Raw genomic sequence first — 144,179 nt, forward strand, 5'->3', positions numbered from 1 at the left:
CGTCAGGTTTATGGGACTTTTAATGTTTGTTTAAGGCACTTATGATGTAACTCGTTTGCCAGCCAAGTCTACATCATAGTGTACATTTTACATCATAGTCACAAGCACCTCTGTGCTTTTATTTGGTTGCAAACTGTTAATAAAGTATTCAATCAATCAATTATGCTATTTTTGAATAGTCAAAGAATAAAATATGGATACAAGGGGTTAAAATGATTATGATGCTATTAACTAATTATGGTAGAACCCCTCAAGGACCCCTGGGGGTCCTAGAACTGTAACTTCTTCCCAGTTCCTGTACACTATCCGTAGATTAACACCTGCTGGACCCGGGTTCAAGGTGGGTTCCAGGTGGTAACATTCAATGCCCATCCGGGGTCCGATTTCCAGGGTTTCCCTGTCAAGCCCACAAACCTAACTAATATCTCCCCTGATCAAAAATTTGAGAACGACCATCAGTACAGGAAATCTATGGAAAATACAGGATCAACCTCAAACTAATTTCCAAAAAACCCAAACTCAGCTGATTTTGCATCTTCAATATATCCTGAATAACAGGAAAAAAGTTGCCTAGAATTGTCTGAGGGGAAAGTGTTGAAAATGGCCTGTACAGTATGGCCACCATTGACATTTTATATAAGGCAAATATTTTCTAATTTTCGTTATGCTTTAAGTAGCATGTGATGTGTCAAACTAGGGGGTTTTCTAGCCCTACAAGCAGAACCCAATGGTACTGAAGTTTCTGAATTTTTTTAGACCCAGACCATGGCGTCCTGTTCCAGCTCTACCCTGCCACCTAGTACGCAGACATAAATAAAACATAAACACCGTGGATAACGCCTGTCTGCGCTCTTTGACGACTTTTTTTCGTGTGAGGGCTTATGAATGTGTGAAGTATAAGTACAGAATATCTCCTGTGGCGCGGAAGCCGTTAAAGGTATATTCAGTGATTTCACTTAATTCAAATATCACTTTTTTTTTTTTTTTTTTTGATAATCCTCCCTACTATAGAGTGTGCTGGCCATATAAGGAGTTCCTCCCTGTCCCCAGTTAACCCCTGGGGGTCAAAAAACCTTAGGTTTCGTTTTTGACTCTCTATCCTGATTGGACGAAAGGCTGGGTCCCACAGCCAAAAACGAAACCTAAGGTTTTTTGAGTGAAATCACTGAATATACCTTTAAGTATTTTTAATCTTTGTTTGACCGATTTGGTCTTCTTCTTTTCCTTCCTTGTTTATTGACACCTCATTGTACCGCCTATCTGGCTAGCTAGTGGCGCTATAGCTATGACAGAGCAGATCAGAGGCAGGAACGTAGCTGGCACAAGCCAACCGCAAATGCAAGCTTCCAAATCGGTCAAACATAGATTAAAAACACTTAACGGCTTCCGCGCCACAGGAGATATTCGCAGCGGTGTGTATAGGTACTTATAGTTCACGAATTCAGAATAACTCAAACAAAAAAAGGCAGTCAAACGCCGCAGATACGATGTTAAAGAGCATATTTATGTCCGCGTTCCGACATTCCCATACGAAAAAAAGTAACGCACAGGGACCCTACGGGTCAGCCCGGTTCGGTTCGGATTGGGTTGACCCAGGGGGTTCCGAGAGGGGCTAGGGGTTTTCATGATTCTGAATCCATTCCAAGCATTAGTTTTGCACAAAAACACTCATTGGGATACATTTGGCCATAGCAACTTGCCCAAATGTGCTGACCTCTTTGTGCAAAACTAATGCTTGGAAATTGGAATGGATTCAGTAATTAGTATAATTTTGAGTTTGTTTTATTGCAATTAGTATGAGGTCAAATTACATTATTACTTGTGTCTAAACGTCCACAAGAGGGCAGAGCTGGGGCATACTATAAAAAAGCATGGACTTTGTGTAGCTACAGCATCGTGCAGTAGAGTAGATTAATGTCATAGATTGCATACATTGTGCCAACTGAACTGACCTTTTAGGAAAGCATATGCAGCAACGGGGAAGAAAGGTGTCTGAACCAAGGCCTCGCAGAAAATAAATGACTTGAACCAGGCAGGTGGATCCAACATCATTGGATCTTTGAATTCCTCTGCATACCACTTCAGAAGGTCTTTGAGCTATTAAAAGAAAATATGTATCGTGTCGTGTGAATAGACCTGCTGTGACATTATTTAGTGCGAGATTAGACTGCATGCCTCTGATCTTTCAGTTCTTCAGAAACAATAACATTGATAACTTGTGCTGCACAAGTTCATTGTAGCAAATGGATTTGAACACTTACCACCTGAGGAAACACATGTGCTGGTAACAAGGCTTGAAAGTCAATAAATAACGTAATGGGAATGTGGGACGCAAAATAAAAGAAAAATATTATTTCTAGAATTCGGATAGCCATGTTGAACTGTCAGAAGGGAGCCCATTCGATCTATTGGTTTCAAGTGGCTGCTGTTTGCACTGCTTGTTGTGTCGTAGAACCGTCTGTTTGGCGGTGGTTGGGTCCCATTGGCCATCTCATTGAATAGTTGCGTCCAATTGGCCATCTCAGTGGCTGGTTGGAACACATTCGCCATTTCATTGGATGGTCACAACGGGGCGTTCCACATGTGATACTGTATGAATCCCATAGTCCGGAGGGCCAGTGGCATAACATGTGATTGACTATAGTTGCTTGAGTTGTTATAGCAACCGCGGCTGATGATGACACTCAGACACTCATTTGAAATTGTGAAATTGTGAAACTATGAAAAATTCCATTAAAGACACTCTCTCGCTCACACGCACGCACGCTCTCTCTCTCTCTCTCTCTCTCTCTCTCTCTCTCTCTCTCTCTCTCACACACACACACACACACACACACACACACACACACAAACGCACGCGCACGCACGCACGCACGCACGCACACACACACACACACACACACACACACACACACACACACACACACACACACACACACACACACACACACACACACACACACACACAATCTGAATTATTTGGCTATGCATCGCAGACCCCACTTTGGGAACCGTGGTTTTAAACAACAAGTGTTCTGTTAGCAAAACTGTAATGAATTTACATTGCAGTGTCTTCGACTCGTTTTATATGATGTTTTTGCATATTGTCTTTAAATGTCTTGATGAATTGAATACACAGGACCTCAATGGAAATATGCCATAGGGTTATCCTTAGCATCCTTTTGTATAAATCTGTACCTCTGTGCTTTTTTGGTTGCAGACTGCTGGGCGAGCGCTGCATGGTGCGTCAGATCAACATATGGAATGTCGGCTCCATATATGGAGATCTAAGGGTGGCAGTGGGGGCAGTGTCTTGAGTGTACAGGGTTTGATGAGTTCTGACCATGTATGGAGTGTGTAGAGTAGAGTAGAGTTTATTTGTTTTGGTCATTATAACTCAATCAATGCAGAGCCTGCTTTTTTTTTGCAAAAGAAACATTGACCAAAAAGGTGTAGGCTGAAGCCTAAGCTTATAGTGCCTCTATACTCTTCTAACAAATAAATGGCTTTCATAGGTAAAATAATACAACAAAGCAAACAGAAGGGGGGGAAAAAACAAGAAAAAAAACAAAAACAAACAAACATAACATAAAACAAAAACAAAGACAGACAGGACAATACAGTTAACAGGAACAAGACAAAAAACAACAAAAACAACAAAACAAAACACAAAACGAGAAAACAAAACATCATATCAATGTTCTATAAATGTATCTACTATTTTTGATCTATACGATTTTTTTAATTTATTTATTGTACTACAGTTTTTTAGTTCGTCATCCAATCCATTCCATGCAGCTTGACCCCTCTGACCGATATGCACCTCTCTTTGATGTTTATTCTAGCATTTGTTTGTTTGAATTTGGAAGTGCCTCTTAGGTTGTAGCGGCTCTCTCTAGGCCAGAACAGCTCTTGCCCAGCTAGCAAGTCATGGCGCGCCGCCGACGTGAGGCGGTCCCCGCGCGCCGCGGATCGTGTCCTCCGCCGGGCGCGTGACGCGACGTGGGCAAGTCGTTCATGATCAGCGTGGGCCACGCGCCCCGACGCGCGTGTAGCCGGCGCCCCGCTTCTCTGCCGCGACTCGAACGTCAGCTACGGACAGCAGCAGCAGGACAGCGTGAAGCTGTCTTATGACACCCCCCCCCCCCCCCCCCCCCATATATATTGCGACCCTCACCCCTCGATTCTCCCCCATGCTCACCTCCCTCCCACATATTTATAGAAACATAATAAAGCAGCAAATGTATACTTAATTTTGTTTCTTTATTAGGAAAAAAAAAAGTTACAATGAAAACATTTATACAGCCATGTTAAACATAAAGGCACATAAACATAAAAAAAACATGGAAATATTTTAAAACATACAAGTTTAGAATACAAGTGGTTGATTTTTATGTAATTTTGCTGAGAATGCACTTAAGGACCACACTTTGAGAACCACTGGCTCCTAAAATCTATAAAACAGTAAAACACCAACTTTCCTGAAACCACCAGGACATTGTTGGATAAGATTGTGTCCACAATAACACAGTTTTCTGAAGAACCTATGTTTCTATATCAGTGGTTCTCAAATTATGTCATGTCAAGGACCCCAGAAATATATGAAATTGGCCGCAGACACCTATCTGAAAATATGTTGTTCCAGGGACTACCCAGAAGCAAAGAGGAGTTAAAAACGTTTGCTCTGAAATAATATATATTCAAAGATTTGCACATTTTCAGGATAAAACAAAATAGACCTACAAGCTCGTAGCGCGGTCCCTGGAACAACATATTTTCAGATTGGAGTAAATCGTTTGAACACCAATGATACAGAAACATCTAGGGTTTTCAGAAAACAGTCATACCATTTAAACACTTTAACCATCATTTTAAAAGCCGTTAGATTGTTGGCAGATTTACAAGCTCACGAGCTTGTAGATTTGCTATTTTTTTTTAAATCGTGAAAATGTGGCCCAAACCCAGTGAACGTTTTAACTCAAATCTGCGAGGATTTAGAAGACATTTTGTGGAATCAGTTCTCAAGTTTAATTTCTTATGTCTATAAAACACAAGTATTTTCTGTGTGGTTAGTTATGTAGGCCCAATAACAGTTACACAGCAATAAACAGAACACACAATCGAGATTCACCTTTTGAGCAAGAAATGGTGCAGCATACATTTGAACCCTTTTCATGCCAAAGTTATTCAGCATTTGAGCCACGGACCACCGTTTGATGAGCTGCCGTTTCCTTCCTTTATGAAGCCTGACTGTTGGCCGCCAGCAGAAGTTCCAGGATGCACCCTATCCAACGTCTCCGGCTCTCAGACCCCAGGTCCCCGTCACTGAAGTCCAAGATCCCCTGGTTTTAACCATTATTTAAAAAGCTGTAAGCTGTTGAAAACGAGCTTGTAGATTTGCTAATTTTGAAACATCGTGAAAATGTGGCACAAATCTGTAAATATATATTCTTTTGCAGCAAACGTTTTAACTCATCTGTGCGGATTTAGAAGACATCAGTTCTCAAGTTTAAGTGCTTAAGTCTTTAAAACACCAATTCTCTTCTGAGTGGAGTCAGGAGTTTCTGAGCGTAGCAATGTGTGTATGTCCCCGTGTCTGTATGTCCGAGCACGGAAAGCTGGGTGCGTTCCTTGAGGTCTGGATGTTGCGGGGACCCCCACACGGTACAATGCAGGCTGGGTATAGAGGGTCAGGGAAACCCGACTGGTGGTAGCCTTTCCAGCAGAGGTTGAAGTCGATAGGTCTTCCTCCAGCGAAAGTTCGTCTGAAATCACAGAATTCATTAAATACATTTTTTTCACCTTAATCATTTCTCTGTCTTGTGATTCATGACTTAACAGTTGCCCTGTGGGTAAAAACCCAGCCATTTTCTCATTTCTATTCCTGTGCTAAAATGTGACATGTGACAAAATGTGAAAATGTTCTTACCATTTTTATTATCCATTTTATTCATCCATCACCATCATCTCCACTTCCTCCACGTGACCTCATCTGTAATTTGAACAAAATCAAATACAAAATTGTGGATTATATATGGATTGCATTTGTATAGGGCTCACAACACGTGAGCTTGTAGATCGACTATTTTCACCATGCAACCAAGTGTAAATTCAGGCATTCTGAAATAGGCCTACCCATTTAGACCTGAGGACGCATCTGTGTCGCCTCATAGGTTTTAAACATTATTTTAAAAGCTGTTAGCTGTTGAAAAATAGCAGAATCTACAAGCTCATATAGTGTGGCATAGAGTGCCACAGTACTCATAATACACCTCAGTCATTTAAAATGTACACAGTTACACATTGTTGGGTGCCAATTTGCTGTCCTTGGTAAAAATTAAAATGAACAATTACCTTAAATTAAAGAACGATGTCTCAGCTCTGTACAGCATGTCACCTTGTCTGTAAAATGAAATCAAATTCAAGTCAAATTTCTTTCAAATGTAACAGCAAACTTGAGGCAAGAGAGCTTAATTGTAGCATGCAACCTGTGGACTTTTATCAACATAAGAAGACGTTAGAAAAGAACATCATGATACATTATTATTGTTCGCTACTAAACCATTTTACTTACTTCTGATATGAGGTTGCTTTGTTTCCCCCAGCCTCCACCGTCTGGGTCGATCTTGCTGGAATCTTGTTTGTCTGTAAAATTAAATAATATAAAACACCGTCCATAACGCAGTAGCTTTCTCTTTCCAACGGAGCTAGATGTTTTTAAGCCACGTCCAAACAATAGATTAGCTAGCTAGCTAGCTAGCTAGCTGCTAGCTAGCTAATCTATTCCCTCTAGCTAACGTTAGGGTTACGTGCACAGATAAAGATCACGTGTAATTACACTACACACAGTATATATCAGATATAAAAATACACTGACCTTTCAACTGAATTTCTCCGGAGAAAAACGGCGAAATATAAGCCTTTGTTGTGGAGTCCTCGACTACAACTTCTCTGCTCATTGCTCAAAAGACAACAACAACAGAGCACTGAGCAGCCAGCCGAGAAGCCTGAGGCTGCAATGCATGCCGGGTAAAGCGTCCCGTGTTACTATAACTATAGTCTGCACTCTGCAGGTACATATTATCATTAATAAAAATAAATATAGCTGCAAGAAGAAGTAGAAGAATAATCCACTTAATTATATTCAATAATAGTTTAAAAAAAAATCATAATAATAATCCTACAAAATATAATATTATTATTGATTTATTTATACATAAGATGCACATCCTTGTCTGAGAGAGAGAGAGAGAGAGAGACATAACATATTGCGACCCCGCACCCCTTGATCCTCCCCCATGCTCACCTCCCTCCTACATATTTATAGAAACATAATAGACCACTGGCCTATATGAAATAATGCAGCACCATACCAATGTGAATTCAATTCAATTCAATTTTATTATAGTGTCAAGTTGTCTCAAGACACTTTACAACCAACAAAGATCCACCCAGAGCAAGCAATATTGCGACAATGGTAACGAAAAACTCCCCTTTAGGAGAGGAGAAAACGTCAGGCAGAACCCGACTCTAGGGTGGGCGGCCATCTGCCTCGACCGTGTCGGGGGGGGGGGGGGGGGGGGGGGGGGGGGGGGAGAGATAGACAGAGAGAAATAGACAGGTGGGCTCCGTGGAGGGGTCTGGTCCACATCTGGTCCACATCTGGTCGAACTCTGTGAGGCCGGGTCCAGGTCACACTCGGCAGTGAACTTCCTTTTGTTTTTTTATATGTGTACTACATGTGTACTTGACCAAAGTAAGCCTTTGTTCCCCTGTACTGTATTGACTTCAAATGTATTTTAATTAATTTAAATTACTTTAATCTTTTTTTTTTTTTATATATTTTTTTTACGATTTTGTAACCTGTGTCAATCATCTAATGTGATCCTGGGCTCTACACACCCTCCGCCAACCTAGGGAGAGCAACGGACTTGAACTCATGCTTCCTTCATGCCTGAGTGTCCAAGTTGCTCCTTTACACCTGACAGGGGGGAGTTTCCCCTCCATCAGGAGCCCCGGCTGGCCAGGGGGAGGCAGTTTAGTGACCAGGATTACTGCATGTTTTTTGTGAGGGTACCTACCCTCTTTTCTTTAATCTTTAATTTTTAAAACATACATTAACCACATATTAAACACATACATTAAACGCATACATACACGCCTTTGCTATTTGAAAATAGCTACAAGGTCACAATAGCGGTCACCGTTTGAGCTGCGGGGCTGCGAGGCGTGCGTGGTTGTTTTCTTCCCGAGTGACGGTCACGAGCTCCTTTCAGGTAACGCTTCAGCTGGTCTTGAAACACCGCCTCGGTCACCTCCTTGCAGCTCTCGATGGATCTCAAAGCCTCTGGAATGACAGAACAACAAGGTCATACATTGAACAAATTACTGTAGGCCTACATTTACTTCATTTTAGTCCACATAATCAGTACTTACTATGCAAAATGTCCTTCAGTTTCAGTTCTTTGAACCGGGTTTTCTTGAACCCGGTCCAATTGATTTCTTGCGCCACAGCATCCGTCATCAAGAGGGGCATCATCCTATAGACTGCATCTTTGACATCCCTCCCACCCTTCGTTGCTAGATGTGAGACCTACAATGAAAATCCAAAAATATCTTTAAGACAAACATCCAACACCATGGAAATAAGTACAATAAATAGATTTAGCATTACATGGTCTGCAAATTAAAACTTACGATGCCATCACCAACCGTTCCGTCATCTTCAGCGAGCTTCTTCTCGAGCTGAGTCAGTTCGTCAATGCTGGTCAAGGGGAGCCCAAGGTTTTCTGGTGGCGCCAAGTTGGTAGGGCCATGCTTTGTACGTAGGTGATGGACATCCTGCCTAAGATGACGGACATCCTCCTTTATCTCAGTCATGTTGTGTCCAACTACGGGGGGGGGGGGGGGGGGGGGGGGGGGGGGGGGGGTTAGGGAAAGGTTTAATGGGTTGTTTTATTGTGTGTATATGAATGGGTTGTGTGTATATGAAGCTGGACTTTAGGTGAAACAATTTAGGATTTAACCCATTTATTTTTCAAAGATAGCATGCCGTATTATGAGCTTGTGATTTGATGAATTGGACAAGGCGGATATAATGTAACCTTAAGAGGCAGCAGGCATTTCTCTGGCAGAGGATGGGGGTTGACACACCTTTATGAAGTGAACACTTATGGCATAACTTATGTGACTTGTAAATGGCTCAATTGAATAACAATGCTGTAATTTGCATCAGTTGAGTCCCAGTTTCAATGTATTGATTTATAAACAGCTATGCAGAATGAGTAGCCTACATTTAAACAAAAGTAAAACTCAATACAAAAAATGGACACTTGTTTACAAAGGTCCACCATTTCCAATTCATCAGAACATTTAGAGACTTACAATTATACACTTCTATATACAAATCAAGAATGATTGAATGTAATATGTCAGGTATATCAAGTTAGTTTCAGCCTTCTAGTGGAATCCTGATATTTCCTCTTGTACTGTACTGTCTTGTGGGTTAGTCCTTGCATAGTTATGTACCATATAATATGACATAAGATTCAGGAAGACCCAAAGATGTATAAGTTTGTAGTATAAGGATATAATGTAACCTTAAGAGGCAGCAGGCATTTCTCTGGCAGATGATGGGGGTTGACACACCTTTATGAAGTGAACACTTATGGCATAACTTATGTGACTTGTAAATGGCTCAATTGAATAACAATGCTGTAATTTGCATCAGTTGAGTCCCAGTTTCAATGTATTGATTTATAAACAGCTATGCAGAATGAGTAGCCTACATTTAAACAAAAGTAAAACTCAATACAAAACATGGACACTTGTTTACAAAGGTCCACCATTTTCAATTCATCAGAACATTTAGAGAATAACAATTATACACTTCTATATACAAATCAAGAATGATTGAATGTAATATGTCAGGTATATCAAGTTAGTTTCAGCCTTCTAGTGGAATCCTGATATTTCCTCTTGTACTGTATTGTCTTGTGGGTTAGTCCTTGCATAGTTATGTACCATATAATATGACATAAGATTCAGGAAGACCCAAAGATGTATAAGTTTGTAGTATAAGGATATAATGTAACCTTAAGAGGCAGCAGGCATTTCTCAATGCTGCAAGAATCCACTTAATTTTATTCAATAATAGTTAAAAAATAATCTTAATAATAATAATCCTACAAAATATAATATTATTATTATTGATTTATTTATACATACGATGCGCAACACATCCTTGTCAGAGAGAGAGAGAGAGAGAGAGAGAGAGAGAGAGAGAGGGAGGGGCGGGGGGGGCAAGCCTCAGGAGAGCGTCACGAGGGCTGTAAATGCACAGATCTGTACATCAGGAATGAAAATCTACTGAGTGACAGTGACTGACGTGAAGACCGCCTGGGGAATTCCACGCGCGCCGGGCGCGCGGCGCCCGGCTCGCGACGGCGGGAGGCGGTACCTAGCGGGGCAATGCTAGCTGGGTGGATACAGCTCGGGAGCAGGTGATTGTGTGCCTTATACATTGATTGTTATTGCGGTATTTAGATCTACTATATCTTGGGAGTTTTAGGGTGTTTAATTGAATGAATAATAGGTTGGTTGCTGCATAATAATCAGATTGGGTGACAATTCTTATGGCTTTTTAAAAGTAGGAATATTGGCTGGATAGTTGTTTTGTAGTTGTTCCCCCATACCCCCACACAGTAATTGATGTATGGGAGTACGAGGGAGCAATACAGCATATATAGTGAGTTCTGGTTTAGAATAGGTTTAGCTTTATACATTATAGCAATGGTTTTAGATAATTTTGCCCTTAGATTATTTATATGCGGTTTCCAATTAAGTTTACTGTCAATTAAACCTAAGAATTTATTCTCAAACACTCGTTCAATTTCCACTTTGTTTATCATAATTTTAGCCTCTCTGTTAATTGATCTATTACTGAAAATCATGAATTTAGTTTTATTTATTTAGTGACAGTTTATTAATGTCGAACCATTTCTTTAATATTGTAAGCTCATTTTGAACTGTATCCAAGAGCTGATCTAGGTGTTTTCCTGAGCAGCACAGACTACTAGAGACTAGTGTCGTCAGGGTGTGAGTGTACAGGGTTTGATGAGGTCAGATCAACATAATATGTTGATCTGACCTCATCAAACCCTGTACAAACCCCATATTATGGAATGTCAGAACAGGTCAGCTCCATATATGGAGATCTAAGGGTTTGAGGTCAGATGTAGAGTTGGCTCCATATATGCAGATTTAGGTGATGATCCAGTCTTCTCCAGTCTTCTCCATGTGTGGCTATTCAGGGGTCATGATCTTCATATATGGAGACGGCCATATATGGTGGCGTGGTGATTTGTCACGAGGCGTGACCATATATGGAGGCATGACCGACTGGCGGGAGATGCAGGTGTTCATAGTAAACTGCGACCGGAAATTAAGTTTATTAGTTTATTATTAGTCTTTTATAATCTACAGGATCCTTGAGGGCGTTCCAGGGGGTCCCCAGCCAAATGAGTATACTTTTATGGTTCAAAATCTGTTCAGGTGGCCTGGGGTCCGTGAACAAATACAATAAAATACTTTTGGGGGTCCTGTTCTGACCGTCCTAATGGAGTGAACATGAAATTGAAAACCAACACAGCTCTTTCGTGGAATGTCCACAAGAGGGAGGTATAGATCAAATTATTTTCTTATAATAGTTTATACACCTGCCAGCTGCCAGTGTAATGTAAGTTTGTAACAGATCATAAAAGTGTAACAGATAATTATTATTAGTATAAATGTGTTTGGTAAAATATTGATCAAGGACAAACCAAACCCCGAAACAACATTTGTTTGTCCCGTCAATGTATTTACAATGTTATCACGGAGTGGCCATTCTGACCATAGAGATATATTTGATCAAGTGACCAGAGTGTATCCCCATCGCCCGGAGTGACAATCGCGCTGTGATTGGCTAATTCGTTGCCAGGCAACTGTCTGTCAACATAATTTGCCTAGAATGATTGTGACTTTCATACATTGTTATGTAGGTAGCTGTAACTGTGCTTTGTGATATCGAAAATATCTAGATCGGTTCTTTTTTGCAAGCGACACCGTCGTACTACGGAGTATACATATTATTTTGTCTAGCCAGTCACAATGCGACCACCCCCCTCCCCGATGGGATCGAGACTACCGACCGTGTGACCACGTGTTGCCAGGTTTTCGAGTGAAACGAGCAACCAGGTTTATGAAAATAAGCCCAAAAGAAGCGAACCCTTCGCCCTTACATGCATTTGAAAATAGCAGATCTACAAGCCCACAACAACGCATCGCAAAAAATCTTGATGAACCTTTGAAAAATGTGGAATATATATATTTATATGAAACCATTCATTGAAACCCTTGTTCATTCAAACCGCTTCATTTATTATCGAGAGACATTGAGGTTTCCCTCATTTGCAGTGTATCTCGATGATACCAGCAACTACCGCCCTATATTTCTATTCTTAGCTCCATCTCGAAAGTGATGGAAAAAATGAACAGGTTGAAAAGTATCTTGCCCCAAAAACAATGTATGTATGAATTCCAATCTGGCTTCAGAACATCCCACTCCACTGACACATGCCTCCTCTATTTGAGCGACCACATCAAACACGAGGTGGATGCTGGCAAATACTGTGGCATGGTCATGCTGGACCTCCAAAAGGCGTTTGACACCGTGAACCACTCCATACTGGTTAAGAAGCTAAAAGCAATTGGTTTTGATAGCACATCAGTGAGCTGGATGCAATATCCTACCTGGTGAACGAAACACTGTCCCCCCTCCTGGCTCCCAGTGAGCTGTGGTGTTCCACAAGGAAGCATACTAATAACTATGGACTTTACTGTTCCTAATATATGTAAACGACATGACATCAGCTTGTGACTGCAATGTGTTCCTGTTCGCAGATGACTCAGCACTGCTGGTCTCGGACAGGAACAAACTGCAGGTTGAAAAGGCCCTCAGCTCTGAAATCGGTAGAATCTGCACCTGGCTCACTGATAACAAACTACCGTATCTTTACATCTTTACACCAAAACGGAATCCATTCTATTTGGATCAAATAGTAAACTCAGCAAGGCAGATGGCTTCATGGTTAGAGGCAATCCTAGAGGCAAATCTTGGCCACCAACGTAATCAAAAAAGTCAACCAAAGAGCAATTCATATACAGGATCTCCTCACTGGTAAACAAAAACACCTTGAAGACCCTAACAAGAGCCCTCGGCTCGGCCCCTCGTACAAGGTTTCTTCGTCTATGCATGCACCTGCTGGTACCACAGCACCTAAGGCCTTTAAAAGGTCCAGACTTCCCAAAACAAACTGGTCAGGCTACTACTTGGCATCACTCCCCGAACCCACCTCACCCCTGCCCACTTTGACAGGCTGGGATGGCTTAGGGTCGACGACAGAGTACAGCATCTTGCAATGGGTCTGGTCCACAAGATTCGCTACACCACCAAGATACCCATGTACCTGTCTAAATACTTCCTTAATGTCAACGAAGTCCACACCCACAACACCAGAGGGAGTTCAACAAACCATGTGCCACCCAGATTTGGCACAAACAAGGGACTAAATTAATTTCGCTCCTATGCCACCAAAATGTGGAACGCCCCCGTAATATCTGAATCCCCCACCCACCCCTTTACCCCCTCACTGTATGTGTTTTTAAACCTTTTTACCTCCTCTATGATGACGTACATACGTCTCTAAATGTTTTGATGAATTGAAAATGGTGGGCGCTATTGTAAACAAGTGTAATGCTTTATGGTGTCGTCCACTCACAGTTAACAGTTGTATTTAGTTGGACTTGAAATGTACTGTAATTCTGTAAAACTGTTAATCAATCAATCAATCAATCAACACAGTACAACATAATACAACATTTTCAAAGCAATAAACAAAAACAACAAAACAGAACAGCAACATTTCCTCATTGTGTGATCTAATAACTGTTTAAACGACATTAGGAGGAAACAAACAAGCCCAAAAACCTGCAACTAACAAATACTTACAAGCAACTTTCTTATGGCAACTTTACAGAAAAAAACAACCCCAAAGTAGCTTATTATTATTATAAACGGACATGGCAACACTGGTGACCAGTGACCACACGCGAAACAGCAAGCGTAGATCATGTGACTGCGAGAGAGAGTAGGCGTCGGCGAGGAGGCGGGGCTTCACTGAAAACACAGCAGCCTACGTTCACCCCACACACACACATCAACAAGAACGGCTTTCACAATAACGGATACCAACCAAGCAAGCAAGCAAGCATTTATTTATTTTTCCTTCACAAGTCAACGACATTCACTAACTTCCCCTCACAGTGCAATGAAATGAGGGGAGCATGGGGGCCAAAGAGTCGAGGATAGGGTTCCTGTCGTATGACGAGGCCGTCAAGAGAGGTAAGCCGAATAAAAAAAGAAAATAAAGCATCACATTTTGTGTTGCCAAGCCGTAGCTGCTAGCTAGTCTGTAAATACAGCTGACCAAGGAAAGGATGCGGCCGTGATGTCACGGCTAAACCACCAGCTTGCGGAAGCGCAGACTCCGAATGCGTTGTACGACGGTGTCGCTCACCGAAATATACCATAATAATAATAATAATAACAACAACAATAATAATAATAATTCAGGTGCTATATTTTCTGCGCGTGACACCGCCCTACCGCGGAATATAAATGAGTAAACCCATTAGGCGGCTCGTGACCCTTGAAAGCGCAAAACCGCTAATAAGGTGTTGTCAACAGAAGTTTACGCATTTTCCATTTGAAATTGGAAGTTGAAAATGTATCGACAACGCTTTAGGCTACAGTACACACACACACACACACACACACACACACACACACACACACACACACACACACGCACACACTTTTGCGACGTCACTGATTTATCCGTAACATCTTATTCTTGGCTTAGCCTAGCTACAGCCAGAGTAGTGAACCCAAACGAGGGATGATGATGGTGATGATGATGATGGGCTCATTGGGCTGTCATAAGTAAAGCATCACAACCGCTTGACCCTTTTTAAAGGGTTTGCTAGCTTTTAGCCGGCCGAGCTGTAAATTAACACGAATGCCGCCAAGGACCGCTAGTGGCCTTCTTCTTGCACAGGGTATAGCTGGGTTTAGCCAGTGTTTTCTGGTAGTGCGGCTGCTGGCTATAGCGTAGCTGACACTGCCTGACAGGTAGCATATTATCGGCGTCTTGCCACTTCTAATGTTACAGAAGGAGGAGAGAGAGAGAGAGGTGTCAAAACTGTGTTCTTGTTCCCTTCATTCACGTGACACTCCTGCATTTCAAAGCTGCTGCTTGTCTGTCTGTATATTGCGACTGTGATCATGTATTTTAAATGCCAACATCTGGGTCTGGGGGTTGTGTGTTAACGTAAAAAGAGTGAATGATGCCAAGGAGCTGTTTTAATGTATGAACAAACATGAATGGTAACAGCTTGGGCAAGGCGTTTACTAGCTTTCACAAGTGAATAATGGCATGTAAATTGTTATATATATTTTAGTCCATACACATACGCCAATGCAAATAGGAGCGTCCTGGCTACTCCCAACAACTGTTCAAATGCAGCATTAGACACCTATTACTGGAAAATGTGGCCATTGCCATGTGCAAAATAATACACAGGCATTTGTAGATCACATTGCCAGTTGCCACAAGCAGCTCATGTCAGGCCGGTGTCTCTGCTCTGTCAGCCAGGCATCAGGCACATCTTGAAAATGGTGATGATAATAACAGACTTGGCGTGAGATCGATATCAATAATGTATTCCTGTGCTGTTTAGGTATACAGTAGTTAATGTGTATTTGTATTCCTCAATTTCACTATGACAGTGACATATACAATTCTACAATACACAATCATTTTACTGACTTATAGTTCCAGCCAAGAAAGGATCAAGCTTTCACAATTCACACCCCTGAGTAAATCTCCCATAAACAGAGCTAGATGATTGGGTGATAATCATTGCACAGTGAGTGGTTGTGTTGCATTGCGTTGGAGCAGTTATGCAAGATGTGGGCATTTATCAGGAAGAAGTTGGACAAATATCTTGGCCATCCTCATATCCGTCTTGGTGCACTTTGCTCTCTGTGTTTGTTGTTTGGACGGTGAACTTTGGCTTCCTGGGTTCGTACTACTCATAGCTGTCAGAATGTGTTATACATTCACTGAGATCAACGTCGTCTCTGTAGTCCAGGCAGGTTGTGTGAAAAGCTTTTTCCAGGGTTGTTTTGTAGATAATTAATTTATATTGGCCTACAGACTACAGAGGGTATGCGCGTGCCATCATCGTCATACCTGGAAGTAACGCGGGAACGCCTACTGAGTTAAAAAACTACTTTCTGGCCTTGACAGCCCACACATCTTATTGCATTAAACAACGTTAAATGGTGTTAAACTCACTTTGCTACTTTGGTGTTAAACTCACTTTGTCACTTTATGCATGCGTAATAGTCTATTCTATTAGGGCTCACAACTATTTTGTTACTTGAGCAATAATAACATTATACTAACTGGCCAGAGTGGCCACTATATCATTCTATCAAACAGGTTTTTTTATTTCTTTATATATTTTTTGTATCTTTCGCCTTATTGAGGGATAGATATACAGTAGGCTGACAGGAAATGGGGAGACATGCAGCAAAGGGCGTCTGGATCGGGAGTCGAACCCGCGGCACACTGCCAGACTGGATTACCAGCCAAGGTGCCCAGACGGCTACGCCAGCCGTCCGGGGCAAACAGTTTTTGGATCTATTTACTCACAATGATATTGACAGTTTCTCACACACAAGGTCTGTGGGAACAAGCCTCACTGTGTTCCTACTAGCCCATTACAGGACTGAAAGTCTTTTTTCCCCCCCCTCTCATCTCAACTCCATGTGTGGTGGTTTGTACATTCTTCAGGCTGATTGCCTTTCTCGCTCCCATGATCACATGTGACCAAACACAACGAGTCTGTGGAATTATCCAGCATCTATAGCTTTATCTGACCAGTCACATGGCCAGCATGGCCCACATCAGAAATAAAGGCTATGGGGACGACAGCATGAGATTATGGTGTCAGTTTTTGTGGAAGCTTTTGTGGAGTCGGAACACTGGTGGAATAATGAAAAGCACTGTAGCTGAGATTAGGCAAACCATTGATTCTTTCCAATTGTCCTTTGAGCATTGTTAGTGCTTTTTGATTTTTATTGAGGGTTGCTCTCTTTTTTATAATGGCTAATTTGAGCACAATGTGACCGCGATAACGTAGCTGACCTTCTAGTTGATGCTTGTCAGTCAGATATCCAGCCATAGAAATAGGAATACACAGTGCCCACAAATGAATGGAATTGTCCCCATTTTAGTGCTGCCAGTAATCCTGGTCTCTAAACTGCCTCCCCCTGTCCAGCCGGGGCGCCTGATGGAGGGGAAAGGAACTGGTTGGAATAACGTGTTTTCCACTCGCTACGTCCAAACCAGGGAAACGGAGCAACTTGGACACTCAGGCATGAAGGAAGCATGAGTTCAAGTCCGTTGCTCTCCCCTTGTCCCCCATATATGGGGTCTAGGTTGGCGGAGGGTGTGTATAGAGCCCAGGATCACATTAGATGATTGACACAGGGGTGAAAAATGGGTTACAAAATCGTGGGATAAAAATGATAGATAAAAAAATAGAATAAAATAAATATTCGAATGTCATTTTTGGCCAATTCTGGCAGCACTAGCCCCCATGTGATGAGCCGCTCGCTGCATTTGTAGCGACCGGTGGAAGTAGTCGCAGTATTGGTTTGTGTACTGTTGAATGCTGACTGTATTTTCTGTGAAATGAATTGTGTTCTCACTGTCACCCCTAGGCTGCTTAGAGCAGACCTGCCAGCGTATATCCATTTTGATATCAAAGTACAGTAGTACAATTTGTCCCTCTGAAGCATGGGTTCTCAACCTGTGGGTCGCAACCCCTCAGGGGGTCACCAAATTATGTCAGGGGGTCGCCAGATTATTTTCTGAATGTGTGTGTGTGTGGGGGGGGGGGGGGGGGATATGTTTTTGTCTTGTCACGACTCACAAGAGCCCAAAAGGTTGAGAACCCCTGCTCTAGTCTAAAGTACCCAACAAGTTGGTTACGCCTTGTGTTGCGAGTTTATGCAGTAGCTAGCAGTACTCAAGTCTGCACTCTCAGAAGAGCACAGATATCTGCTATAGGAGGCATGCCCTAATACTGTCTGTCGGCAACTTAGTTCTCTATTTCTCTGTCTCTCTCTCTCCATCTCTCTGTCACTCACTCTTTCGCTTTTTCCATTTCTGTGTGTATGCGTCACAGTACGGCACTTTGTGGAACTGACACACTGTGTGTGTAGTAGTAATCAAAACTGTTGACAATGTTGACAAGATAAGGTGTTACATTCCCTTATATGTCTAGGGGTTTTTAAAGGATGCAACAAGGCTGGCAAGTGAACTGTTGTTTATTCACGGTATAATAATAAGGTTAAATACAACAAACAACAAAACCGGCTGTGTGGGGCAACCCAGAGAATCAAACAAAAAAGACTATCCCTATCCTAGAATCAAATGAACCCTCTATCTAAACCTAACCAACAAAAGGAAAAGAAGGGTTACAAAGGATTAATCTATCTAAACTCTCTACTCTAACTACTGCCTAACAAAAGAATGACTGTTACAAAAAGCAAGCTCCCCCATACTTAATGTACCTAAAGTGATTTGCCAGAAATGGTTGTACTATCAACTGGTATGTATAGTTGCATGCATGCTTGCAGTAGCCTTTGTGAAACTAGTACCACTAGTGCACATCCTTTAAATTGAACGGATAGCTCGTGCCTGATTGGCCTTTCCTTGCAGACATGTATCCTGGAGGGACAATTCGTCTGCGATGTGATTTACTAATTCACAGAAAGGTCTAGAATTGATAACTATAGCATACCATTACCATATCTCTGAGTGCTCAGCGAGGCATCAAGGAGTGCTCAGATCATGTCTGTTTGAACAGTTCACACAACAAGAAAACTTAGTGGAGCGAACGTCGATCTGTGGTTTGCTTATCAGCGAGAGTAAAGGACCTGGGCTAAAATCGTGTATAGTCTCAACTTGGTATCAGATATTAGCTGCATTTTACATGCATGGATCACAGACTAATGACACGTTCCACATTCTGTTCATTTCCTGGTTGAGGTGCATTCACAGTTCACAGGCGAGACACGACCAGTGATTGAGTGATGTGATGATTTGATATTAATATTAAGAGTCATGATATGTTAAATATTCTCGTCTTTGCATTTAATTTGTATGTAATCGCGCGACTCTAACCATCCAAGTCTGAACGCACGAGGGGCCTAGACACTAGGTTGGGAAACACTGGTCGGGTCTCTAGAGGAGTAATGTCAAATCCATAGACACATAAATAATACGGTATTATAGTGTTATTGTGTGTGTGTGTGTGTGAGATTAAAATTAGGGTGCATTTTGCATCCCAAAACGCAATTTATAGTCGAGGCGGGACGCAATAAAACAACAACCTTTTAGCTTTAGTTATAATAATCATTTTTTCTTCTGTTTTGAGTGTTTTCTACATGAATAATATTTGTAAAAATGGCAAAATATGACACCTAACGTCGTTGAAGTGGGACTCATCTAAAAGTCATCCCGGGGCTCATTACATTGAAAACATATTTACAGTACATCACTGTGTGTCAGTGTGTATATGTATATATATATATATATATATATATATATATATATATACCTGTGTGTGTGTGTGTGTATATATATGAGTGAGATATTGAAGGGAGGCGCCGGCCAATGTTGTTTTAATTTTGTTTTAAAATCAGTTGCAGGCTGCCGCTGTCTGTTTCTTCTGAACCTCTGCCTCTGCCTTCCAGACTGCCACTCAAATTGTGCCAGTTAAAAAAAAAAAATCACCTCACAATGCTCACATGATCGCATTCCTGCATGTGCATGATCAGTAGGTTGGTCTCTCCCTGGCCCTGTGTGTGTGTGTGTGTGTGTGTGTGTGTGTGTGTGTGTGTGTGTGTGTGTGTGTGTGTGAGAAACGTGCAGCTCACCTAGGATGAAGCCCGTAGAATCTTTAATTAAAAAAAAAAGAAAAAGAAAACTCGACTGATGTTTATATCATGTCTCGAGAAACAAGTCGTCATATAAATCAAATCACTGGTGCCGAGTAGCCTGGCTCCAGCCCTGGATCGCTACCATTACAAAAATATGTCCTGGTGATTCATGTCTGGTGACTCTGCCTATGGCGGCGTCGATCCCAGCAGCTGATTGGCCATCAACACCGTCACTCGACAGTGTCAAACGACAAAACATGGCTGCCCCCCACTGCGATGACTCGCGACCGTATCAATCTGGCTATTAAATCGACCCGTACATGATAAATAGTTTCTTTACAGAAACGACAGGTTTCATAAACATCATCATCCGACATATTTTACCGCTTTTGTTTACATGCTAGTAGCGCTCGTTGACTGTGTTTGTTTGGTTAGCAACTGGGTTAGCCACATGATTGACAACAACGCCATCTGCTTTCCTCGTATTCTGATTGGTTGGTATGCCGAAGACTGACGCTTTGACAACGCCTATTCCAGAAACTGCTGCCGTGGGGAGCATAGATATATATATATATAAGAAAGCTAGATGGCTCGCTCTCTGGCCAATGGAGAGCGACGTTGCTACGTGGCGGCCATCTTACTTCGGGGCCACATAACATTGTGTCTATGGGGCATGTACTTTTAAATAACCACAACTTGCTCAATTTTCAACCGATTTCCAAGCGGTTTGGTTTGTCATAAACGTCAGAGACGTCCGCTTTTGTACGACGTTCATATATAAAACAAGATTAAGCAGATAAGCGTCCTGAATCATAGCCACGTTGACAACGTTTGTACTTTGTAATAAACCAACCTGTTTGTAAATCCGTCAAGATTTGAGCGACTTATGACTGTTTTTGTTTGAGCTTCCATTGAACACACTGTACTGTATAGCCCCGAAGCAAGATGGCCTCCGGGTGAACTATGTCAGAGACTCCGTCTTGAGCCATCTAGCCTTTATATATATATATCTATGGTGGGTAGGGCTTTCAGTCTGAATAATGAAGTGAAACGTGTCGGGCTAGGTGCAGAGTAGACGATCTAATAAAGCAGTAAAGTTTTGTGGTTTTGGTCTAGGGCTGTGCGCTATGTATGTGTGCTATGTAGCTATGCCAAAAGGGCAATACGGTCCATCTACACATACAAGTTACAGCACAAGTTCGAGAACAAGTGAGGGGCGCTCTTATCATTATACATAATCATAGGTCATCTCATGAACAACTGACTTATGTGATTGGTTAGCTCATTTGTTAGCTCGTCTACATATGGCGTACATTTTCCCTTCATTGTCATTAATGGCATTTGATGTTCGTGTTGCCACAAATGTACGGCATAATTTTTTTCTGAAAAAGCTATGTTTCTATGTCAAGTCGTTTTTCGATTTTTCAAAAATAGCAGACCTACAAGCTTGTAGCGCGCCACTCGGTGGCGCGCTACAAGCTTGTAGATCTGCTATTTTTCAATAGCTAAAGCACAACATGATGCTAACACCAAAAGGGGTTCCCGCCTCTACAGTAGCTACTCTAATGGCTGATCCAGCTGGAGACACCTGGAGAATACAGCAGTCTACCATAATACGCACGTCGAAATGGCAATCTAAAAAACAAACCTGGTTTCCATATACCAGAGCCTTTATGGCTGCAGTAGGCAAATTGAAATCCCCAAACAACCACAGGAGGAGGAGGAGGGCAGTGCAGGCAGGGTACAAATGCAAAGCACCGGCCTAGCCTGCATGTGCTTATTCATCCTGAGGTGATGATAAGGCCTGCTGACTCTGCGACTCTTCATGGATCACAGGTGCTAGGCTACGCACGTCTCACAGGTGACTATTAGGGCTATAGTTGTGTGTGGGTGTTGAGAGCTTAGAGAGAGATCACACTCTGACTGACTCATTACTTCATGACTCGACTGGTCATGACGTGGTGGACGGTCGGCCACAGCAACAACACACAGCAGGTCTTAGGAAAAAATGCTCCGTGGAAAGATGTGGCATGATTTCCACTATCGCATGGTTAACCCATTTTGACCTGAGATCAGATTCTAAAAACAGTTTTCTGAAAAAAGCCATGTTTCTATGTCAGTCGTTCTTCGATTAAAAAAAAAATAGCAGACCTACAAGCTCGTAGCGCGCCACTCGGTGGCGTGCTATAAGCTTGTAGATCTGCTATTTTTCAATAGCTAAAGCATAACATAATGCTAACACCAAAAGGGGTTCCCGCCCAAAATGGGTTTTAAACGAATTGGCACGACATAACTCCTCTACCCGTCAATAATTTACAGTAGAGATCCTCTGCAAAAGTGTGCATTTATCCTGAGACTGCTTCTTTTATTGCGACCTCGAGTCACATTTACTATGAAATTGTACATTTCCCGTCAGTCACTCGATGTTCCCATACATGGGTCACTCAGCAGCCCCATTATATATGGTGCCCAGGTCTCATGACATCATAGTGATGTCATAGTAAATGCGACCTGCTGTCGCAATTAAGCCCATAATATGGAGATCCCGCATGTCATCAATATTGGCCAGCAACTCTACATCTGACCTCAAACCGACAAACCCTTAGATCTCCATATATATGGATATATGTCAGAATCTCTGTCCTGACAATCCATATGTTGATCCTTCCCCATGATCCTTCCTCTTCGATGTCTCCCTTTTGATTCAAACTCTAGACTTGGGCCTGCCCCCAAGTCATTAGTGCAGCCGCGCCAGGCAGCCGGTGGAAAATTAAGGCCCGGGCCCTCATCAAACTCTGTACACTCAAGAGAATGTCCCCCGCTACCACCCTTAGATCTCCATATATGGAGCTGACCTGTTCTGTCATTCCATATGTTGATCTGACCTCATCAAACCCTGTATACTCAAGACCAATAGATTAGACATGCTCCTTGTATGCCAGTGCAGAATTCATGCCATGTTGATCTGACCTCGCCCAGCAGTCTGGCCCGTCAGCGAGGCGGATGCGTGCATGCATGGTCGCTCCTCGCCCTTCGGTGTCTTACTGCTATCTATGGTGTTTATTCTTTTTTATATATATTTCTTTATTCAGGGAGATGTACGGTACAACCCTTCCCCTTAGGTTGGGCAGAGTGACCAAGAGTGGTCACGCTTGCCCAGCCTACCCTCCCGTTCACCCTCCCACCCTCCCATGGGTCGTAGGGGAGGCTAAACATAAGAAACAAAATAAGGAAAAATAAATAGTAAAGTAAGCAAGATAAACAGAAAAGAGAAAAATAAATGAATAAAAAGAAACAAAAATAAAAAAGAAACATGACAAACAGAGAATAAAATACAAACATTTACCAAATAGACATTAGTATAATATAGTCTACTGCATATACCTCCTTGGGACATTGAAATTGATGCTGATTAGTTAAATTAAATTACTATCTTCTATGGTGTTTATGGCTCTAGTGTCGTCACGTGATCTGTCAGTTGGCTGCGCTACTTTAGACGTTACTCAAATATTGTTTTGTTTCCATGCTAAGCTGTTTACCACTGGCTCCTGTCAGCACCCCGACGAGCTCCTCCCTATGTCGGGATGAGACAGGCCCACTGATTTAAACCCATTTAGACCTGAGGACGATTCTACACAGAAAACCCTATGTTTCCATTCTCAAAATAGTTCTCAAACTATTTCATGTCAAGGCCCCCCAGAATTATATGTAATTGGCCACCGACCCCCATCTGAAAATATGTTGTTCCAGCCGGGACCTCACAGAAGCAAAGATTTGAGTTTAAAACGTTCGCTCTGAAAGAAAATCTAGTCAAAGATTTGCGCCACATTTTCACAATCTTTCAAAAATGGCAGATCTACAAGCTATGAGCTTGTAGATCTGCTATTTTTCCAACAGTTAAAGTATGACATAATGCTTAAAACACCAAAAGGGGTTCACGCCCAGAATGGGTTAAGTCAGAAAGTGGAGGATCTTTTCTGGAGTCTGCCCTTCTGACCAGTTGTTAAAGGACCACTTCACCACTTTTCAACCTATCTTCATATAATAGGTCCTCATTAATAATCATGATAAAATGGCACAATTTCTTCCTACTCAGTCTGTGTCTCATAGGAGGGCTGTGGGCAGTTTAGAAACCGTCTTCCAGTTACATCATCATTAGACAGATTTGTTTTTAAACAATATCTTTTTACAAAAATGTTTAGATTTTCATTATCGTGAGAACGATGGCTTCCATTTTCACATTGCAACTTTTCAGGGCTAGAAAGCCTGCAGTTTCTATTAACTTGTATTCCCCATCGATGATGTCACTGGAAGACGGTTTCTAAACTGCCCACAGCCCTCTTATGAGACACAGACTGAGTAGAAAAAAATTGCGCCATTTTTTTCATGATTATTAGTGAGGATCCATTATATGAAGATAGGTTGAAAAGTGGTGAAGTGGTCCTTTAAGGAAGGTTGTCTGGCTGCTGAAGAGTAAAGACATGGGTTCCAAACAATCAAGCTATATCCTTAAAGGTATATTCAGTGATTTCACTTAATTCAAATATCACTTATTTTTTTGTTTTGTCGTGATAATCCTCCCTACTATAGAGTGTGCTGACCATATAAGGAGTTCCTCCCTGTCCCCAGTTAACCCATGCGGGTCAAAAAAAACGTAGGTTTCTTTTTTGGCTAGGTGGCCCAGCCTTCATCCAATCAGGATAGAGAGAGGCCTTCCGCCAATCAGCAACCTGGCACATAGTGAAACAGGAAGTGGAAGAGCCCACCTGTCATAGATTTTTAAGTGACCAATCACAGCCTCCTTGGTGCTTCATTTGGAGGCCACTTGGTTAAAACTCTTGTCTGTTTAATTGAACCACAGCTGTCCTAGCGAACACAGGGAAGAATGCAGACTTGCAATGCATCCAACACATAGCTACATTGGCACAATGTAAGTTGGCAATGGGAACACCAGCTAAATTAAGTTGGACATTAGTGTGTGTGTGTGTGTGTGTGTGTGTGTGTGTGTGTGTGAGAGAGAGTGAGACAATGTGTAATTGTGCATACAGTGTCTATTGGATGTTATCACCTCAGTGCTGCCAAGATTGTGTGCATGTCTATTTTCTGTTTGTGTGTGGGTTCGCTCGGGGAACGAGTCCTTTGGTAGGTTGTGGAAGAAATGGCTTCATTGTTCTCCGCTGAATGGTAGCCATTACAGTTAATGCAGCCTAGTGTCCAAGAATACAAGCGTTGCATCAGAGTATCACAATAAACAGTGTTCTCCATCACGTGGGTCCGGCTTTTGTTTTCATTAGCCATTTTGCTAGCTTACTTAAACAATTTTCCTGTTCTCTGACAGTCACTGTTCATCATGTTGCTTATACACAAAGGATTATGTTCAAGGAATGTAATGAATGAACGTTCTACTCTGAAGACCCCCAAAAATAAATGTAATTGCCCGCCACGAAAAGGGGTTCCCGCTCAGATTGGGTTAAAGGGGCTACTTGTTTCCAACATTAAACATTGCCATACTAATACTATACCTTCGGAGTTGTCTTAGAGGGCGGGCTAAACACTGATGATCACATGACCTCAAAAAACGATTCTCCCGTTCTAAAGCAAGAGAGAAGAACGCAGCATTTTTCTCCCGTCCAATTTTATAAACGAGCAGCATTTCCCTTTAATAGGGACATATTCTATATATTATTTTAGAGCCGTTTTGTTTTTATACTTTCCTTTGATCACCGAGTGTGCCGCACTACGAGCTTGTAGATCTGCTATTTTTCTTGAATCGTAAAAATGTGGCGCACATCTTTGAATATATATTAAGTCAAGAGCGAATGTTTTTAACTCAAATCCTTGCTTCTGAGGGGTTCCAGGGGTGACCAGATTGACTGCTAGTGTGGACCAGCTGGCACTTTCCACCGCTAACGGGGAGACCATCCATTAGTTACCGTGCCACAGCTGTGATTGAACTGGTCCAAGGCAGCCCGGGGTCTACTGGGGTGAAGGTGCAACAAATGCAGCCAATATATATACTGTATTCTGAGCTCTGGAGGCCTGCCGCTCGATCAATACTCCTTATTATTCATGACATTGGAGTGTGCTGAGCTCACCACCACCACAGCAGCTGGGACCAGACAGCCCCATGCCTTTGCCACACGTAGGAGCATTCGGTTCATTCAGGCAACTGGCAGCCTGTCACTTTAGCAGCCTAGCCTGGGGTCCACCTACTGTATGCTTTCTATGGCATAGCCTCCCGGCAGGATCCGCCAGGGAGAATCTAGACGCAGCTGCGCGACATGAGACTAATTAATTAGAGCGACAGAGAGAGTGTGTGTGTGTGTGTGTGTGTGTGGGTGTGTACGTGTGTGCGTGTGTGTGCGCGTCAATTTGTCAATTTAACAGAGGTGCAGACGATCAGAAATCAGCAGAGAGTGATCGACGTTTGCGCTACTCTATGCCGAATTAATTATTTTCCTCCCTGGGAATAAAAACGTCTGGGTTTCCGAGGCTACTAACGGCCTGACTATAGTATAGTCGTAAGCTGGTTATTATTTTTGCGTTAATCACGTTTGCTAAAAAGGATTCAGACAAGTGTGAATCTCAAGTAGGGCTGACCCCTAAAAAGAAATCTAGTTTAATTTTTTATATATATTTTTTCAGTTGATTTTTTTTTTAATTAAAATAAATAAATACATCAAAATAGCCGATCCACAACAAGCCCACAACGCATTGCAGCATGACATGTTGAGAGCTTGTAGATCTGTTTACCTTTCAAAGTTATGTGCTTGTGCTTGAGCTCCACGATTAATCCCCCACATCCCCCTCAGGGCCCTGTCGTCGAAGCTAGAAGGGCTAGAAGCTTCCACTTTCAAAGTACAATCGAAGAGGTCGTGGTGGTGTGTGTGTGTGTGTGTGTGTGTGTGTGTGTGTGTGTGTGAACGTTTAGGAATAGTTCACGCTTTACTGTATCCAGATGAACGGAGGATCAATATGACTGCAGACGCCGCTCACTCACTATAGTGTAGAGCAGGGGTGCCCACCCTCTTTTGGCTTGAGAGCTACTTTCAAAATGACCAGCTCGACAAGATCTACCCACCTGAAAATAGTTTAAATATGTACCTGAGGGTGCTGTAGAACAGCGGCGCTGGCATTACATATAAGACAAATGCACTTGGAATGGGAAATAGAGGGGGAGAAATGGAATAGGTAGGGTTTTTTGTATTTTAATTTATAATGCTACCGATGTTTGTGCACAGCAACACTGAAAACTAAATGTTGCATTGTGGATTTGAGCTGACGGGCGCTTCTTGATGTCAATCAATCAAGTCACCTTTAATTCACGTGGCAGATGCCAAGAATTGTCTTATATATTTTATTGAAATATTCTTTAGGGGCATGTCATGTGATCTACCTGCACAGGCTTTGGGCCCCCCTGGTGTAGAGTGTGTCTGTCAGTGTTGTGAAACTTGTGAATATTCTTTGCTGATTTTGTTTGCGTACGTACGCCGTACGGTCTCTGACTTGCTGATACCGATTTTCGAGTTTTGCTGCATGGCATCACTCTCCCTGTTAGATCCTGACTCACTCTCTCTCTCTCTCTCTTCCACTGCATTTCGCTTGCTTCAACACCCAGCCGGCAGCTTTCTTCTGCTGCCAGCTTTCTGGTGTCCACATATTACCTACAATCTAATCTGGCTGGGGATGAACACATTTCTCGCATCCCTCGCTTTTCTAATTGTGTTTTAATGAGGTCCCCCACTCCCCCCCCCCCCCCCCCCCCTCTCACCAGGAAGAAAGCCATCTTTAGATGCCCAAATGATTCACTATTATTATGTGATAAACCCACCATCTGTATAGGCGAGGCGTGCGAGCCAGAAAACAAATTGAAGTTGTTCTATTTGTGCGTGTTTAATAACCACACAGCCTTTTCTCCGTCTGTCTCCACAAAAGGCCAAGCAGCATTATGATGAGGTCGCTACCCGTCCCTGTCATATTAACCCATTTGGAGCGGGAACCCCTTTCGGTGTTAGCGTCATGTTATGCTTTAGCTATTGAAAAAATAGCAGATCTACAAGCTCATAGCGCGCCACCGAGTGGCGCGCTACGAGCTTGCAGGTCTGCTATTTTTGAAAAATCGAAGAACGACTGACACAGAAACATAGCTTTTCCAGAAAACTGTCAGGATGTAGAAGAACTTTTTTAGAATCTGATCTCAGGTCAGAATGGAAAACTGTCAGGATGTATAAGAACTTTTTTAGAATCTGATCTCAGATCAGAATGGGTTAACGAGCGCGGTTCATTATTGAACCGCGGCCGCAGTGCTGGGAAAAATACAATCTAGTCAATGATCTTTGTGACGCGGTCCTCCTTTCATCTATCCAAGACCACAATGTGATCCAAAATGTTATGGATATTGAATATTCAATAGCCTCGTCTCAGCACAGTATTGCTTTTTGAAATGGTGTTGTATATGAAACCAATCAATCCATACTTTGACGTCTCTATGTTTTTTCCTTTCTCTCCTTAAACCATGTATTTGCCTGACGTCGACATTTTTAAGAATTCTTCTAAATCCTGACAGTTTTCTGAAATACCTCCATGTTCATCAGTGGTTCTCAAAATATTTCTTGTCAAGGACCCCCGCCAGAATTATCTGTATTTGGCCGCCGACCCCCATCTGAAAATATGTTGTTCCAGGGACCCCCCCCCCTTCCAGGAGCAAAGATATGAGTAGTTAAGAATATATATTCAAAGATTTGCACCACATTTTGACGACTTTTCAAAAATAGCAGACCTACAAGCTCATAGCGCGCCACTTGAGCTTGCAGATCTGCTATTTTTCAACAGCTAAATTATAACAATGTTTAAAACACCAAAAGGGGTTCCCTCCCAAAATGGGTTAATAATCCTATCATGAATGGTGCATCTTAAAAAAAAATATTGCTGCAATGTTAATAACGGGACCATACAAACTAAAGCATCATAATTTGAAAACAAATAATCTGTATTGTGTACAGACTCCATCTCCCTTATTCTCACACAAAAACATTAACAATTATTTTACACCTGTAAACCTGCGATGTGACAACAAAGTCAGATCTGTAGGCCAAGCTAAGATGATCTGTATCACTATCTCGGGTGGGTGAAATAAGATTTAGTACTATGTACAGTACTGCGTGTGTGTGTGTGTGTGTGTGTGTGTGTGTGTGTGTGTGTGTGTGCATTGTCAGTGACGGAGTTGAGCTCACAAGCAAATTGTGTTGAGTGGAGCGTTCTCTGGAAAGCACCACTGTGTGATGTGTATATGTAAGACAATAGAATAGCCTCTGTCTGTCCGTCCGTCTGTCTGTCTTTTACATTCTACCTGCCCGTCTCACATTATCTCTGTCTGTCCTTTTGTCTTGTCTGATTACGTCACTCACATTCTGTCTTGTCTGATTACGTCACTCACAATCGTACCTGTCTGTCTCATCATTTAATATGAAATGAAGAAAATGCCAGCACTCACTTTTTTTTTTACATGATTTTATTTACCTCTGACGATAGTGAACAACGTACGCGTTTCGGCCTGCTTGGCCTTCCTCAGCGTTGTGACAAGACAGGAAGTGTGGTATATAATATGTAGGAGATACAATCGAATGTAATTGAACGCAGGTGTCACCTGTTATCACGTTACACAGTATCAATAAGAAGACTCTATTTATGGTACCAAGACAGGATAAAAATCATGTAAGCACAGACAAATAAATAGTAAAATATGAATACATCACAATGAGCTATCATACTGAATATATATGGGGCCTGGAAAGTTAATAAACCAAACAGACAGTCATACATCTTAAACCCATTAGAAATGTAACGTATATAAAGACAATACATTAATAGAAAACATTAAATAACATTAAATGTAGATATAGGAGGGAGACCTTTAGAATCCAGATCACTCGTATCAGTTCTCATTTCAGAACTTTTAAACCGTATAATTAGAATTTGTAAATACCCAATTATATAAACCAATGTGGCCGACTATGACTGAACTCTAAAGGAAGCAGCCCTATGGAGCGTCTCAGTCCCGTCCCCTTTCATGATGACGCCAGGCCCAGGAAATAAACCCCAATGCATTTTTCCCATAGACATTTCAAAAAGTATTTATTTAAAGACCTTTCAAGCGTCGTACGAAGCCAACTCGAGATGTGACAAATCATGACAATAAACACAATATTTTGGACCAAACAAATAATTACAAAGAAGAAAAACAAGAAAAAAAGTGTTGTAACCTGCCGTTTTCTTCTTCTTTCTAATTATTTGTTCGGCCCGAAATTTTTTGTTTGTTGTCATGATTTGTCACAACTCCAGTTGGCTTTGTATGAGGCTTAAAATGTCTTTAAATAAATACTTTTTTGAAATGTCTATGAGGAAAATGAACGGGAAATCATTTCCTGGGCCCTGGTAGGGGGGCGGGACTGCGACGCTCTATAACAGCTCCTCATTGAGACCTTTGGGATGTCTGGAGTGGATGACATTTTTTTCCTCATTTAGTATAGCAAACTGCTAGAACCTTACCTCACTGAGATTAGATGGTGTAAACCCTAGCTGGAGCTATCCATGTAGCATGCGTGCCAGTGTTGAACGAACGTAACGCCCCTTTCACCACAATTGCGGTGCAGTGCTCTGTTGATACTCTGTTGATACTCTCTTTGGTCAACTGTCCCTTTATTACCAATGAGAAAGTGGTGCCACGACTACTTGTTGCTGGTTCTAGTGAGGCGTCACAGTACGTTTTAACAGCGGGCGACAGCCAGACGAATTTTCCGGAAGTGCATTATTTATCTATGGGACCCGGCAACTACTGGCGATGGTCAAAAAGTGGGCGGAGGAACGTCGGTCGAAAAGATAAAGAAATACTCATCTTTCGGGCGACGTCGCCGGGCGTGTGTGTGGGGTGTGTTAACCCATTCTGACCTGAGATCAGATTCTAACGCACAGAAGAATGGTGGTTCTTTAACGCATTTTGACCTGAGATCAGATTCTAAAAATGTCTTAAATCCTGACAGTTTAAAAAAATAGCAGACCTACAAGCTCGTAGCGCTCCACTCGGTGGCACGCTATGAGCTTGTAGACCTGCTATTTTTCAATAGCTAAAGCGCGACATGATGCTAACACCAAAATGGGTTCCTGCCCAGAATGGGTTAAAAGGTACTGTCTGTTAGCGAGGTGCTAACAGTACCAGGCTATCGTCAACACTAGTGTACACACTTTCAGGTTGTTGCCGTATCTACTCATTATTCTAACCAAACATCCATGATCCGTGGTGTTGAAAGGTCACATGCTAAAATAATCAATCATGAACATCTATGAACATGCAGTTAACAATATGGCCACCCACCAGTAGGTTTCCACAAGACCAGCAGCAGCCCAAACGTTATCACTTATTAAAGTAGCAGTAGCAGTAGCGGTTAAAATATGTGTGGGTAATACCCACACATATTTTAACCGCTACTGCTTCTCTCTGTGTAGTCATGGAATATGCATTCATTGTCATGTTATTGTTGACAATTCATGTAACATTATCTTTACAGGGACAATTGGGTAACCTGGCATGGCCAGACCTATTATTTTAACTCTGGTTTCCAGGCTAAGAATTGTGTTTGGTCAATTTAAACACCAGTATTTTCAGGACAAAATGTTTCATTGTCTGTCTCTATCCCAGTGCCTCTAATATGTAGTTTGTACTTCATCCGTCCCATCCATCCATCCATCTTCGACCGTTTATCCGTAGTCGGGTCACGGGGGCAACAGCTCCACCTGAGTGCTCCAGAGTAGTCTCGCGTAGCCAGACAACTATTCCACAATATCCGAATGCTATATAGACTAGTCTGGAACTATAACCTCCATGAGCCGAGTAAGGAAGCTGCCATTTCCGCTCACGAAAATATATTTAAAAATATCTTCACATTTTATTTATTTCCTTTTCTGCTAAGCAACAAGCTATATATGCTAAGATTAGTGACTTCCTCCTGGGCGATCCCGAGACCTTCCAAGGCCAGTGAGTCGATGTGTTTCCTCCAACTGCGCCTTGGTCTGCCCCCGGGGGTCTCCTCCCAGTGGGACGTGACTCGAGGACCTCCCTAGGGAGACGCCCGAGAGGCATCCCAACCAGATGCCCAAACCACCTAAGCTTGCTCCTTTCCAGGCAAAGAAGCAGCGGCTCTACTCCGAGTCTCTCCCGCATGACGGAACTTCTCACCCTATCTCTAAGGGAGGTGCCAGCCACGCGTCGGAGAAAACTCATTTTGGCCGTACTTGTAATACTAAATTCAGGTTCTCAGGAAAATCACAGATCAATAAAGCAAATCAACTTTTGATTCATTTTTTTATCACATATTCTCCTGCCTAATTAGCACCTACCATCATGCTACGATTCTCATTTAGGAGTGACAAGAGGGGACCGGAACCGCAATTACTACACTAGCGCAAATTGCTCCATGCGGTTCACAAGATTTCTCGTGTTTAGGTACTAAAACCACACCGCCAATAGACGAGATGTATTCGATTACTATAAATCCAGATTAGCCTCTCTTATATCTCCCACGTAGTACGCTTACCCGTCGCTAGGCAAAGCTTGCTTCCGCGGTGTGACGTCAATTAAATGTTTTCCTTCCGTCCACTTCCGTCCAATTAATTATTAGTGCGATCTTTAGCTGCGCTTTTCTCGGAATTCAAGCTCAGATTGAGGTGAGGTGACGATGTTGGGAGCTCGATAAAAAAATCAGCGCGGCCTTGTGGTTACCGTAATAGCGTTTCTGACTAAAGCGTTGGCACTAAAATGGCCAATCACTACTGAATTTTGGGGTGTTCAAAATATGACGTCCGACTGAAACCCCCACCCGGCACAGGATGGGTATATAGCGCTGGAGTCAATGGTGGCATCGACCGAGTTAAGAGGATCAGGTTAGAGACTGTTTGGGAGATAAAATAAAACAAGAGAGGTGAGGGTTGGACGGTTTGGAGACATGTGCTGCAGAGGAGGGCGTATAGATTGGGAGAGGGATGCTGGAGCTGCCAGGCAAGAGGAGAAAAGGAAGGCCAATGAGGATGTTTATGCATGCGGTGAGAGAGGACATACACGTTGTGTGACTGAGCGAGGAAGATGCAGGGAAACGCAGATGGAAACGGATGGATCCACTGTGGCTACCTGGGAATTAGAGCAGAACGAAGAAGAATTGTACAGTATATAATACCTGAATATACCGCTAATGTATTGTGACTTTCACTGGATACCAAGAACATCATTTGCGGAGCTTGCGGAGTGCAAAGTTTGTCGAGTGCCATTCAAACTGTGATGAGTAGTAGGCTACGACTGAAATTTAATTTTTACCAGTACTTTTAAATGATGGTGCCAATTGTCTAAAGTTAAACATTCTAGCTACTGATCATTTATTGTATTAGTTGAAGATGGTTCCAAAATGACACGATCGCTGTCCATGGTGCTGAACTCTACTCTCAAATCCTTTTATTTGTGCGAGGGAGAAATATAAGGCTTGTAAGCCCCGCAGTTGCGGGCATGTGTTTGTTTGTTTGTAATGCAATTGAACCCATTTAGACCTGAGGACGATTCTACAAATGCCTTCTAAATTTAAACCGTTTTCTGAAAACCCCTATGTTTCTGTGTCAGTCGTTCTCAAACATTTTCATGTCAAGAACCCCGAAAAATATATGTATTGATGGACCCCCCATCTGAAAATATGTTGTTCCTAGGAACCCCTCAGAAGCAAAGTCTTTGAGTTAAAAACGTTCGCTCTGAAAGAATATATATTCCAGATTTGAGACACATTTTCACGATTTTTCAGACCTACAAGCTCGTATGAGCTTGTAGATCTGCTATTTTTCAATAGCTAAAGCATAACATAATGCTTTAAAACACCAAAAGGGGTTCCCGCCGCCCTGAATGCGATAATGTCAAGCGTTAACTTAACAGGTTTATTATTCAAGGCCATAATGAAATATTATAGAGCTTTTCTGAAACTGCCAGTGTCTGTCCACCATGCACGGGACTGTATAATACAGCATAGGGCATTCACTTCTAGTCATTTTTACTAGTTGACTAGTTGCCTAGTTTACTAGTCAACTAGTTGTTTAACTACCTATTATATAATAGTTATTTTCTTTGTTGGAAATAAATATTTGTACATTTAAAAACTGTGTACATTGGTGACTAACTATAATCTACCTGATCTTGAGGCCGACAGCATCGGGAAAAAAATAATAAAAAATATGTTGTTCCAGGAACCCCCCCAGACGCTAAGATTTGAGTTAAAAATGTTCGCTTTGGAATATATATTCCAAATTTGCGCCTCATTTTCACGAATATCGTATGATATTAGCTTGTAGATCTGCTATTTTTTATGGTATTTTATTTAAGTCTAAAAGCAATATATTCCTTCTGCGTTTTAACCGCACAATCAAAGTGTGAGTGCTTCAAGATGAGGCGGTTATACTAGCTCTATAACCCACATCTGTTCAGAGGAGTGCTACTGGATTAACAATTTGGAATAGAGGAAAGAAACAGAACTGAAAAAAACTAAAGAACTACACAAATGTTTTATTTATTGTATTTATTATTGTCTATATTGTCATATATGTCTTATTTAGGTACTTTTGTTTTGTTTTGTTTATACAAGTGCAAGTGCAATATCATGTGTGTGTGAGATTGTATGTGATGTATGTTATAAAAAATGTTAATGAAAACTGAGAACAAAAACAAAACGAAACAAAAAAAACAATTGGAATAATAAAAGGATCATAATGGTCACTAATAGCACATTTTAATTCTAAAGCCTGATTCTTTTGCTTTGTCATACACTCGGTGGAAATACATTAGATGATCTACAAGCAAGCAAGCTTTCTATATTGGCTATTTTCAGCAAGCGACACCATCGTTCAACGGAGTATAAATGACGCACGAGTCCTGACTTTACAGCAGCTCCTGCTAAAAGTCATCTCTAGGTTGTGGTTAAGATTATGGTTTAGAGATTAGAAAGAACATTATGATTGTACTCCTAAAGTCCACACAGGCGTCTCTGACAGCCAGCCAGGCCACAGGTGTACTGTGTGTGTGTGTGTGTGTGTGTGTGTGTGTGTGTGTGTGTGTGTGTGTGTGTGTGTGTGTGTGTGTGTGTGTGTGTGTGTGTGTGTGTGTGTGTGTGTGTGTGTGTGTGTGTGTGTGTGTGTGTTGGTGTGCATGTCCTGCAGAAAGACAATCAAATCTGGCACTCTCGCCTCAGTAATAGTAGGAGTCTTGTTTAATTAAAGTTTAGGATCCACAGCAGCACTAGTCAAACCAGACGGACACGTTTTTTTCAGCAGGCCTTCTTCGTCAGTGTCGGAATTTACATGAAAGCGGAAATGACATGATTTAAATAGCATTTCTGATTAATTAAAAAGACCATACAGCCATGTCTCATTATTGTTATGTTTTGTATTATTCTTTTTTTTTTTTATTCTTTTTATGGGTTTTTTTTGTGGCTTTCCCCTAGTTTTTATGGAGGGACAAACAGTGGGCTGACTTGAATTGGGGAGATAGATGAGGGGGGTGCAGTAAAGGCTGTCGGGATCGGGAGTCGAACCCGCGGCACACTGCCAGACTGTATTACCAGCCAAGGTGCCTGGACCGCTGAGCCACGGCCCAGGCCCCCATGTCTCATTATTAATTAAATTACATTCATTATAATAAACATCATACAGAACATCATATATGGAGTCATCAGTATTATCTCATTTTAACTCACAAAATCCACAATACCAAAAAGGATACTCATAGAAAACAAGTTTAACACCAATTCACACACCAACCCCCTCAGACTAGTGTCAACTTGAGTTGAGCCTTTCCTTTTTGAAGAGAGTTGTGCATGTCCTCATAAGTCCCCCTCCTGTAGTGAGGTGGTTTTGGATCGGCCTTCGATGGAAGTCACTTTACCAGGGGTAGACACTAAGGGAAATTTGCCACTGCCCTGGGGATTATCAAGATCACTAGCCCCACCATTATCACTGGCTCAGCGGATTTGTCAGATAGGTTTTTTTGAGGGGTGCCAGCCCCTCCTATAAGTAGCCTTGCCGAGCCATGAGGCCTGCCATATGAAATCCGTGTTAACGGAATCGCGGACGGAATCGCGGAAATGACCAATAAAAACGGAATTGGAATAAAACGTGGAATATTGCGGAATTGGCCCTAATCTGGGCTGAAATTCAGTTTTCGGGAGAAAATGGAACAGTCCCTTCCTAATATTTTAGTGTAGTTGTCTCCACCAGGCCGAAGGCCTAGGGGGAGAGTATGTTTTGCACTCCGTCCGTCCCTGTGTCCGTGTGTCCGTGTGTCCGTCCGTCCGTCCGTGAGGAGCTAATCTCGGCCACCGTTAACCCGGTCGATGCCAAATTTTGCACACACACTCCCTGGATGCCAACGATGAACCTCTGCCCCAAACTTTCCAGAACGGCCTGTTATAGCGCCACCAGGAGGCCGCTTTGTGCAAAAAAAGTTTTTGCACAGTACCAGTGATGTAACTAGGGTGCGTTTTGCGTCCAAAAACGCACTTTATAGTTTTGGGACGCAATAGACCATCAACCTGTGCGTCCATGGGATGCACTACTGTACTCCCACTGAAAAGAAATCGCGGGGGGAAAAAATGCGGTAAAACAATAATCTACGGAAACGATCATTTTGTATGCCCCCATCCGACCTCATCCTATGTTATAAAAAATAAAATCCATGTAGAAATCGTTGTAGAACCACTAATTTGTTGTAACTACATTGTCAACACAGCGCGCCGCCATGTTGCTCAGGCGAGCTCTGACCGGGGAGCGGAGCGCTCCGAGCGCAGCCTCTAGAGTAGACTAGAGCCGTTTAGAGAGAGCGTGACGACAATTGACTGATCAGTGACGCTTGCAGCCCGTTGCAGCCCCACGAATAAGCAGTGAACGGAGATGTCGCAACTCTCTCAACTAAACCGCGCTGCCTCCGACAGAAATATTTAGGGGAACATGTTTTAGCGTGACAAGCAGACCCGATTCACAAACAGACAATGAGTCACTTTAAATGAGCTGTGCTGCAGTGCATTAAATGCACCATACTTAAGCTCACTGATTGCACCACATTATTATTATTATTTATATATTTTACATTATTTTGGTGCCATTATATTATTTACTGTTCTGCATACGTTGCACTGTTGTGTTGTTCTGTTTGCATACTTTGCACTGTTGTTGCAAACATCTTTGCAAATATTAAAGTTTTCAGATTTGGAAATGTATTCACTTCTTTCATACATTTCTACATGAATATAACCACATTATAACAATCAAAAATGAAATGATAGTTTAATGCTGCAATTTGTAAAAATGACAAAATGTGACTGACAAAACGTTGCTGAAGTGGGACTCATCAAATGTCCCTGGGACTCATCTACAAGACCATCCCTGCATCCTGGGACTCATTACATTGGAAACCTAATTACATCACTGCAGTACACCTACACATTTTGTCCAAACATCACGCAAATTGGTACACAGTCTCTCTAGAGCCATTCAACGAAACCGGTCTTTCAGATTTCTCAGACTCCATCCTGATTGGCTAAGATTGGCTTCCAAAGTTCACAGGAGTGCTCAGTTTCAAACAAAATGCTGCAAATCATGAACACATCGCGTGATTTGCGTGAAATTGTGCACCCACATTCCCACTAGGCCCAGGACGAAATGCCACATGAACAATTTCAACTCAGCCTCAAGGTGGCGCTATAACTGGCCGAAAAGTGTTTTTACCTCTAACTGCACGGATCTGTGGATAACTTTGTATGCCAACTCCCTAGAGGCCAAGGAAAAACCTTTGTCTGGAATTTTTCACATCTGCTCTTTATAGCGCCACCAGGAGGCCCACATATGTAAAACACATTTTCTATTATTACTCCTTCACATTTTATCCACATTTCACGCAAATCGCTACACATGATCTCCATAGTCATGTGATCAAGACAGCTTTGTTTGATTTCTCATATTCCATCCTGATTGGCCACGATTGGCTCCTACAGTTTTCAGGAGTAGCAAATGGCCACAACTCCTCAACGCAGCGTCCGATTGCGATGAAACTGTGCACGCATATTCCCACTAGGCTGAGGAAGAATCCTGGTGGAGACCTGTGCCGATTGGCACTTTATCTAGTTTTTATTTGTTGACGAAATCGTCATTTGTATTTAGTCTTAGTTTTAGTCATCAAAGCTTAGTTTTCATGTACCGGTAGTTTGCATGTAGTTTTCGTCAGTGGAAAAAGGTAGTCGACGGAAAAAAAATCTGTCTTCGTTTTAGTCGACGAAGACTAAACACTGCGTCCAACCGACACTATCTCTCTCTCTATCTATCCATCTCTCTCTCTAGTCACCGATGTGGAACTGAAGAGGCTGAAGGATGCCTTCAAGAGAACCAGTGGCCTTTCCTATTACATGACCCAGCAGTGCTTCTACAGGGAGGTGCTGGGAGATGGAGTTCCTCCTAAAGTCGCCGAGGTATGTTCAGAAACCACACACTGCACATTATGCATGCTCACAGACACACAACCCTCGCAAGGCACAAACTTGATACATACACACCTCCACCTCAACAAGGTTTCCTGCAGTGATGTTCAACCTCCTCACAACCACCCATTAGGGCTTTAACCCATTTTGGGGCGGGAACCCCTTTTGGTGTTAGCATTATGTCATGCTTTAGCTATTGAAAAATAGCAGACCTACAAGCTCGAGCTTGTAGGTCTGCTATTTTTGAAAAACCGAAAGAACGACTGACATAGAAACATAGCTTTTTCAGAAAACTTTCAGGATATAGAAGACATTTTTAGAATCTGATCTCAGGTCAAAATGGGTTTTTTTCCCCCCCAATTTTGTAGGCCTCAAGATTAGGTAGATTATAGTTATAGTCACCAATGTACACCGTTTTTAAATGTACAATTATTATTTTTTACATAATAGGTAGTTAAACAACTAGTCGACTAGTAAACTAGGCAACTAGTGAACTATAGTCAAAATGACTAGAAGTGAATGCCCTAGCCCACACACACACAAATGACATGACGCCATGCCAGTTGGCCATGCTGCAGGCATAAAAGGTTCTGCAGGCAGGTTTAGAATAGTGGACTTGACGTTTTGATTAATTAGTTTGGGCGGGAACCGCTTTTGGTGTTTATTATGTCATGCTTTAGCTATTGCAAAATAGCAGATCTACAAGCTCATAGCGCGCCACCGAGTGGCGCACTACGAGCTTGTAGGTCTGCTATTTTTGAAAAACCGAAGAACGACTGACACGGAAACATGGCTTTTTCAGAAAACTGTCAGGATGTAGAAGACATTTTTTTAATCTGATCTCAGGTCAGAATGGGTTAACTTTTCAACTTACTTTAGCAGCTTAATATTACAGCATGTGAGGGAAGATAGCCTGCGGCTTTGATGGCCTCTCAGTACAGGAAGGGGGGGAGGGGGGGGTCTCTGAGGCTGATACACTCCTCTTCCTCTTCTCAAATATGAGCCACACATCCAGCCGAGTGCTACTGTATCTGTGACTGTTATAGCCACCTATTTGGCTACAAACAGGCTAGCACCGCACGAAAAAGACCCACACTCTCCCCTGAATCAATATTTCTGGTTTGTTTAACCCATTTTTAGACCCGAGGACGATTCTATAAATGTCTTCTAAATCCTGATAGTTTTCAGGAAAAACCCTATGTTTCTATGTCAGTGGTTCTCAAGGTTTTTTCATGTCAAGCACCCCGAAACTTATATGAATGAATTTATATGAATTATATATAAATATAACTTATATATAATTTATTTATCTGAAAAATATGTTGTTCCAGGGGCACCCCCAGAAGCAAAGATTTGAGTTAGACACTCTGAAAGAATATATATTCAACGAAGTTTCTTCTTGCACTCTCCAAATATTCCAACGCCATAATATAGAGCTTTTTACACAACAAAAAGCTTGGCACTCTCTGAAAACAACACAGTCGACTGACACCCTCACACACTCTGACTGACTGACACCCCTCATATCAGGGCATCTTACTGGTATAATTATTATGAGTTATTCTATCTACTGTTATCAGCTCTTTGGATAGCCGCTATATATATGAAATGTAATTGGCAGCAGTGGGCGAATTAGTATAATTGGAATCAGAATAAGATTCATCCTCTCTAATGGAAGGTTGAATGCCTAATCGCAGCTACATGCGTGTATAAGCAACGCAAACAGACACTCTCTGGACTAATAGCGCCGGCTAAATGTATAATGTAATGTAATTGAAACCCCCCCACAGGAAGCTAACGGCACAGTTTGGTTGAGTGCTCTGTTGTTGCAGGTATGATTACATGACAGGACTTGGATAACTAAAAATAAAAATATATATTCTTATAGGACAGTATTATTATTTCATAAGCACTCATAATACACACAATGCTATAACAATAATCATCATAACGTATTATTATACGTATTTTATAATCTATCTAGAAATGCACTCTGTCTCTGTGCATACGTCAGTGTTTACGTCTGAAATCCACGTAACTCGAGAACCAACTTCAAATTCGACACGCGCGTTCCACACCCCCGCAGGGAGTGCAGTCAGTGCCCGGTCCATATATGGAGCTGGCCCGTTCTACGACACAGATACATAAATCTCCATATATTATGGGCATAAAAGGGACAACGGACAGACGGGTGGAACGGGTTCTCTGACACGGTATTGCATATAGCCAGGCGGAGCGTGGATCTCCAACTTCCATCCTTTACCGACTCGGCACTCTTACAGCCCGGTGCACCCGTCTAGTAACTTATAAGGTCAAGTATTATCCCTTTCTTTCTCCCCTCCCATCTCTTCTTCTCGTCACCATGGCAGCTGTTATAGTCCAGTGTCAGTGGTGTAGTGTGGATGTAAGGACACCACTGTGGTCGGAGGAGACCTCTTCAAATGGCCGCCACAGCCTATAGTTCAAAGACGAGCCAGGTTCAATTTGTCTGTTGAGATGCATACGAAGTGTATCTTTTTTTTTTCTTTCATTTAGATTTTTCTTTCTTCCTAAAATCAAAAAATCGTGTTGATTTCTGTCCATCCCTTGAAAGGCATTGTTGTTCTCAGAGAGAGCGAGAGATGTTTTCTTTTTATGACTGGGCTACATTCTATCGGGTTGGTAGTGCGACTTATCTTCTCATTGGCTGCCGTATTGACCTATTTGTCATTGGCTGCCTCGTCTCTAGGCAACCACTTACTTTTTTGCCTCTAGCCGCCATGAAGAGTCACTAACTCAACGGCATGACGACACGCATCACAGACTACCTCGGGGACCCCCGCGCCGACCTCCGCGCCGACCTCCGCGGGGGTCCGCAGTAGTCTGTGTGGGGGTCCGTGGATACAGGGGGTCGCCCCCGAGGTCGGCGCGGGGTAGGCTACAACCAAATGGACCCATAACAGAAACAGTCCATTTGTACAGTCTAGAGTCTAGAGTTTATTTTGAGAAAAGGGTCCTTTGGTTCCATTTGTAGTAGGCAAAGGCGACACTCACAGTTCCAGAGTCACCTGGACACATCCTGCTGTTTCCACACACGATAATTCCAGATAGACACAGATATTTACATTTAATAGCACAATTCTGGAGATATAAGGCAGCAGCTGGTTATTAATTCATAATGTATGAATTATTGTTTCTTCCCCCCCCCCCCCCCCCCCCAAAGATTAAGGTCTTATAAAGATGTATTTAAAATTTTAATAGTGAAGTAGATTTGAGCAGAAAGATACCATTCCACACACCAACACATCCAATTAGGAGGATTTAATTTAAGCCAGTGACGGGATTAATCAAGCAACAAACTCTGCCTCAGACGGATTGGCATGATTGGAGTATGCCCCAGTGTGGGTTTCCAACATGTGGGTCGGGAACCCCCAGGGGGAACCCCACATGATGTTTTGGGGGATCCCCAGATGACGGTGAAAGGACTTTTAAGACCTTTTTAATACCAACGAAAAAAGACCATTACTGCATTCAAAAGTAATCAACAAACTGGTCAAACATTGGCCAAATTGTCAAATAGTATAAGAAAGAGATTATTTCCACAATATTTATCTGTGGAACTGGAACTGAGTCAAACTAAATGTAATGCATCAACTCCTATAATTAGATGTGGATAAGTGGATGTCAGGGGGGGGGGGTCCCAAGTTCAAATATGTTTATTTGGGGGAAGTCGCGGCCAAAAAAGGTTGAGAACCAAACACTGCCCTAGCCCATTTAGACCTGAGGACGATTCTACAAATGCCTTCTAAATCCTGTCAGTTTTCAGAAAAACACTGTTTCTATATCAGTGGTGCTCAACCTTTTTCATGTCAAGGATCCCACAGAATTATCTGTATTTGGCTGCGGACCCCCATCTGAAAATATGTAGTTCCAGGGACCACCCCCAGAAGCAAAGATATGAGTTAAAAGCGTTAAACGCTGTGAAAGCATTATATTCAAAGATTTGCGCCACATTTTCACGATTAAAAAAATAAATAGCAGTACAATAGCAGTAAATATACAGTACAAGCTCGTAGCGCGGCACTTGGTGCCGCGCTACGAGCTTGTAGGTCAAAATGGGCTAGACCAGCTGTTTCTGCTCCTTTCACTGATTACTGAACCCACTTTTCCTGACATTTTCCTAGAAAACGGCAAGAGAAAAACACATTCATAGCATAATATGATTCTGTGAATGAATGATCGAATATAACATAAAAAAATGAGAATTAGGGAGAGATATAGTTGCAGTTTAGTGCCTTCCTTCCTTTTAATTCCAGTTTTTTTTAATGTTAAAACAGTGACAGCGTGTCAACAAATAAGTAATTGCTTTCTCAATAAATGTGTTTTTGACATTAAAAACCCACCCAGCGTCCAGGAAGTTGAGTTTGAGTAACAAAGGGACAAAACCTGACCTAGACAGAAGACGGAGAAGATTTACTGGCATGATTGGCGAAGTTCTTCATTCTGTGCGAGACACTGGCGTTATGCACGAATGAATATTCAAGAATTATTAACGTATCTACTACATACTTCAAGTCCCTGTATGTTGATTAAGATTAACCCATTTAGGCCTGACGTCAAAATTCTAAATCAGGACAATTTTCTGAAAAACCTCATGTCTGTATCAGTGGTGCTCAATATTTCATGTCAAGGACCCCACAAATGATATGTAATTGGCCACCGACCCCCCCCAGATGCAAAATATGTTGTTTTAAGGACCCCAGCAAATATTTAGAGTTAAAAACGTTCGCTGTGAAAGAACATGAACATGAACATGAAAATATTCAAAGATTTCACATTTAAAAAATAGCAGATCTACAAGCTCATGTAGATCTGCTATTTTTCAATAGCTAAAGTATAACAAAATGTTTTAAAACACCTAAAGGAATTCCCACCCAGTATGGGTTAAGTCTTGGCTAACGCTAGTCTTTTTTTGTATTTGTTTTATATCCACTTAACTGTATATCAGCTATTTTATATCAGCTCCTTGTTCCTGGCCTTGCTCCAACGCCGTCACGTGACCACACGTTTTGTGTGGTCGGCCACATGAAAAGGAGTCCTAGTTCAAGTGGAGGAGGGTGGAGGAGGGCCCAGAGCAAAGAGCACCCATCTTTACACCTATTACAGGATTCGAGGTGCATACACATGCATTACGCTGCCCCCAAATGGTGTTTTGTATTAACAGCAGCCTAAATGCGACCACCTCTCATCTAAAGCGTGTGTATAGAGGGTATATGCGCGTGACATCATCGTACCTGGAAGTTATGCGGGAACGCCCACTGAGTGGCAAAAAAACGACTTTCTTTTGCCTTGACAGCCCCATACATCCAAACAGAAAAAGTCCTGTCTGATTGCATTAAACAATGTTAAACTCAACCAACATTGCAGCTATACGAAAAGCTTGAATTATCCTCTTTTTTTCTTTTTTTTATCTTAAGTTTTTGTTTCATAAATGAGAGCTGAACGGGCTACAGATGCTTGCGCACGGACATGTGACATGCGGTAACCAATCGGGAACGTTCCACGTCGTAGAACATTTTTTTATCAACATTTCATGGAGTTACTCCATGTAATTGTTACTCACTATTAGTGGTACTATTATAGAATATTTATGTTGGTGCCTTGCTCATTTTAAATAGATTAGTCTGGTGAGGCTGCAGACTTCATTTCTCATTTTTATTCAGGTCAGTGGGTGGTGGTGGTGCCTAAGGACGGGCCGCCACTGGTTAAAACACATTCAGGCCGTAGGACCTGTACAAACGTCATATCTTAACCCAACCGTTGGATCCAGTGGACGTGTACACACGTCATAGCGCTTCTTTATTGATATCAAACAAAACATTTTACGTATAAACGGTACTTTTTGTCCAAAAAGGGATTTAGTTTCCACCGGGGAAAAATAATACTTTTAGTTACTCCAATGCGCCCTCTACCGATATTGCCCAGAGAATACCCTCATAGAAAATATTTTCCCTAAAAGTACCGTTTATACGTGTGGTGGGGGGGCTCCGAGTGCGTCCACTAAGGAAAGTAGGCTTTCTAAGGACACAACCCGCCTTTATTTTGGGGAGTAGCAAAAACGTTCTTTTTATTTACGCCAAAGACGAGAGGCTGGTCTGCATTCATAGGCGAGTAAATCTATGAAAAAAAAGCACCTTACCCTAAAAAAATTGCAACAAAAGGTTTCTCAACAGTTTTTTGTAGTATTAGGTGTCCCTAATAACATACTAAAAGTTTACCAAAGTTTGACCACCCGAAAGGTGTTATTTTCAAGATGGCGTCCAAGATGGCCTAAAAACCATTAAAATAGCCTAACTCCTTCATTATTCATCCTAGACAAGTACTTTTTGTGTCTAACCCTATGTTTTTGGGGTCTAGGAGTCCATTGAACTTGTTCAAATTGCAGAGATACAATTAGATAATTGTGAAATCCAATATTGTGTTTGTGACTCTGTTAAAACCCTCTGAAATAGTCACCAGTTTCAAGTTAACTAAACTAAATATTTAATAAATGTCTGAATATTTATATATTTTTTGGAATAAGGTTTCAAGATATCCTCAAAACACAACAAAACTAATAGTCACAATTTTCAGTAATTCAGAAGGTTGTGGCAGAGAATATTGTCAGTTTATAGATAATAGCCTACATGATTGCAATATTGAAACGTTTTGGATAGCTTGGTGGATAAACTTTGGCTCAAACTACTGTAAATAATTCATCATTATACACCCCACCCAAAACTAATTTCTTGCATTATAGAGCATCGCAGTCCCGCCCCCTTTCATGACGACGCCAGGCCCAGGAAATAATTCCCAATGCATTTTTCCCATAGACATTTCAAAACTTATTTATTTAAAGACCTTTTAAGCGTCGTACAAAGCCAACTCTTGTCGTGACAAATCATGACAACACACACAATATTTTGGACCAAACAAATAATTACAAAGAAGAAAAACAACAAGTGTTGTAATCTGCTGTTTTTTTCTACTTTGTAGTTTGGCCCAAAACATTGTGTTTATTGTCATGAATTGTCGCGACAAGAGTTGGCTTTGTCCGCGGCGTAAACGTCTTTAAATAAATACTTTTTGAAAAGTCTATGAGGGAAATGAACGGTGATTTCTTCTCCGTCTCTCTCGAGGGGGCGGGACTGCGACGCTCTACTTACTCTTAGGCCCAATCCCAAATGCCTCCCTTTTATGATGATCGTTTTATTATTAGTTTAATAAATACACTTTCCTGTGTGATATGAATTTTAATATTCATATAATAATATGCATTATACATTTTAAAAATTTCATTTCCATATTATTTTACTTTGCTCATTAGTCATTTCTCATCATGTTTCCCTTAATATTATTATTGTAATTAAATATATAGCCTATATCCTTCCATTCCGTCTCCTTTTGAGAACAGTGAGAAAGCACTATTGTGTTTGTTGACATTCTAATCGTGATACATAACTAATTTGCATACCTAAATGATTGACGTTCGGAGGATCCCCCTCATTCCACTGGTAACGCTATGAACTGTGGGTAATTGATTTGCCAAAGTCAGCCTAAAGTCAGCATCGACGCTGACTTTGGCAAAGGGCACATAAAGGGGCGGGGCTGAGCCCTCACTGACTTACCGATTTCAAATGGGACATCCCTCAAGCCCTCGCAGACTTCACATGAACGCGCAGCTAAGTCAGTGAGGGCTCATTGAGTCAGCAAGGGAGTGGATTGGGATTGGGCCTTAGTGCAGAGTAGTCAGAACCTAAGTCTCTACCGGGTGCAGAGGGGAGTATGATAGGTGGGGTTGGGTGAGAAGGTAAAGGGGGGTCCGGTCTAGAGTTTAGTGGGCCTAGGATTCCCCTCAGGTGGGTACAGGGGAGTATGGGGAGTGGGGGGTCACTGGATTTCTCCCTGGGGACTTGGAGCACAGAAGAGCAAAGTTAAGAAGACCCTCACGGTCTTCTCCTCTATGCATGTCCGAGGTGGCGCATACAGTACATGTCCCATTAAAGCTATGGGGCACTTGAGAGCTTGAGAGATTGGGGCTTGTCTGTCCCTGTGGTGGTAGTTCTAAGACCTCCATGTTGTGATATTGATTAATATGGGGGGTGGGTTCAATTAATCAATTATTAATCGGCAGAGCTGTCGACTATTGTCAACATATTCCCCAATTTCCACTGAGATTATGGGGTGAATGAATGTGGCCAGACCCATCTTCTCTTTCTGTCATAGTGACATAATATTGTCCTGCATCAGATCATGTCCAAATCAGGTTCTCCAATCTCCAGTAGCCTCTTCAGTTTTTTTAAGATTTTTTGAGTGGTGCAACCACTCCCTTACGGAGCTATGTGTGTGGCTGGCTGGGTCTGAGCACTATGTGTGTGGCTTGCTGGCTGGCTGGGTCTGAGAACTATGTGTGTGGCTGGCTGGCTGGCTGGGTCTGAGCACTATGTGTGTGGCTTGCTGGCTGGCTGGCTGGGTCTGAGGATAGATAGATAGATAGATAGATAGATAGATAGATAGATAGATAGATAGATATTATAGCAGTGACTGACTGAGACATCGAGCGTGCGTCCGCAACTGGTTGTGGCCCCCATCAAGTGATCTTTTGACCAATGCGGCCCTCGCCCCAAGTTGAGTTCGACACCCCTGCTCTAGGCCCATGAGGGGCCATTTCTCTCCACTGTATCCCCACTGAGGAGTCCATCTTCCCCATAGACCAGACAAGTGGCCATTTGGTTCTACTGACTGAGTGTGTTTGCTGCAAAGACACTCAGCGTTGTGAGCTTTTATAGATTGCCTATTTTCACAATGTTTGTCCCGGCCCACAGTTTGGGAACCACTACCCTTATAGGGGACTTATTTTTATTATTATTATTGCCAGACACCTTTACAAAAAAAAGGGCAGACATTTCTCTGTAAATTTATTCCATGATTTGTGTAATATTCCCATGCAGTCTATCACTTGGCAGCCATGCTTTTACAAATGTCACATGACAGTACCACCCAGTAATAATGAATATATTCCTTATTGTTATGGTAACAAAATAAATCTCCTGAAAGCTGCAGAATGTGAATTGTGTATGGTGATGAATTCACCTATACAGCAGTACGGCATTATAGAAAAGGGAAATGTCCTATTACACTGTTATAACATTATAAACAATTGCTTTAATATATCATTGTACTTTTATATCATTTATATATGCTAATTGGATTCCTAGATAACCAAAACATAGGGTTAGACACCAAAATTATTTTTCTAGGATGAATAATGGAGGAGTAATGGTATTTTAAGAACTGGCGGCGGCCATCTTGAAAATAACACCTTTCGGGTGGTCAAACTTTGGTAAACTTTTAGTATGTTATTAAGGACACCTAATACTACAAAAAAAAGTTGAGAAACCTTTTGTTGCAATTTTTTTAGGGTCAAACCATATTTTTACCCGCCTATCATGCGAGCCCCGGAAGTTGACAGTAACATACCGTGGCTCTAAATGCAACGCATTAGAGCTATGCATGCACGCTACAGCTCACTTCCTTGTTCACGGCTGAGAAAGAATGCCTCGTATCTCCTCATCTAGGGAGCTCTCCATGGTCTTGAGTTTTGACCAAAAGAGCATACCGGTACTTCTGTCTTCATTTTCTGACTTCAACAAGCCTCTCGTTTAGAATAATTATGCTTCTAGAGAGACTTTAGCGTAATCATGGCGAGGTAAGCAAGCAACATTATGCCTCAAAATTATGCCCCCTTGTAGATCTGCTATTTTTCAACTATAACATAATGCTTGAACCACCAAAAGGGGTTCCCGCCCCAAAATGGATTCAAAGAGACAGATGTATTAGTTGGACACAGGGGGGAAATTATTAGGAATGTGGCATCAAACGTAAGGGGCCAGTGAGAGTTGTGTCAGTGCGTAAAGAGACGAATAATCACTTGTATCTGATTAACTCTTCACTCACACAGCTCACACAGCCAACAACACAAAAGCCACAAAATGTGTTGGGCTGTGTATAGCGTAGCTGGTACAGTAGATGTCATCTTCTCTCATTTGAAGTGCTAGTAGTAGTAAAATGTATTTTTAAGGTGATGGCTAAATTAGTGTCATCATCCGATTTCGATGAATCGTTTAAATAATCGGCCGATTAATCGATTTATGAAGATAATCTTTTAGTCGCAGCCCTGATGGAGATGTCTGTAGCTCTGTATCTGTCAAAGTGGCATGAGCGTGATGACGTCCGACCGCTGGACCGGCGATCTTTATATCGGACGTTGTGGATGAACTATCCAGTCATCTATCCCATTCTGACCTGAGATCAGATTCTAAAAATGTCTTCTACATCCTGACAGTTTTCAGATTTTTCAAAAATAGCAGACCTACAAGCTCGTAGCGCGCCACTCGGTGGCGCGCTATGAGCTTGTAGATCTGCTATTTTTCAATAGCTGAAGCATAACATGATGCTAACACCAAAAGGTGTTAGATGGTGGTTAGATGATTATTTTGGAAATGATTGTGCTTTATTCAGAAAAGACAAAGACAGTAAGTATTCTGGTTTATAGCCGGGAGAGGGTCGACCAAGTGGCAACTAAGTGCCCTAAAAAACCACTCGGATATCGGTGTCACCCAAACAGTGATTCATTGTTGAAACTATAATGCTGTGATATATGATATGCAATTATATCATCATGCCCAGACCCTTTGCAATCACGTTTCTTCTTGACATCAAAGTGGAGTGCCGGATCCAGTATGGATTAGACTGACGTCCCCACATCCCCCACATGATTGACCAGATGACATTTAGCCCATTCTGACCTGAGATCAGATTTTATAAATGTCTTCTACATCCTGACGGTTATCTCAAAAAGCTATGTTTCTATGTCAGTCGTTCTTCGATTTTTCAAAAATAGCAGACCTGCAAGCTCGTAGTGGCGCTATAACAGGCCGTTCTGGAAATTTTGGAGCAGAGGTTCATCGTTGGCATCCAGGGAGTGTGTGTGCAAAATTTGACACAACGGACGGACGGAGTGCAAAACATACTCTCCCCGTGCCTTTGGCCTGGTGGAGACAAAAATCTGATCACTATAGTACAATACGACTAAAACTAAATGAACATTTTATTCAAATGACTTTGACTGAAACAAAATAAAAAAATTGCTGTCAAAATCAACGCTTATATGACTCAAAATTCCACCAATGCAAGGTTTCAGCCCAATCCGAGTCCCATTGACTTCCATGATCAAATTAAGTATCTATGAGAAAAGTGGAGGTACAACGCCTACTACTGGCAGTAGTGTGCACAAGAAATTGAGCCACCGATCAGTTTGTGACATTGGATCAGGATAAACTCAAACTGGCCGACCTTCATAGACGGCTATAGGCTCTTTGCAGAGCCACATTTGAAACAGCACACTAGCTCTGGATCCACCAAACAGAACCCTGCCCTCTCATGTGAGCAGCAGAGGCTTTGCTTGACATTGAAACAGTGAGATTGGCACATCGTCGATGGCACAGAATCGCATTCACTAGTTAGAAATCTGTGCCAATCAAAGCGCGCGCGCGTGTGTGTGTGTGTGTGTGTGTGTGTGTGTGTGTGTGTATGTGCGTGCATGCAAGAGGGAAAATCTGCATCACACGGCTGAATCTGGTGATGTGTGTATTCATAGCTCGTTACAAAGATGTAGAGAAGCTGGAGTGTCTGTGTGAGTGTTTGTATTGGAGGGTGAACGGAATGCATATTCAAGTAAGAGAAAAAACGTTGTGTGTGTGTGTGTGTGTGCGCGCGCTATTTTGGCAATTTTAACTGCCCACCTTTCTTTCATACAGATATTAAATTGGCAAAACCGCTGTTTCTCAATTACGCTGATAGGGTTTTTACCTTCACTGGTATTATTATCTATTGTTTTTTTTTTATTATAAATTGTTACAAACATTATGATATGAAATACTTTTATTTTTATTTTATAGAAAACCAAAAATTAAAGAAAAAAAAGAGAAATCCCTTAACCCTCCCACCCATACTGCTCACTGCTCAGTGACACCACATACTATATAATAAGATGATAGAAAGCTCATGGAAAACATCTGAAAGGAAAATGGCGTACAGTCAACCATATCAATGGTATCCTGTCTATCAATTGTTTCTACTCAGGTATTATTATCTATTGTCGGCTCCTCATGGCGTCATGTCCAAAGGTCCTTGAGCAAGACACTGACGCTCGCCTCGTGGTTGCCTGCACAACAGTCGGTGTGTGAACGTGTGTGGGAATGTAACACACATTGTAAACGCTCTTTATATAGAAATGCGGGCCATTTCACTCTCTGCTTTTTCCAATATGAAATTCAGTACAGCTATTACTGCCAGCCAGGGAACGCTACATTGATCTCCTCCTCTAATGAGGGACACAGGACGGTAATAGAAACCGTTGGCAGTGAGTTTTTCACACACTTTGGCAGTTCTGCAACTGTGTAAAGGACCTTGCACACTGGACACGTTTTTCGTATTTTTAGCTGCGTTTTCCCGTCGGTTTCCCGAAAAACGCGTCCAGTGTACAACCACCTTAAACACATTTACTGCTATCATTTATTGAAAAATTAGGACCTAATTCACGCCAGCATTTATTTCCAGTCGAGCTCTTATTACAATGTGGACCCTGTTGTAAACAAGTGTAATGCTTAATTGGGTCGTCCACTCACAGTTAACAGTCTTTGTATTGAGTTTGTGCTTGAAATGTACTGTAAATTCTACAAACTGTTAATAAATATTTCAATCAATCAATCAAAAAAGATTATCCCAGCCAGCTAGACGGAGCGTTTATATGATCGATCTATGCCGGTGCACTATAGAGCTCCACATCGCCGTCTCTGTGCCGTCAAAGAAACGCTGTTTTGACCAAAATACCACCTGGGACAAGGAATAGGAGATACAGTCGATCGAAAGAAACGGATAGAATGGATTATTATGGCGACGACGATCTAAGATGAACGATCCAGTGCTAACTAGATAAAGTGCCAATCGGCACAGGTCTCCACCAGGATTCTTCCTCAGCCTAGTGGGAATATGCGTGCACAGTTTCATCGCAATCGGACGCTGCGTTGAGGAGTTGTGGCCATTTGCTACTCCTGAAAACTGTAGGAGCCAATCGTGGCCAATCAGGATGGAATATGAGAAATCAAACAAACCTGTCTTGATCACATGACTATGGAGATCATGTGTACCGATTTGCGTGAAATTTGGATAAAATCTGAAGGAGTAATAATAGAAAATGTGTTTTACATTATGTCGGCCTCCTGGTGGCGCTATAAAGAGCAGATGTGAAAAATTCCAGGCAAAGGTTTTTCCTTGGCCTCTAGGGAGTTGGCATACAAAGTTATCCACAGATCTGTGCAGTTAGAGGTAAAAACACTTTTGGGCCAGTTATAGCGCCACCTTGAGGCTGAGTTGAAATTGTTCATGTGGCATTTCGTCCTCGGCCTAGTGGGAATGTGGGTGCACAATTTCACGGAAATCACGCGATGTGTTCATGATTTGCAGCATTTTGTTTGAAACTGAGCACTCCTGTGAATTTTGGAAGCCAATCTTAACCAATCAGGATGGACTCTGAGAAATCTGAAAGACCGGTTTGGTTGAATGGCTCTAGAGAGACTGTGTACCAATTTGCGTGATGTTTGGACAAAATCTGTAGGTGTACTGTGCAAAAACTTGTTTTGCACAAAGCGGCCTCCTGGTGGCGCTATAACAGGCCGTTCTGGAAAGTTTGGGGCAGAGGTTCATGGTTGGCATCCAGGGAGTGTGTGTGCAAAATTTGGCATCGACCGGGTTAACGGTGGCCGAGATTAGCTGCTCACGGACGGACACACGGACGGACGGACACACGGACGGACGGAGTGCAAAACATACTCTCCCCCATGCCTTCGGCTGGTGGAGACAACACAGCTAGCTAACCAGCTAACGTGAGTAGCATTATGGGTCGCTTGATCGAATGCACTATAAAAGCGCAATTTCCGAAGGGCTTCGGCAAAGGCGGCAAGCGTCAGTATCAAAATTAGGCTTCAATTGACAAAGGGCTTCGGCAATGGCGCTGAAAGTTTTTAACTGTGACAGATTTCTAAAAACCAATGATGAACAAACTGGTCAAACAACAGCCTTTGTCACAAAGCTGGTTATCGGGGGCCTTTTGAATTAATATTATAGCTGTGTAAAAATATGGTGCCATGTGGTTGAATTAGAAAACCACATTGTGTATTTTAGTCTTGCATAAGGGCTGGATCATTATTATCGGAAACAGACCATTAGAATAAACAATTTGAGGAAGTGCCAGGCTTTCATCAATCTTCAGTTCTATTAGTGTTACAGCTAAATATTCTATAGAGAGAGAAAGCGTGAGAGAGAGGAAATACCCCTTTTGGTGTTTTATGCTTTAGCTATTGAAAAATAGCAGATCTACAAGCTCATAGCGCTGCACCGAGTGCCGCGCCATGAGCTTGTAGGTCTGCTATTTGTTTTAAATCGTGAAAATGTGACGCAAATCTCTGAATATATATTATTTCAGAGCGAACGTTTTTAACTCAAATCTTTGCTTCTGGGGGTCCCTGGAACAACATATTTTCAGATGGGTGTTGCGTATCATTCTCGGGGTCCTTGACATGAAATAGTTTGAGAAGCACTGACATAGAAACATAGGTTTTTCAGGAAACTGTCATGATTTAGAAGGCATTTGTAGAATCGTCCTCGGGTCTAAATGGGTTAAGAGGAAGAAAATAGACAACGAACTAGCATTCTGTTGGTACAAAACGTCTACTACATGGTTTTCATTTGGCAAAGAGTTCATGAATTGAACTTCCCTACTCCAGACCGACTGTGACCTGCTGACACCAACACAACCTCTGCCTTACATCACTGAGTCACCTCAGGGCTGGCTGCTCCACACCCTGGGCTGAGACACACACACACACACACACACACACACACACACACACACACACACACACACACACACACACACACACACACACACACACACACTCACTCTCACACACACTCTCACACACACACACACACTCACAGAAAACAAGTTCTGACGTAACACACACAAACCAAACAACAGTGAGTCAACTCGCACGCACGCACACACACACACACACACACACACACACACACACACACTAGGGCTTTCACTTCTAGTGATTCTTACTAGTTTACTAGTGGACTAGTTGTTTAACTACCTGTAAAAATAATAATAATAATAAAACTTTGTACATTGGTGACTGTAATATAGCATTCTTCTAGCTGATCTTGAGGCCTACAAAAACGAAAAGAAAATATTTTCCTTATCAACTAGTACCTACTACCAACAAGGTCAACTAGTGGATTTACTAGTCGACTAGTTGAATAGTCGACTAGTTGCTTAAAGCCCTAACACACACACACACACACACACACACACACACACACACACACACACACACACACACACACACGCACACACACAAACATTAAACTACCTACAGTATAAAAAGGTCTATTGTTCAACATTTTTCTGTTGATGTATTTGCTAGTTGTTTTACACATGGTAAAACGTAAACTGTTCATGTATCCTCTCTTCATCATCTCCCCCCTAACTAATGCCTGTCAATGCATCAGTTGGGACCGAACATAATTCCCCCAGTAATAATTCCCCCCCTGTAACGTTATACTTTAGCTATTGACAAATAGCAGATCTACAAGCTCACAGCGCGGCGAGCTTGTAGATCTGCTATTTCTTTTAAATCGGGAAATATATATTCTTTCAGAGCGAACGTTTTTAACTAAAATCTTTGCTTCTGGAGGGTCCCTGGAACATCATATTTTCAGATTGGGGTCGGCAGCCAAATACATTATTTTTCACATGAAAATGTTTGAGAACGATATAGAAACATGGGTTTTTCAGAAAACCGTCATTTGTAGAATCGCCTTCGGGTCTAAATGGGTTAATCAGACAATATTTTTTATTTATTTCATTTGTGGCACCAGAAACAATTCCGGTATGACCTACAATAGAGTACTGGCAATAAAGTAATTCTGAGTTATTTTAGTTGACTCATCCTGAGAAGATGTTCTCACACCCACATATTGTGAGATCACACTGACAGTAATACGCTGTGTTTTTTGAACGCAGCAGACTGCAGATTTGGTTTTGGTTTCTCGACCTTGTCAGTCAACCATATTTCACCTCTCTGACATCATGCCGTTTCTCCTGAGATCCCCGGTCTCTTTCTATATGCAGTCTTGACAGTTGACACTGAAGCAAAAAAATGCTGTTGCGTACGGTAAAATGTGTGTGTCAGTGTGTGTGTTGCATGCATAACTACTCCACACATGCACGCACGCACGCATGCACACACACACACACACACACACACACACACACACAGAAATACTGACAAATGGTGCCACCGTTGATGAGGTGGAAATGGCCAGGATCTGGTGTAGTTAACACAAGGCTACCTACAGTATACCTTCTTGGTATTCTAAACAAACAGCGCTATTAATGACTCCAGGCGATTTGACATGGACGTTACATCGACCTGGATTTACACGCAGGACTCTAAGGCAGTCCTGGTTGTTGGAAAAACCTGCCCTGCAAGGTTAAATATCCCTCATCCGTGAATCTGGCACCTGGCAATGCCACACAGCACGCCATTAATAATACAAAGTAACAACCACTAAATAGATCAATGTAAGTACAGGTAGCAGCAGCTGTACTGGATTTGTTTCTACTTGCACACGACGCATGTTCTGCCTCATTTTATTTCTAATTTAAGCCACGCAACTTATATGTAGATATATGTCCTCCTCACCACATCTGTCCTCACCACCACATCTGTCCTCCTCACCACATCTGCCCTCTCTTGTCCATCTAGGTGATCTACACTTCCTTCGGAGGCTCGTCTAAAGGACTGCACTTCAACAACCTGATAGTTGGCCTGGTGCTGCTGACCAGAGGGCGAGATGAAGAGAAGGCCAAGTGTAAGTATAGAACTGTCATGGAACCAGGATGGGCTGTTAATAACTCATCCTTGGCTAAGGACTTCCTTAACGTCTTTTTGATGATATCCCGCTCCGCCAACGGCGCCTCTAACGTGTTAATTAGCTCTATTTAATGATAAAACTATAAAGTTGGCTTACCGCTAATCAAAGCTCCCCTCGAGCGGCAGCTCCATGTTCGGTTGCTAAATCCTCCAGTTTTCTGAAATAAATATTTTCACGATTTTTCAAAAATAGCAGACCTACAAGCTCGTAGCGCGCTACGAGCTTGTAGATCTGCTATTTTTCAATAGCTAAATTATAACATAATGTTTAAAACACCAAAAGGGGTTCCCGCCCCAAAATGGGTTAAGCAAGAGTATTCCATTTTAAATCGCACTGGATAAATAAAGTGACTGTGTTTAGTGGCTCAATAGCTCTTCCCCGTGACCGCGCATCTAAAATATGAATGATCCGAAAGACCCTTAGCGAGTGAATAATCCGATCAGCATCACCATTGTTGTTGTCGGTGGAGGAGGAAGCCATCTTTTTCTACAGCCAAATTGAATGGTGGTGAACGGTGGCCGTTGCTGAGCTATCGGTGCCCCCTGCTGGCAGAGTTGAAAGGAAGGAAACGCTGGCAGGGTGTGAATCATTTATTTATTGACTGAGTTTAGTTAACACTATACAGAGCTGGGATGATGGCATTAAAAAATATATATATATATAAATCGAGACAAAACGATCTGATCTGTTCTATAGAGTTAGAGAAACTGGACAGATGTGAGTGGACGTCTTTCTACCTGTGAGTCTGTTCATGTCGGCGCACATCACCGTTGTTGGGGCAGCGGTTGTGCACTTAGCGCCATGTTACCTACATGTCTACTACACTATAGTATAAACTTAAGGTTAAGTTGTCTTGTCTGTCTGTGGCACTGAGCGCGTGTATTATGCCAAATTATGGACATACCTGACCATACTAGGGGTGTAACGATATAGTAACTGCATCGAAAAAAGAATCGAAGTATATCGAAATGAAAACGGCAACATCGACTATGTATCTTTTCGTCTTGCAATGGAAATAATCGGTATCGGATCGTTTTGCTATGCAACTGTATCAATCCTACTTTTTGAAGAAAAATGAAAAAGATAGGTTTAATTACTCAATTTAAAGTAATATAATACATTTTAAATAGTTACTGTATCGATTTCAAATCATTGAATCGTATCACCCACGCCATGGCGTCTATCAGTGAGAGAGAGAGAGGGTGCAGACCAGTGAAAAATGTTCGTCGACTACCTTTTTCCACTGACGAAAACTAAACGGAAACTACATGAAGACTAAGCTATGATGACTAAGACTAAATATACTGACAATTTTGTCAACAAAATAAAAACGAGACTGAAATGTTAGTAAGGGACTAGTGGACAAGAGATCCAGTATAAGTCATTTTACACTTGGTTGCATGCTGAAAATAGCAGATCTACAAGCACACAAGTGTGAGCTTGTAGAGATTTAGTCGACTAAAACTAGACTTAACACTGAAACATTCCAGGTGACTAAAAAGAGACTATGGCTAAAACTAAAATCAAAATTTGCAGCCAAAAACCAACACTGATGCAGAGGAGGTTTTGAGCTGGGAATCGTATTGGCAGATAAGATTATGAATGACTGTGATCAGGATCGGGGACAAAAAAAAAAAAGAAGAAAAGAAAATGGATTGACACTACCGTAAACATTATTTATACTGTAGGCTCCTCTCCAGTTTGTCAACTGTGTCAAGTAGAGTAGCAGACTTTACTCTTGACTGTTGACCTCACAGTGGTAGATTTAAATACAGGAGGATGGGAGCAGCGCCATCTGAGCGCTTAGTGATTCAGGTGAGCTATACATCTCTCTCCGTTTCTGTCTTTCTTTCCAATCCAATCCAACGTTATTTTATAATGAAGCACATCCAAAAACAACAGAGTTGACCAAAGTGCCGCACAGTAGGCGACGACAATAAATAAAAACACAATGCAACACAGGGAGATCATACAATACAAAATCAATCAGGGTTTACTTTAACACTTTGATTGCTTTATATTAATATATGACATGTACAGAGGCTGCTGGCGATTGTTTAATTGTCTCCACCAGGCCGAAGGCCTAGGGAGAGAGTATGTTTTGCACTCCATGTGTGTGTATGTCTGTCCGTCTGTGAACAGCTAATCTCCGGCACCGTTAAACCGGTCGATGCCAAACTTTGCACACACACACCTTGGATGTCAACGATTAACCTCTGCCCCAAATCTTCCTGAACGGCCTTTTATAGCGCCACCAGGAGGCAGACTTTTGGGAAACACGTTTTTTGATATTACTCCTCTAGATTCTGTCCAAAAATCCACACTATCTCAGTCATGTGCTCAAGACGGATCTGTCCAATATTTCATATTCTATCCTAATTGGCTAACATTGGCTGTCAAGGTTTGCACGATTGGCCTGTTTTGAACAAAAAGCCTCAAATCATGCAACGCAGCGTGCAATTTTCGTGAAGTCTTTCACAGACTTTCCTACTTAGGCTGAGGAATATATCCCACCCTTTTCACATTGGCCTGTTATAGCGCCACTGGATTTTTGTAAAACACATTTTTGGAACAAAATGCCTCAAATCATCCAATTGCCAAAGAAGAAATGGGACCCTTTTCACATTGGCCTATTATAGCGCCACCAGGAGGCCACAACCTGACCTGCCCTGGTGGAGACCTGTGCCCTGAGGGGCACTTTATCTAGTTACCTTTGGAGGATACGCCAATGTTTTGCGCCTTTGATCCATGAAAATCCGCTTGAAAACACTCGCATTTTCACGATAAAAAAAAATAAATAGCAGACCTACAAGCTCGTAGCGCGTGCCGCGCTATGAGCTTGTAGATCTGAAATTAGCTAAAGTATAACGCTTTAAAACACCCAAAAGGGGTTCCCGCCCAGAATGGGTTTAAAGAGGTTCAACGCCATCTATAGCTTTTGCATTACTGCTATCGTGTCTGTCTGCCTGTCAAACGGATTAACCAACTCTCTCTGTGTGTGTGTGTGTGTGTGTGTGTGTGTGTGTGTGTGTGTGTGTGTGTGTGTGTGTGTGTGTGTGTGTGTGTGTAGACCTCTTCAGCCTGTTTGCCAGCGAGCCGGGCGGCTACGCGGCGAGGGATGACATGGAGGCGGTTCTCCGTGTGTTGGACGGGGAAGTCCCGCCCTCACTCAGGAAGTTCTTCACCGAGGTCAGCCACCATCCTTTGGATTCTTCTCACAGCCAAATCTCTCCACTATTGGCATCACTTGGGCTTTATAGCGCCCCCTTTCATGACAACGCCAGGCACAGGACATAATTCCCAATGCATTTTTCCCCATATACATTTCAAAAAGTATTTATTTAAAGACCTGTTTCAGCGCCAGTGCTATAGTGGCCGCTAGCGACGTTTTTGAAAAAACTCAAATGGCCGACAATCAGTTCCGGTTCAAACACTAAACAACATCCACCAGCTATTTGAAAGGTCAGGTCGGGAGGTGATCCGATGGGGGAATAACTGTTTATTGTCACATCTAAGTCAAATTAAGCTCTAATCAAGCCCCGAATATCGCATTTTGGGCATATTATGATCCATAATGCATATAAAGACCACGCCTGCACACAAGTATTTTGGCTGTTTTTAGGTAAACGTCACGGATCGTTAGCATAAAATGCTGGATTATGGAGAATAAAACAAATCTCGGGATGTCGGGCATGGCATTCATTGCAAAGGTGAATTCATCTTGTTTTCTCAGGGCCGGTGCGGAACCAGTTAAGCGTCGTACAAAGCCAACTCGAGTCGTGACAAATCATGACAATAAACACAATTGTTTTGGACCAAACAAATTACAAAGAAGAAAAACAAGAAAAAAAGTGTTGTAACCTGCTGTTTTTCTTCTTCTTTCTAATAATTTGTTCGGCCCGAAATTTTTTGTTTGTTGTCATGATTTCTCACAACTCGAGTTGGCTTTGTACGACGCTTAAATGGTCTTTAAATAAATACTTTTTGAAAATCCAATTGCCAAAGAAGAAATGGGACCCTTTTCACATTGGCCTATTATAGCGCCACCAGGAGGAAATGAACAGGGAATCATTTCCTGCGCCCTGGTAGGGGGGCAGTTCTGCGATGCTCTATAGAGCGTCGCAGTCCCGCCCCCTTTCAGAACAACGAGTGGCCCAGGAAATGATTCTCCATTCATTTTCTCCATAGGCTTTTCTTAGTATTTATTTAAAGACGGTTACGCCGCGGACAAAGGCAACTCGGATCGTGACAAATCATGACAATAATTACAATGTTTTGGGCCGATCAAATAATTAGTAAGAAGAAAAACAAAACAAATAGTGTTGTCTCCTGCCTTTATTTTCTTCTTTCAAATTATTTGATCGGCACAAAATATTGTCTTCATTGTCATGATTTGTCACGATCCGAGTTGGCTTTGTCCGCGGCGTAACCGTCTTTATATAAATACCTTTTGAAAAGCCTATGGAGAAAATGAATGGAGAATCATTTCCCGGGCCACTCGTCGTTCTGAAAGGGGGCGGAACTGCGACGCTCTATAGAGCATCGCATGGGTTTTATCCCATTCTGAACGGGAACCCATTTTGGTGTTAACATTATGTTATGCTTTAGATATTGAAAAATAGCAGATCTAGGTCTGCTATTTTTGAAAAATCGAAGAACGACTGACATTTTTTTAATCTGATCTCAGGTCAGAATGGGTTAATCAGACCAGTGTGTGTCCAGTGGAAACCTCGTATGAATCTGATCTCAGGTCAGAATGGGTTATAGATGGGGCGTGGGGGTGGTAGAGTCAAAACAAGAAAACGAGCAACATCCCGTGTGCCCATGGATGTAAACCATCTGATGAAATGACAGCACTTTTGCCATCCAAAGGATGTTTATCACATTTATTTGTATAGCACATTTAAAAACAACTCTCATTGTACCAAAGTGCTTCACAAGGCAGAATACAATACAGTGCAATGCAATGCAATGCAATACAATGCCATACCATACCATACAATACAATACAGTAAAATTCAGTGCAGAATACCTCAATAATAGAACAACAGGCAAATAGGTTCAAATAGCAAATAGGTTAATAGTTTATATCATTGAAACTAATCATTTCATTGAGAGTGAACGATGAACTGCCGGGAAGTTGTCTTGGCATGCACAAATATAGGCAGAGAACAGCCATGTGGCCAGTTCTCATAACTCATGTTCAACAACTTCTTTGCCTTTTTGAGTGGTGCAACCACTCCAAAGAACAGCTTTGTCCCTATGGGACTATGTGACTTATGTTTAGAGTACCAATAGGGGGTGCTGTTGCAACACTCGCTTCAGACTGGTCTGATTTCTTTTTAAACTATTTTGCAAAACATTTTTGAATAGTTAAAATCTACAAGCGCACAACGTGTCAATGTATAGATTGGCTAGTTGAACTATTTAAAAATGTTTTTTCAAAATAGTAAAAAAAAAAAAAAAGGCAAATAAGTTTAGGGATAAGGGGTTTAGCGGTGACGAAAATGGAGCCCATGGTGTTATAATTTCCATACGCCAACATCTGAAGTTCTGCCGTGGCATCAGCGAAACCTGCTAATTGGTTTTAAGTGAAGTTCCCTGCAAAATGTGCTGAGGGCTCACATGTCGCCTTTCTCTCCCATCATTATCTGGACATACTGTTTCATAAACCAGCGTTATCAGCCGGGTGCCACCGAGAGAAGAAGAGAAAGTTTAGCATTACCGAGAGGCACTCTGCAGGTTCTTAACTGGATTACAAAGGGGCTTTTGAGCTTTTCAATCAGATCCCACCGCACACGCAAACGCCACACACACACACACACACACACACACACACACACACACACACACACACACACACACACACACACACACACACACACACACACACACAGACACACAGACACAGACACGCAGGCTCATGGGCACTGATTAGGGATGAAAAGTTAATCAGATTACAAGTGCCATAGTGCTCACAGGGATGCCAATTGGTACTATACCAAATGTTTTTGTCGGATATTGTTTGTGAACAAATTTATCACATAGCTCATAAAATCAGTTAAATCTGGAGATTAACCCCTTTTGACCTGAGATCAGATTCTAAAAATGTCTTCTAAATCCTGACAGTTTTCTGAAAAAGCTATGTTTCTATGTCAGTCGTTCTTCGATTTTTCAAAAATAGAAGATCTACAAGCTCGTAGCTTACGAGCTTGTAGATCTTCTATTTTTCAATAGCTAAAGCATAACGTAATGCTAACACCAAAAGGGGTTCCCGCCCAGAATGGGTTCATACACGTAAAACAAAAAGATATATGGTATGTACAGTATATTTTCAATTCAACCAACTGCCAATATACGACAGCACCCTCCAATAAAAAAATTATGACTACATTAAAGCCAGTTATGGGGCGCTACATCAGGTGTGATCTGGCCTGAGTGGGTTTTGATTATAAAGGCCAACAAGACACACAAAAAAAAAACTTTGAGATACTGTATGCAATAGTGTATACACTTAGTTGATACAATTATGGATCAACTGTGATGTATTGCTTTGATGTATTGCTCAGAAACCCCCGCCGCACGCACGCGCGCACACACACACGCACGCACATACGCACGCGGCACACTTTGTATGAGGAATTAAAATAATGTTTTATGAGCACTTTCATGAAGAAAAACATTTCGCTGATCACCCTCCATGTTGCATATAAATCTACCCATTCTCATGTACCATTGTTTCAGCCTGGTCTGTTGACAGAACCCAAGCACTAATGAATGAGAATACAGTAGATATTGGCTGTATGTTGGGACACCGGCCTTGCGCTGTCCTCCTCCTCACTGACTGAAGTCAGTGATTCATATTTTCGGTGGGTGAGGTGACCACCACGAACTACAACATGACGTCACTGAGCCGCGGTGAAGAGCAAACCACCACCACCGCCCCCCCCAGCCCTTCTCTCTGTTTTTTACTCACCACCGCTCAACGTTATTTCAGCTCCGGTGGTCACCTCACCACCGGAGCGGTGGTCACCTCACCACCGGAGCGGTGGTCACCTCACCACCGGAGCGGTGGTCACCTCACCACCGGAGCGGTGGTCACCTCACCACCGGAGCGGTGTGGTCACCTCACCACCGGAGCGGTGTGGTCACCTCACCACCGGAGCGGTGGTCACCTCACCACCGGAGCGGTGGTCACCTCACCACCGGAGCGGTGTGGTCACCTCACCACCGGAGCGGTGTGGTCACCTCACCACCGAAGCGGTGCGGTCACCTCACCACCGGAGCGGTGGTCACCTCACCACCGGAGCGGTGCGGTCAGCTCACCACCGGAGCGGTGTGGTCACCTCACCACCGAAAATCCAGACTATGAATGAGCCTTCGGGTGCCACTGTGTGCTTACTGCGCTTCTTTTCTTTCCAGGGAGAGAAGGTGAACTACGAGCGCTTCAGGAACTGGCTCCTGCACAACAAGGAGGCCTTCACCTTCTCCCGGTGGCTGCTGTCGGGAGGCGTGTGTGTCACCCTGACCGACGACAGTGACACGCCCACCTTCTACCAGACCCTCGCCGGTGTCACACACTGTGAGTGCTCCTGTCAACACACTGTTTGTTTGTTGGTTCAGACCTGTCTGAACTGTGGGTGCCAGTGTTGTTTCTGTCGACCAAAACTAAGACGAAATATTTTCGTCAACTACCTTTTTTTCACCGACAAAAACTAAATGGAAACTAAATGAAAACTAAGCTGTGATGACTAAAACTAAGACTATTATTATATTGACAGTTTCATCAACAGATGAATGCTAAATGCCAGGAAGGGACTAGTGGACAAGAGATCCAGTAGAAGTCATTTTACACTTGGTTGCATGCTGAAAATAGCAGATCTACAAGCTTGTAGATCTGCTATTTTCAGCATGTGAAAAAAACTATTTACTAAATATCATAAAATTTTAGTTGACTAAATCTACTGTTGATTTAGTCGACTAAAATCTTATGATATTTAGTCGATCAACACAAAAAAAATCTAAAATGTGACTGCCACTACATTTGCTGCCAAAAACAACACTGCTGGGTGTGTGTCTCTCTCTCTCTCTCTCTCTCTCTCTCTCTCTCTCTCTCTCTCTCTCTCTCTCTCTCTCTCTCTCTCTGCTTGGTTCTGTTTGCTGCCATTGCAAACTGAAAAATACAATGAAACAATGTTCTGAGATGAACTAATGAAGATACAATGTACTGGATGCTTTCTAATATTACTGACTAGACTCATTCTAATCTCCCAAGTGACGGTTCACTGACGGTGAGTCCTGTTGCATTTATTGCCACTAAAAGAAGACTTGGGGTTGTGTGGCAGTATTTCCATAAAACACAATTAACCCATTTTAGACCTGAGGACGATTCTACAAAATGCCTTCTGAATCCTGACAGTTTTCTGAAAAACCCCATGTTTCTATGTCAGTCATTCTCAAACATTTTCATGTTTTCAGAAGTTAAAAACGTTCGCTCTGAAAGAATATATTCAAAACATTTGAGCCACATTTTCACGATTTTTCAAAAATAGCAGACCTACAAGCTCGTAGCGTGGCACCGAAGCTCATAGCGCGGCACTCGGTGGCGCGCTACAAGCTTGTAGATCTGCAATTTTCCAATAGCTAAAGTACAACATAATGCTTAAAACACCAAAAGGGCTTAAAGGTGCAGTAAGTGACGTTTTATAATGAGTTTTAAATAGCTCTATAATATACCCTGATAGTAATCATTGAGTGTGCAGTAACAGTTGCGTCTGCCGAGAGGTCAGGATATCAATTTCATCCAATCAGGAGAGATATAACTATATAACTCGGTGCCTCTTAAATAAATGTAAGTGGCACCGAGCTGGGGTGAAAATGGGTGAAGGCAATGGTGTAATGGCGTCGGCCACAAAGCACAGGAACGAACGGCACTTCCACATACTCCGCGATCTATGACTTGGGCCACCTGAACCTGCCGCCGCACAGAGCTGTGCGCTCCGCGGACACAACATTGCAGGACGTGCAATTCTCTTCAATTGTTGCGATGCAGTCAGCACTAACTATGAGACCTAGCAGAACAGTGTGTGTGTGTGTGTGTGTGTCACGCTGTAACACCACCCGCCCGCCACCAGAGGGCGCAGCTGTATCACACACAAAAAACACGCACGCACGCACGCACACACACACACACACACTTACACAAAAACTTAACTTAACTAAGAAAAAACCTTAAAAAAAACATGCACGCACACATACACACACTAAAAAAATTACCTTACCTTAAAAAATAAATCTTTTAATTTATCTGAATTGTTGTTATTGCAATTTACGAGCTGCGTTCGCTTCCCGCGTTCGCGCGTCTTACTTGTAATAATAGATTGTTTGGTGGTGTGTGTGCCTGCCGTGGCTGTATTCAAGGAGTTTGAGCCACACATAGTGGACAGCCCAGGCACATGGCAGCCTCTCTGCCAGCCCCACTTTAATGAAAAGTCAATAAATAAATCTTGACTTGCTGACCTCAGGCTCTCTGCAAACCTCCCTCTGAGATGCACTGACCGAACAAACGGTGCAGCAGAAAAGCAGGCCAAGAGTAAATGCTAAAAAACTTTTTGCAGTTTAACCGGTAAGTACATTTTGGGATTTGCCAAGTTTTTGTTTTTCTCCAGACAAAACCGAGAGAAGCTGGAACGATGCAGTCTCGTCTTGTCTTGTTGTCACACCGGACCAATCACCAAGACTGCCTGTAATCTGCCCCGCTCCCAGATTAGCCTCTTAACACTGTGTGTGTGTGTGTGTGTGTGTGTGTGTGTGTGTGTGTGTGTGTGTGTGTGTGTGTGTGACAGCAGGTGTGTGTTAAAGGTGTGTATGTGAGGGCTACGTTTTACCAGTTCATGGTTCCTTCCAGAATGTCGACACGAGGTGTCTTTTAAGTTCATGAAACACACACGGGGGGATCTTCGGCGAACTAAACTAAATCACGCTGGGCTGGATCCTTTTTCCTCTGGGAAACCTACAGGATTACGCATCGTCGCAGCAGCACGATGACTTAGCTCGGGGGTTTTCTTCTCTCTGTTGATTGTGGCGTGTGTGTGTGTGTACTGTGGAGTTGTACTATGGTCCAGGCCAGGCCATGCTGTGGCGACATGCTGTGTCCGACTCCTAGCCTGTTTGATGGAGAATGGTATTATGGTACCTCTGCTGCAGCTCTACGAAAATCGCACCTCTAGGTGGGTACCTACTACCGCGCGCACTGCCAGGGGGTTCATTATATATACCGTGGATCCAGTGTTGGGTTTTTGGCAGCAGATTTCTATTTTAGGTTTTTAGTCATTGTCTTTGTCTTATTTTCAGCATGCAAGTGTGCAAGCATGCAAGTGTAAAATGACTTGTACTGGATCTCTTGTCCACTAGTCCCTTCCTAACATTTTAGTCTAGTTTGTATCTGTTGACGAAATTGTCAATATATTTAGTCTCAGTTTTAGTCATCACAGCTTAGTATTCATTTAGTTTCCATTTAGTCTTCGTCAGTGGGAAAAAGGTTGTCAACGAACATTTTCCGTCTTAGTTTTAGTCGACGAAAACAACACTACGTGGATCCCCACATACATTAGTATTTTGTCGCTGTCGGGGTAGAAAACATGTATGTTATTGCTTTTTTCTTACTATAAACAACAAAAAATGAATAATCACTATTTAAAATACTGACAAAGATTACTGATCTACTGTACATGCTTGTAGATCTGAAATCTGGAGATATTGTTTCTGCCCGACATCGACGATATACTGTAATACACCCCATATCTGTTGTTGAGCTTTTATGTTTGTTTGGAAGTCAAAAGTGATCTTGCTGATCACAATAGTAATTATTGTAAGAGTTTCTCACTGTGTTAAGTGCCAGGACAATGAAATATTCATTATGGTCGCCTTCAAATCTCCCCCCCCCCCGACCCCCATTGATTGGACCACACTTTGAGAACTGCTGCTGTTGAAAGGCAAGCACATCTCAACACATTTCAGGAAGGTACTTGGCTCCTTTCTGCAAATGCAACTGCCAAATGTTCACGGTGGAGATTTGCAAATGTCAGGCAATACCAAGACGGTTTCACATGGTGAAACCACATCCGGACATGTTTTTTGTGAAGCTATACTTTAACTTTCTGTTGTTCAGCTGTTTATGAGTTTGAATGTTTGACTCATGTTGTGTCAGCATCATCCTCATTGTTTCGTGCTTCTTATTTACATCATTCTACAACACTAAAACTAGTGTTAATTGCATTGTCTGGTTTAAATCAGTGTTGATTTTGGCAGCAAATTTTTATTTTAGTTATAGTCGTAGTCTCTTGAATAGTTTTAATTTACTTTCAGTCTCGTTTTAGTCACCTGGAATGTCTTAGTGTTAGTCTAGTTTTAGTCAACTAAATATCATACGATTTTAGTCAACTGAATCTACAGTTGAGTTAGTCGACTAAAATGTATTTTGGTGGGCCTTGATGAAGTCGTAATGTCGTAATTTATACACTTGCTGAAAATAGGCGATCTACAAGCTATTTTCAGCATGAAAACCAAGTGTAAAAGGACATATACTGGATCTCTTGTCCACTAGTGCCTTCCTAACATTTTAGTCTAGTTTTTATTTGTCTGCGAAATTGTTAGTTAGTTTTAGTCATCGTAGCTTAGTTTTCATTCAGTTTCCATGTAGTTTCCGTCAGTGGAAAAAGGTAGTCGATGAACAATTTTCGCCGTAGTTTTAGTCGACACTGGTTTAAATCAAGTTTATTGAGTTTAGAAAGTCTTTTATGAGCGTGTTTTTAATAGGAAACATGTTGCAAGCCAAGTCAAATAATACCCTGTGCCGTTACTAGTAACAATACTGTATACTATACAGTATCGTACACTACTGCCTTTAGCGAGACTTGCTGAATACCACCGATGCATTTTGACGGAACAATAAGGTGTTTGGGCCAACCAAAGCTCCAATGTCAAACCCAGCTATCATCATAAACGGGTCAAATCCCCAACAGGGATGAATGAAGCGGTCGGTGCAATGATCTATACGATACCGTTTGTGTAGCTGACAGCTAAAGCCTATAGCGTTGCTAAGCTAAAGGTTTTCACAGGCTATAGTAGTGGCAGGGGGCTGAGATGGATGAGAAGTGTTCCAATAGTATAGGCCAATGCACGGTGCAGGAGGCTCTAATGAGTTTTATAGATTAGCGGTCCAAAGGGTTGCGTGGTTGCGGAACCTGACTAATGCCTATAGGCCAGATGAGCAGGTGTTTATTTCCTCTCCTACGGCTACCATTACTAATCACTGGTCTTCTCCCCCACCACACCTGCACTCAATAGGCATAACGATCAGTCACCCCTCTTACTAGCATGCCGGATTTGATACATGTACTCGCTAGGTATTAAAACCCATTTTGGGCCCGTTTGGTGTTTTAAAGCATTATGTTATACTTTATCCGTTGAAAAGCTACGAGCTTGTAGATCTGCTATTTTTGAGAAATGGTGAAAATGTGGCGCAAATCTTGAATATATATTCCTTTCACAGCGAACGTCTTTAACTCGAATCTTTGCTTCTGGGGTGGGGTCTCTGGAACAACATATTTTCAGATGGGGGCCGGCGGCCAAATACATAGAATCTTGGGGGGTCCCCTGAGAGGCTGAGAATGACTGACATAGAAACACAGGGTTTTTTTTTTTCAGAAAACTGTCAGGATTTAGAAGGCATTTCTAGAATCGTTCTCACGTCTAAATGTAATGTAATAAACACAGTGCTACTTGAAAAAAATCTCAAGTCGGGATGAGTTTATGATTATTTCCCCGGGACAGGTTTATTGTGCAATGTTTTATTTGGTAAGGGCTAATGTTTTCTGCAAGGATGCCTAGAGGCCTGCATAATGTCTCTGTGCTGCTTTAAAATGGACCCCCCCCCCCCCCCCCCACATCCCTCTGTAAACATTCTAAATCATCGATCGCATATACTCCTGCAAATCAGTCTCTCTCTGTGGACTGAGTATATTAGTAGGTGGATGTATATAGACAGGCAGGCTATTGAATATCTGCTTGCCAATCAGTTCAGGGTCAACTGTCTTATAGGCTGAACTGTTACAGCACTTAAAGGGGCCTCCAAGGAAGAAGACCCCCATACACACCATTACTGCTGCTTTGTCATTAGACAGCCCAGTCAGTCCAGCATGCAGCTGATGCCACACACACACCATATCGGTCTGTAACGTGTGTTGCGTTTGTCTTTTTCAATCGCTTGACAAACAAATCCACACGTTTTTTTTTATCCCCCTTGAAATTGGTTTGCCGTTTTGATTCGTGTCATCCGTTGTTCCGACGCCTGTCATTATGTGATATGTCACTGCTCTCTCTTTCACAGACTATAGCACGCTTACTACTAGCGGCTAAATCCTATTAGCTATAATACCAAAGGGGATTATAGCGTGTTGAAAGATCGGCGGCTGGTTCATTGTCCTCCGGCCGAGCTTTCACGTCGCTATTATTTGTTGGGAGTCGTTCATTTTGTTAGGCTATCTTATTGGCTATTACTATAACTGAATGTGGTGCAGAGTGTGTGGAGGCATGTTAGCTGTCACCGTGTCTGTATAAAATAACTTGTGTCCCAAGAGCGACATCAAGCATTGTAATTTGTAGCACATAATGTGTGCATTAATCTTCCGCAGTTGCTGACTGTGTGTGTGAATGGTTGAATTAAACACGCTACACTGTAAAGTACTTTGTCTCGTCTGAAAGGCAAAAAAGAGCATGCCATGAACATTAAGTTAATTGATGAATCCTCCTGCAGTGGAGGAGTCTGATATCATCGACTTGGAGAAGCGCTACTGGCTGCTGAAAGCCCAGTCAAGGACAGGACGCTTCGACTTGGAGACCTTCGTTCCACTGGTGTCTCCACCCATCCACGCCTCACTGAGTGAAGGTAAGGGACTGGTCCTTATTTATGCACCAAGGGGGGGGGGGGGGGCGCTGGTGCATATGTGATTTAGTTTTCTTTTTTTTTTTTTTTTCCAGACTCCAAATATTTTTTTCGCCCCTTAGGGACTGGAAGAATATATATGACCCCCCCCCAACCACCATAAACCATATATTTTTTATATTCAGACCAACGGTATAGCAGCATAAAGTAAAGTGAACGCTGATCGTTTATTAGGCGAATAGCGCCGGCCGTCGGGGGTTCATTTGGTTCCATATCCGTCATTCCATTATGGTCAACACTCAAGTTCTCAACACTGATGACATGCCATTGCATTCTTCCAACTAAAGATTTAAATATGAATCTGGCGGCCCAGGCCGTGGCGTAACGGTCTGGGCACCGGACTGGTAATCCAGTCGCGGGTTCGACTCCCGGACCCGACACGGCCTTTACTGCATGTCATCCCCCCATCTCTCTCCCGTTTCCTGTCAGCCTACTGTCTGTCCCTTCAAAAATCAATAAAAGGCGTAAGCCGCAAAAAAATATCTTAAAAAAATATATATATATATGAATCTGGCAGCTCCGAAAATAGCAGATGCAGACCTACAAGCTCAGCCCAGGATGATGAAAATGAATGAATACCGGTATGCTAAATAAATATGTCACGCATACGCATACTACAGCTTCATACTCCACAGAGACTGTGGACGCTACTGTGACGCACACGCCAACAATCCAACATTGCAATGCGAGTGCGCAAAGATGCACATGACGGCTGTTTTTAGACCAGCCCTAACGTATTCTGAATATTTTTGCTCCATACCAACCTTTGATAAATAACGCAATGCAACATTTATCAGCATTGGCCAGCAATGTTTTCAGTGGACCTTAACAGTTTGACTGTTTTTTACGATTAACCCGCATTTTAATCAACCCCCCTTCACTGCCGAGATTGTTGTATTACCTTTAGAGCATACGCTGAATTATTTGGGCTTTTAATCCGCGAAAATCCATCAAAAAAAGCTCCCGTGGTTTGTTATGATCTGTGTGTAGCATCCACCATCTTGGTGCATCCGGAAGACGCACACAAGATTGGTTTCAATGAGGCGTTGCATCCAATGCATTTCCATTGGCCTCAATTTCCCAGAAGCCCTAGCAGCCCACAGCATGTGACGATTTCCGGTTTTGTCATCACAGCGAAGGCATCCAGTCTCATACTACGCGACGAAGACGGATTTTCTTTTGATTCATTACATTACGGCGGATTAAACACATAAAACAAAAGGCGGGTATGTCCGATACGGCAGCGACATTAACCTGGAGTAATCCATTCAAGGCACGGAAACTGTTAATGTAATATTCACATTGAAACCAAAACCCAATTTTATGGTGGAAATGTTTTGGTGACTCCACAATTTATTTATTCATGCAAGTGGAAATAAAAAAATCTTAAAATAAAAGCATATATTGTTGGCCTTTAATATATGAATATTTGTTTGCAGTGATTCCTGCAGATTTGTAAGACTAACGTATCAATGAAATGAATAAATAATATTGTAGTGCTGACCCAAAACACAAAAAACGCTACAATACATCAATAGAAAGCAAAGGAAGTGCAAATTAATCACCCATGTTTCTTAATGTAGTAACATTTTTTAGGAAGAAATGAGAAGAAATCGCCACTTAGCCAACTCTGTTCTGCGAGACTCATTTTTATATTTTGGTTAGGTGTGCCATCATGCTCGTTTGAGCATGGGGTAGAGAGAGCCTGCAGTATTTCAACCAATCCGATTGCTTCGTCGGAAACAACGTGTTGTAATAATGACTAATAACATTGGTTCTTGGATTGCAGGCTTGTTTCACGCCTTCGATGAGAATCGGGACAATCACATCGACTTCAAAGAGATTTCCTGTGGTCTGTCCGCGTGCTGCCGGGGTCCCATCGCTGAAAGGCAGAAATGTGAGCCCTTCCATATTTTCTATCAATTCAGAGAGATTGTGATTCCCTGAGGTGTTTTAAGCATACAATTTTATTTGAAAAGAAACCTGCGGCTTATCTTCACTGAACCGGGTTTTTTATTGAGATGTAGGTGCCCATCTTCTCTATTTGGTACATAATCATCATTGTCATCAAAAATGCCATCAGTGCTCTAAATTACATTGGCACGATTGGGAACTGGCGACATGTTGTAATTTGTAACGTAAGACTCACAACAGCTAATTGGCCTAAACAACAACAACAACAACGCACCTTCTGTCACACAGATGAAGGCAAAATGTATAACAGAAGGTGTTTGTGTTGCAGAAAAAAGGATTACGAGGATGTCATATTATAATACATTGTGGTGTTTGTGTTCTTCACAGTTTGTTTCAAAGTGTTTGACGTGGACCGAGATGGAGCTCTGTCTCGAGACGAGCTGCACGAGATGGTCGTGGCGCTGCTAGAGGTGTGGAAGGACAATCGCACGGACGCGCTCCCCGTAAGTGTTATTGGACCAGACACTGAAGACACGTTGTTGTGTTGGTGTTTTCGTCTATAAAACTTTGACGAAAAGTGTTCGTCGACTAGCCTTTTTTTCACTGACAGAAACTGAATGGAAGCTAAATGAAAACTAAGCTACGGTGACTAAAACTAAGACTAAATAGGCTGACATTTCCGTCAGCAAATAAAAACCAGGCTAAAATTTTAGGAAGGGACTAGTGGACAAGTGTAAAAAAGTCATTTTACACTTGGTTGCATTTTGAAAATAGCTGATCTACAGTACAAGCTCACAACGTGTCACGAGCTTGTAAAAACTGTCATTACGACGGCATCAAGGCCCGCCAAAATGAAATTTAGTCGACTAAAATCTCATGACATTCAGTCGACTAAAACTAGACTAACACTAATACATTCCAGGTGACTAAAATGTGACTAAAACTTAAGTGAAAACTATTCAAAAGACTATGACTAAAACTAAAATAGAAATTTGCTGCCAAAAACAACACTAGTTGTGGCACATGATATTATAGATGCACTGCATGACACATTGGAAGTACTGTATACACACACACTATGAGGACATTATTGAACGTAAATACTGACTGACACTGGGCCTGGGCCCGTGGCTCAGCGGTCCAGGCACCCTGGCTGGTAATTCAGTCTGGCAGTGTGTGCCGTAGGTTCGACTCCCGATCCCGACAGCCTTTACTGCATGTATGTCACCCCCCCCCCCCCCCCCCTCCCTCATCTCTCTCCCCATTTCCTGTCAGCCTACTGTCTCTGTCCCTCTATCAAAAAAAAAAAAAAGGCAAAAGCCACAAAAAACATTAAAATAAATGATACAAAATAAACACTGACACTGGAAATATTCCAGGTGAAGTGTACTAGTCATTACGTTGAGCCAGTGTTTAAATCTGTCAAAATACATTTTTCTCTAATCTAAACGCTGATACTACAAAATTGACGGAACTAAACGAATCCATAATTATGTCGAAAGAAGTGGCGACTGAGTGCTCCCATCAACATAGAGACACCGTCAGAAATGTCTTGCGTGACATACTATCATTAAACCAATTATTTTGATTACATTTTCTGATGATTTGATTCATACATTTTCCGGTGAGCCGTGTCACCCCTATATATCCTTAGTAATTGCAATGGGTGATATTGATTTGTGTTGCAAAATGAATGCTCTGTTCCATTTCAGGAATTGCACAGCAGCGTGTCGGACATAGTGGAGGGCATTCTGAAGATGCACGACAACACCAAGGTGAGGTGCCGTTCCCCCAGGCACACTAATTAATGTAGCAAAATGTAGCAACATTTGGCTGGTTTGGCTAACGGCCGATGTAATCTACTTTAAAACCGGCCAAAATCCTTGCGTGCACGCTTTTGCACGCACATGCGCGGTCTTTATGTCCATCGCTGCGTAATATGCAATATCTGGGGCTTGATTAGAGCTTAATTTGACTTAGTTTTTATAATAAACGATGATAGCTTAGCATCCCGGACATCTGACTGTGTAGCACAGTGAAGAAAGCTAGCGGATGTTGTGATCCGTTGGACAGGAAATGACATCGCCAGATTCGCTCTATTTGGTCAAGATCGGCATAATGGTGAAGTTAGCGCCACCATCAGGACTGGGTATAATACTATAGAGCACCGAAGTCCTGACATAACTCGCTCATCCCTTCGATTCCCCTGGTTCGCGGAAGTAATTTCTCTATGGAGAATAACATGTTTATTTTTAAAACACAGTTCTTATATGAGGCGATCTAAAATCCACCTATGGGGATTATAATGCAAATAAAAAGTACATGAACCTGTGTATTTGCGCCATTGTACCGATATTGACGTCAGACTTCGGGGCTCTATAGGATTACCGTGTTAGAATGAGATATAGTGTGTATGTCACAGATTTTTCTATTGGCATTAAAATGATGAATTAAACATATGAATAGTGCAGGTAGAAGGCACAATCCACTGTTAATTAGGCTGGCCATAAGGGGGTTTATAGTGGTACCTGTCAGGAGTCGGGACCCTTTACCATTGAACCTTAACCTTGTCTTGTTTTTTTAATCACTGCAACCATTGTTCTCTAAGCTGGTGGCCAGAGTCAGCCAGTTCTGTAGTAGTAACATACTCGTAACAAACAAACTATTTCTGAAGGGTAGGAGGGGGACCGACCCAAAGTGCTGCGTCTTGTTTGTTAAGGTTATCTTAGTTAAGTGCACCTAACCTTACACCTGCAGCCAGGGTTAGCGTCTGTCAAAGCGATTAACTTTGACCGTTTTAATCTGATTTTGGTCAAACTCTGCGCCATAGTGTCAGGACCTGAGCTATTCTGTTCAAAGGTCGAATTACATAAATCCACATTCTCCAGTTGATGGTGCAGTATTTTTGACCAATAATGACTATAATAATAATTAGCAGGGTTAACCTGGCGATGCAGATCTCTTGACATTTTGTTGTTGTTTGTTGTTTTCTTGGCCAGCTGGGTCACCTGACCCTGGAGGACTACCAGATATGGAGTGTGAAGAGTGCTCTGGCTAATGAGTTCCTCAACCTGCTCTTCCAGGTCAGTAAACTTATTATAATATGCTCGTACATGTAACGCATTTACGTAATTGTCTCCACCAGGCCGAAGGCACGGGGAGAGAGTATGTTTTGCACTCCGTCCGTGTGTGTGTGTCCGTCCGTTTGTGTGTGTGTGTCCGTCCGTTTGTGTGTGTGTGTCCGTCCGTTTGTGTGTGTGTGTGTGTGTGTGTCCGTCCGTGTGTGTGTGTGTGTGTGTGTCCGTCCGTCCGTTACCAGCTAATCTCCGGCACCGTTAACCCGGTTGATGCCAAACTCTGCACACACACTCCCTGGATGTCAACGATGAACCTCTGCCCCAAATTTTCCAGAACGGCCTGTTATAGCGCCGCCAGGAGGCCAACTTTTGTAAAACACATTTCTTGATTTTACTCCTCCAGATTTTGTCAACAAATCCCGCAAATCGTTACAGAGTATCTCTATAGACATGTGCTCAAGACGGATCTGTCCGATATTTCATATTCTATCCTAATTGGCTAACATTGACTTTCAAAGTTTGCAGGATTGGCCCATTTTGAACAAAAAGCCTCAAATCGTGAACGCAGTGTGCAATTTACGTGAAATCTTCCACAGACTTTCCTACTAGGCTGAGGAATATATCCCACCCTTTTCACATTGGCCTGTTATAGCTCCACCCACAGGTGGATTTTTGCAAAACACATTTTTGGAAGAAAATGCCTCGAATCATCAATGGTGTAAGAAGAAATGGCACCCTTTTCACATTGGCCTATTATAGCGCCACCAGGAGGCCACAACCTGACCTGGCCTGGTGGAGACCTGTGCCCCGAGGGGCACTTTTTCTAGTTTTCACATGTTTTGGAAGGCGAGGGACAACACACACACACACACACACACACACACACACACACACAGGACACCTTTATTGATATCATGTTAATGTTTTGATTTGAAATGTTGTCCTTGTCTCGTCCATTGTCCAGGTTTGCCATATAGTCCTGGGGTTAAGGCCGGCGACCCCTGAGGAGGAGGGGCAGATAATACGGTACGGGGGTCTCTGTGACACCTTTTAGTTGTTGTAACCTTAGAGTATATACTGTATATTAAGGGATAATGTCATGAACTAGTTTCCAGGACGGTTGTGCTTTATTGTTACATTTTGTGTACAGGTACATACAGTACACAAAAGTAAAAACCTTGTATGTACCAGGGCAAACATTCTGGGTGTTGTGTTCATTGATGTGTCCAGCGTTAAAGTTCACGTAGCGAAGATGGACATTGATGTGTACTTCTTTCTTAGCCTCGGAAACCCAGACGTTTTTATTTCCAGGCAGAAAAACAGACGCTGATCACTCTGCTGATTTCTCATCGTCTGCACCTTTTGTTAAATCGACGCACACACGTACACACACACACACACACTCCTCTCTCTGTCGCTCTAATTAATTAGTTTCATGTCGCGCAGCTGCGTCTAGATTCTCCCGGCAGGATCCTGCCGGGAGCTGCCGATATGCCATAGAAAGCATATAGGTGGACTGGACCCCAGGCTATTTAAGCAATAAGCCATGAGAGGTCTCAGGTTACCGGGTATTTTACACTGGCTGGGGGCGTAGGCAGACCTGAGGCGCAGCCGAGGGTCTTCTAGCCCCTCTACCCTACCCCCCAGCCAGGCATGTGTTTGTAAAGCAATCAAGCGCTCCCCTTCCCCAGTACAGCTGGAATCAGCTGCGAATGATATAAAGTGATTGAAGGAGTGGGTCATCGGTGGAATTTACACCGGTCACGTGACGGTAACCAGCCAATCAGAATCAAGTATTGGGACTACCCGTTTTAGAAACTTCTTTCTAAACCCCACGGATCCATCTTTGTCTTTTTTCCTTTTGTCTGTCTTGTGTCTCCGTCTGTCCATCCATGGTTGTGTCTTGAATAGGGGCTGGTTGGAGAGGGAGAGCAGACATGGGCTCCAGCCCGGTCAGAACTGGTTCCTCATCTCCATGCTCTGGTGGCAACAGTGGAAGGACTACGTCAAATATGTATGTATGCAGCGTTAAAAGAACCTCTCTAACCATATACCCTCGCTCAGGGACTAGCATTCCTACAGTATAAGCCAATAATTTGATCAGCAGTGGTTCCCTATGGAGACACAAAGGAGACCCTTTGCGCCTCTCTCTGTCCCGCCCAAGAGGTCATAGTGTTTCTTCAGTTGAAATGTTCGTAGATCATTTTCTTAGTGTGAATATAATGGGCTCTGTGTATGCAAGGGCTTCACATTTTCATGTTCTTTTACATTTTCATGTTCTGGATGAAAGGTCAGGTAAATGCTATGAACATGTAAAATGTAAACTAGAGCAGTTTGATAATAATATCATAATTGTGTAAGGTTGATCACTTGACGTGTGTTTCTTAATTGATTGACCAAAACGTGTGTCATTGGAAATCTTGAAGAATAAGAACAGTGGAACTTTTTTGTTAAGTACTGGATGCGGGTGGCCACTTCAAAGAGAAGGCCAACATTTTGGGAGATAATGAAAACAAGTTGAGAAGTGCCAACATAAAACATGGATGCATAATATTACCCGTCGTATCATAGTAGAGTCGTAGCTGCTTAGAATGAACTCTCTTGGAGTTTCAAAACAGTATAGTCATCCTGCACCCCCAAGCCAAATGGAATCCCATATAAAACACACATGACAGACCAGCTCCATTCTAAAGGCCTCATTCACACCTAAAAGTCACCCGTCTTGTCCATGTCTTGTGTCTTGTCCGTGTTTAATGGCCGAACCCAATGCATTTCCAATGGAAGTCACATGGTTTGACCAAACATGTTTGTTTGATGGCTGTGTTCCCCCCACGGACAAGACACAAGACACGGACAAGACAGGTGTGAATGAGGCCTAACCTGTCGGCGGCTGTCACTGCTGTTTTTTCCCGTTTTGAGTCCATACCACTACTACTACTACGCGAGACGTTTTTCAAAACGTCAAAACAAATATAACACATGTATCAAATATAACAGGGGAAACCCTGTCCTGTCGTCATCCAGGAGCACAAGGGCATCGTGGTGGAGCAGCCGTCCATCCTGGGCTCTCTGCGGAGCCCCCTGGCCACCACCACCACCACCCCCCCAGGAGGAGGTCTGGGGGGGCTGGGTCTCCTCGGCCTGGGCAGCCCCTCCGAGGAGCGGTCCCCGGATGCCGTGTCCAGTGCTTCTGAGGCCACAGAGACAGGTGGGTGGGGGGGGGGGGTCAATGCTTTTTATTTTATATATCTATCCACACTTTTCCTGGGCTGTGTGTGCTCCAGTTCCTGTTGATTTCATTGGATATCATTGGTCATCTGACCAGTTTCATTGGCTTTCATTGGATGAAATCGACAGGAACTGGAGCACACACACAGCCCAGGAAAAGTGTGGATGGAGAGTGTTGCTTTAACGACCCATTCTGGGGCGGGATGAACCCCCTTTTTGGTGTTTTTTTAAAGCATTATGTTATGCTTTAGCTGTTAAAAAAAATAGCAGATCTACAAGCTCATAGCTGAGCTTGTAGGTCTGCTATTTCTGAAAAATCGTGAGAATGTGGCGCAAATCTTTGAATATAATTATATTGTTTCAGAGCGAACGTTCAAATCTTTGCTTCCCCTGGGGGGGGGGGGGGGTTCACTGGAACAACATATTTTTGGATGGGGGGGGTCTGCGGCCAATTACATATAATTCTGGGGGTCCTTGACATGATACAGTTTGAAGACATTTGTAGAACCGAACTTAGGTCTAAATGGCTTAACCCATTCTGGACGGGGAACCCCTTTTGGTGTTTTAACTAAGCATTATGTTGTACTTTAGCCATTGAAAAATAGCAGATCTACAAGCTTGTAGCGCGCCACTCGGTGGCGCGCTATGAGCTTGTAGATCTGCTATTTTTGAAAGATCGTAAAAATGCGGCACAAATCCCTACTGAGCTATTTTCAGCTATATCGTTTTATTTATTTTGATCCCCCCATTAGCCAGTGACAAGACTGTTGCATACAATCACAAGTTTATAAGCGATGCATTACATATACCTACAGTCACTATAAGCAATTCGTTGCATACTGTACAATCGCATGTTATATAAGCTATGTTGACTACAATCATGTTATAAGTACAAACGTCATAGTGCACGGCAGTAGATACCACCCAAGTGTTGCTAAAATATTTAAAAAAGAATGTATAAAATGCTTATGACCATAACCTTTTAAGCCAATCTTATTTTTTATTTCTGTAATTTTATGTTTTTAACCCATTTTGGGCGGGAACCCCTTTTGGTGTTTTAGGCATCATGTTGTGCTTTAGCTGTTGAAAATAGCAGATCTACTTGTAGGTCTGCTATTTTTGAAAAATCGTGAAAATGTTCAAAAATCATTGAATCATTGAATATATATTCTTTCAGAGTGAATGTTTTAACTCAAATCTTTGCTTCTGGGGGGTCACTGGAACAACATATTTTCAGATGGGGGGGACGAAGGCATATTACATATAATGTTTGGGGTCCTTGACATGAAATATTGAGCACCACTGATACAGAAACATGAGGTTTTTCAGAACACTGTCAACTGTTGAAGACATTTAAAAAATGTCGACGTCAGGCCTAAATGGGTTCAAAGGCTGTTAATGCCTTATATGTGAAGCATAAGCATTGCCATTTGTGTATGAAATGTCTTATACAAGTACAAGACATAACATCCCCAAAACATATTTTTTTTTTAAACATTACACATACTGTACCACTCCTATATAATCAGAGATATACAAAACTGTCTTGTAGACTAAAAAATCTTCCCTTCAAGTTGTACTGCTTAATTCCCAAAAGGTGTAAATTGCAGACTTGCAAAGAAAGAAAAATAAATCCCAGGCACCTGACGAAGACCAAAAGGCCTTCGTCAGGGTCTATCTAGTACAGCTTGGCTAATTAGTCACCCTTAATGAATACAGCCAGGTGGTGGGTGTGATCCAATCATTGTCATTACATCATTATTATTTCATTGGCATATACATTATTTCATTTTTATTAGGATGTAAATAAAAAAAGAAAAAAGAAATAAACAATATGGAGATAAACAGTGTCTTGTAGACTGTGTTGATCCATTTCTTACAAAATGTGTGTGCGTGTGTGTGCGCGTGTTCACGTGTGTGTGTGTGTGTGTGTGTGTGTGTGTGTGTGTGTGTGTGTGTGTGTGTGTGCGTGTGCGTGTGCGTGCGCGCAATTGTAACGCCTGCTCCCCTCCAGCCATGAGCCCCCAGGTAGCTCCCTCGGCCACAGACAGCTGCTTTGCCCGGCAACACAACATGTCGGACAACAACAACCAATGCTTCTCTGGGGCCAACGGTCACCTGCACCCCCACCTCGCAGCGCAGAGACCCGGGGCCATCGACAACCAGTCACTGGTCGTCACCGACCCTATGAAGGTAGGCGTGTGTGTGTGTGTGTGTGTGTGTGTGAGACAGAGAGAGGGAGAGAGACTGCGCCTTATCGTCTGCGGTCATTGCACCAGCCCAAATCTCTTACCTCACTGTGTGTGCACGGAATTGTGCCTGGTTTGTCTAGCCCATTTTGGGGGCGGGAACCCCTTTTGGTGTTTCAAGCATTCTGTTATACTTTAAGCTATTGAAAAATAGCAGATCTACAAGCTCATAGCGCGCCACCGAGTGCCGCGCTATGAACTTGTAGGTCTGCTATTTTTGAAAAATCGTAAAAATGCGGCGCGAATCTTTGAATAGTGTATATATTCTTTCAGAGCGAACGTTTTTATTTTATTTCGACGTCAGGCCTAAATGGGCTACTGTAGATGGCAAATGTATAGATAGTCTAGTATAGTGCCGACTTCTGAAATTGGAATTGATTCGTTTCTACTGCACTTTGAAAGTCAGTGCAGTAGACCCAACCCTCTAAGGTGGCAGTGGCACATTACTGAAAAAATAGCATTTGCCCTTTCCCCCCCCCCAAAAACATCATAATGTGAACGCACCTACGCATAGGTGTTTCCCATCCAGACAGGAATTATTTTGCGAACTGTTAATACTTTCAGTGCCATTGCCGAAGCCCTTCGGCAATTGAAGCCTAATTTTGATACTGACGCTTAACGCCATTGCCGAAGCCCTTCGGAAATTGCGCTTTTATAGTGCATTCGACCCATAATGCTACTCACGTTAGCCGGTTAGCTAGCTGTGCTGTCAGCACAGCACTGGATCGTTCATCTTAGATTGCCGTCGCCATAATAATCCATTCTATTCTTTTTTGGTCAAAACAGCGTTACTTTGACGGCACAGAGACGGCGATGTGGATGTCTATAGTGCACCGGCATAGATCGATCATATAAACAAAGGTTGTCTCGGCTCCGTCTAGCTGGCTGGGATAATCTACTTCCGGTCGACTGAAAATGTGGCTTTTCAAAATAAGAGCTCGACTGGAATAAATGCTGGCGTGAATTAGGTCCTAATTTTTCAATAAATGATAGCACTAAATGTTGATACGGTATTTTGCTACCAGTGCTCCTGAATGTTGGCATATGAGGGGAAGTGGGGCCCCGTCGTCTGGTGATTTCCATCTCCAAAAAGTCGTAGGTAATCTGAGTCGGTCCTCCCATTTTTGTGTCCTCGAGACTTCCCAGAGAGTAGACGCCGGTGCCTCTGAACCGTCATTGTCTTATCACCAGTATGACGAGGTCCCTGCCCAGCCGCCTATAGTGCACAGCATTAGGAAACCATCTATCCGTATAATCTGTAACTGGAGAATGCGGACTGTAAAATGTGTTGTTGCCTTGTGTCCGCTGTATGCTTGTCTACCCATAATTGTTCTGTCGTCATACCTCAGGCCCCTACTCTGACCATGGAGGGCGGCAGGCTGAAGCGCTCCTTACAGCTGGTGCCGGGGCGAGACTTTGAGACGGTCCCGGAACCTGTGTGGAGGGCGCTGTACCACTGGTATGGTACCAACCTTAGCCTGCCACGACCGGTAAGGAGCAAGATCTTGTTATGTATATTAGCAGCGTTTCAGCAACATCTTCAAAACAATTCAATCAAATTGTAAATCCGATACCTCTTTAATATGGTTTAAGTTAAGTTGAGCCTCATATTTACTTTAACCCATTTTGGACAGAGGTTGATAAAAAAAAAGGCTTCAAAATCCTAAATCTTTTCTGAGAAACCCATGTTTCTATGTCAGCGGTGCTCAACTTTTTTCATGTCAAGGACCCCCAGATCTCTATTGGGCCACGGACCCCCATCTCAAAATATGTAGTTCCAGGGACCCCCCAGAAGCCAATATTTTAGTTAAAAATGTTCGCTCTGAAATATATATTCAAAGATTTGCACCACATTTTCACGACTTTTCAAAAATAGCAGACCTACAAGCTTGTAGAACAACATATTTTCAGATGGGGGGGGGGGGTCCTTGACATGAAAATGTTTGAGAACCACTGACATAGAAACATGAGGTTTTTCAAGAAAACTGTCAGCATTTAGAAGACATTTTGCAGAATCGTCCTCGTGGTCTAAAATGTGTTAACCCTTTTGGTTATGCTTTAGCTATTGAAAAATAGCAGATCTACAAGGTCATAGCGTGCCACCGACTGTCGCGCTACGAGCTTGTAGGTCTGCTATTTTTTTTTAAATCGAAGAACCACTGACGTAGCTTTTTTTTTTTAACTGTCAGGATGTACAGTAGAAGACATTTTGCAGAATCGTCCTCATGGTCTAAAACGTGTTAACCCATTCTGGACGGGAACCCATTTTGGTGTTAGCACTAGTATGTTGTTATGCTTTAACTATTGAAAAATAGCAGATCGACAAGCTCGTAGCACCCCACCGAGTGGCGCGCTACGAGCTTGTAGGTCTGCTATTTTTTGAAAAAAAGAGCGACTGACGTAGAAGACATTTTTTAGAATCTGATCTCAGGTCAGAATGGAAAACTGTCAGGATGTAGAAGACATTTTTAGAATCTGATCTCAGGTCAGAATGGAAAACTGTCAGGATGTAGAAGACATTTTTTTTAATCTGATCTCAGGTCAGAATGGGTTAATGGTGACGTCGTTGAACCCTCCTCCCTCCCTCCCTCTTCATCCACAGGTCATACGCCAGAGCAAGACGGGCCGCGAGGAGCTGGAGCTTTTCCCCCGCTACCTGCTCTTCCTGCGGCAGCAGCCGGCGGCCACGCGCTCCGCCCCCCAGTCCAACATCTGGGTCAATATGGGTATGGCCAGCCTGAGAATGCATTTACCACCCATGGTACAGCCCATGGGGCGAGGAGGTACGGTAACGTAAGCCATGCAGCAAGATCTTAGGAAGACCCGCCGTCGTCCCCAAAAAAAAACCAAAAGAAAAATAAATAAAAATCCCACCCCCTCTCTCTCTCTCTAATACGTGTTGAAGTGGACTGATCCAAGCCTTTAGAGAGAGACAGTGATCTGGGAGGAGTGGGGCATGTGGAATGAACCATTGGCCCATTGGCTGCTGATCACACTAAGGGGCCGATTCATACTCCTATTTTAGAGCCGAATAAAAGTCGGTTCGGTGCTGTAGAGCCTACAATTTGACGTCATTTGAGGGGGGGGGGGGGGGGGGGTACCGTCCTAAAGTCGGCTCTTCGGTGCTACTGAACATTTCTGACGAGCCGAAATCATTTGCGGCTCTACAGCGCCGAGACGGCGGTAAAATAGTATGAATCGGCCCTAAAAGCTCCTCAGATTGGCTCAGTGCACAGTTTTTCTATTCGCACAGACCTTGTTGAACGGTGAACAATGACAGGGAATATGACAGGTACTGGTGGGTGAGCATAGGGACTACTAGGGCATTCACTTCTAGTCGTTTTTACTAGTTGCCTAGTTTACTAGTTTACTAGTCGACTAGTTGTTTAACTACCTATTTTCTTTTTTTGGACTATAACTATAATCTACCTGATCTTGAGGCCTACAAAATCGGGGGGAAAAAAACAACAAGGTCGACTAGTGGATTTACCAGTCGACTAGTTGCTTAATGCCCTAATTAGGACATATTTAATATGATCATTAACTCACAACACCTGCCAGCTGAATCATCATAGTTCCCCTTGAAGCCCTTTCTTCTACCTGCTGTCCCTACGTTGGACACGACGCCATTATCCTAATCTTTGGCTAATGACTCCATTCGCTGAACCATGACTCAGCCATAACCACTATAAGGAGTTCCCAATTGCTACTAATTACAAAAACTACAGTACCAAAAGGGGGTAATATGGGGATATCCGTCCATGTCCCTTTTATGCCCATAAATGTCTCCAAAAGAGAAAGCAAGCACTCACGGAACTCATGTTTTAAGGCACTCTTAATGTATTTCAATGACATGGTGCAGAGTGGCAGCAACGAACGCGTTTTGGCGTGCAAGCCTTCATCAGCGTTGTCTAACTCTTGCAAAGAGTTAGACAATTTAAATAGATTAAGTTGAGTTATTTACCCGACCGCGCACCCGGTAAGATTAATGCTCAAGGTGTTTGAGGCTGTTTGGAGTTGTTGTGCAAGCTATACCTTGATATGGAGATCGCTGCAGAGATATCCATATTATTATATATTTTTGTACGAGAAAGCATATAGGGCTATTTAATTTCAAAACAACGTATTTGAGTGCTGCACACACACACACACACGGATGTGTACTTTACAATCTAAATATTTTTGATATGCCCAGTGATTTATGTCTCTGTGTGAAATGTATACCATGTGAAATGTATACCATAATTATAGAATATAAATTTTTCCATCAGTCACATTGTTGACATAATGTAAGCCATCACATTGGCTTAATGCTTAATTGCTAATCATTCCAGCTTCAGGTCGTACCTCTGCGGCTGCTCCAGATATGCACGTCTTAACTCAAATCAATCGAGTATAAATCCACTTTCCTCCCAATTGAAGCCGTTGACAATTAAACCGGTCCCCGGGCCACTGTACAGTATACAGTACCTCTCATATAATAATTCCCTCAACATGTGGTTGTTGTCCATAATCATAAAAATGTCCACATGAATATAATACTAGGTAATGGCAGAAGAATTAGACATGATTGATGACAAGGCGTAGACGCAGAGATGCACAAACACTAGCTCGTTGGTTTAATGTGGTCGCGGTGGACGTGCAGCTCGGTACTGTGTGTGGTCTCTTTAACAACCGATCCAACCTAGAGCCACCTATCACATTTCAACATAAAGTGCACATTTAAAACCCCCAACGGAGCGCATTGGCTTCCAGCTCCCAACCTGCCACCAGCAGGGATGGATGGTTGAGCCCCCCTGCTGGCTAAATACATATTTTTCTCTATGGTAGACTATGGTACTGTAGCTAACTAATACAGCTGTAGCATCATAAATACATATTTTTCTCTATGGTAGACTATGGTACTGTAGCTAACTAATACAGCTGTAGCATCATAGCAGACAGTTCTTGTACCTCTAGCTTCTATAGCCTCAACAGTTTGGATAAAACAAATACAATATTATAAGTCAGACAGTCTGTATTTCTCTCTCTCTCTCTCTCTCTCTCTCTCTCTCTCTCTCTCTCTTGATAGATAGATAGATAGATAGATATGCAATATGCATATCTATACTGTAGATAGACACACACACACACACACACACACACACACACACACACACACAGTATATACTGTACAGTGGCAAGGACTGAATTAACCCATTTTGGACCCGAGATCAGATTCTAAAAATGTCTTCTACATCCTGGCAGTTTTCAGAAAAGGCTATGTTTCTATGTCAGTCGTTCTTTGATGTTTCAAAAATTGCAGACCTACAAGCTCGTAGCGCGCCACTCGCTGGCGCGTTATGAGCTTGTAGATCTGCTATTTTTCAATAGCTAAAGCATAACAAAATGCTAACCCGCCCAAAATGGGTTAAAACATTTATCAGAGGCTTTTTATTGGGAGAAAAGTGGATTTCCTCGATTGATTACGTTAACGTACGGGTCTACCTGTATCTGGAACAGCCGCAGATTGCAGTGCCAACTTTACAACAGAGACTAACGACCGACTGGCAACGTGATGACTTGCATTATACAGTATGTCCTTGGGGAAAAAATAAATTATATTAGTATGGTATACATTTTAACGGTATGTTCATCGTCATACAGGCATGTTATATTTATTAAAGACTGTCTGCTGCACTCAAATGTATAATATGTATGGTGTTAAAAAATAAAAGCTATAATTGTTAAGGGTGATCTACGGTGACTCAGCTGGCAATTTCTTTTTTATTTATGCGTTGTTCGGAAATGGTTCGATTTGTAAACTCTCAGAGTTAAAGGAGAATGCCATGCTAGAAGGCTTTCTTACCTTTTATTTGTAGTTGTTACGTCCCCATCAAAGAGGTCCAGGTGTTATTTTGTGCAAAAGCTCCTTATTGGCTATTTCCCCTAATATAAGCCCTCAATGGGGGTTGGGTTTTTGTGATAATTTGCTTATTTCCATCGAAATAAGTAGTAAAGTGTGCCGCTTGAGATACTATTTAAATTATGAAGAGAGAATACAATTATTATTTTTTGAGCAATGGAAATAAGCGAATTAGCTAGAAACACCCCAATTCAAACACCCTCAATTCAATGCAATTCCATTCAATTCATTGAGGGCTTATATTAGGGGAAATAGCCAATAATGCACTTTTGCACAAAATAACACCTGGACCTCTTTAGTTGGACGTAACAACTACAAATAAAGGTAAGAAAGCCTTCTAGCATGGAATTCTCTTTTAAATTAACATTGCATTTTAATATAAATTGGGGGTCCCAGAGATAGAAATGCCATTAAATGGGGCTCCGTAGACTAATGCATGTCCAACTGGGAGTCCTTGAAATTAAACGGGTTGAGAATCACTGCTAGAACCGTAAAAATCTTCTCTTAATAGGGGTCCCTGGCATATTATTTTCAAATGGCGATCCGCGGGGTAATTAGTGTCAATTTAGGGGGTTCTTGACATGAATAAATTTGGTCCTGCTCATGAACATATCACATTAATCCCAAGGATGTGCCCATAGAAATTAAAGCACGAGTGTTAACAATTCATAACCAACCAATATAATCGCTCGTTTTTTGGCTCTCACGTCGAAATCAATAACGAATTGCAAATTTGTTTAATAATTGATTAACTGGACTAATATGGATTGATTCCAATTGGATCCAATCTGCGTGTACGGTGTGCACTAATTTGTTTAATTTATCAAATCAAGTCTTTCGTTGATTCACGCATAGGCTCTTTCTTGCTGCTTCCTTATAACTAATCCTCAACACACACACAATATGGTAATGTTGGTGTTAAATGTCTATGCTGGTCTGAGGTCAGTGGTCCTTCATTTGTGTGTGTGTGTGTGTGTGTGTGTGTGTGTGTGTGTGTGTGTGTGTGTGTGTGTGTGTGTGTGTGTGTGTGTGTGTGTGTGTGTGTGTGTGTGTGTGTGTGGTGTTGTGTGTGGTATGTGGTGTGCGTGTGCGTGCGCGTTTGTGTGAGCCTGAAAATGTGTGCATCTGACATGGAAACAGGCCAGATTACCATACTGTACATTGGATCTCTCTCACACACACACACACCAGCAAATTATTCACAGTGCAATGCACAGCATCCACCGTGGAATTGGAAGAACAGCATGTCAGATGATTTGTTTTCTGTTTGTATCTGGAGAGATTTAGCAGCTTCCTATCCAGATTGGTATGAATGGCACTCTAAGACATAATTCATTACAGGAATTAATTCATTACAGGAATCGGGTTTAAATGCATTAAAAGGCCACTTCGCCCCTTTTTTGCAACCAGATCTAATTTTAATGATGTTTGGGAGACAATAAACACTTTCCTGGGGTTTTTTTTACATGGGTGATTTGTGTTTTTAGATACTTTAGTATTTCAAAGTGGCCATGTGCTCCATGATGTCATTGACACTGGGCTCACTTCCTTCCTGGACTGCAATTCCCATAATGCTTTGGTCCACTGCTCCTCCTTGTGGATAGGGGGAGGGCTGTCTTACTGAGACAACATGTAGTCCAAGGCAAGGAAGCTCTGAGAAGGAAGTGGTCACGTGACTGGGCTGCGCCATGACACTTTCATGGACACTTTCATGGGAGCCAAACTACCCGGAAGTTTGGCAGAATGCACTGGAGTCAATGAGAGCTCAGTGACCAGCTCATGAACAAACATTATTTATGAACAATTGAGACCTTTTGTAAAGTAATCACTTCTGGAAAATAACAGAAGACATATCACAGGTTGTTTTCTAATCAGTTTCTGGCAGTTTCTGGCTCCGAAGTATCGCGAGATTTGGCTGCCAGACAGGAAACGGTGGGAAGTCTCGCGATACTTGGTGCGTTCAGAAATGTACTTTGTGCTCTTTAGATATCATACCTCTATAAAAATCACAGTGTACACATCGAATAACAACACAGCAGACAATAATGTGTTACATCATGGCTTCTGTTATTTTCCAGAAGTGATTACTTTACAAAAGGTCTCAATTGTTCATAAATAATGTTTGTTCATGAGCTGGTCACTGAGCTCTCATTGACTTCCGGGTAGTTTGGCTCCCATGAAAGTGTCATGGCGCAGCCCAGTCACGTGACCACTTCACTTCCTTCTCAGAGCTTCCTTGATGTAGTCCAGGAAATAAGTGAGCCCAGTGTCCATGACATCATGGAGCCCACGGACACTTTGAAATACTAAAATAATCTAAAAACACACATTACCCACATAAAAACCCCAAGAAAGTGTTTCTTGTCTCCCAAACATCATGAAAATAAGATCTGGTTGCAAAAGGGGTGAAGTGGCCCTTTAAGTCCTGATGATCAGCCTGTATATGTATGTATGTACCGGTCTTACTATATTTGAATGTGATAAATATTGTGAGATCCTCACAATATTTTCCTGATCCTCCTCACAAGAGAAAGTGGTCATTTTTATGGTTAAAGATTTTTAGACAATTGGGCAGTGGTGGAAAAAGTACTCAATTGTTTTACTTAAGTAAAAGTACCAATACTGCAATTTAGAACTACTTCGTTACAAGTGAAAGTACGGAATTGGAAATGTACTTGAGTAAAAGTACAAGAGTATCGGCATCAAAATGTACTAAAAGTACTAAAAGAAAAAGTACTCATTGTGCAGAATGTGTCATTTCACAAGTTCAAAATGTGTACAAAATCTATTGAAAATATGCGACGCATTGAGAGTTTGTAGATCGGCTATTTTCAAATGGCCGAAATGTATAGGGTTTGGAAGTGGTTAATGTATGTTTTCTAATCAAAATTAAAATCTCCAAAATATCTATATAGTAACTAAAGTTTTCAAATAATTGTAGTGGAGTAAAAGTACAAATGTTGGCTCCGAGACGTAGTGGAGTAGAAGTAAAAGAAAGTGGAAATACTCAAGTAAAGTACAAATACCTCAACATTCTACTTAATACAGTACTTAATTAAAAGTACTTAGTTACTTTCCACCAAAAGGGCGGGGGGGTTTGACATCCTCACGAGTCACAACTAAGTATAGTAAGACACTGGTGCGTGTGGTGGGTGTGTGTATTTGAAATCATTTTTCGGGGGGCCATTTAATTCGCTGAACTCTTCCCTCTGTTGTTTCCCCTCGCCCTGTCCTCTTTTTGTCCCCTTTTTGTCCCGGTTGTCTCCCCCTTTCCTCTCCCTCTCTCCCCCCACCCCTTCACTCCTCCTCCTCTCCAGCAGGTAACGTCCCCTCCCCCAACGCCCCTCTGAAGCGCGTGCTGGCGTACACGGGCTGTTTCAGCCGCATGGGCACCATCAAGGACATCCACCTCTACCTGTCCCAGAGACTCCGCATCAAGGAGGAGGACATGAGGCTGTGGCTGTACAACAGTGAGGTATGGCAGGTGTTTTTAAGTATTAGATTAATGGTATTAGCAGATCTACAAGCTCGTCTGCTATTTATTTTTTTATCGTGAAAATCGTGTGGCCCGAACCTTTTAGAGCGAACGTTTTGAACTCAAATCTGTGCTTCTGGGGGGGGGTCCCTGGAACAACATATTTTCAGATGGGGGTCGGCGGCCAATTGCATATATTTTTGGGGGTCCTTGACATGAAAATGTTTGAGAACCACTGACATACTGTAGAAACATGGGTTTTTCCGGAAACTGTCATGATTTAGAAGACATTTTTAGAATCGACCTCAAGTCCTGTCCTGTCAACACTTTTATTTGATTCTCTTTTTACCCCTTTTTTTTAATCCTCCCCAGTTACTTACATTTTTGTTTTGATTTTAGTTGTGTTTGTCCCCACACAAACATGTCAACTGTTTTAATATTTTACTCGATATGTTACCAAAAATGTTTGGGTGACTCGGCAAAATAGATAGGATATTCAGATCCCCACAGTTCTTGAAACAATTTCCTTTTTTTTTTCGTCGTCTCCAGAACTACCTCACCCTCCTGGACGATGAAGACCACACCCTGGAGAGTCTGAAGATCCAGGATGAGCAGCATTTAGTTATTGAGGGTACGTACACAGCACTGTTGATTTCCTCGACTAAAACTAAGACGAAAGATGTTCGTCGACTGCTTTTTTTCACTGATAAACTCAACTAAATGGAAACTAAATGAAAACTAAGCTATGATGACTATAAAACTAAGACTATACTGACAATTCCATCAACAAATTAAAACTAGACTAAAATGTTAGGATGGGACAAGAGATCTAGTATAAATAATTTGACACTCGGTTGCATGCTGAAAGTAGCCGATCTACAAGCTCACAACGCGTAGTAGCGCGACGCGTTGTGAGCTTGTAGATCGGCTACTTTTAGCAAGTGTAAGTCATTACGGCAGCAACAAGGCCCGACAAAACACATTTTAGTTGACTAAATCAACTAGATTTAGTCGACTAAAATCTTATGATATTTAGTCAACTAAAACTAGACTAACTAAAGCATTCCAGGTGACTAAAATGTGACAAAAATAAATTAAAACTATCCAAGATACTATGACTAAAACTAAAATCAAAATTTGCTGCCAAAAGCAACACTGGTATACACAGCTCTGGGTGCCAAACTAGCAGTGAACCCAGGTCACTGCTAGTGAGGATATAATCCATAAGCAGGGTTGGGGGAACCAGGTAGAGATGATTATTAAACTCTTCCTGGTGAAAACTGGTGTGACTGCATATCATAGGTAGGCATGTTGGTTATCTACACACCCTCCACACACCAATGGGCGGGTGTTGTTGGGGGTTGTACAAAAATGGAGGGGGGGAATTGGCGATAACCGCTTAGGGCAGGCGGCAAACAAACAAACAAAAATATATAGTGATGGTGGAAAAAGTTCACAGAGGAACGTTCTTCTCCACAGTCAGGAACAAAGACATGAGCTGGCCGGAGGAGATGTCCTTCATCGCCAACAGCAGTAAGATGGACAGACACAAAGGTAAGCTCTGACTCAAACAAACCCCCATGAAGGCTTAGAGAGGCAGCATGCTACAGACACAGAAGGGCAATTGTGTGTAATTATTCTTGTTATTATTATTATTATGGGACGTGGTTGTCATGGTATCCTCCCTTCTCTCGTCCAGTCCCCACAGAGAAAGGAGCCACGGGCCTTAGCAACCTTGGCAACACCTGCTTCATGAACTCCAGTATCCAGTGCGTGAGCAACACGAAGCCTCTCACCGACTACTTCATCTCAGGGAGACATTTGTACGAGCTCAACAGGTAACAACGCTTTGAAAGGTGTTATATATTATGTTAAACATTAGTAGTTATAGTAGCAGTATTGTTGTCGTTGTTGTGAAGAACCTAAGAACCTCTTAACTCAGTGGTTCTCAATCTGTACATTTGGTCCATGTGGCCAGATTTGACTGAGAGCCTGCCATCACGCAAATTCCCTCCAAAATGAGTTATTAGCACAGGCAGACTCTTCACATACTAGAGCATGTCTGGAAAATAAATAATGTATATAAATAATAATAATAATAATAAAATGTAAATATGAAATAAATGCTTAAACATGTAACACAGAAGTGGACCTTTCAAGCCTGTTTTCTCAACTCGCTGTTTTCTGCAAGACATTACTCTATACGCCATATCTCCAAAACGGGTGGGTCAAACTGAAAAACCAATATGTCAAATTTGAAGCTATGATTCCCTGCTTTCACATGACATGAACAAAAACGAGAAAAAAGGAAAACAATCCAATGGCAGTCCCTCAGTCAAATTTGGTCACATTTGGTTACATTTGTATACTGTCAGAGTTGCAGACTTTTAAGGGTCAATTTAGAACCCCCTCCTCCAAGGAAGTCCATGTGTTTGTTATTATTGTTGGGGCACCACACCTGCTCTGCTCTGCTACGCAATCAATTATGTGTAGGGCATCTGAGTCAGTAAATAAATGACATAATTGCTGTCATAACTAACCCTATACAGTACGTAGTTCTGTCATGTTCTCCTCTAGACTGGAACCATTGACCCACTTGTCTCTATGAATGAATACATTAATTAAATCTTTATTTTGATATTTTCATGTCATGCCACTTTGGCCCATCCCATATGGGATTATAATATGACACATTTAACAAAGTACATTGAAAACAACTGACATTACAGTCCTTCCTGTTCGCATTCCGAAATGCATTATTAAATACATGATTACATATTTGTACAGTATTTGAACAAAAATGAAAACAAAATAAACAAGGCCATTTTACATGTAAATGGCCCTCCTCCTCATTGACCAGGCCTCAAGGAATGAGGCAAATGAAAAGGTTTCTCGAAGACCTCCAACCATATAAATTCATGATTTGGAATAGAGTTGTAAGAATGGACAATAAAAAAACAATGTATGTTTGAAACCGAACATGGTGGAAATAATTTTTTCATTGTATTTTTTTTTTCTGTTATTATATTGTGTTTCTTATCGCGATATGAATCTCCCTGAATTGAATTGAACTCTGTGAGAGTTGACTGGACCACCCTGCTCTAACTCTGTATTGTGTTCTGACCCCTTCCAGAACCAACCCCATCGGGATGCGAGGTCACATGGCCAAGTGTTACGGTGACCTGGTGCTGGAGTTGTGGAACGGGACCCAGAAGAATGTAGCTCCGCTCAAACTGAGGGTGGGTGGGCGCCGCGCTCTCATAACCAGTGTTTGGTTGGCCAATTTTAACATGCTGTTCCTATTTTTGGGGCATGTCATTGTAGGTAAAAAAATAAATAAAAAATACTTAATAAATTTGCATACTTTAGCAGGAAAGCTGTATTTTCTGGTTAGCATTTGTTAGCATTGGTTAATCCAATGGTTAAAACATTAGACATAGTGACATGTTTAAGCAATTACAACGACTTAATGACACTAAAACGACTTTCTGATGGAATAAAAACATTCTTTATCATTCCAACTGTGTTAAAGGTATATTCAGTGATTTCACTTAATTCAAATATCACTTATCTTTTTGTTTTGTTGTGATATTCCTCTCTACTATAGAGTGTGCTGACCATATAAGGAGTTCCTCCCTGTCCCCAGTTAGCCCCTGGGGGTCAAAAAACCTTAGGTTTAGTTTTTGGCTCTGTATCCTGATTGGATGAAAGGCTTACTGTAGGTCCCAGCCAAAAACTAAACCTAAGGTTTTTTGAGTGAAATCACTGAATATACCTTTAATGTGGCTAAAAACAAAAACCACCAAAAAAAGAAATAAATTGTATTTTGGTCAATTGTGAAGTATCAACACTGCCGACTTGTGGTTGAAAATACTGGCACTGGTCACATATCTGATCTAGAATGTGTCCCATCGTGACATTTTCTCAGTTTTTGCCACCATCGCATGGCTAAGACGGTGGTTACAATTTACAATTTAGGCATTTATCAGACGCTCTTAATCCAGAGTGATTTACATTAACCCATTTTGACCTGGTGGAGTCTGAAGAGGTGGGTTTTCAGACTATGGCGGAAGATTGGGAGTGAGGCTGCAGCTCTGATTGTGATGGTTAAGTGTTTTGTTGATATGAGCTACAGTACATAGGTACAATCTTATTGGAATTATTTGGCAACATATTAGATTAACCTATGCAGACACAATGGAAGATAAATTAGCAGTTGGGATTCTAAAAGCATTTACTTACATAAGCATCTAGCTCTTTGTACTGGGATGTCAAATGTAGTGTTACTGTCTACAGAGAATTCCAGAAATTTGAGTCTAGAGTCTAGAATTTTAAAACGAAAAATGTGTCTACACCAAAATATCTTTGCCAAGAATAGACGATCTACAATGTGACACGTTGTGAGCTTGTAGATCGCCTATTTTGTTTTTCTGTTGTATGTATTGTCAATTTGTCATAGTCGTTTCGTTTACATGTATGTTTGATTAAGCCATTTTGGGCGGGAACCCCTTTTGGTGTTTTAACTGTTATACTTTAGCTATTGAAAAATAGCAGATCTACAAGCTCACAGCGCGCTACGAGCTTGTAGGTCTGCTATTTTTGAAAAATCGTGAAAATGCGGCACAAATCTTTGAACATATATTCTTTCAGAAGACTTTTTTTTTTTTATTTCAACGTCCGGCCTACATGGGTTAATATTCAATAAAAAGTAAATAACAAAAAAGAAAAAGGGGTATATTCCTCATATTTTGTTTTTGTGTTTCTCTCTCTCTCTCTCTCTCTCTCTCTCTCTCTCTAGTGGACGATAGCCAAGTACGCTCCGCGGTTCAACGGCTTCCAGCAGCAGGACTCCCAGGAGCTGCTGGCCTTCCTCCTGGACGGCCTGCACGAGGACCTGAACCGCGTCCACGACAAGCCCTACGTGGAGCTGAAGGACAGCGACGGACGACCTGACTGGGAGGTCGCCTCTGAGGTCAGCGCGCCACGCCACGCCACGCACCCACCACACAGGGGATTAGGAATGATTAGGGATGTCCCCCATAAACGCCACCATTTCTGTGTTAGCCGATACCGAATACCGATACCAGTGTTGGGATCTTGTGTTGTGTTGATAGTAGGGCATTCACTTCTAGTCATTTTTACTAGTTGACTAGTTGTCTATTTTTTTTTTATCTACCTGATCTTGAGGCCTACAAAAATAAACTTTCTTATCAACTAGTCAACTAGTACCAACAAGGTCGACTAGTTGCTTAATGCCCTAGTTTATATATAGCTATATACTGTATCTCGTGTTGTGTTTATAGCAGACTCCTCACTCATAATGTGCACTTGCCGTTTTGGGCAACTCCAAAGCAAACTCCACATGCCAATCCAACATTTTATTTACCTGCTATAGAGCGGCGCAGTCCCTCACCCTTTCAGAACAACGAACGGCCCAGGAAATGAAAACGCAATGCATTTCCCCATAGGCAGTTTTTATTTAATTTATTTAAAGACCTTTTAAGCGTCGTACGAAGCCAACTCTTGTCGTGACAAATCATGACAACACACACAATATTTTGGACCAAACAAATAATTACAAAGAAGAAAAACAACAAAAAAAGTGTTGTAACCTGCCGTTTTTTTCTACTTTCTAATTCTTTGTTTGGCCCGAAATATTGTGTGTGTTGTCATGATTTGTCACCACAAGAGTTGGCTTCGTACGACGCTTAAAAGGTCTTTAAATAAATTTAATAAAAACTGCCTATGGGGAAATGCATTGCGTTTTCATTTCCTGGGCCGTTCCAAGGAAGCTCTTAGAAGGAAGTGAAGTGGTCACGCTGCGCCATGACACTTTCATGGACACTTTCATGGGAGCCAAACTACACCCGGAAGTTCGGCAGAATGCATTGGAGTCAATGAGAGCTCAGTGACCAGCTCCTGAAACAAACATTATTTATGAATGACTGAGACCTTTTGTAAAGTGATCGCTTCTGTAAAATGGAATAATATATATAACACGTTATTTTAGGCTGTCTTATTTTTTGATGTGCATACTACTTAATGTGATTTATTTTTTCAAAGAGCAGAGAGCAGCCCAGGCAGAAAACTTACTATGTGCTCTTCTATAAATACCTCAATAAAAATAAATAGTTATTACGTCAAAAAACAACCACTCTGAAAAAACGTGTGATATCACTTATGTCTTCTTTCATATTCCTGAACCAATTATATGACAAAGCTCGCAATCGTTCATGTATAATGTTTGTTATGAGCTGGTCCAGCCGGCTCCATTCACTGCCATGTATTCATTGCACTACCGGTGTGAGTTTGGCTCCCATGAAAGTGTCCATGAAAGTGTCATGGCGCAGCCCAGTCACGTGACCACTTCACTTCCTTCTAAGAGCTTCCTTGGGCCGTTCGTTGTTCTGAAAGGGGGAGGGACTGCGCCGCTCTATAGTGTCAACCCCTTACCACTGTGTGGGATCGGTGGTTAGACTGGCACATTCGCCGATACCGATATGAACCGATATGACAAACACACGGGCCGATAACAATACTTTTTCCCGATACCGATACTAGTATCGTGACATCTCTAGTGAAAATGTATCTTAACCCATTCAGGACGGGAACCCCTTTGGGTGTTTTTTTTTCCCCTTTAAAATTTTATCCCACTATTTTGTAACCCATTTTTTTTACCCAGTGTCAATTATCAAATGTAATCCTGGGCGCTACACCTCCTCTGCCAACCTGGGGGGTGGGGGGGGGGGGGCAGCGGACTGACATCATGCTTCCTTCTATGCATGAGGAGTCCAAGCTGCTTCTTTTCACCTGACAGCCAGGGGAGAGTTTCCCCGGCCGGACGTATAGCGCGTGGAAGGAACACGTTATTCCTACCAGTTCCTACCAGTTATTCCCCTCCATCAGGCGCCCCGGCTGGCCAGGGGGAGGTAGTTTAGAGACCAGGATTTCTTTTGGTGTTTTTTAACCCATTCTGAACGGGAACCCATTTTGGTGTTGGCATCATGTTATGCGCGCTACGAGCTTGTAGGTCTGCTATTTTTTGAAAAATCAAAGAACGACTGACATTTTTAGAATCTGATCTCAGGTCAGAATGGCTTCATCAGACCAGTGTGTGTCCAGTGGAAACCTCGTATGAATCTGATCTCAGGTCAGAATGGGTTGAGCATTTCTGTTTATGCTCTCCAAAAGGCATGGGAGAACCACCTGCGTCGGAACCGCTCCATCGTGGTGGACCTGTTCCATGGACAGCTCAAGTCCCAGGTGAAGTGTAAGACGTGTGGGCACATCAGCGCCCGCTTTGACCCCTTCAACTTCCTCTCCTTGCCCCTGCCCATGGACAGCTCCATGCACCTGGAGATCACCGGTGAGTGAGGAGGAGGAGACTTCCGTCGACTAATACAGTGGTTCCCAAACTTTTTCATGTCAAGGACCCCCAAATTGACACCAATTAGCCCACGGACCCCCCATTTGAAGAGATATGCCAGGGACCCCCATAAGATTTTTATGGCTCTAGCAGTGATTTTCAACCCGTTTAATTTAAAGGACCCTCAGTTTGAAATGCATTAGTCTGCATTTCTATCTCTGGGACTCCCAATTTGTGTTGTAAAATCAATGCTGATTTAACTCTGAGAGTGTACAACTCTCTGAGTTACAGACCCATAAGGTCCATTTGTACACTCTCTGAGTTACAGACCCATAAGGTCCATTTGGTTCCAAATTATCATTTAGCTGGGTCCCCCCTGGAACTCCCTCAAGGACCCCTGGCTGGCAATTTTCAGAAAGTGTAAAACCAGTCATTACGCCCGCCAAAATACATTTTAGTCGACTAAATCAACTGCAGATTTTGTCGTCTAAAATCTTATGACATTTAGTCGACTAAAACTAGACTAACACTAAAGCAATTCCAGGTGGCTAAAATGTGACTGAAACTAAATGAAAACTATTCAAGAGACTATGACTAAAACTAAAAAAGAAATAGAAATTTGCTGCCAAAAACAACACTGCTTAGCTTAACCCATTTTTGGGCGGGAACCCCTTTTGGTGTTAGCATTATGTTATGCTTTAGCTATTGAAAAAATAGCAGATCTACAAGCTCATAGCGCGCCACCGAGTGGCGCGCTACGAGCTTGTAGGTCTGCTATTTTTGAAAAATCGAAGAACGACTGACATTAGAAACATAGCTTTTTCAGAAAACAGTCAGGATGACCGGATGATGTAGAAGACATTTTTTTTAATCTGATCTCAGGTCAAAATGGGTTAATTATCTTCATTGTATTATTATTTTTGGGTGTGCTTTTTGACAGTCATTAAATTGGACGGCTCCACCCCGGTACGCTATGGCCTGAGGCTCAACATGGACGAGAAGTACACCGGCATGAAGAAGCAGCTGAGTGAACTCTGCAGCCTGTACCCAGATCAGATCCTACTGTGTGAGGTCCACAGCTCCAACATCAAGGTACCTTTACAGACTGAACCCAGATCAGATCCTACTGTGTGAGGTCCACAGCTCCAACATCAAGGTACCTTTACAGACTGAACCCAGATCAGATCCTACTGTGTGAGGTCCACAGCTCCAACATCAAGGTACCTTTACAGACTGAACCCAGATCAGATCCTACTGTGTGAGGTGCACAGCTCCAACATCAAGGTACCTTTACAGACTGAATCCAGATCTACAAGCTCACAATGCGACGCGTTGAGGACTTGTAGATCAGCTATTGTGAAAACTGTAATTATGACGGCATCAAGGCCCGCCAAAATACATTTTGGCTTGACTAAATCAACTGTAGATTTAGTCGACTAAAATCTTATGATGTTTTGTCGACTAAAAATAGACTAACACCCAGACATTCCAGGTGACTAAATGTGACTAAAACTAAATGAAAGCTATTCAAGAGACTAATGACTAAAACTAAAATCAAAATGAGCCGCCAAAAACGACACTGTAAAAAACGGAACAGGGACAGGTGACGACGACAAGGCCAGCAACAATAAATAAACAAGAAATACAGTAACAGGAACAAAGATAACACAGTTAAATATACTATAATCATTACGGCCGCTGCGGAGGCTCAGGGGTTAGAGTGGCCGGATGGTAACCGCAAGGTTGCCAGTTCGAACCCAAGGTTCGCTGTACTTTATACCTCATACTTTAATGCTTAGTATGAGCAGCCTTGTGTTCCTAAAACAGAAAAATTGGGTATTGGGTAAGACTGACGCTATGTATCTTTCAGGACCTTTCACTGCTTCGTCTCAAACATTACTATATGGCTCTGGTCTCAGCCACCGCGGTAGATATTTTGACATTCTGGTTTTTTTTTTTTGTTTTTTTTTTAATGTTGCCACTACTGTTGGAGCAGCCATAAACTACACAGGTTCATCCCGATGTTCTGGGCATCTTTGTAATGTTAGTGTAGTAAAAAGCAGGTAAAAGAGTAACGTTTGAGGCAGACTAACATCAGTCACTTTTCCATTCACTGTAGTAGAAGCTTGGTGCGGGGAAACCGCAGATATGTCGTCTCCGCCTACAGGAAATGCGTTGCCTGCGACCATGAGACCCGTTTCTGAATCGGTCTATAACTGGCTGCTGTGTTGTCTTGTCTCTGCTGTGTGTAGAACTTCCCACAGGACAACCAGAAGGTGCGTCTCTCCGTCAACGGCTTCCTGTGTGCGTTCGAGATCCCCGTGCCTGGCTCGCCCACCTCGCTCACCTCGCCTACACTTACGGGTAACGTTGTCAGTTATACACTCCCAATGTTAATGACTGAGTTATTAGTGAAGTAGGGGGGGGTCGCGTTAACCCTGTTGATAATGTATAACCACTTCCAGCTGGGGTCAGGAACTCGGTTTGGCTTTCTTTAGTCGAATTCCTCTCGGGTGCTTCTGTGCAGGGTTGTTTTTCGGCGACGTAAAACTAAGATGAATAATGTTCGTCGACTACCCCTTTTTCCACTGACGAAAACGACATGGAAACTAAATGAAAACTAAGTAATGATGACTAAAACTGAGACTAAATGTATTGACAATTTCGTCAACAAATAAAACCTAGACTTAGACTGGATCTCTTGTCCACTAGTCCCTCCACAACATTTTATTGTAGTTTTTAGTTGTTGACGAAATTGTCAATACATTTAGTCATAGTTTTAGTCATCATAGTTTAGTTTTCATTTAGTTTCCGTTTAGTTCTAGTCGGTGAAAAAAGGTAGTCAACGGACATTTTTCGTCTTGGTTTTAAGTCGACGAAATCGACACTGGTCCCATTGATGATGATTAAAGTTTCTTTATTAGGAAAAAGACCCCTTGAGATGTACCATCTCGTTTTCGAGGGGCTCCCAACACAGATACATGTCACAACATTATTGTACATGTAAACAGTAAAACAAAACAAATACAAATACATACACCTAACATGGACAGGACAAAACTTTGAAACCTTGAAAACCTTGCAACCTCATTACGGCTTTGAATCCAATAATATAATGTAGCACATTATGAAGATTCTATGTCCTTTACAGTGATTGCAAAAAATAAAATAAAATAAAATAATGAAATAAAGGAATAAACATGGTGATATAATGGCATATTTACCGAAAGCAAGAACATAAGACTTTGAAGTAGGAAGACAGTGCACTTTTGAAAACCGGGAATGATGAGATGTTTCTTCTTTCTTCCCCCCCCTGTGTAGACATCACCCCCATAGCCAACGGCATGCCGGCTAACGGCCACGTCGGCTCCAAAGCGCTCCTCATACCCAACGGCGTGCCCAGCAGCACGGTGGCGTCGCCCTGCGGCCCAGAGACGCCTCCCGTGCCCAACGGGATACCCAACGGCCACATCACGCCGCTCCAGGAGAGCCCCTTCATCGGTTACATCATTGCCATGCACAGGAAAATGGTGCGTATACCCTCCTCCACCGTCCACCACGCACACACAACCGTAGAACACGGTGTTAACCCATTCTGACCTGAGATCAGATTCTAAAAATGTCTTCGATTTTTCTAATAGAAACGGCAGGCTTTCGTTTCCTGAAAAGTTGCAATGCTCAAAAGTTGAAGCCATCGTTCTCACGATAACAAAAATCTAAATATATTTTAAAACAAATCTTGTTTTAAAAAGAAAAATCTGCCTAATGATGATGTCACTGGTGGATGGGTGTCCGAACTGCCCAAAGCCCTCCTATGAAATGGTGGTGTTTCATCATGAACAGTAGTGAGGACCAATTATATAAAGAGATGTTGAAAAGTGGTGAAGTGGTCCTTTAATCGTCTAGCCTGCCGGAAACGTAGCTACGTTATCAATTTACAATTTAGGCATTTAGCAGACGCTTTCATCTTAATCCAGAGCGACTTACATTAAGCAATAACAAAAAAGCATGGCATACATCACATATATAGAAAGTACTATAAAGTGCTATGACTACAATGCAATTCTAGTGCTATCTACGTAACAAGCTATAAGTCTGTTTAAAATGCTATCTAAGTCTACATAAAGTGCTATCTAAAGGGGCTAGCACTTTATGTATCACGTATTATGTATACACTTTATGTATCCAGGGGTTTATATTCTTTTAATCCACGCTTTAATCCGATCGTATCGTTAGACACCGTTCGTTAGCACAACAGTCCCAAGTGGGACAGTTCAAATGCCTGGTATCTCCAAATCGGCGCAATGAATGTCGTTTTCTGCTGAAAACAAGATACTTGTGTTTTTTGTTTTTTTTCTGCACCAAGCGAGAGACAACAACCTGGTCAAGACACCACACACAGCATTTTTGTCATTGTAACATGCGGTTACGGATATTTGGCTCTTCGAAAAGAAGTGTTACGCGCGATAAAACCTTGGCAATGCGCAATGTTTAATTCTGGTGTCAAGACGATTTAATACACTTGTCTGGACGTGTAGGTACACTCTAATTTTACTCGCTGCTTATATTGCCAGTCAACAGGAATGCAGGAATTTGGACTTAACCCATTTAGACCTGCGGACGATTCTACAAAATGTCTTCTAAATCCTGACACTTTTCTGAAAAACCTCATGTTTCTATATCTATAGTCTATAATATCTATAGCACAATGCTCTAAAACACCAAAAGGGGTTCCCTGCCCAGAATGGGATATATATATATATATATATATATATATATGCCACACCCGGGGGGGTGGTTTTGTATAATGACTGTCCCTATATATGCTTGACACATTCACACCTCTGTATAGCCCCTGACGAAGCTCACGGCGAAACGCGTCGTGCTAATAAATACGTTTGGTGCAGTAAGTTGTCCGTCTCTGTTCCCTGGCGTGTGCAGTCCTTTCCTTGGAAGGTTTTTCTCTTTTTTGATATATATATATATATCAAAAGATTATAATAATCCCAATGCAATATTCTGTGTTTTGTGTTTGTTTTTTTGTCAGATGCGCACAGAGCTTTACTTCCTGTCCTCCCAGAAGAACCGGCCCAGCCTGTTCGGCATGCCCCTCATCGTCCCCTGCACGGTCCACACCAGTACCAAGGACCTCTACGACGCCGTGTGGACCCAGGTGTCCAGACTGGCCAGCCCGCTGCCACCGCAGGAGGCCAGCAACCATGCCCAGGACTGGTCAGTTTCACACACACACACACACACACACACACACACCAGTGTTGTTGTTGTTGTTGTTTTTGGGCAGCAAATGTCTATGTTCTTTTTTTTTGTCTTTGGACTGAAACTTAATTTAGTTTTTTTTTTAAATATATTTTAGTCATCTGGAATGTCTTAGCGTTTAATCTAGTTTTAGTCGACTAAATCTACAGTTGATTTGGTCGACTAAAATGCATTTTGGCGGGCCTTGATGCCGTCGTAATGACTGGTTTTACACTTGCTGAAAATAGTCGATCTACAAGCTCACAACGCGTCGCGCTGCGGGGGCTAACGCTCCAGTTCGGTCTTATACTCTATGGTTCACACACAGACCAAAAGCTGGGCTTAGGAGGCGGGGCTAGGTGCTGCTAGATTTTTTTTTTAAATACATATCATTATTTTGACATTTTCTCCCAACTTCGTATTGAATGTCACATGAATGCTGTTGTGAGGATAACGTGTGTGTTCCTTGCAGTGATGACAGTATGGGCTACCAGTACCCCTTCACACTACGGGTGGTGGGCAAGGATGGCAACTCATGTGCCTGGTGTCCCTGGTACAGGTAGGACATCCATTATGACACGTCACGCACACACACACCACACTAGGGCATTAATTAACTAGTCGACTAGTAAATCCACTAGTCGACCTTGTCGGTACTAGTTGACTAGCTAGTTGATAAGAAAAATAAGTAAATTTTGTAGGCCTCAAGATCAGGTAGATTAATAGTGACCAATGTACACAGTTTTTAAATGTACAAATATTTATTTCCATTTTGTACATAATAGTTAGTTAGACAACTAGTCGACTAGTAAACTAGGCAACTAGTCAACTAGTAAAAATGACTAGAAGTGAATGCCCTAGCACACAAACACTCAAACTTTTTCATGTCAAGGACCCCCAAATTGACACTTATTAGCCCTGTGGCCCCCTATTTGAAAAGGTATGCCAAGGGCCCCCATAAGAGAAGATTTGTACACCTCTAGCAGTGACCCTCAACAATTTAAATTTCAAGGGACCCCCAGTTTGACATGAATTTGGCTACGGGCCCCCATTTAAAGGCATTTCTATCTCTGGGACACCCCAATTTATATTGTAAAATCAATGTTAATTTGCTGTCCCTCTGAGAGTGTACAAATTTGTACACTCTTGAGTTACAGTCCCATACTTTGGTATTTGGTTCCTATTCCTAACTATCATTTAGCTGGGGACCCCCTGGAACTCCCTCGAGGACCCCTGGGGGTCCCCGGGCCCCCACTTTGGGAACCACTGTGTTATACATGATGGTTGGACATGACCTAAAGGGAGATGAAGTTGACCAATTGGATGACCTTTGACATGAAAAGGTTTGAGAACCACTGCTCCACTTGTAGAGTGTTTAAACCCATTCTGGGCGGGAACCCCTTTTGGTGTTTTAAGCATTACGTTATGCTTTAGCTATTTAAAAATAGCAGTTCTACAAGCTCATAGCAAATCTTTGAACATGTATAATCTTTCAGAGCGAACGTTTTTAACTCAAATCTTTGCTTCTGAGGGGGGGTCCCTGGAACAACCAATTTTCAGATGGGGGTCGGCGGCCAAATACATAACATTTTTGGGGTCCTTGACGTGAAATATTGAGCACCACTGATACAGAAACATGAGGTATTTCAGAAAACTGTCAGGATTTAGAAGACAAATCAGGCCTAAATGGTTATGCTCTGGTCCTCAGGTTCTGTCGAGGCTGTGCTATAGAGTGCACCGAGGACAGAGCCTCTGTGGGAAACGCATACATCGCTGTGGACTGGGACCCGACCGCGCTGCACCTCCGCTACCAGACCTCTCAGGAGAGGGTAAGGAAGACACCAGACAAGTTGTTGTTGTTTTTGGCAGGACATTTATATTTTAGTTTAGACCGGGTATATTCATAGTCTTTGGACTGAAACGTAATTTAGTTTTTATTATCATTATTTTAGTCACCTGGAAGTGTTAAGTCTAGTTTTAGTCAACTAAATGCCATAAGATTTTTGGTCGACCAAATCTACAGTTGATTTAGTCGACTAAAGTGTATTTCGGCGGGCCTTAATGCCGTCGTAATGAGTGTTTTTGCACTTGCTGAAAATAGTCGATCTACAAGCTCACAACGTGTCGCGCTGTGACGAGTTGTGAGCTTGTAGATCGGCTATTTTCAGCATGCAACCAAGTGTAAAATGACTCATACTGGATCTCTTGTCCACTAGTCCCTTCCTAGCATTTTAGTCTAGTTTTTATTTGTCGACGAAATTGTCAGTATATTTAGTCTATATTTAGTTTTAGGCATCATAGCTTAGTTTTCATTTAGTTTCCATTTAGTTTTCCTCAGTGAAAAAAGGTAGTCGACAAATATTTCGTCTTAGTTTTAGGCGACAAAAACAACACTTGGGGTGAGATCGTAGTGCCACTGTGCCATCAAGCCATGCAGATGGAACTGCCCCAACATGTTGCATAATAGTCTAAACTAAAGGCTTGTTAATGTTTTAGACTTCAGTATATTAGCTGATGAGTCAGGTTTGAAGGGCAGTATCCTGTGAGTACGTTTCATAAAATACAGTAGATACTAGATTGATCAACTTCATGACCCCATGGGACCGTGCTGAAAGTCGTCTTTTCTCGGGTCATCTCATGAAATCTTGAGATGAAGAGCTTGGGTATTACGTGCTCTATTAGAAGGTATAGAGTAGACAAACTGTAAAGTCGATGTTGACCACACGGTGTCGCTAAAGAGGTGCTTACTGGAGTGAAGTGCCAAGAGTTTTATGTCAGTTGTGTTCAAGCAGAGATTCAAAGCAGCATTGGTGCGCGCGCACACACACACACACACACACACACACACACACACACACACACACACACACAGACACACACTCCTTCTATAACGGGTAACAGGACCTGTAGATTCAAGATATTCATGTCTATGACCATTATATATGTACACTTGTACACAATGTACAGTATGTATATGAATTTTACCTCCCAAACTATCTTCATACCAGTTCTGACCTCCCAAATCTGTCCTGCCTACCTGTCTGTTGCTGTTTCATGTAGTTTTAGTCACATTTTAGTCACCAGAAATGTTCTAGTGTTAGTCCAGTTTTAGTTGACTAAGTGTCATAAGATTTTAGTCGACTAAATCTACAGTTGATTTAGTCGACTAAAGTGTGTTTTGACAGGCCTTGATGTCGTTGTAATGGCAGATTTTACACTTTGGTTGCATGCTGAAAAATAGCAGATCTACAAGCTCACAACACGTCGCAGCTTGTAGATCTGCTATTTTCAGCATGCAAACTGGATCTCTTGTCCACTAGTCCCTCCCTAACATTTTACGTCTAGTTTCTATTTCTTGACGAAATTGTCAATATATTTAGCCATAGTCTTAGTCATCGTAGCTTAGTTTTCATTCAGTTTCCATTTAGTTTTAGTCAGTGGAAAAAGTCGACGGAACATTTCTTTCGTCTTTTAGTCGACGAAATCTAGTCTGTTGTGTCTCTCTCTCTCGCTGTACTGGTGAATAAATTCAATCTGAAAAGATGGTTGCTTGAAAACCAAAGCTGCAACCATTTGTGATCTTGTTTTAGGTGTATCTGTATGCTGTGTTCCCTATGCAATGTAATGAAAATGTATATTCCACTGTTTGTCTCTCTGCGTTCAGTTTTTGTGTTTCTTTGTGAGGAGCTGCGGATGAAAACTAGCATCTTTGCTAAATCCGGTGTATTTTTTTTTACGTCCATGTGACGTCCATTAAACCCATTCTGGACGGGAACCCCTTTTGGTGTTTTAACTAAGTGTCATGTTATACTTTAGCTATTGAAAAATAGCAGATCGACAAGCTCATAGCTTGTAGGTCTGCTATTTTTGAAAAATCGAAAGAACGACTGACACAGAAACATAGCTTTTTCAGAAAACTGTCAGGACGTAGAAGACATTTTTTTAGAATCTGATCTCAGGTCAGAATGGGTTAACAACATGCATCGTCCTGTCCCAAATGAACCAATAAAGTCAACTGGTTTCAGATCGTGGAGGAACACGGCAGCGTGGAGCAGTCTCGCCGGGCCCAGGCGGAGCCCATCAGCCTGGACAGCTGCCTGAAGGCCTTCACCAGCGAGGAGGAGCTGGGCGAGGACGAGCTCTACTACTGCTCCAAGTGCAAGACCCACCGGCTGGCCACCAAGAAGCTGGACCTCTGGCGGCTGCCCCCTGTCCTGGTCAGTACTGTGGTGGTCACGCTCATTTATCAATTAAGCAAATGTTGAGAATTTCCTCCGAAAATCCAAATGGCAGCCTCTGGTGGACAAAACCATTCACAACTCCCCTTCCACCGCCACAACTGCACCAATCACCCACAGGTGTCTGCCATCAGCACTCTGGGCTGATTGCCATTGTCAGCTCAGGTGTGCTCCCCTACAAACACTCACTCCACACACAGTTCACTCACACAGCTCTCCACTCCAGACTCAAGTGTCTTTAATTTGAACATTTTGGGTGGTCAGCAATGTCACTGAACAACACACTTTTAAATAGCAATATTACACGAGAGGGTGTGGGTTAACGTGATCATTGCCACGACAGTGATGGTCAGGTCAGGAACGAGACGAAGTCGAGTTCCGCAAGCATCACTGAAGTTACCCTTAAAACTAAGAAAATCGCTGAAAGAATATATTTTTTGAATGACAGATGTAGTCACTACGACCACAAATGTCCCAAGAAACTAGCTAGCCTAGCCACCGGGTTTGCTAGCGCTCAGAGAGAGAACAGAGCAGCTGAATTCTGTAGTATATGTAGTATATGTAGTTCCAGGGACCCAACCAGAATCAAAGATTTTAGTTAAAACACTTTTGCTCTGAAAGAATATATTGTATTCAAAGATTTGCGCCACATTTTCAAAAATTTTCAAAAATAGCAGATCTACAAGCTCGTAGTGCGGCACTTGGTGCCGTGCTTGTAGATCTGCTATTTTCCAACAGCTAAAAGCATAACATAATGCTTTAGCTGTTAAAAATGGGAATTCTTAGTGAATTCATTTTTTTCTTTTTTTTAATCGGCCAAATCTGCTGGGCACATCTTTATTCAGAAAGAAATCCATGGCCATTTTTTGTGTTAACACATATACTGTCTTTCTGTATGCCTCCTCTCTATCTATCTCTCTCTCTCTCTTCCAGATAGTCCACCTGAAGCGCTTCCAGTTCGTAAACGGTCGCTGGATCAAATCTCAGAAGATCGTCAAGTTTCCCCGCGGCAGTTTTGACCCCAGCGCCTTCCTGGCTCCCAGGGACCTGCTGGAGCAACACTGTCTCCACTCCCGCAGCGAGGGGGAGGAGCTACTGAGGGTCGGGGAAGACAACCTATCGTCTATCTCCGCCCCGGCTGACCTCAACAACCTCCCCAAAGGTCAGTCAGTACTGCAGTATGTTGTTAACACTCCGATTGCCCGGGGTTATTTAATCCATTAAATCATAGCGCCCAATCGATTTGGGTGAAAATGGCAAAAAATGCATTTTCGGCCTAATCGGTTTCAAAAATATATCACCGAATAGTGTACGCAATTAATGCATTCAAAAGTGCTGAATAAGTGTTTTATGGACCCATAATAGTGATCATTATTTAGGTTAAGTGTTGCCATAATCATGTCTTTTGCCATGAATCAGATAGCTTTGCGGCCATGACAGTAATGGTAGGAAAAAAAGATAATATTAATCATATTCGGCTATTCGGTAATCTGTTTCCTGTATTTACTATATTCTTGTATTCTGTTTCGGCCAAGAATTTCCCTTTCGGTGCATCCCTAGCATCAAACGTTGGTACTGTAATGCGTGCAGTCATTTGACAACGCTCTCCATATACATTATATATCAATTTAAAACAAAAGACAATTAACAACGACATCCCAGTAGTACCAAAAGTTTCCAAATGACATTAGATTTAGAAAACATTGCGCGTACATACAGACAACAGTGCAGTGTTTGCAAGTAGGCCTGTAACTAAGCAGCCAACTCTGCATGACAGCAGAGGGATTTAACCCATTCTGACCTGAGATCAGATTCTACAAATGTCTTCTATACATCCTGACAGTTTTCTGAAAAAGCTCATAGCGTGCCACCGAGTGGCGCGCTACGAGCTTGTAGGTCTGCCATTTTTGAAAAATCGAAGAGCGACTGACATCGAAGACATTTTTAGAATCTGATCTCAGGTCAGAATGGAAAACTGTCAGGATGTAGAAGACATTTTTAGAATCTGATCTCAGGTTCGCTACGAGCTTGTAGGTCTGCTATTTCTGATAAATCGTGAAAATGCGGCACGAATACTTTGAATATATGTTTTTTCAGAGCGAAACGTTTTGAACTCAAATCTTTTGCTTCTGAGGGGGTTCCTGGAATAACATATTTTCAGATGGGGGTCGGTGGCCAATTACATATCATTTTTGGGGTCCATTGACATGAAATATTGAGCACCAGCACCACTGATACAGAAACATGAGGTATTTCAGAAAACTGACAAGATTTAGAAGATTTTTTTTTTAATTTCGACGTCAGGCTTGAATGGAACAATAACAGAATGAATAACAGAATAGAACAATAACAGGAAGCGTTTTGATCATCTCTTTCCTCTCTCCCCGTCTGCTATAAAAGCCTCTCCGGCCTCCAGCAGGAAGTCGTCGGCCCCTTCGTCGTCGTCGCTCAGTCGGAGCGGAGGAGGCAGCCCCTCCGGCAGTCCCTCCAAGAGCGGCGCTCTGGGAGGCCGCAGACAACAGGCCTCCAGGCTCCGCCTCCCCCAGCTGGGCGGAGGAGGCAGACACCGGCTCTCCAACAGCAAGGAGAGCCTGGACGGCGGCGGCGGTGGCGCCAAGGAGGCGGGGTGCGCCGTCGACCCCGAAGTGGCGGCTGCGGCGGAACCCAGGGAAGGCACAGCGACGTCAACGCAGACGGCGGACACGGAGGAGGCAACGTGTTTGGGGTCGTCTTCTCTCCCGGGCGGCGGCGAGTCCTCGACGGAAGCGTCCAGCAGCCACTGCGACGTCACCCTGACGAACGGAGGAGGAGACAACAGCGTGGACAGCTGTCAGAGCAGCGGGCTGACCTCGGACTGCAGCACGGAGGAGAGCAGCGTGGAGCAGCACGGGGACAACGCAGGGTGTCTGGAGGCCATGTACAATCTCTATGCAATCTCTGTGAGTATTATTACTGCTGCAAATCCCCATGACGATTATCCCATTCTGACCTGAGATCAGATTCATACGAGGTTTCCACTGGACACACACTGGTCTGATTAAACCATTCTGACCTGAGATCAGATTCTAAAAATGTCAGTCGTTCTTCGATTTAAAAAAAATAGCAGACCTAGCGGTTCGAATCCCGGCTCCTCCTCCTGTCCACATGTCAAAGTGTCCTCTTGGGCAAGACACTGAACCCTGCGTTGCCTCCAATGAGTCAGTCGGTGTGAGCTCGCCACCGTCGGTGTGTGAATGTGGGAAATGAGGACGCTGGCGTCGACTGTTCGCCGCTTCACCTCCCAATGAATGAACCATTGTAAAGCGCTTTGAGCACTTGGAAAAGCGCTATAAAAATGCAATTCATTAACAATTATTATGTGTGGACGTTATCTCTGTGTAAAGCTAAAATGACTTTTTTTCTTTTTGCATTTTTGAGGGGGCCCCCTCCTATGCCCAGCTTTTCGTTGTTTGTGTAAACACAAAACGTTGAAAGACAAAATGTGTGAGGACAGAAAAGTGAAGGCGCAAATTGTGATTGGCCCCGGATGACACTTGTGATGATGATTTTGACTGGCTAGTGCACGGCATGTGATAAGAGGCAGAGCGGGGGGGGGGGGGGGGGGAATTGACAATGCCACAAGTGATTAGACTTGAGGATTTTAGCCTTGAGGACAGAAAAGTGAAGATTTTGTTTTAATAATGGGATGAATCTAGAGTTGCAATACCCTCCATTGACTCCCCACTCATCCAATTTGCGTTTGCGATCTGCTTGTCTTAAACCGGAGTTTCCCAACCACCGGTACGGTCCGCGGGACACGTGCCACTGGTACGCGAGAGAGGGGAATTTCATGTTTTCCTGTCGTATAAAAATCCATTTGAAAACACTGAGAAAAGAGAGCGGACAAACACCAGACCTGATGGCCGTTGCGCGCAGAGCGCGACGCTCAATCACCCATTGGAATGTTAAAGGCTTGCCTTTCAGGCTTCCTTTGTCATCTCTTTGAAAACGCTTCTGATTGTGCAACGGACGGGTGACGGGGACGGGGACACACCAAACGGCGGTGGAAAGTTGACTCGTCCGTTCACTGACTGTGATTTATAAACGGCTTGGAGTCAGTGTTACTTCCATGTTGCGTAGCACTGTCCAATCCTTGGTATCTTTACCGTTCATGTATGCTCTGCGGGCAGCAGCAGCTGTAGGCTATTTTGTCATGATCGCGCTAATGAAACCAAACGCTACACGGTGACGGTACAGGATTATTATTTCATGTCAAAACGAAAAGATGATGTTATCCAGGTAAAGTATTACCTATAGGCCTAATGCCTAATGTGTCACTCTGCATGTTTAACTAAGTTTTCCACATGTCCAAACAAGCAATTCATGAAAAAGAGTAAAAGACATAAGCCTAACCCTTTTTTTTTTAATCATACTATCATTGTTGATGATGATATAACGCCATTTAGGTCAATGATATATAACAATAATAGGCCTATAGCAGCGAGCCTATTTAAGGGCCAGTCAACTGTCTTCCATGAGAACGTTAGATTTTGGTTGGGAACCCCTGTCTTAAACGATGTTAAACTCACCAACATTGCAGCTGTAGTCCAAGCTTGAATTATCCTCTTTCAAACTGCCGAGCTTGTTCTTCATAAAAATCCCCCGTAGACATGTTATGAGCTACTTTATGTCAAGAAATTCTGCAGTGGACTGCAACATTGCGTGGTGATCATACACTACTACAGAATGATATCATTGATATGGATCGGTTGGTGACTATATTATGACGTTGATTAGGCCTAATGATTAGGTTTAACGAGATAGCTCAGTGCAACTGCAACATGACGAAAACCTGACCCTTTTTCAGCTATCGTGTGATAATCCCGATTGATTTTATAAAACATTTAGCATATGAACTGAAGCTCATTTGGTGCGCCGCAAACCAGAGGCCAGCCAGCGGTATGAACAACAACAACCCCAGTCCCCACCGTTCACTTCTCTCTGCTCATGCCTGCACGGCAGTCAGTATGCGAGTCTGAAATGCCAGCGTGCCGCTGGTCCATAGCCTTCTACTGCTTCTACGATTCTGCCCTGCAGTATAACTTAAGGCTATGGACTTTCAGTTTTAAATCTCAAATCGAAATCAGACCAGCCTCTCCTCTTTGGCGTGAATAAAAAGAACGTTTTTGCTACTCACCAAAACAAAGGCGTCATTAGAGTGTCATTAGAAAGCCTACTTTCCTTAGTGGACGCACTCTAAACCCCCCACCACACGTATAAACGGTACTTTTTGGCCAGAAAGGGATTTTTTTTCACCGGAGGAAAAATATTCTCTATGAGGCAGTTCTCTGGGCAATATCGGTAGAGGGCACAGCGGAGTAACTAAAAGTATTTTTTTCCGGGTGGAAACAAAATCCCCTTTTGGCCAAAAAGTACCGTTTATACGTGTGGTGGGGGACTCGGAGTGCGTCCACTAAGGAAAGTAGGCTTTCTAATGACACAACCTGCCTTTGTTTTGGTGAGTAGCAAAAAACGTTCTTTTTATTTACGCCAAAGAGGAGAGGCTGGTCTGATTTCGATTTGAGATTTAACCCATTCTGGGCATTTTGGTGTTAGCATCATGTTATGCTTTAGCTATTGAAAAATAGCAGATCTACAAACTCATAGCCCGCCACCGAGTGGCGCGCTACGAGCTTGCAGGTCTGCTATTTTTCAGTTCAGAATGGTAGAAGCAGTAGAAGGCTATGGACCAGAGCTAATGTATAGTAAGGCTAAGCGGAGGAGGTATCATTAAGTGTGTGTGTCCTGGCCAGTGTTGTGAAAGTCCTCTCTTTGATGTTTCCCTGCAGTGTCATTCCGGAATCATGGGAGGAGGTCACTATGTGACCTACGCCAAGAACCCCAATGAGAAATGGTACTGTTACAACGACAGCAGCTGTAAGGTAAAGACACTCATTATTATTATTATTAATATTATTATTATTAAGGTAAAGACACTCATTATTAATATTATTATTATTATTAAGGTAAAGACACTCATTATTATTATTATTATTAAGGTAAAGACACTCATTCCCTCACTCCATTTAACACTTTGACAGTTTTCTGAAAAAGCTATGTTTCCATGTCAGTCGTTCTTCGTTTTTTCAAAAAAAAATAGCAGATCTACAAGCTCGTATTGCGCCACTCGGTGGCGCGCTATGAGCTTGTAGATCTGCTATTTTTCAATAGCTGAAGCATAACATAATGCTAACACCAAAAGAGGTTCCCGCCCAGAATGGGTTAAACCGCTAGACCTAGCCGCTAAGAAAACATTATTTTATACGTTGGCTATTCAAAAATAGCAGCTATATACAAGCTCACGGCGCTACGAGCTTGTAGATGTGCTATTTTTGAAAAAACCTTGAAAATTGAAATGAAAAAGATTTAGAGAAGAAAGAAAATGTGTGCAAATCTTTGAATACTGTATTTAAAAAAAAGCACTTTTTAAAACCTTTTGCTTCTGGGCAGTGGGCAGTCCCTGGAACTAAATATTTTGAGATGGGGGGGGGGGGGGGGGGGGGTGTCGGCAGCCACATACATGATCCATCCTTGACATGAAAGAAGTTGAGATATAGCAACAGTTTGTCAGAAAGGATTAGGATTTAGAAGAAAGGTCAGGCCTTAATGGGTTAAGCATTCCTTACATAAATACAGGCAAATTAACACTCCGATTGCCCGGGGTTATTTAATCCATTACATCATAGAGCACAGCGATCTATAGCAGCGGAGCACTTTTACCGATGTTATCCCGGATGTGGCTGTAGCATCTAAATGTAGCCAAAACACTCTAGAGCCGATCGACAACAACGGGAGGTGTGATTAAATCTAACGCGACTAGCGACGGGACCGCGGTGGGCCGTCTAACGCATGATCTTTTCTTAGAATTGTATACGGGATGATTTAGATCAGGGGTTTTCAACCGGTGGTCCGTGGCCCCCTGGTGGTCCGCGGAGGTACTGATGGTGGCCCGAGCCAGGCATTCAGAAAAGTTATATTTTTGTCTCCACCAGGCCGAAGGCATGTGGGGAGAGTATGTTTTGCACTCCGTCCGTCCGTGTGTGTGTCCGTGTGTGTGTCCGTGAACAGCTAATCTCGGCCACCGTTAACCCGGTCGATGCCATATTTTGCACACACACTCCCTGGATGCCAACGATGAACCTCTGCCCCAAACTTTCCAGAACAGCCTGTTATAGCGCCACCAGGAGGCCGCTTTGTGCAAAACAAGTTTTTGCACAGTACACCTACAGATTTGGTCCAAACATCACGCAAATTGGTACACAGTCTCTCTAGAGCCATTCAACGAAACGGGTCTTTCAGATTTATCAGACTCCATCCTGATTGGTTAAGATTGGCTTCCAAAGTTCACAGGAGTGCTCAGTTTCAAACAAAATGCTGCAAATCATGAACACATCGCGTGATTTCCTTGAAATTGTGCACCCACATTCCCACTAGGCCGAGGACGAAATGCCACATGAACAATTTCAACTCAGCCTCAAGGTGGCGCTATAACTGGCCGAAAAGTGTTTTCACCTCTAACTGCACGGATCTGTGGATAACCTGGTGGAGACCTGTGCCCAGAAGGGCACTTTTTCTAGTTTCCTTTTTTTTCTTTCCTTTTTTTTTACCTTTCTAATATATAATATAAAACTTATTTGCACTCTTTTTACTTGTTTGTAAATAATAATAACTTAAGTCGAATCTAACATTTCAAAAAGTCAAGTGCTCAAGGTGTCAAATAAACAAACAAAAAAAGCTGACGGAGTCATCAGCTGCCAGCGGAACAACCATCCTGCTCTTCCACCCAACGCATGCATGCTTACCGTGCTTTCTGCCCAAGGCAAGCACATAATAATACGTTTGGGAAAGTCAAATCTCCCTGCCATAGAGTTATAATATCTGCCGCGGATCGATTGAATAGTCTCACATAATACGTGACGTATTCACTATTCAATGTGCAACTTCTCTGCCGAAAAGGCAGAGCTACAAGCTCACAACGCGATGCAACCAGGTGCGGGCTCCACCGGGCCCGTCAGCGTTGCGTCCCCGTCAGGGAATGTTTCCGTTTTAATCAAAGAAGGGTGGCTCCACTGCCCACGTTGTGTTGCGTTGTGTGACTGCATTAAAATTGCCCCGGTTGGCCGGTTCGTTTTTTGACGCACACGACGGAGGCGCAACGCGCCCGGTGGAGCCCCGGTGTGAGCTTGTAGATTGGCTATTTTTGATGCGTGACACCGTCGTACGATGATTTATACATTACGCTTTTAAAGTGACGGTACACAATGAACAGTTCCCTCTGTATGTTAGAAAGGTAGCCTACTGTATAAAACCCTAGTAAAATGTAGTGCAGGTTGTAGGTTGGTTAAAATAAAGAGAAGATTATTAAAATAGAATAAGATAAAAATATATATTCTGTTTCTGTGTGTGTGTGTGGGGGGGGGGGGGGGTTGTCAGAAACAAACCTACTGTGACTGTCAAATGCACCAAGTTTCAAATGTGTCTTCAGTGTTTGGGTGATTAACTGAAATGGATTATTATTTTGAGACTTATTTTGAGTCCTGCTTAGTACAAGTAAAAAACACTTTAGTAAAACGTTTGATAATAAAATACTTTGAAACATAGTTTTTTTTGTCCAGCTCATGAATATAGCCTGTGATAGTGTGATTAGTGAGTAACAAGTAAGAAGAAAACAAATCAATCTTAACCCATGGTGCATGAATGCCCCACCACTATTGTGTCGGGTGGGCTTGTAGGTCTGCTATTTTTGAAAAATCAAAAAATCAAAGAACGACTGACATTTTTAGAATCTGATCTCAGGTCAGAATGGGTTAATCAGACCAGTGTGTGTCCAGTGGAAACCTCGTATGAATCTGATCTCAGGTCAGAATGGGTTAAGAAGGTGCAGCATTCTGTGACCTTTACTCAGTAGGAGGTGCATTCTGTAACTCTGTGACCTTTACTCAGTAGGAGGTGCATTCTGTAACTCTGTGTGACCTTTGACCTTACTCAGTATAGGAGGTGCATTCTGTAACTGTGTGACCTTTGACCTTACTCGGTATAGGAGGTGCACTCCGAGGAGATTGACACCGACTCGGCCTACATCCTGTTCTACGAGCAGCAGGGCGTCGACTATTCCCAGTTCCTGCCAAAAACGGACGGCAAGAAGATGGCCGACACCAGTAGCATGGACGAAGACTTTGAGTCTGACTACAAGAAATACTGTGTCCTCCAGTGACCGCAACTTTATGTCTTCCATCATCAGCCACCCTGACTGCTGTGGTCAGACTCCCACCCCCCACTATTTTGGCTGGCGTATGTCGTAAATATGCTTAAAAAAAACCAACTTTTTGATGAATAATCAAACTGCAAAAATGGCTAGAGCACTGGTTGGTTCAATAGGGAAAGCGTCGCAGCACTTTCTATACTCGCGAGAGGTCTAAAAACAAGGATTTGTGCAAGGTTTGCCAAGAGAACAATCTATCCCCCACCCAATGAACGCACTCAAAACTGGTGCACTTTGCCGAGCCCACTGAAAACAAAATCCCCTTTTCCTTTGTGAACAAGGCAAGCAATGCCATGAAACATAATGTAACATAAACAACGCATACTAAAAACGCATCTCAGAATGTATGTCGGTATGGCCAAAACACATGAACTAATAACGTTGCTTTCTCCCTTGTGCATTTATCACAAAACATGTTGACGTCTCTCCGAAAGACGGGTATAGGGCTGAAAAGGACCCTGATGTGTTGTACATTGTACATTCAGCTGTTTAAAGTATGTCCAACGAATCGACATCAGTCGAGGTTCAGTGTCTGCTATAGAGACACGATAGAATAGATACTTCAACTGAGCTTTAAAAAAAAAAATGCTTCTCCAAAGGTTTGATTTGTGCTTCTCATCAGTAGCATAGTGTGCGTAGGAAAAAAAAGAAAAGAAAAAAGAGCTACCTCATTGATATCTGTTGTCTTATCGGCCAACTGCACCCGAGTAAAAAACGTCTTTGACAGTATTATTATGAGAAATAAATAAAAATGTCCTTCTGATGACCCGCGGTACACACATTTCAAAATTAACCAAGTTAAGATTCATATAAATTTGGCCCTTATTGCCAAAATATGTGTCATCCAGCAACTGCCAAAAGTAAATGGTAATTTGTGCAATGTTGTTATGATTTATAATACCCTTAACTTATTGATCAAAGTCACTTTCCAACTCGAGATCTGTAATATGAATCTGGATTATGTTCAGGACAGGTGCCAAAATCTGTGATTTCAAAACCCCCAATACAATATATTATACAATCTATAAAGTGTGATTATATATATTTTTTTCTTTTTTCATTGTGTAAATGCATTCTTTTAGAGAGATTTATTTTGATTGTGATCCTTTTGTTTTGTTTAGGGATGTTCCTATCACTACTGTATATTCAGAACGGAGTTATTTTGTACACATGTAGAACCACTTGTTGCAAGATGTTTTTATTTTTGTTTTTTATTTTTTTTGAGGGAGAGAGAGAGAAAGAGAGAGAGTGAATTTGGGAATTTTATCTATCATACTATTATACCCAAAGGCACCAATGGTCCATATTTTGTCTCACCTATAAGCTAAAATAATATGCACAATAACATGGCACCCTATAACGCATCTTATCTTCAATGTACGAAAAACAAATGATGACAACCTTTCACCTGATGCTTTCTGCAGCTTTTCAAATTATCAGACAGAAGAATTAAATACCAAGCAAATAAAATTGCTATACACACACACACACACACACACACACACCACAAAAAGGTCCGAATGACGCAGAAGTGCGGGTGAAAGTTCTATATTGTAGCCACGCCATAGCCAAATAATTTGACGGGGTGTATTGTGTCTCCAGCCAAAGTCCCCCAGCCGACAGATCTTGTGTCGGAAAAAACAGTTGGTTAAGGTGAAACTGTGTCATATTGCCAAGCAAACATAAGATTTGCTAAAAAGGTTTGGTGTCACCACTACTTCCATATTGGGTCAATAATTAATTTCTACGTGAATTAGTCCCCCTTGGACAGACATTGAACAGACGGTGCACATTATAACTAAACAGCACACTAACCTGCAATTATATAGAATATTAGGGCCATCGGAATCATGGGCCATCGGAATAATTATTGGTCAGAGCCCAATAATTTCAGTCATTTACTGGTTCATGTTTAGAACTCCACTTTATCAAGGAGGGGTTGAGAGTTTGGTGAATGTGTCTGTATTATCACATCATGACATACAGGTTGGTTTTGTGAGAATAGAAAATGTATACATGTGTAAATGTATAACGAGTTCAAATGGGAAAAATTATATAAAATATCAAACAACTCTCTGTAATAATAACCAACTAATGATTCACAGGATACAGTGGATTGTTCACGGCTGCACTTTTTTTGTTTCATTTAAATATATGGGGATTGAACTATTGGACAGACCAGATAATATCCTTGTATTAAGAACATGATGGAGGTGAAAATGAACGTTTGGAAATCATTCGTTTTGCATCGATTATATCAAGGCCAACATTTTGCTTTGACTCAGGCCCAGGTGTGACTGCTGAAATCAGTCAACACCCACACCAGTGTTGTTCTCTTGAATAGACCCCGGTGTATTATCATTCACCCAACATTCTCCAAAAGAAAAAATCACTTTGGTTTATTTTATTTTATTTAACTGATGGATAAGACATTGAACAGAACATAGGGCCGATTCATACTCCTATTTTACCGCTGTTTCGGCGCTGTAGTGCCGAAATGATTTCGGCTCGTCAGAAAATGTCAGTAGCACCGAAGAGCCGACTTTAGGACGGTACCCCCCTCCCCTCCCGAACCTCAAACGACGTCAAATTCTAGGCTCTACCGACTTTTATTCGGCTCTAAGATAAGGAGTATGAATCGCGCCTAATCCTGAACTTGTGCCCTGCTCACTTAGTCACTTCAATGTCAGTCACAGGGTTTTCCAGATTGTAAGCATGTGGCAACCATGGTGGCGACGGTCACCAAGCCAATGCAGCTCCCTCCCTCGCTCTTCACCACTGTGAACAGAGTAACCACCTGGGCTGCCTGCTTCGTGAAGCTCCTAAAAATATAGCTTAAAGCTGAAGTCCAGCTTGCTAAACCACAGCAGATACATATCCTGTGTACCCTCCCCCCCCCAACCCAAGATTGTTTCCAATGTTTTAGCTGCTGTATTGATGCGGAGAGGATGGTTATTATGTACTGGATAAAATGTCTGTCGTTAAAAAAAAGAAACTTTTATTTTCTTTGTTTGTCAGGAATATGTTTGTTGAACAAATGGAAATGTATAAACCAGTGCTATTTATGTTTTGCTTTTGCTTTTTTTTTGTTTGCTGCTTTATTGCCCTTCAAATTATACACGATGTCAAGCTGTCAAAATGTTAGTCCAAGGCTCAAATTGTATCACCTGGTTCAAAGGGAACATTTCAGGAATAATTAAGGATTTGTATCGGTGTGTTCTATTTGCTTGGTGTTTACGGTGCATCAGCTGTCAAACATTTTCTTTGTAATGAACCTTCCAACTAATTATTATCCCCTTGTGTAGGAGTAGTTTAGGTTAATACAAAACACCTGAGTGTTAAGTGAACACTCGGACGTTTATTGTGTATTGCCAACAGTGAGCACAATTTCCTCCGTTCAGGAATTGGAACAAACCTTTTTGAAGCAAAATTCTTCATCTGACTCCAAATGGAAGTGACTGCACTCAAAGATAAATTTAAAACAGTGATAATTTGAAACCTTGGCTCCTCTGACAGAATGGGTTGACATGTTGGCAGGCAGTGCAATCTACTACTGAACTGTAACCTCTCGATATTTAAGTTAATTTCATTTTTTTTTTGATCCGAAAGCGTTTGTGTTTAATTTAATGAACTTTTTTTGTAAGATGTTTGTTGAAAGAAAGTGACATTGCACTGACATGAAAATGTACATAAAAGGTGTTTTTTTTGTAAATAAGCCAATTAAAAAAAGTTATGTATTTGAATATGAACTGTACAAATTACTGTACTTGTAGTTGTATATGGAGTGACATTGTTGATCTGTAACAAATACCCAAGCAACAAATTAAATTCTGCGAAAGGAAAATTGAGAATTTGAAGTGGTGCCTTTCTGTTTGTGTTAAATTCATCCCAATGTCATTTAACGTCATTTATGTAAGGCTTTGATCATGAATAATTGCATTACAACTGGTAGTCGCAGTTGGTAGTGTATCAAGCAACTGCTTTGCTTACTTTTGCTCATAAGAGGAGAGAAAATGTACTTGTGAAAGCTCTGAAACCACAGCATCTAATTCTATATAGGTCTGTTTGTGTTAGAGGAAACCACGTATTCACGTTTACGTGTTCAGCCAGCCGGAGGTTTACTTTCAAACATACACCTCGCTTTTAGGGGTCTGTAAATAACTTTTAAGAAATGGCAGATCTGCAAGCTCACAATACATCACGATGCAACATACGTATGCTGTGACACAGGTTTAGAACAACAGTAATTTCAACTCGTAATGACTTTACTTTGAAGGAATAACATAGAGTATATCCACGCAGACTCTACGGTACAAAATAAATAAAAATCTAAAAGGCTAGCAAAGGCTAAACTGTTGTACATATTTTACATTGTGTCAATCTTAAAGTATACATGATGGGACTGGTATTACATAAGTACCTGCTTATTGATACTCACTAATACTGTATGACAAACGCAGGTGTGTTGTGCATCCTGTTGCAGCTTCTAAGTTTCAGTGAAACTGTTCATTTCCTCTACCAGTGTTGTGGTTTAAATGCATGCAAAAGCCCCTCCCTCTGACAATACTGAGCAAGTACTGACACCGTGCTATAAGAGATGACATGACTATAGGACGCTATCCTCCTGCGTTATGGAAGTTTGACTATAGTTCTAAAGCTTCACATTTCTTCTAGAGTGGATGGTCTTGGAAATGGCACAGGTAAGGTATTTTACTTGGTGGTGATGGTTGGTTGGGGTTCAGGGGTTGTGATAAATGCAGCCACGGCCTTACAAAAAAAAAACCTAAGTTGCTGTTGTATGACATTTTTCTGTTTTGCAGAACTGTTTCTCGCGTTCTGCAAGTGTCGGACCGTGAGAAATAACAGGACAAATGGCACGATGTCCACGGCCATGACATCTGTTGCAGTGTCGACGACGATGGCGACGGCGGCCTTAAACATGACCGATGGTGACACAACCTCAAGTGAGTCATTAGAATCTGCATTCCAAGACCTCCTTTTAGGGCGGGAACCCCTTTAGGTGTTTTAAAGCATTATGTCATACTTAAGCTATTGAAAAATAGCAGATCTACAAGCTTGTAGCACGGCACCGAGTGCCACGCTACGAGCTTGTAGGTCTGCTATTTTTGAAAAATCGTGAAAATGTAGTGCAAAGCTTTGAATATATATTCTTTCAGAGCCAACGTTTTCATGATTTTCATGAAACATGGGGTTTTTCAGAAAACTGTCATGATTTAGAAGACATTTGTAGAATCGTCCTCGGGTCTAAATGGGTTAAAAGTGCATTTGTATATAACAATAATAGCCTAATAATGAAAACGATCACAATCTCTATTCTTTAAATGCAATATTTCCAGGTCCTCCCCTCCTGCTGGATCATGTCCACAACATCCTTCATGGGTTCTCATCTCTCACCGTGCTCGTTTTCATAGTGCTGGCGATCATCTTTTTCAAAAAGTAAGACTCCTCGTCGTCACTCACTCGATGTTGTATAATAGCATGCTCCGACCAGAGCCATCTAATAGAAGAGTTACGACGTTGAGGGGGCAGAAACCGCTGTCCATGCAGCCTGAACTGAGACAATTAAGCTGGAGTTGGAAATACATTGTTTTCAACGAGGGGGCGGCTGCAAATAAGAGCCATGTGTGCAACATGACAACTGTTTTAAAGTATTGTACAGTGACAACTAACTCTTTAATCCATTTTGGGGCGGAAACCCCTTTTGGAATTATGTTATACTTTAGCTATTGCTATGAGCTTGTAGATCTGCTATTTTAGAAAAATCGAAGAATGACAGAAAACTGTCAGGATGTAGAAGACATTTTTAGAATCTGATCTCAGGTCAAAATGGCTTAATGTTTATGTTAATAAAGGGATTTAAGATCTGGGCTGTTGCCTGAGTCATGATGCAATGATGCATTTCTGCCTATACCCTTCCGGTCCAGGACTTGTCCCAGTCGGTTGTCCCCATGCTCAATAGAAGTCTATGTAGGAGAGGACTTGAAGCCCCATGAAGTGACCGGAGTCTGCGTAACTCTGTCTTATCTAAGGCTCTGGCTCCGACATGACATGACAGTTCAGGTGTGTGGAGTCGACGTGTGCTCTTATATTCCGTCAACATTCTTTTTTTGTTCATGTTCCTTCACAGGTATCGTGCGTCGGCCCGGGCCGTTAGCGACACGGCAGGCACGCTGGCGGTGGTTACGGTAGCCACTCAGGGGGAGAACGGTGCCACCACCACCGTGCCATTAAGCCCCGTCACCCTGGAGGAGTACGCTGAACGGATGCCTCTACAGCAGCAGCAGAATAAGACCAGGACCCTCACCACCATTCTGCCCTGGACTAGACCCCTGCAGCAGGTAGGTACGCATCACTTGGGGCGGGCTGTGGAGGTAGACAGTGGTGGCCTTATATATGTTTCAATCGTTTAATTTTTTTTTGTAAAAACAAAATAGTAGTAGTATAGTGTGTTTTTTGGTTGTAATTGTTCCCACTTACCAGTGTGTGCACTCACTGCTCTAGCAGCGCATCATATAGGTGCTTTAATGGAAATTGCTCTCAGGAACAGCTCAACTGATTTTGTCCTCATCATGATGTCATCAATGTCAAATATGAAATAATCTGCATATCAGCACCCCCACCACCTCAGGACATTGTGGTATTGCAGCTAAAACTGCTTTCAAAGTCCAAAAAGAAATGACAAGGCCTGGTTATATCAGAGTGGTGATTGAGGCTCAAACCATTAGAAATAACTTTGAGGGACATAGACAATATGATATTAAATATTAAAAGCAGTTTTAAAATGCATGTTATTTCTGCTTAACCCATTCTGGGCGGGTGGTGTTTTCACTAAGCATTATGTTATACTTGAAAAATAGCAGATCTGCAAGCTCATAGCGCGCCACCGAGTGGCACGCTATGAGCTTGTAGGTCTGCTATTTTTGAAAAATCTTTAAAAAAATGCGGCACACATCTTTGAATATATATTCTTTCAGAGCGAACGTTTTTTTAGGCCTAAATGGGTTTAAAAAATAAATAATAATGTGTATTTCTCATGCTGTTTGTTTGTCCCCCAAGGGGCCTTGTTTCACCAAGGCAGACCTTAGCCTGGAGCAGCTGATCAAAGCAGGCAAGGACGGAGCGTTCTACAAGGCCAGGATGACCAGGGGAACGTGTAAAGGCCATGACATGTTCACCTGCAAGATCGCCACAGAGGGTAAACGTTAGGGCTGTGAATCTTTGGCTGTCCCACCATTCGATTCCGATTCCGATTCTTGGGGTCACGAATCAATTTTTTTCAATCTGGAAAATTCAAAAGTGTTTTTCTTTTCTTCAGATTTAACCCATTTTTCAGTCGTTCTTCGATTTTTCAAAGATAGCAGACCTACAAGCTCGTAGCTGTAGGTCTGCTATTTTTCAATAGCTAAAGCATAACATAATGCTAACACCAAAAGGGGTTCCCGCCCCAAAATGGGTTAAAACTATTCTCTATTCAAATTGATTCTCGATTCAATACATAGGATTTCATCACAATCTACTCCAGCCAACTGAAGTAACTTGAAAATGACTGAAGACATGATGTTTACTGTGATTAGGATGAGCTTAGATTTCATATCACAAACACCATGTAGTGAAAACATGTAGTGTCAAAAAAAAAATGTTGACACCCCTAGTAAACATATGGCTTTGCAAACGGGCACCACAGTTCATATCACATCAACATTGCAGTTTGGAATAGACTCTATGCACACAGAATAGCTCTTTCTACTTCGGGGCCCCCCGTTCCCTACTTCTTGTTACCGATGATACTAATGAAGGCTCTAGTTCCATTCCGGTCAAACAGAGTCAGGGTGCTGCTATCGTGCAATGTCGGCTCACTGGAAACACTCTGCTTCACCCAGTGGGGTCTCAAAGTGTCCTTGGGTGGGTTTCAAATGGCCCTGTACGGGCCTGTAACGCTGAGAGTTATATGGGGGTCCTTGAAATTATATAGTTTGAGAACCACTGTACACTAAATGGAACAGAGCCTTAATTAATATCATCAGTAACACCTGTGAAGGAAGTAGGGAAGAGGCCCGGAAGTAGGAAAAGTCATTCTGTGTGCATAGACTACTATAGAGCCTATTGACACCATTGTGTGAATGTTTTCAGAGACGGCACGCCGGCTGGCTGGCTTTGGCAGCCTACCGTAGGTGCCCAGACGGTTATGAGCTATAACCGTCCGGGCCACAGAGAGTCTTTCTGATGCATATTTATTTTCCTGTGAGCAGGTGTGAGCCTGAAGCGTGTGGACACAGAGGTGGCCATCATGAAGAAACTGGTGCACCATAAGAACGTTCTTCAGCTGCTGGACTGGAACACCAGTGTGGGTCAGTACATATCATATAATGACATGCTGTTTATTCACCTAATGCTGTCCCTTTCATTTCAGCGTAATCTTTATGTAAAAACCCTATACAGCCTGCTTTGTTATACATGTTTATGTCATGTCATATGAAAGCAGGGAATCATAGCTTCAAATTGACATATTGGTTGTTCAGTTTGACCCACCAGTTTTGGAGATTATGGCTTATAGAGTAATGTCTTGCAGAGAAACAGCAAGTTGAGAAAACAGGCTTGAAAGGATCACTTCTGTGGTCTCTTAACATTACACCTACCTAGCTACATGTTTAAGCATGTATTTCATATTTACGATTTCAGCTCTGACACTTATTTCAGACATGCTCTAGTATGTGAAGAGTCTGCCTGTGCTATTAACTCATTTTGGATACAAAAAAGGGACGTTTTTATTATCCTATGGTGAAAAGCTGGAGTTTGCGCGATGGCAGTCCCTCAGTCAAATCTGGCCACTAATATAGCTATACACCGTGTTGTGAGCTTGTAGATTTATTCTCATCGAATGTTCACTTATTTTTGCTGAATGTCCTTTTTTTTTGTTTATTTTCACTTATAGTACGACATGCCCAGAATAGGGATGCTATAGGGTTGTGTGGTTACGTACATCTCACAATAACCCCTGCTCTAGTCGTGTATGGCCAAACATGAACTTTTGTATAAGCAAATGGAATGCGTTCTTTATTGAATTTAATTTAAAATGCATTTAGTTATAGTTATGTTAACTTTATGAACTCTTAACATAACTACATTGGACACAAAAAGACAATCACATTTTAATACGAGTCATTATAAATACTATAGTCATTTAATACTAGTCATGGAATTGTAACAGCTGAAATCAATACTATAGGCCTATCAGTATTCATTAAGCATTAAGTGAAGCTGGGGGCCCGGGCCACCAGTTGCCCACCCCTGCCCTAACTGCTCCCCCTTGCATTCCTCTGTGAGCAGCAATCAGCTATCCCCCGCAAGAGCAAATATAAATATACAATGATTAATTAATTGTATTACAGGTCGTCTGACATTGTTCGTCGACTTTTTCCACTGAAGAAAACTAAATAGAAACTAAATGAAAACTGTGCTATGATAACTAAAACTAAGACTAAATATACTGACAATTTTGTCAACAAATAAAAACTAGACTAAAATGTTAGGAAGGGACTAGTGGACAAGAGATCCAGTATGAGTCATTTTACACTTGGTTGCATGCTGAAAATAGCAGATCTACAAGCTCACAACCCGTCGCGCTGCGACGTGTTGTGAGCTTGTAGATCGGCAATTTTCAGCAAGTGTAAAAACAGTCCTTACGACGGCTTCAATGCCCACCAAAATACATTTTAGTCGACTCAATCAACTGTAGATTTAGTCGACTAAAACTAGACTAACACTAACACATTCCAGGTGACTCAAATGTGACTAAAACTAAAATGAAAACTATTCAAAAGACTATATGACTAAAACTAAAAATCAAAATGTGCTGCCAAAAACAACGCTGTTCCTCAGAGCCCTACGTGCTGGTCATGGAGCTGGTGAGCTACGGGACCCTCCGGAGCTTCCTGCAGACCAACAGGGAGAGTCTCGGCGTGAACCCGGAGCTCCAGAGCCTGCTCACCATCTCGTCCTACCACATCGCCCTGGCCATGGAGCATCTGCGCTCCAAAATGGTATATATGAGAAGATGTTTACGGCTCTAGCAGTGATTCTCAACCTGTTTAATTTCAAGGACCTCCCCAGTTTGACATGCATTAGTCTACAGACAGACCCCCATTTAATGGCATTTCTGTCTCTGGGACCCCCGATTTATATTGTAAAATCAATGTTATTTTAACTCTGAGAGTTACAGACCCATAAGGGTCCACTTGGTTCCTAACTATAATTTAGCTGGGGACCCCCTGGAACTCCCTCAAGGACCCCTGGGGGTCCCCGGACCCCACTTTGGGAACCGCTGATGTACACTGCAGAAAATACCCGGACTGCTATTTTTTATTATAAGTTTTATTATTCAACGGGGAACACAGATGCTAAATCTGTGGCACTAGCCAGTTCAAAGGCCTGTTTTCAGAGGGTTGCGGGAAAGTTGAATAGGAAAAGAGAAAACATGAATGGGGAAAATGAAATTGAGATTGTTTTAAAAGAAAATTGATAAAGAAAAATGTGAGAGGTTACTTACAGGACATTGGGTAGAAAGTGCAAAAGACATATTTGAGTATGAAAGGATGGGTAGTTTATTTTTTTAGATGGGGGTGGGGGGGGGGGGTATCCAAATGGCCAGTCCAATGTATCCAACGGAAGGTTCTGGAAGAATAGTAGCCTATCTTTTATAGTATCAGTATACGTAGCTCTGGTCCATAGCTCTAATGCGTTTCATTTAGAGCAAATTCCGCCGCTCGCATGAATGCAGACCAGCCTCTACTCTTCAGCGTAAATAAAAAATAACGTTTTTGCTACTCACCAAAACAAAGGCGAGTTGTGTCATTAGAAAGCCTACTTTCCTTAGTGGACGCACTCTGAGCCCCCCCCACCACACGTATAAACTACTTTTTGGCCAAAAGTGGATTTTGTTTCCACCGGGGAAAAAAAACAACTTTTAGTTACTCCGCTGCGCCCTCTACCGATATTGCCCAGAGAATTGCCTCATAGAGAATATTTTTCCTCCGGTGAAAAAAATAAATCCCTTTCTGGTCAAAAAGTACAGTTTATACGTGTGGTGGGGGGTTTAGAGTGCGTCCACTAAGGAAAGTAGGCTTTCTAATGACACAACTCGCCTTTGTTTTGGTTAGTAGCAAAAACGTTCTTTTCATTTACGCTAAAGAGGATGAGGCTGGTCTGCATTCATGCGAGCGGCGAAGTTGAGAGTAACATAGCTCTAAAATGTTCTAAATGAAACGCATTAGAGCTATGGACCAGAGCTAGTAGAACTGATACTGTACAGTGTACGATGTGATGCCATTGTGTTTTTGTCCCAGGTTGTCCACTGTGACCTGGCTCTGAGGAACGTCCTGGTCAGTAGGTTCCCCTGGGAGGTGAAGTTGGCGGAGTTTGGCCTGGCCAGAGACCTGACCCACATGAGGAACCGTTGCAGCAGCCGCTGGAAAGTCACGCGGGTCAGTTATTAATATTGCTCTCATTGATCTTCAAACGGGTGGTGGAAAAAGTTAGGAATATTGTATAAGGGCCCCGCTGGCCCTCGATCAGTGACGCCATGGTTTAGATTTGTGTTGTTAAATAATGTCACGATCTGGTGGTGGTGGTGGTGGTGAGGACCCAAATGCAGGACAGCCAGGCAGGAGTAGTGATCCAAACCCACGGTTGGGTATTTTATTCAACAGGTGAACAGAACAGAAATCACAAATACAGAGTGACACTAAACAATGAACCGACAAGGACTGACTGGGGGACAAGACTAATATACACAGGAGGGCTGAATACACATGAGAAACACATTGGGAAGACATGAACATGAACCAAAACAACTAGAACAAGAACATAGACATGCAACAGCTAGATGAACAGAACATAGAATAAAAACAAGTAGAACATAACATAGAAAGACAACATCTAGATGAGCAAAGTCTGAGACCGTGACAAAATAATGCATGGGGTTAGGGTTATAGGATCCATGGACATTGTCTCTGGCACTGGCAGGCTTACATACTCTACGTACATTCTACTGTATGTACTGTACATGTGCAACAGCCAGGATTTGAAAGCAGGGTCTTCTGCATGGGAATACCCCTTTGACCTCGGGCAGGACAATTCAATTCAATTCACTACTCCCTTATCTTCATCAACTTTGGTCACAGCGCCAATGTAACACCCAGGATGAACCTTTTTACTACTATTTACTACTATTTTTTATTTATTTTTCAAAAAAGAAAAACATTTATTTTTGAAATATATCAACAACAAAAAATTAGTGTTGTTGTGAAAGTGCCCTTGACACACTGAACCCTTTCATTTAAATAACATAAAACAGGTTCTATATTTTGGTCACTTTAACGTCTCATTGTCTATGGTATTGTATACTGTGTGTATCCATGCAGCAGCACCGCGTACCCTTGCGTTGGTACCCCCCTGAGTACTTCAGAAACAACCACTACGGCTTCAAGGGAGATGTGTGGGCATTTGGCATTCTGCTGTGGGAGATGCAGACATTTGGTGAGTTGTGTGGTATATGGTACAGTATACCACTATACCCTAAATACCACCATATACCTACAGTATAAACATATCTCTGCTGCTGCAGAAACCACCTAACTCCAAAATGTATTTTTTTAGGGAAATGAAGCGCTTTTTAATACTTTCCATTGGTTCAATACTTTTCTGAAAGGGTGGAGTTAGCTGGTTTGGCGGATAGTTTGAGGACCCAATGGAGTTAGGAAGGTTTCCGCGAAGCACTTTTTAATATTTTCCGTCGGTTCAATATTTGTTTTAACCAACACACAGGCGTAAAGGGTGTTCAATAATCATTGATTTATGAAAAATTCTGAAAAACGAATTCTGTTTACATGTGCTATAACGATTCTGTGTTCAGTACATTCAATAGGACACATGTTTTACTAATTGTTATGCCCACAGCCGCCCAGAATGTTACATTATTGTCATTTTTTTTTTTTTTTTAAATAACACATCTTAAAGGGATAGTTCAGATTTTTTTTAACCTAAGCTCTATGAAATACTTGCCATTAATATAGTGGGTGCAACTGTATTAATTGATTGCCGTGGTGGGAGTTCTGCTCTGGTTTTGGTGAAATATTAAGTAGTTCCGGTTATTTTGTGGGGGGGCACTGGGGTCCACGCAGTAAAGGTAAATTAATCCACAAAACTAACGTCATTTGTATTGTCGACCTACACGTATACCATATAGTGCAACTTTCGCTCATTTTTGACCCCTCTATCAATCACACGGAACTATGCTTTTTGTGTCCATATCACTACACCAAAAATATAGTTCCATGTGATAGAGGGGTCAAAGTTGAACGATTGCGCTAATATTTTAGAAATATGTCAACAATACAAATGCCGTTAGTTTTGTGAATTAATTAACTTTTACTGCGTGGCCCCAGTGCCCCCCCACAAAATGACCGGATCTACTTATTATTGACCAAAACCAGAGCAGAACTCCCACCACGGGACTCGGGCAATCAATGAATACAGTTGCAACCACTATATTAATGGCAAGTATTTCATACAGCTTAAGTTAAACAATTCTGAACTATCCCTTTAAAGCCAAATATTTAAAACACTACTTTACTTCATATAAATGTTGGTTTATACAGTCTTCTGGTGTAAAACTTGAATAATGAATAGTATTACTTGTTGTTATAGGTACCATGCCATACCCAAGTCTTGATACGTCAGAGGCTGTGGTTTACCACATTTGTGCTGGTTATAAGAACTCAGAACCTGAAGGCTGCAGACCTGAAATGTAAGTATAGCACTTATTAGAAGGAGACGATAGAGCACCGAAGTCTGACGTCACTTTCAGTAGAGGGCGTCAGTCCCCAGGTTCATGTATTATTTTTTTTGCATTGAAATCGCCATAGGAGGATTTTTAGATTGCTTCATATAAGAACTGTGTTTGAAAAATAAACATGTCATCCCGGCCGCTTCACTCATATGGATATGAAGAATCAACTGACTGAGAGAAAACGCTAATGTTACTGCTACTGAATTAGTTACATTTTAGCTAGAAGCAGACTCTATCATATATGAGTGACTGACTGTTGCAAACGATACAGAGACACCTCCCTGACAATAACGCCGAGACAGCTTGTTTATTTTTGGACCACAACGCTTATAGTAGACGATATTAAGATCACCCCATGTTATTCTCCATAGAGAAATTACTTCCGCGAACCAGGGGAATCGAAGGGATGAGCGAGTTACGTCAGGACTTCGGTGCTCTATATAGAGTAGACGAGCTTGTAGATCTGCTATTTTAGAAAAGTCGTGAAAATGTGCCTCAAATCTTTGAATATATTATTCTTTCAGAGCAAACGTTTTTTAACTAAAATCTTTACGTCTGGGGTGTCCCTGGAAAAGGTTGAGCACCACTGACATGTTTATCAGAAAACTGTCAGGATTTAGAAGACATTTGTATAGAATCGTCGTCAAGTCTAAATGGGTTAATGTATAGCCCAGTAGTTCTCTCAACTCTTGCAGATGTGATCAAATCTTTATGTCTTGGTTGCCTGTAGTCCTTTTATTTCATGCATTCCATGCATTTGTCAGGTGTTTTCCATCCTGACACATTACCGTTTTGACGTGACAAGCAGTCGTTTAATGAGAGAATGTTTGCAGACTGCAGATGTTGCGAGACTGTTGGGTGGAGCCGCACACCGCCAGGCCGTCCTTCACAGACATAGTGCGAATCCTGGAGGATGTTATTGAAAATGATGCGGTAAGCACCAGCCTACACATACTAGTTTGGAGTTTGGAGTTAGTCAGTTAAACATACTGCTTTTTTTTATGCAGTATATGACCATACCCGGGTTTTTGCATGTTTATCCCATTTACCAGTTCACCCCCTGGGTCCTTAAGGGGTTATAGGTTAGCACAGGGCACCTATGGACAGCTGCAATTCGAAACTGGCCCCCGTAAAATCTTAATCCCACCCCCCTTTTTCCCCTCACTGTATATGTTTCTTTTCCCTTTTTACCTCCTTTATGATGAATTCCTGTTCTGTTCTTTGACTATATAGAAGTGTCTATTTGTACGTCTCTAAATGTTTTGATGAATTGAACATGGTGGACCCTCTTGTAAACAAGTGTAATCAATCAATCAAAAACAGCCTTTAGATGAGTTGTTATATTGGACAAGACAGTGCAGTTCCAGAATACATGTTTATAATAGTGGATTGTACAAGGTCAGATGTAAACAATTTCAAGTAATGCTAATGCTTTTTTTTTAAATCATATATGAATACATAAAGCACTTTTACCCACATTGACCATATGCTTTCAAACATACTAACTGATTTCGAGCAGCTGCATATTATCACTTTTGCTATTATTTGATGGAATAAATCCGTGCACTGTGTTCTTTTCTTCTATACAGGATTATGTGGATGTTCAGTGAACAGCAGAGACAGAAATCCATGGAACTAGATGTCTCCGTGCATTCTAAAACGGCATGAAGAATCACTCAGCAAATAAAGCCATTCAGATCCAGTGGCCATTTTGCTGCATCAATATCACTTTGAAAGATAAACCATTATTTTTGTTGAAATAGAAATTGCATAATTAAAGAATTCTGTTCAAGAACAATGTTTTCTCAACAATTGCAAGGAGTGCGTTATTGAGTTTGTTATTTAATATATTTAATCAGGATTTTTTTTTTTTTTTGTGCCTTTTATTGATAGTCTAGTCACAGTGAAGACGGACAGGAAAGAGAGACTAGCAAAGGTCGTCATGAATGGGACTCGAACACGTGACGCGCTGTCAGGCCAGAACTTATTATGAGGCATGCGCCTGGCCCATTAGGCTAGCGGGCGCCCCCGGGTTTCAATATATTAATCTTCATTGTATGGTATGGTCTTTATTGTTCAGTTAATACTTAGGCCTGTCACAGTTATCACATAATCGCAATTATTTGAGATTATCACAATTATATTTGCATAATCGTCAATCGTTTCCATGTTGAAAAATGTTTTTTATTAATTTTTTGAAGATCAACCATTTTCGCTATTTTGAAGAAGAAAAAAATTAAAGAAAAAAAAGAAATGTAATGTGTCAGTGATTTCTTTGTATGTTTACGTTATTTGTCATATCTGAGGGGAAAAATGCCAGGGTGGGTGGGTTGGGGTTTGGGGGGACTTTCGATTTTGTGCACAGGGCCTATTTTCAATTTAATCCATCCAAGGCAGGCCATATCTGTAAGACCTGACTATGACACAATCCATTCATTCATTCAGTGTGTGTGTGTGTGTGTGTGTGTGTGTGTGTGTGTGTGTGTGTGTGTGTGTGTGTGTGTGTGTGTGTGTGTGTGTGTGTGTGTGTGTGTGTGTGTGTGTGTGTGTGTGTGTGTGTGGTAAACCCACATACTGTAACAAGATTAACCACTTAAAACGCTTCCCTTCATTGCTCTCCTTTCTCCCCCACTTTTTTTTTTTTTTTTTTACTTTTTAGAGCTACTTTCAACACATTGACCATAATCCTAAAAAAGAAGGATCAATGAGCTTAATTGACTGGCATTTTAAGGCTCACAGCCAATCAGGCCATTTAGAAATAGCTGAGAGTGACACGTTCCATATTATGTAGTGATGATGCACAAGAGCGGGGATTGAACCCAGTCTCCCACTCGCCAGACCGACACACAACCTGTTGTGCCAATTAGGCCCGATTGGCACAACCTGTTGTGCCAATATTGGCACAACCTGTTGTGCCAATTAGGCCCGATTGGCAGGGCTGTTGTGGGGGATCTTGGCTGGGTATATGCACGTGACATCATCATCATACCCGGAAGTTATGCGGGAACGCCTACTGAGTGGCAAAAAAATACTTTCATAGCCCATGCATCCAAACAGAAAAGTCCTATCCGATTGCATTAAACAACACAATGTTAAACTCACTTTGCCTGTTGCTTTGCCACTCGATTTGCCACTCGATGTGCCATTCACTTTAAGCATGCGCATACCCTCTAGTCTATAGTCTATACATTCCACACAAACCTGCTATGCCCTCATGCCGCGGCCTTACTACCAAAGTGCTCAACAGCATTCTTATGTGACTTTAAGCCTGTCACAGGCTGACTATAATACACGGCATAGTATACAGATGTGTTTTGTTTGTCAGGCGCCTATACCTCCTTCTTTCTGACTAGACTGGTATACTGAAGCATTAATACATTGTATTCATTTATTTATTGTAAAATGTATTATTTATTTATTATTCTGTATTATACATGACAATAAATAATAGTAATTATTTGTATGAGTGGTATAGATATTTCGTTTTCCAAATGGAAGATCTGGCTTTGAATCCAAGTGCACTCAGATAAAATCTTTCTTTATTTTTTCAGTTTAGTACCCAAATTTGAGAAACATAACAGTACACATACTATCGCGACTTTGACGATGGCGAGGGCCAATATATTTCCACACTCACTCCAGAGGGCCACGGTGCATATTACTGTCCTAGCAAAAATAGCCGATCTACAAGCTCAAAACGCGTCGCAATGCGAAGCGTTTTGAGCTTGTTAGCAGCTATTTTTGCTATATTTGAATTGAAAACCTGAATAACTTTTTGCTATTTTTTAATTGGAATCCTGAAAAGTAACCGTTTGGAATTGTAACAGCTGAAATCAATACTATATCAGTATTCTGATATTAACATGCGGGCCGCATTAAGTGAAGGTGGGGGCCGAATGTAGTCCCCGGGCCGCCAATTGCCCACCGCTGTCTTAGATTGACTGCTCAATCCCTTTATATGAAGGTTACAAAATGTAAGACGTTGTAGATTTGATGTGAGCACTTGTAGAATACAACTTGAAATTTTCACGTGTAGAACATTTTCATATTTTTGAGGGGCGAGGTTTAATATTTGTTTTTAGTTCAATGTTTGTTTTAAAAACGCCATTGACAATGAAGGGAAAAGTTACATCATCTTGTCCCTAACACAAACATTAAATGCCATTAACAATACAGAGAATGTAATGTTTTTAGATTTGAGTTAAAATGTTCACTCTGTAATAATATATATTCAAAGATTTGAGGCACATTTTCACGATTTTTCAAAAATAGCAGAACTACAAGTTCATAGCATGGCACTCGGTGCCGCGCTAAAGTATAACATGCTTTAAAACACCAAAAGGGGTTCCCGTCCAAAATGGGTTAAAAAAAAAAAAAAAAAGATTACTCAACAAGGGAGTAATTATACAGAATAAAACTGCATACATTTATGCATGCTGGTATAAAGGTTCAAATAAATGCTAAACTCTCTGAACTAAAAGCTCTCTGGCCTAAAAGCAGTATAATTCAAAATGCTGCCTTTACTTTTATATAATGTAAATAAAATGCATAAATACATTATTTTCATATCATTTCGTATTATAATCATACTTCCCGAAATCCCCATAACCTTATTGGAATTAAATTCTTAGAATATTTTGTATAGTTTTCAAAAATCTAAAATAGGTCTGTTGTGAACTATACTTTCTCCCCCCCCCCACTATAAACTGGGAAAAAGTACAGTGTGGGTTATATAATGTATAGCTACTGTAGCCTTGTGATAAAGACAGACTGCTTTCTCACTTTTCCTCTTCAGCCACACATGTTTAATTGTATTTCATTTTCTGTTTATCATAACCTCATTTCATACTCAACATTCCCACATGTCAGTATTACAATAAATTCTCCTTAACCTGTTTTATTCTCCATATTTTCTGTCAGAGTCCATGGTCTGCATTATCAAACACGGTTTGCTAACTATGCCGGCTAAGTTAGCAATCAGTTGGTCTTGACTTGTTCTACAGTTTTATATGCATATATTCATTCATTTCATTTCATAAATGGGACAGAGACAATTGGTTGGTTAAACATACTTTTATTCCTTTCAAAGTCCACCAGTTTAAGTATCATTACTATATTGTCAAACACACCCTACTCACACCATCCTCATTTCCTGGTCAAAGTTTCACAAAAGTGTCACCACTGAATCCACTGCTCGTTTTATAGGTGGAGGATTCAAATTGGGTTGCACCATTGTACAGGGGTGCATATGTCTGGCAATGCATACTATTTAGTATGATTGCAAAGAGTCAGGTTGTTTAAAACCTGGGTTGTTAATTACTTTAGGATTGACAAGGCTACTGTAAAGCTTGGGAAATGTTTTCTGTGTTACATGTTCACTAGATTTGCAAGTGAATACTTTGGGGAAACCTGTCTCTAGACAGATGGGGTTTGGGCCACTAGTCAGAGGCCTGGTTTTGAATGGAGGTAGTCAGTCCATTGTGAGACATGGAGAGAGAAGGGGCACCATGCGGGAAGCTTTGCCCTATAGGACAGTGTTAGGACTTAATGTCCAGAGAGACTGGGTGCTTGAATTGAAGCATACAATGTAAGTTTGTCATTTTCATTTTGGGAAGTAATTTTTTTGTGTGAAATATTTTTCCTGAGAAATTACATAACATTTTTATAACATTATTTTTGGAAACCTTTTTGAGAAAATCTTTTTTTGGCAACAATTGCGATTTTTGGTATGTCATTTTTCTGTGCACCTAGCCCTCATCAAACAGACTCGTTTACACATACATTTATACATGCTGGTATAAAGGTTCAAATAAATGCTAAACTCTCTGAACTAAAAGCTCTCTGGCCTAAAAGCAGTATAATTCAAAATGCTGCCTTTACTTTTATATAATAATGTAAATAAAATGCATAAATACATTATTTTCATATCATTTCGTATTATAATCATACTTCCCGAAATCCCCATACATTTGTTGGAATTCAATTCTTAGAATATTTTGTATAGTTTTCAAAAATCTAAAATAGGTCTGTTGAACTATACTTTCTCCCCCCCACTATAAACTGGGGAAAAGTACAGTGCAGGGTTATATAATGTATAGCTAGCTACTGTAGCCTCTTCAATCGTTTCACGTATTTTACAAATCTAAATCAGTATGATATTCCACTTCAAAGCTTTCTGTTTAAACAGTGGTGTCTCAGTAGCCTGGGAAGAGGTAGAAGTGTTTTGTCAAAGTGCATCTGTCTTTGGTGGGCATCTGTCTTATGCTTTCAAACGGCATGGATTCAAAGCTTCTCATGACCTGTGGTGGGGTTAAAATAGTATTATTAAAAGGTACAGTAGGCCATCGTTAGGCAATAGAGCAGATCATACATGCATTTGCATGTGCATTTATTTCTCTGGTGAATTGAAAATGGAGGACCCTTATGTAACCAAGTCTTAGTGCTATTTCTGGGTTTATCCTCTTAGCAGATTTTGTATTGACCTGTACTTTCATTGAACTGTACCCAATACCCATTCTACAAACTGTTAATACAATTTTCAATCAATCAATCAATCATCAATACACTCAATTATTGTTCATCCTTGCTGTTAGGTAGATCACAATGCAACGCAGTGAAATTTTAGTCAATTGCAACACTTGCCTTCATGAACAGTTCCTCAATGTGTTCCTCATGGGCTGACTTGTGGAATATCTCAGAAATGTACTTGATTAGAAAGGATCCTGTCACATGATGTCTGTATGAAACCGTATCTGCAGGATAGAAATAATAGAATGGATGTCACATACAGTACATGTTTTTAAAGTAGTTAAGTACCATCTCTAGGATTTCATTTACAGAGCTCTTTTAATTAAAACATATTCCTCCCCCCCCCCCTCCCATTTTAACTATTAAATGTTGATCGAGGCACACTCACATGGGGTGCTTGAAAGGAGGGAGATGAAGTCCTTTTCTTTGTGTGCCCGTCGAAATCCATCCTCCTCTATGCCTTCTGTGTCAAGGTATGCATCAGTGCCAATGTCACCATCATGCACTTTTGCGGATCCATCCACCACTGAAACAAGAGGGTCTTATTTTTAACTTCACTCACTGAAAGCCAACAAGCCTGAATTAAATAACACCAGGACAATAGGTATAGGAAAACATTGAAGGCAGCGCAACTTCAAGGACATTCCTATTGTAAGCAGAGCATCACCTCCTCTGCAGGCCTGGATGATGATAACTTTGGGTTTGTCCAGCAGAGCCGGGCAGTTCTGTGTGTTCAAGTGCGTGTAGAGATTTTCAATTGGGAAAACGTCATTGTTTCCCGGTGTCCAGTGGACGCCTTTGATGACTCCTAAATTCCCATGAGACATGATGACGACAAAAACGCTGTCTGTGTCAGGGAGACGCGGATCTTGCGAAAACTTCTTGACAGTCTGGTCCATCTCCTGTGACAAAACATTGAATCAATCAATTAATCACCAAATTGTAGAATCCTTCAACTGGAGAAATAACTACAGTAAATAACTATACAGTACCTTGCCACTGAGATTTCTGTGTTTCTCCACACTGTATCCCAACTCATTGAGCAACATAAACATGTTCTCCTCATCTTTCTCAGCACCATTCCTCTTCATCTGAGCCAAATCAAACTCCACATTAGTGATTAATAAGGCCAGGCGCTTCCTAGAGGACTTCTCACGCACATGGTAAATCTGTGAAGAAAACATTATTATTATTATTATTATTATTGTACAGCAGAGTCTTAATTGTGTTATGTGACCTTCACTTTTGTATTGTTAGAATGACATAATAATTACGTTTGGATTGTTTAGTTTCTCCTTCTTAAACACATCAGTGCTAGGGAGGAGTTTGAGGGGCATCTCACAACCCTCCACCACAGGGGTGTCAAACTGGTGATCCGCCATGGATGTGGTGGAGTCCACCACATCCATGGACTCAGGCTCAGAGATCGCCGGGGCCATTTCACTACCCGATGCATCCTGGGACACTTGTTGCACAGCTGGAAATCACACAAGTTTAGCATCAGTGGCGGAAAAAAAGGACTCAATTGTTTTACTTAAGTAAAAAGTACCAATACTGCAATTTACAACTACTTCGTTACAAGTAAAAGTATACGGAATTGAAAATGTACCAAAAAAAAGTACAAAAGCATTGGCATCAAAAATGTACCAAAAGTAAAAGTACTCGTATTGCAGAATGTCCCATTTAACACTAGCATGTCTGAGAGGTCATTTTGACCGTTTCTTTGATTATCTTTGAGCCCATGAAGCTTTCAGAAGGTTCCCCTTCCATGACCATCATCATTCTATCATCTCAGACATTTTTGACATCTTAAAAAAAATCTAAATGTGAATTTAAGCACATGCTACTTGTGTCTGATTTTACTTCAGACATGCTAGTGTTCAAAATGTGTACAAAATCTATTGAAAATAGCAGATCTGCAAGCTCACAATACGAGCTTCTCAACCATATACATTTCAAATGGCCGAAATGTATATGGTTGAAGTGGTTAATGTATGTTTTCTAATCAAAATTAAAATCGTCAAAGTAACTAGTAAAGTTTTCAAATGATTGTAGCGAAGTAAAAGTACACATTTTGGCTCTGAGACATAGTGGAGTAGAAGTATGTAAAAGTACTGGAAATTGGAAATAATCAAGTAAAGCGTGCAGGCTACTTGAAAGACCTACAATGCTATAGTATACACGTAACTGAAAAGCATACATCTTTTCTTGGTTAAAAAACAAACACAGGCCTGAACTGACCTTTCTGAGCTGGTTGCTCTGCTGCTGAGGACAGACCCAGCTCTGAGAACAGTTCAGGGTCTCTCTCCTCAAGATGAGTGATGAGTGAGTTAGCAGACCTGTTTCCTTTCTTCTTAAGAATGTCAACGAGACAACGTGCCCTGTCCGCTCTGGCAGAGTTCTCCTCAAGTATTGAGTCTTTCTCGCCATCGTTTAAGCACTTATCCTCCAAGAGGTCATCCAGGAGCTGCTTGAGGTTTGCAAGTGATATTTTATCTACAAATTTACTCCGGATCTTGATAAGTTTATCTAGGGGGGGGGGGGGGGGGGAGAGAGAGAGAGAGAGAGAGAGAGAGAGAGAGAGAGAGAGAGAGAGAGAGAGAGAGAGAGAGAGAAAAGAACAGCTTGAGGCACAATACCCATTTTCACTTTCTTGTGTAGCAATTAGTCATCTAGCCACTCTGCAATTTAGAGATTCCTGTGTCTCTAAATTGTACTGAACCTCCCCCCCCCCCCCCCCCCCAGATAAATAAGACATAAATCAATCCATAAAACATTTACACCCTGTTGAGTCTAATTGATAAACTTCAGCTTAAAATGTGAAAAATAGCTAAGCATTTTGTGTCTTTTTTTCTGTCAAGCTTGTAATAATTTACATCATGGAGAATGAAATGCTCTGAGCTACCTGTAGGCTGTGACCAGTCGTGTGAAACTCCAAGTAAGCCTAGGAAGTACTGCCACTGTGCCACACCCCAGATATTTCAAATCAGTGGTGGTAGCCTATTATAACAACAGCCCGCTTCAGGTTTTGAACTGACAGCTCTTGTAGGCCTATACAATCACTTACTTTTGCTATACTTGTACAAAACATTTAAATTGGTAGCCTATATTTCTGTGGTCAAGATGTACCTTTTTCAGATTCCATTCTCATCGCGCTTTCATTATAAAACTGCTACTCCCCCCCCCCCCCCCACACACACGGCACACATGCACTTCCTGAGTCACAACATAGGGGATGATAGAGGGTAAAAATGCCTACGTATATTTACACACACCTTTACAGGTAGTGTGAGTGATTTGTCTTAATAAAATAAGTGTTAAAAAGCTACGTATTGTGATATTACTCATTGCTATATAGTGTTTGTTGCAGAAATGAGTCTCTATGTCTCTCCAGCTTTTTATTAAACACAAAATGCATTTTCAGAAACTGAAACCAATCTTTATCTAATCAGGACCAGGATACAGATTAAAGTTTGTCTGCTCATTTCTTTATGGCATCTATTTCAATTCCACTTGTTTAGTCATTAAACAAATGGAATTGTAAGAGATCATAGAGCCATAAAGAAATGACAAACACTATAACATTTTAAGCTTATAAATATAGCTACTCTCTCCTGATTGCCTATAGGCCTACCTGACTGTATTTTCTGTTTATTAATAAAGTGCTGGAGAGACAGTGAGACCATCTCTGTTACTGAACAAACACAATGGTTACTTTCAGAATGTAGTGATTTAACCTTTTAACTAACATCTTTGTGTTTTAACCAAACAATATCACTTTAGGCTACACTACCTTTAAGGTGCCCTAATTGATTGACATAAAAAAGGCAAACCCACAATGCAACACTTTGTTTTCTAGAGTGGCATTACAAAGTTTACCTAAAAAAATCTCTCTTTTTTTTCCTATTTGCCAACACTGCTATTTTCAGCAATCAATCAATTTAAATTATTGTTTATTAATTGACAAATAATGTACAAATAATAACAAATAAACTAATTTTATTTAAATGTGGGAGCCTATAGGCTAAATAACTATCCTTCTTTCTTTTTTCCTTTATTTTACTATTTTACATTACTCAGACATGACAAGACATCAGTGAGTTGGACAAAGTGAAAGTAAAACCAAACCAGATTAAACCTACATTTTTGTCTCGAATATTTGGCAATAACGATAGCTGTGCAAAAAATATATAGGTTATAGTTTCCAGCACGAATTTGATGTAGCCTAATAAATTTAAACATGAACCTGTGGTCTTTACCTATAATTGCCTAATTGAAATCTAATAAAATGGTTGTCTTACCTGTCATTTTCCTGGGTCAAGTGAAGGATATTATTCAAATCTAACGTTGTCAGGTAAAACTTCTCAGACGTTTAGGCAAAAAGGTCACAACAGAAACGTTGAAACAAGTGTTTGTGTCCACTGCCTAGCAAAGGGCTTGTATTTAACTATCTATAAAGTTGCCTCCAGCTCTACTGAAACCCTATTGGCTGCCTGGCTGACACTGTCATCTCATCTAGATAGTGTACTGTAACCTGTACAACTTGAACCTGGTATTCCTGACTTGCAGCCTTGCAGGTCTGCATTCTGGGACAGTTTTGGTATTAGGCCTATATATTTCTGTGTACTATCACTAATAATGTCTACAAGATCTGGTTTTCAAGCTTTTTTTCTAATAACGTTTAATGAAAGTTTCAATGCTTTTTATGTGATGTATTCCCATGCTTTTTTGTTCTTGCCTAATGTAAGTCGCTCTGGATTAAGAGCGTCTGCTAAATGCCTAAATTGTAATTGTAAATGCATTTAGTAGGCTATGGCATTCGAATCCGTTACGTTCTTAAAACCACATTTGTGTGAAGCCTGACATCTAAAGGTGGGAAATAGGTAGGCTACTGCAGTCTGATTCGCATTAGGGGACCAATACAAGTCATTACAGCCCTGTTTACACAAACAATGATGTAGGCCTATACTCTAGTCTAAAATCCATTCCTAATCCAATAATGCTGCTGCTCTGACAGAACTCAGTCTAATCACTAATCAGCACAACGGATGATATTTCTAATGTGATTTAATCCGTTCTCAAATCTTCTATTAAACGGCTAGGTGTGCTGTCATGCTCTTTTCAGCGTGGCTGGATAGCCTATTTCAACCAATTGCTTTGGTCAGAAGAAATATACCTGTAGTAATATAAATATTTCATTCCACTTTTGCCTTTTTCTCCTTTTTTAGGGCGACTCCTCTGTGTACACATGCAGTACACAGGTACACTGGTAAACACAATACGCCTACTTGTGCATGGCTGAACTTTAAATTAAATTTCCTTGTGATTATGGTATGATTTTTATTTTTGTTTTTAATCAGGGAAGACCACAGCTCTCTTTTGCAAGGACACCCTGAGTGAGTACAATATGATGACAACGTACAAAAAAAGACAATTTCACATAAGGTGAAATATATAAAACAAATCAACATAATGCTAATACACAGGGGTTACAAAAAAAACCCCAAACAGGTACAGTCGCTATGTGCGGCATCCTCAAGTAGTGCCTTAAATGACCAGTTTGTCCAGTTTCTGTCCTGGATGATGAATAGCACTTGACTTTTCACAATAATACAGTAAGCGTGTTGCAGTAGCCTAATGCAGGTATCTGTTTGTATTGTGTGTTATAGGTATAACTGTGCCAAAATGCATAGTTTTCTATGTCACCCCCCCCCCCCCCCCCACACACACACACACACAGACAGACACACCAACAATAAAATACAAAAAGAAACCAACTGCACGTCTGTAATAATTGCACACCTCTAATTTCTTCCTACAAAAAAGAAACAGCCCTGTACCTCACCCATCAATATTTGAATCATTCCACACAATCCTGTAGTGTAGTGGTTTGAAATTTGAATAGAAGTAATTTGATTGCAAACAGAATGCAGACCTAGGCTATAGGCCTATATACACAGATTGCAAACAGAATGCAGACCTATAGGCTATAGGCCTATACACAGATTGCAAACAGAATGCAGACCTAGGCTATAGGCCTATATACACAGATTGCAAACAGAATGCAGACCTATAGGCTATAGGCCTATATACACAGATTGCAAACAGAATGCAGACCTAGGCTATAGGCCTATACACAGATTGCAAACAGAATTCAGACCTATATACTGGGAGGGGAGTTGTGGGAGAAAATGTAAAAAGAAACAAAGAGTCATATTCTCTGTCTGTGAAACCTGTGAAATCTTTCTCTTTGAATAAAATTTACTTAAAAAAAAAAAAAAAAAAAAAAAAAAGAATTCAGACCTATAAGCTATAGGCCTATATACACAGATTGCAAACAGAATGCAGACCTATAGGCTATAGGCCTATATACACAGATTGCAAACAGAATGCAGACCTAGGCTATAGGCCTATACACAGATGTATGCAACTTCCATAGGCCTTTGCGGCTACCGCCTGGCTCCAGGCTCTGGAAACGACCTGCCTCTCCTCATCCCATTCCGATCTGCCCATGCAGTCCAAATCCTTTTTAAGAACCCACCTATTCTCCTTGGCTTTCAATTGCACTTGATCTAATGTGTTTTTAAGTAACTCTGTATATATTTTTCTGCCGTTGGGTGCCCGTTGATGCTTTGTTTGTTTCAACCCGTGAAACAACATACGAGAAAATGGGTTAAATGTGCTCTATACAGTAAATAAAGATTAGATTTTTAATTTTTTTGCAAAGATCCACGTCAAGGTGGTGGTCTGCAGACGTGAGAGACGCGCCCCCATGCCATACAGTCCTATAGCCACTCCTTCCTGCAATGTCTGGGGTGATACCTGTATAGGTCTGACCTGATCTTTGACAGGTTGGACATGCTATAGCCCGTGAGCTGCTGGTCGGTATCACCTGAGGGGAATAATAGGGAATCCATGGGTGTAGAACAGGTGGTGGGCAACTGGCTGCGGCCCCCATCTTCACCTAATGCGGCCAGCATGTTAATATCAGAATACTGATATAGTATTGATTTCAGCTGTTACAATTCCAAACCCGCTTTACTTACTTCATGACTAGTATTAAATGACTGGTACTTAATGAGTAGTATTAAAATGTGATTGTCTTTTTGTGTCCAATGTAGTTTTGTTAACAGTTGATGATGACAACGTACAAAAAAAGACAATTTCACATAAGGTGAAATATATAAAACAAATCAACATAATGCTAATACACAGGGGTTACAAAAAAAACCCCAAACAGGTACAGTCGCTATGTGCGGCATCCTCAAGTAGTGCCTTAAATGACCAGTTTGTCCAGTTTCTGTCCTGGATGATGAATAGCACTTGACTTTTCACAATAATACAGTAAGCGTGTTGCAGTAGCCTAATGCAGGTATCTGTTTGTATTGTGTGTTATAGGTATAACTGTGCCAAAATGCATAGTTTTCTATGTCACCCCCCCCCCCCCCCCCACACACACACACACACAGACAGACACACCAACAATAAAATACAAAAAGAAACCAACTGCACGTCTGTAATAATTGCACACCTCTAATTTCTTCCTACAAAAAAGAAACAGCCCTGTACCTCACCCATCAATATTTGAATCATTCAACACAATCCTGTAGTGTAGTGGTTTGAAATTTGAATAGAAGTAATTTGATTGCAAACAGAATGCAGACCTAGGCTATAGCCCTATATATACACAGATTGCAAACAGAATGCAGACCTAGGCTATAGGCCTATATACACAGATTGCAAACAGAATGCAGACCTATAGGCTATAGGCCTATACACAGATTGCAAACAGAATGCAGACCTAGGCTATAGGCCTATATACACAGATTGCAAACAGAATGCAGACCTATAGGCTATAGGCCTATATACACAGATTGCAAACAGAATGCAGACCTAGGCTATAGGCCTATATACACAGATTGCAAACAGAATTCAGACCTATAAGCTATAGGCCTATATACACAGATTGCAAACAGAATGCAGACCTATAGGCTATAGGCCTATATACACAGATTGCAAACAGA

The 144,179-nt window shown here is 41.8% G+C and overlaps 4 protein-coding genes and 1 long non-coding RNA gene across 6 annotated transcripts in view; 2 read left to right on the forward strand and 3 right to left on the reverse strand.

Moving 5' to 3' along the window:
• The window catches only part of tmem97 (transmembrane protein 97), a gene marked incomplete at its 3' end in the record, with an annotated part of 3,035 nt that extends 651 nt beyond the window's left edge, over positions 1-2,384 (reverse strand). The window contains 2 exon segments of the mRNA XM_083773136.1: positions 1,953-2,097; positions 2,262-2,384. Coding sequence (XP_083629262.1) covers positions 1,953-2,097; positions 2,262-2,375 — 259 coding nt within the window. The 5' untranslated portion in view covers positions 2,376-2,384.
• Positions 2,385-5,628: 3,244 nt separating this feature from the next.
• On the reverse strand, positions 5,629-6,947 carry LOC310864346. The gene is made up of 5 exons (XR_014569732.1): positions 6,878-6,947; positions 6,575-6,645; positions 6,355-6,402; positions 5,930-5,992; positions 5,629-5,765 (listed from the first exon to the last, which is right to left on the reverse strand). It is a non-coding gene; the product is annotated as an uncharacterized lncRNA (long non-coding RNA).
• A 7,327-nt stretch (positions 6,948-14,274) lies between these two features.
• Positions 14,275-119,588, forward strand: usp32 (ubiquitin specific peptidase 32). 2 transcript variants are annotated; one of them, XM_083773531.1, is made up of 34 exons: positions 14,275-14,443; positions 38,528-38,655; positions 55,578-55,683; positions 58,817-58,935; positions 63,169-63,328; positions 69,563-69,694; positions 71,541-71,648; positions 72,053-72,168; positions 73,378-73,440; positions 74,665-74,748; positions 75,707-75,768; positions 76,654-76,756; positions 77,740-77,950; positions 79,985-80,163; positions 81,569-81,709; positions 82,822-82,945; positions 89,442-89,599; positions 90,149-90,230; positions 91,079-91,153; positions 91,299-91,437; positions 92,733-92,838; positions 94,398-94,571; positions 96,791-96,965; positions 97,906-98,057; positions 99,218-99,329; positions 100,287-100,495; positions 102,013-102,197; positions 102,694-102,780; positions 103,930-104,050; positions 106,247-106,438; positions 107,393-107,621; positions 108,860-109,398; positions 112,288-112,380; positions 115,539-119,588. In XM_083773531.1, the coding sequence occupies exons 1-34, from the start codon at positions 14,386-14,388 to the stop codon at positions 115,710-115,712; spliced, it is 4,896 nt and encodes a 1,631-aa protein (XP_083629657.1). In that variant the 5' UTR covers positions 14,275-14,385; the 3' UTR covers positions 115,713-119,588. The 2 variants fall into 2 exon arrangements, with proteins under 2 accessions (XP_083629657.1, XP_083629658.1); XM_083773532.1 differs by having other exon boundaries at positions 77,767-77,950.
• A 6,209-nt stretch (positions 119,589-125,797) lies between these two features.
• Positions 125,798-131,374, forward strand: LOC310864449 (fibroblast growth factor receptor homolog 1; the record flags this gene model as incomplete). The annotated part of the gene is made up of 6 exons (XM_083773137.1): positions 125,798-125,821; positions 127,124-127,261; positions 128,201-128,315; positions 129,486-129,585; positions 130,461-130,560; positions 131,217-131,374. 6 exons carry the CDS (start codon positions 125,798-125,800, stop codon positions 131,235-131,237), a joined length of 498 nt encoding a protein of 165 aa, XP_083629263.1. The 3' UTR covers positions 131,238-131,374.
• A 2,983-nt stretch (positions 131,375-134,357) lies between these two features.
• On the reverse strand, positions 134,358-140,561 carry LOC310864689 (caspase a-like). The gene is given in 11 exon segments (XM_083773394.1): positions 134,358-134,380; positions 135,740-135,926; positions 136,270-136,379; positions 136,544-136,681; positions 136,823-137,057; positions 137,148-137,324; positions 137,430-137,501; positions 137,556-137,632; positions 138,381-138,424; positions 138,426-138,684; positions 140,457-140,561. Coding segments are annotated over 10 exon segments (1,224 nt in total). The 5' UTR covers positions 140,464-140,561; the 3' UTR covers positions 134,358-134,380; positions 135,740-135,821.
• Between the last annotated feature and the right edge of the window lie 3,618 nt (positions 140,562-144,179).

This window comes from Protomyctophum parallelum, assembly GCF_964188405.1.
Source record: "Protomyctophum parallelum genome assembly, chromosome: 9".
Taxonomy (NCBI): Eukaryota; Metazoa; Chordata; class Actinopteri; order Myctophiformes; family Myctophidae; genus Protomyctophum; species Protomyctophum parallelum.

Bases quoted from the DNA above. Each gene is read 5' to 3' on its own strand.
- usp32 (XM_083773531.1), top strand. From the start codon at position 14,386: ATGGGGGCCAAAGAGTCGAGGATAGGGTTCCTGTCGTATGACGAGGCC. The intron at 96,966-97,905 runs GTGAGTGAGGAG...GCTTTTTGACAG, and splicing joins CATGCACCTGGAGATCACCG to TCATTAAATTGGACGGCTCC. The intron at 106,439-107,392 runs GTCAGTACTGTG...TCTCTCTTCCAG, and splicing joins GGCGGCTGCCCCCTGTCCTG to ATAGTCCACCTGAAGCGCTT.